General features: G+C 49.5%; 4 protein-coding genes across 9 annotated transcripts; all 4 read left to right on the top strand.

Annotated features, from left to right (window-relative positions):
* The first annotated feature begins 54,893 nt into the window (after positions 1-54,893).
* Positions 54,894-66,020, top strand: ATP13A1 (ATPase 13A1). Of its 3 annotated transcripts, XM_064281038.1 has the most exons (26): positions 54,894-55,283; positions 57,049-57,138; positions 57,223-57,413; positions 58,481-58,553; positions 58,703-58,858; positions 58,953-59,022; positions 59,125-59,231; positions 59,453-59,582; positions 59,669-59,724; positions 59,995-60,121; positions 60,187-60,324; positions 60,399-60,519; positions 60,835-60,992; positions 61,186-61,361; positions 61,435-61,545; positions 62,437-62,562; positions 62,820-62,928; positions 63,215-63,414; positions 63,496-63,592; positions 63,680-63,837; positions 63,909-64,023; positions 64,304-64,500; positions 64,985-65,127; positions 65,281-65,392; positions 65,486-65,629; positions 65,706-66,020. In XM_064281038.1, the coding sequence occupies exons 1-26, from the start codon at positions 54,909-54,911 to the stop codon at positions 65,814-65,816; spliced, it is 3,591 nt and encodes a 1,196-aa protein (XP_064137108.1). In that variant the 5' UTR covers positions 54,894-54,908; the 3' UTR covers positions 65,817-66,020. The 3 variants fall into 3 exon arrangements, 2 of the variants coding, with proteins under 2 accessions (XP_064137108.1, XP_064137109.1); XR_010321267.1 differs by lacking the exons at positions 65,281-65,392; positions 65,486-65,629; positions 65,706-66,020 and having other exon boundaries at positions 64,324-64,500; positions 64,985-65,097; XM_064281039.1 differs by lacking the exons at positions 64,985-65,127; positions 65,281-65,392; positions 65,486-65,629; positions 65,706-66,020 and having other exon boundaries at positions 64,324-64,556.
* A 1,448-nt stretch (positions 66,021-67,468) lies between these two features.
* GMIP (GEM interacting protein) lies at positions 67,469-78,241 on the top strand. 3 transcript variants are annotated; one of them, XM_064281037.1, is made up of 21 exons: positions 67,469-67,585; positions 68,495-68,579; positions 69,267-69,351; positions 69,762-69,819; positions 70,175-70,300; positions 70,389-70,453; positions 70,545-70,652; positions 71,252-71,332; positions 71,416-71,586; positions 71,676-71,813; positions 72,183-72,379; positions 72,669-72,775; positions 72,847-72,924; positions 73,283-73,360; positions 73,431-73,585; positions 73,816-74,004; positions 74,099-74,236; positions 74,335-74,531; positions 74,859-75,246; positions 77,176-77,242; positions 77,380-78,241. In XM_064281037.1, the coding sequence occupies exons 1-21, from the start codon at positions 67,567-67,569 to the stop codon at positions 77,781-77,783; spliced, it is 2,934 nt and encodes a 977-aa protein (XP_064137107.1). In that variant the 5' UTR covers positions 67,469-67,566; the 3' UTR covers positions 77,784-78,241. The 3 variants fall into 3 exon arrangements, with proteins under 3 accessions (XP_064137107.1, XP_064137106.1, XP_064137105.1); XM_064281036.1 differs by having other exon boundaries at positions 67,474-67,585; positions 67,680-68,579; positions 72,856-72,924; XM_064281035.1 differs by having other exon boundaries at positions 67,474-67,585; positions 67,680-68,579.
* A 975-nt stretch (positions 78,242-79,216) lies between these two features.
* Positions 79,217-84,918, top strand: LPAR2 (lysophosphatidic acid receptor 2). 2 transcript variants are annotated; one of them, XM_003413512.4, is made up of 3 exons: positions 79,217-79,305; positions 80,099-80,840; positions 81,497-84,918. In XM_003413512.4, the coding sequence occupies exons 2-3, from the start codon at positions 80,099-80,101 to the stop codon at positions 81,808-81,810; spliced, it is 1,056 nt and encodes a 351-aa protein (XP_003413560.1). In that variant the 5' UTR covers positions 79,217-79,305; the 3' UTR covers positions 81,811-84,918. The 2 variants fall into 2 exon arrangements, with proteins under 2 accessions (XP_003413560.1, XP_010591500.1); XM_010593198.3 differs by lacking the exon at positions 79,217-79,305 and adding an exon at positions 79,397-79,624.
* Positions 84,919-85,353: 435 nt separating this feature from the next.
* PBX4 (PBX homeobox 4) lies at positions 85,354-127,073 on the top strand. Its single transcript, XM_023552182.2, is given in 8 exon segments — positions 85,354-85,536; positions 109,885-109,962; positions 113,751-113,824; positions 125,733-125,764; positions 125,767-125,907; positions 125,909-125,977; positions 126,253-126,440; positions 126,673-127,073. Coding segments are annotated over 8 exon segments (993 nt in total). The 5' UTR covers position 85,354; the 3' UTR covers positions 126,902-127,073.
* The last annotated feature ends 14,288 nt before the right edge of the window (positions 127,074-141,361 follow it).

The raw sequence follows: 141,361 nt of genomic DNA, 5'->3' as shown, positions 1-141,361 counted from the left end.
GGGCCAGCCTGGAGGACGAGATTCCAGGGCTTGATAGGTGTGAATTACTGAGGGGTTTGGGATGTCAGGATTATTTTCCTCTGACAACTCTCAAGTTTTGGGGAGGTTGGAGCAGCACTGTGGCAACGTGTCCTTGGAAATCCTTCTCTGCATAAATGTTTGCCATTTGGGCCTACGTTTGTGTGTTTTATGAATTTGCTTTTCACTTATCTCTGTGGATGAACTTCTGACCTAGTTAAAACCCTGTGAGGCAGCATTGTTAACCCACATTTGACAGCTGTGAAAACAGGCTGCATGTGATCAAGTGACTGTCAAGCTTTCTTTACAACCTAAAGTCAGATTTGGAGGTAGAATCCTGATGTTCTGGTTCTTTGTTCCAGGGTCTACTCACTAGGCAAATCTGCCTTTTGGATAATAAAGCATATGTCTTATAAAGATGAAGCCGTAGCCTCCAAAGATCCCTGAAAGTCTTTACACATTCAAGAGGCTGTGAAGGGAAAGAGACCAGGGCCAGACAGGTTAAGGTACCTGGCTCAGGATCATCAGTACACTGGGGCAGAACTGTGAGTGTGTGCAGAGCCCTGACCCATGGCACCCTCTGTGAGCACAGGGATGAAGCTGAGGCCCTTCTCCACCTCTAGAGTTTTAAGGAGGAATATGAAAAGTCTTAAGAGGTTGGAGTGATTATGTTTCTTAATGTTGGGCTTCCAGTTGAGGTGGTGTTCAGCTTGTGGTAGGAGAAAAATTAGCCCTCCTACTTCCTGCCACTCTCTGCCAGCACCTGATTTGTTATAAAATTTTAGCATGGGCAAGAGCAGTAACCTTTACATGCTTAGTGTAACTGTAATTTCCACAGGCTAGTCTTGCTCTTTTATTTAAATGTATTCAGTACTCACCACCAGGGATTTACCACAGCTTCTCCATCCCTGAGTTCTTTATTAGGATTCTTATTTGAATGGCTTGATTTCATCAATCATTATTATGTTTTTCAAGATGGTTTTAAATGCTGTATTCTGTGAATTTTTCCATGTTTAAGAATGAATAGCTGTTGCCTTTGCCCTCAAATGATATTTTTTTTCTGGGTATAATATTCTTTCCTTCAAAACTTTGTGTTGTTTTTGTCAGGTGCCGTTGAGTCAGTTCTGACTTACAGCGACCCTGTGCACAACAGAACGAAACACTGCCCTGTCCTGCGCCATTCTCACAATCATTGTTATGCTTGAGCTCATTGTTGCAGCCACTGTGTCAGTCCACCTCATTGTGGGTCTTCCTCTTTTCCGCTGACCCTGTACTCTGCCAAGCATGATGTCCTTCTCCAGGGACTGATCCCTCCTGACAACATGTCCAAAGTATGTGAGATGCAGTCTCACCATCCTTGCTTCTAAGAAGCATTCTGGTTGTACTTCTTCCAAGACAGATTTGTTCGTTCTTTTGGCAGTCCAGGGTATATTCAGTATTCTTCACCAAAACCACAATTCAAAGGCGTCAGTTCTTCAGCCTTCCTTATTCATTGTCCGGCTTTCACATGCATATGATGCGATTGAAAATACCATGGCTTGGGTCAGGCGCACCTTAGTCTTCAAGGTGATATCTTTGCTCTTCAACACTTTAAAGAGTTCCTTTGCAGCAGATTTATGCAATGCAATACGTCTTTTGATTTCTTGACTGCTGCTTCCATGGTTGTTGATTGTGGATCCAAGTAAATGAAATCCTTGACAACTTCAATCTTTTCTCCATTTATCATGATGTCACTCATTGGTCCAGTTGTTAGCATTTTTGTTCTCTTTATGTTGAGGTGCAATCCATACTGAGGGCTGTGGTCTTTGTTCTTCATTAGTAAGTGCTTCAAGTCCTCTTCACTTTCAGCAAGCAAGGTTCAGAACTTTGTAGGTAGTAGTTATTTCATTGCCGTCTAAGACCAACCTAATTTTTTCCCTATCCTCTTTAAGTGTCTTGTTTTTTCTACCTAAGTGTTGCCTGTCCATATATTTGTGGTGGTCTTTATTTTCAGGGATTCTAGTTTTTATGTTGGTTCTTGTCCTCCATTATCATTTGGGTTTTTGGTCATTCTGTCTGTGTTTTTCCTTTGTGTTCATTAGGATTATCTCCTTCTTCTGTGTCAATAATTCAATTTTCAGCCATGAGTATACAGTTTTATGGTGCAGTATATTAATATGGCCCTTGTAGCCATAGTCTTTGTCATTCCTACCAAATGACTTGCTGGGACTATGCAAATGAGGTGCGTGTGGCCCAACAAGGGAATTGGATAGCTTGCTAATAGTGTAAATAAGGTGCATGGCACACTTGTAGGGGTAAAAACCAAAAAAACAAACCCATTGCCATCAAGTCAATTCCGACTGATAAAAAAAAATAGCAACCCTATAAATAAAAAAAAAAAATTTTTTTTTTTTAATTTATAGGACCATGCAAATAAGGTGTATGGAACCCTAATGAAGGGATTAATCAGTTTTGCCATCCCCTAGGCTTATGAGCCATCCCAAAGGTGGGAAGAGACGACCTCAACACCACTAAGAGAGAAGAGCCAGGAGTGGAGGGCATCCTTTGGACTCAGGATGCCTGTGCTGAGAACCTTCTAGATCCAGGAGACAGAGAGAGAGCTGTAACACCGGAGTCGGTGAGAGACAGCAAGAAGCAGCAGCAGAGAAATGGTGGCAGCAGAGGCAACAGAACCAGGAGACCAGCAGGAGGCTATGCGTTGGGCTTCCTGGCCTACAGAGTGATTAAGCTGAACACTTTCAGGCAGAAGACTTCCTGGCAAAGTAGGGTACCTGTGGGCACTTGGCAGAGCTAGGCTCACTGACTCACAGAGCAACAGAACGGGGTGCCTTTGAGCTAAGGCTAGAGTGGGGTGCCTCCTGGCACTTATCAGCAGAGCTGAAAAAGCTTTGTAACACTTGCCAAAGCAGGGCAAAGGCCGAAGGGCCAGAGAGAGGCATGCCTGTGGTCGTGGCTGAGAAGAAGCTGTCCTGATTGAAGAACTGTATCCTGAGCGTTCCTGAACCTGAACTGTAACCTGCCACTTCCCTAATAAGCCCATAATTCCAAATATTGTCTGTGTGGCCATTGCAGTGGAGAAGTAGAGTGCCATGGGAGGGATGGTTAGTGTCAGAATTGGTGAAAAGACAGGAGGGTGGATGCATGTCTGACCTCCACGTCATAGGAATCAGCCTTGGGCTGTAGATCTTAATTCTCTTTCCCCCTTGTGAAGTTAGAGGGAGTCATACACCCCCCAGCCACACCAGTTTTACACAGGGGATAACTGATGTGTCTCTGAGGGAGGATACCATATGGCCATAAGGGCTACTGGGAATACCTTTGGCCAACGGAGCTCAAAGATTTCTGAAAATTTTGCTGATTTTAATTTAAGGATGCCATTGATTCTTTCACCCTTTCCAGAAAATTGCAGGTGGTAAGGGCAGTGTAGTTTTTCGGTGATAGGTAGTATTTTACAGAGTTCCTTTATAATGGTTCCTTAGTGTATGCCTTGGTCACTTGGTATAAAAGTTGCCATGCCTTAAGTTGGAAACACAAAGTTAAGCAGCTGTAAGGGCTGTATTTTTGTTGGAAGGAAAGACTTAAATCTATCCTGCAAATAGACATAAAATAACTAAAACATTCAAATCCATGGAGGGCGGAAGCTAGGATAAATGCTCTGAAGGTGTTCAGAGGTCCTTGAGGTTTTGGTTCTTAGCCATGTCTCATCTTTCTGAGTTTTTTTCTCCCAGGGTTATAATTTGACAGGCAATATGAGCCAACAACAACCTAATCTGTTTTTTAAATATTTGTCAACCAATGTTGACTTAAGAGGAAACCCTGGTGGCGTAGTGGTTAAGTGCTACGGCTGCTAACCAAAAGGTCGGCAGTTTGAATCTGCCAGGTGCTCCTTGGAAACTCTATGGGGCAGTTCTACTCTGTCCTATAGGGTCGCTATGAGTTGGAATCGACTCGATGGCAGTGGGTTTGGTTTTTGGTTTGGTTGATTTAAGGTAGTAACCAATTTGTCTGTACCAGGGTGAGTAGTTTCATGGAGAAATTTAGCTAACATCTCTTTGAAAACATCTGAGATTATCTGAATGAAGAATTGTATTTGTGTGCTGTCGAGTCGATTCCGACTCAGTGACCATATTTTTTTCCAGGCTGCCTTTTCAGAATCACGGACTAAACATTGATATCTTATAATGGCCTCTTTGAATTCCTCCAGAGGCAGATCATTTGATAGTTCAGTTAGGATCATAACCTTGGTTAAGGCTGCTTGTTTGGCATAATGATCTGCTAGAGCCTGCCCTTCAGCTTCCATATAATATTAAAGAGTCTGACTCCATTTTTTAAAATTTTATTATTGTGCTTTAAGTGAAAGTTTACAGTTCAAGTTAGTTTCTTGTACAAAACTTTATACACACATTGTTAGGAGACCCTATTTGCTCTCCCTATAATGTGACGCTCACGCACACTCATCCTTTCTACTCCGAATTTACCGTGTCCATTCAACCAGCTCCTGTCCCTTTCTGCCTTCTCATCTCACCTCTGGATGGGAGCTGCCCATTTAGTCTCATGTATCTAATTGAGCCAAGAAGCACAGTCTTCACGAGTGTCATTTTATGTCTTACAGTCCAGTGTAATGTTTGTCTGAAGACTTGGTTTCGGGAATGGTTTTAGTTTTAGGCTAACAGAGAGTCCGGGGGCCATGTCTTCTGGGGTCCCTGCTGTCTCAGTCAGACCATTAAGTCTGGCCTTTTTACTAGAACCTGAGTTCTGCACCCCACCTTTTTCCTGCTCCATCAGGGACTCTCTGCTGTGTTCCCTGTCAGGGCAGTCACTGGTGGTAGCTGGGCACCATCTAGTTCTTCCTGGTCTTAGGCTGATGGAGTCTCCAGTTTATGCGGTCACTTCTGTCTCTTGGGCTAATATTTTCATTGTGTCTTTGGTGTTTTTATTTCTCCTTTGCTCCAGGTGGGCTGAGACCAATTGATGCATCTTAGATGGTCACTAACTAGCTTTTAAGACCCCAGATGCCACTCACCAAAGAGGGATGCAGAACATTTTCTTAATTAACTTTGTTATGCCAACTGACCTGGATGTCCCCTGAAACCATGGCCCCCAGACCCCCACCCCTGGTACTCTGTCCCTTGAAGTGTTTGGTTGTGTTCAGGAAACTTCTTAGCTTTTGGTTTAGTCCAGTTGTGCTGACTTCCTCTGTATTGTGTATTGTCCTTTCCTTCACTAACGATAATTCTTGTTTACTCTCTAGTTGGTGAATATCCCTCTCCTTCCCTCCCCACCCTCATAACCATCAAAGAGTGTTTTCACCTTTTCTCAAGTTCTTATAATAGTAGTCTCATACAGTATTTGTCCTTTTTCAACTAATTTACTCAGCATAATACCCTCCAGATTCATCCATGTTATGAGATGTTTCAGGGATTCATCGTTGTTCTTTATTGTTGAGTAGCATTCCATTGTGTGAATATAGCATAATTTATTTATCCATTTGTCCACCAATAGGCACCTAGGTTGTTTCCATCTTTTTGCTATTGTAAATAGTGCTGCAATGAACATGGGCGTGCATATATCTATTTCCATGAGGGCTTTTATTTCTCTAGGATATATTCCAAGGAGTGGGATTGGTGGATCGTGTGGTACTTCTGTTTCTAGCTTTTCAAGGAAGCACCAAATCAATTTCCATTCCTACCGGCAGTGTTTAAGTGTTCCAGTCTCTCCACAACCTCTCCGTCATTTATTATGTTGTGTTTTTTGGATTAATGCTAGCCTTGTTGGGATGAGATGGTATCTCATTGTAGTTTCGATTTGCATTTCTCTAATGCACGCATTGCTTTTTTTTTTTTGTAATGGCTAATGATCTTGAGCATTTCCTCATGCATCTGTTAGCCAGCTGAATGTCTTCTTTGGTGAAGTGTCTGTTCATATCCTTTGCCCAGTTTTTAATTGGGTTGTCTTTTTGTTATTGAGGTTTTGCAGTATCTTGTAGATTTTAGAGCTTTGACCCTGATTGGATTTGTTGTAGCCAAAAATTTCTTCCCAGTCTGTAGGTAGTCTTTTTACTCTTTTGGTGAACTCTTTGGGTGAGCATAAGTGTTTGTTTTAGGAGCTCCCAGTTATCTAGTTTGTCTTCTGGTGTTTGTGCATTGTTAGTAATGTTTTGTATTCTGTTTATGCTATGTAGTAGGGCTCCTAGCATTGTCCCTATTTTTTATTCCATGATCTTTACCATTTTAGATTTTATATTTAGGTCTTTGATCCATTTTGAGTTAGTTTTTGTGCATGGTGTGAGATATAGGTCTTGTTTCATTTTTCTGCAGATGGATATCCAGTTATGCCAGCATCATTTGTTAAAGAGACTGTCTTTTGCCCATTTAATGGACTTTGGACCTTTGTCAAACATCAGTTGCTCATATGTGGGTGAATTTATGTCTGGATTCTCAGTTCTGTTCCACTGGTCTATGTTTCTGTTGTTGCACCAGTACCAGGCTGTTTTGACTACTGTGACAGTTTAATAGGTTCTAAGATCATTTAAGATCAGGTATTGTGAGGCCTCCCACTTTGTTCTTCTTTGATGATGCTTTACTTACCAAGGGCATCTTTCCTTTCCACATGAAGTTGGTGATTTATTTTTTCTTCTTATTAAAAAATGCCATTGGAATTTGGATCGAGATTGCATTGTATCTGTGGATCGCTTTAGGTAGAATAGACATTTTCACAATGTTGAGTCTTCCTATCCATGAGCAAGGTATGTTTTTCCACTTATGTAGGTCTCTTTTGGTTTCTTGCAGTAGTGTCTTGTAGTTTTCTTTGTATGGGTCTTTTATGTCTCTGTTTAGATTTATTCCTAAGTATATTATCTTCTTGGGGACTATTGTGAATGGTATTGATTTGGTGATTTCCTGTTCGAAGTCTTCTTCGTTGATGTAGAGGAATCCAACTGATTTTTGTGTGTTTATCTTGTCTGCTGATACTTTGCTGAAATCTTCTATTAGTTCCAGTAGTTTTCTTGTGGATTTTTTTGGGTTTTCTGTGTATAAGATCATATCATCTGCAAATAGTGATACTTTTACTTCTTCCTTACCAATTTGAATGTGCTTTATTTCTTTTTCTAGCCTAATTGCTCTGGCTAGGTCCTCCAGCACAATGTGGGATAAGAGTGGTAATACAGGGCATCCTTGTCTGGTTCCCGTTCTCAAGGGGGATTACTTTCAGGCTGTGTCCATTTAGGATGATGTCAGGTCTTAGTTTTGTATAATGCCTTTTATTATGTTGAGGAGTTTGCCTTCTATTTTGTTGAGAGTTATTATCGTGAATAGGTGTTGGACTTTGTCAAATGCCTTTTCTGCATCAATTGATAAGATCATGTGGTTCTCGCCTTTTGTTTTATTGTTTGTTTTTCTAATGTTGAATCATCCCTGCATGTTGTTGTTGTTAGGTGCCGTCAAGCCAGTTCCAACTCATAGCAACCCTATGTACAACAGAGTAAAACACTGCCTGGTTCTGTGCCATCCTCACAATCGATGCTATACCTAAGCCCATTGTTGCAGCCACTGTGTCAATCCATGTCATTGCAGGTCTTCCTCTTTTTCACTGATCCTCCACTTTACCAGGCACGATGTCCTTCTCCAGGGACTGATCCCTCCTGACAACATGTCCAGAGTATGTGAGATGTAGCCTCGCCATCCTTGCTTCTAAGGACCATTCTGATTGTACTACTTCGTCCAAGACAGATTTGTTTGTTCTTTTGGCAGTGCATGGTATGTTCAATATTCTTCTCCAGCACCACAATTTGAAGGCATCAATGCTTCTTCAGTCTTTCTTATTCATCGTCCAGCTTTCACATGCATAGAAGGTGATTGAAAACACCATGGCTTGGGTCAGGTGCACCTTAGTCTTCAAGGTAACATCTTTGCTTTTCAACGCTTTAAAGAGGTCTTTTACACCAGACTTGTCCAGTGCAGTATATCTTTTGAGTTCTTGACTGCTGCTTCCGTGGATGTTGATTGCAGATCCAAGTAAAATGAAATCCTTGAGAACTCCAATCTTTTCTCTGTTTATCATGATGTTGCTAATTGGTCCAGTTGTGAGGATTTTGTTTTCTTCATGTTGAGGTTTAATCCATACTGAAGGCTGTGGTCTTTTGTCTTCAGTGAGTGCTCCAAGTTCTCTTCACTTTCAGCAAGCAAGATTGCATCATCTGCATAACACAGGTTGTTAATGAGTCTTTCTCAAATTCTGATGCCCCATTCTTCATATAGTCCAACTTCTCAGATTATTTGATTAGCACACAGATTGAGTAGGTACACTGAAAGGTTACAACCCTGACGCACACTTTTCCTGACTTTAAATCATGCAGTGTTCTCTTGTTCTGTTCAAACGACCACCTCTTGATCTATGTTCAGGTTCCTCATGAACACAATTAAGTGTTCTGGGAAAGTATTCTTCACAATGTTATTCATAATTTGTTATGATTCACACAGTTGAATGCCTTTGCATAGTCAATAAAACACAGGTAAACATCTTTCTGGTATTCTCCACTTTCAGCCAGGATCCATCTGACATCAGCAATCATATCCCTGGTTCTGTGTCCTCTTCTGAATCTGGCTTGAATTTCTGGCAGCTCTCTGTTGATATACTGCTGCAGCTGCTTTTGAATGATCTTCAGCAAAATTTTACTTGCATAGAATATTAATGATATTGTTCAATAATTTCCACATTCGGTGGGATAACCTTTCCTGGAAACAGGCATAAATATGGATCTCTTCCACTCATTTGGCCAGGTAGTCAGTTGTCTTGACACAGACAAGTGAGTAATTCCAGCGCTGCATCCATTTGTTGAAACATCTCAATTGGTATTCCATCAATTCTGGAGCCTTCTTTTTTGCTAGTGCCTTCAGTGCAGCTTGGACTTCTTCCTTCAGTACCATTGGTTCCTGCTCATATAGTACCTCCTGAAATGGTTGAACATGACCAGTTCTTTTTGGTACAGTGACTCCGTGTATTCCTCCTATCTTCTTTTGATGCCTCCTGAATCGTTTAATATTTTCCCCCATAGAACCCTTTGATACTGCAACTCAAGGCTTGAATTTTTTCTTTAATTCTTTCAGCTTGAGAAATGCCGAGTATGTTCTTCCCTTTTGGTTTTCCATCTCTAGCTCTTTGCACATGTCATTATAATACTTTGTCTTTTTGAGCCACCCTTTGAAGTCTGTTCAACTCTTCTGCTTCATCATTTCTTCCTTTTGGTTTAGCTACTTAACTTTCAAGAACAAGTTTCAGAGTCTCTTCTGACATCCATTTAGGTCTTTTTTTTTCTTTCCCGTCCTTTTAATGACCTCTTGCTTTCTTCATGTATGATGTCCTTGATGGCATTCTACAACTCGTCTGGTCTTCCGTCATTAGTGTTCAACGCATAAAATCTATTCTTGAGATGGTCTCTAAGTTCAGGTGGGACATACTCAAGGTTGTACTTTGACTCTTGTCTACTTGTCTAATTTTCTTCAGTTTCAACTTGAACTTGCATATGAGCAATTGATGGTCTGTTCTGCAGTCGGGCCCTGGCCTTGTTCTGACTGATGATATTGAGCTTTTCCATTGTCTTTTCCCACAGATGTACTCAATTTGATTCCTGTGTATTCCATCCGTTAAGGTCCATGTGTATAGTCAACATTTATGTTGATGAAAAAACGTATTTGCAATAAAGAAGTCATTGGTCTTAGAAAATTCTGTCATGCAATCTGTGGTGTCATTTCTATCACCAAGGCCTTATTTTCCAGCTACTGATCCTTCCTTGTTTCCAACTTTTGCATTCCCATCTCCAGTAATTATCAATGCATCCTGATTTCATGTTCAATCAATTTCAGACTGCAGAAGTTGGTAAGAATCTTCAATTTCTTCATCTTTGGCCTTAGTGGTTGGTGCATAAATTTGAGTAATGGTTGTATTAAGTGGTCCTCCTTGTAGGAGTGTGTATCCGATCACTGACAGCGTTGTACTTCAGGGTAGATCTCAAAATGTTCTTTGTGATGCTGAATGCAATGCCATTCCTCTTCAAGTTATCGTTTCAGTTATAGTAGACCATATGGTTGTCAGATTCAAAATGGCCAATACTAGTCCATTTCAGCTCACTGATGCCTAGGATATCAATATTTATGCATTCCATTTCATTTTTAATGACTTCCGATTTTCCTAGACTCACACGTTGCACATTACAGGTTCTGAGTATTAATGGATGTTCGCAGGTGTTTCTTCTTATTTTGAGTTGAACCACATCAGCAAATGAAGGTTCCAAAAGCTTGACTCCATCCACGTCGTTAAGGTCGACTCTACTTTGAGGAGGCAGCTCTTCCCCTGCTGTCTTTTGAGTGCCTTCCAACCTGAGGGGCTCATCTTCCTGCTCCCACGTGTCTGTCAGTTTATCATACTCTGGGGGCTTGAGTGTTGCTGTGATGCTGGAAGCTATGTCACCAGTGTTCAAATATCAGCAAGGTCACCCATGGTGGACAGGTTTCAGCTAAGTTCCCAGACTCGGACTAGGAAGAAGGACCCAGCAGTCTACTTCTGAAAAGATTTAACCAGTGAAAACCTTATGGATAGCCAGGAAATATCCCTGCAGACTTGATTTGAATCCCACCTGGTCATGATGAATTATTTTTTGTATACGTTGTTGAATTTTATTGGCTAGAATTTTGTTGAGGATTTTTATGTCTATGTTCATGAGGGACATTGGTCTGTAATTTTCTTTTTTTGTGGTATCTTTACCTGATTTTGGTATCAGGGTTATGCTGGTTCCATAGAATGAGTTTGGGAATATTCCCTCCTTTTCTACGCTCTAAAGTATCTTTTGTAGTAGTGGTGTTAACTCTTCTCTGAAAGTATGGTAGAATTCTCCAGTGAAACTGTGAGGGTCAGGGCTTTTTTTTGTTGGGAGTTTTTAAACTATATTTTCAGTCTCTTCTTTTGTTATAGGTTTATTTAGTTGTTCTACCCCTGTGTTAATGTACGTAGGTAGTGTGTTTCTAGAAATTTGTCCATTTCCTCTAGATTTTCAAATTTTTAGAGTACAAGTTTTCACAATATTCTATTACGATTCTTTTAATTTCAGTTGGGTCTGTTGTGATATCACCCATTTCAGTTCTCATTTGGGTTATTTGCTTCTTGTCCTGTTTTTCTTTTGTCAGTTTGGCCAGTGGTTTATCGATTTTATTGATCTTTTCAAAGAACCAGCTTTTGGTATTAAGTCTTTCAATGGTTTTTCTATTCTTTATTTCATTTAATTCTGCTCTAATTCTTATTATTTGCTTTCTTCTGGTGCCCGAGGGCTTCTTTTGCTGTTGTCTTTGTATTTGTTCAAGTTGTAGGGTTAATTCTTTGATTTTGGCCCTTTTTTCTTTTTGGATTTGTGCATTTATTGGTATAAATTGACCTCTGAGCACTGCTTTTGCTGTGTCCCAAAGGTTCTGATAGGATGTATTTGTATTCTTGTTTGATTCTCTGAATTTCTTTATTCTGCCCTTAATTTCTTCTATAACCCAATAGTTTTTGAGCAAGGCGTTGTTGAGTTTCCACGTGGTTGATTTTCTTTCCCTGCGTATTCGTTTCTACTTTTATGGTTTGTGGTCAAAAAAGATCCTTTGTAATATTTCAATGTTTTGGATTCTGTTAAGGCTTGCTTTATGGCCTAATATGTGGTCTGTTCTGGAGAATGTTCCGTGTGCATTGGAAAAGAAAGTATATTTGGCTGCTGTTGGGTAGAGTGTTCTGTACATGTCTATGAGGTCAGGTTGGTTGATTGTAGCATTTAGATCTTCTGTGTCTTTATTGAGCTTCTTTCTAGATGTTCTGTGTTTCACCAAAAGTGGTGTGTTGAAGTCTCCTACTATATTTTGGAGCTGTCTATCTCTCTTTTCAATGCTGTTAGAGTTTATCTTATATATTTTGGAGCCCTGTAATTGGATGCATAAATATTTATTATGGTTATGTCCACCTGGTGTATTGACCCTTTAATCATTATATAGTGTCCTTCCTCATCCTTTGTGGTGGGTTTTACTTTAAAGTCTATTTTGTTAGAAAGTAATATTGCCACTCCTGCTCTTTTTTGATTGTTGTTTTCTTGATATATTTTTTTCCATCTTTTGAGTTTTCATCTGTTTGTGTCTTTAAGGCTAAGGTGTGTCTCTTGTAAGCAGCATATAGACGGATTGTGTTTTTTATCCACTCTGCCACTTTGTCCCTTTATTGGTGCATTTAGTTCATTTATATTCAGCTTAATTATTGATAGGTATCAGTTTAGTGCTGTCATTTGGATGTCTTTTTGTGTGTGTGTGTGTTGTCGACAGTTTCTTTGTTCCACTTAATTTTCTGTGCTGAGTCATTTTTCCCTCTGTAGTTTCTTTTCATCCTTTTGATAGTTGTTAATTTTGTATTTGCTGAGCCGTCATATTTGTCTTGTTTTTTATTTGGATGTATAGGATCGTTGTTTTCCTTTGTGATTATCTTAATATTTACCCCAATTTTTCTAAGTTTAAACCAAAGTTTTATTTATTTATATCACCTTGACTTCCTCTCCATATGAAAGATCTATGACTACATTTTTCTGTCCCTCTTTTTTGTTTAAATGTTGTCATCTTTTACATAATGATATCTCCGTTTCCCTGTTTTGAGTGTTTTAGCTTTGATTTATTTTTGTGACTTTCCTATTTGTGTTGATGCCTTGGTCATCTAGTGCTGCTATAACAGAAATATGAAAAGTAGATGGCTTTAACAAACAAATTTATTCTCTCACAGTCTAGTAGGTTACAAGTCCAAATTCAGGGTGTGAGCTCCAGGGGAAGGCTTTCTGTTTTTGCCAGCTCTAGAGGAAGGTCCTTGTCCTCAGTCTTTCCCTGGTTGAGGAGCTTCTCAGGCACAGGGACCCCAGGTTTAAAGGATGTGTTCTGCTCCTGGTGCTGCTTTCTTGGTGGTTTGCGATCCCCAAATCTCTGCTTGCTTCTCTTTCCTTTTATGTCTTAAAAGATAAAATGTGGTGCAGGCCACACCCCAGGGAAACTCCCTTTACATTGGATCAGGGGTGTGACCTGGTAAGGGTGTTACAATCCCACCCTAATCCTTTTAACATAAAATTACAATCACAAAATGGAGGACCACACAGAATACTGCAAATCATGGCCTAACCAAGTTGATACACACATTTTGAGGGGTACGTAATTCGATCCATGACAGTTGATATCCAGTTGCTCTGTTCTGTGTTCTAGCTTTGGGTTGTTATGTTCCTGACTTTCTAACTGGAGGACTCCTTTTAGTATTTCTTGTAAATTTGGTTTGGTTTTTGCAAATTTCCTAAACTTTTTGTCTGTAAATGTCCTAATTTCGCCATCACATTTGAGAGACACTTTTGCTGGATATATGATTCTTGGCTGGCAATTTTTTCCTTCAAATCTTTATATTTGTCATCCCATTGCCTTCAGGCCAGCATAGCTTCTGCTGAGTAGCCCGAGTTTAGTCTTATTGACTCTCCTTGGTAGGTAACTTTTCATTTATCCTTAACTGCTCTTAAATTCTCTCTTTATCTTTCTTTGGTTTTGGCAAGTTTGATTATAATATGTCTTGGTGACTTTCTTTGGGATCTACCTTGTGAGGGGTTCAATGAGCATCTTTGATAGATATCTTCTCATCTTTCACAATATCAGAGAAGTTTTCTGCCAACAAATCTTCAACAATTCTCTCTGTATTTTCACTTATTCCCTCCCCTCTCCCCTCGTTCTGGTACTCCAATCACTTGTAGGTTATTCCTCTTGATAGAGTACCACATAATTCTTAGTATTTCTTCATTTTTTTTTAATTCTTTTACTTGATTTTTCCTCACAGATGTTGTTGCCAAGTGCTTTATCTTCAGTCTGACTAATTCTGACTTCCATTGCCTCAATTCTGCTCTTAGGACTTTCTATTGAATTGTCTAATTCTGAAATTTTATTGTAAATTTTCTGAATTGCTGTTTGCTGTCTCTCTGTGGATTCTTGCAGCTTATTAAATTTGTCATGATGTTCTTGTCTAATCTACTTAAGTTCCTCTAATGCTTTGTCTGTGTGCTGCTTGGCTTGTTCTGCATTTTGCCTGATCTCCTTCTTGATCTCTTGAAGAGTTCTGTATATTAATGTTTTGTATTCTACCTCCAGTAATTCCAGGAAGTTTTCTTCGTTCAGAAGATTTCTTGATTCTTTATTTTGGGTGCTTGCTGAAGCCATAGTGGTCTGCCTGTTTATGTGATTTGATATTGACTGTTGTCTCCGAGCCATCAATAAGTTATTGTATTTATGTTTGCTTAATGTGTCGTGTCATCTTGTTTTATTTTGTTATGCCCAGATAGGCTGCTCAAGTGAACTAGTTTGTGTATTGGCACCTTTGAAACTCTAATGTCCTGTCATCAGGTGGTTAGAGTTGTTACTAGGTATGTGAACCCAGGAATCCATTTACTTTTCTTGTATGGATTCAGCTTAGGTGTCCAGATAGTCAGTCAGTAAGTGTGTGATACAGGCACTTACCTACAGCCCTAGATAAGCAGGGGTGATTGGTTTAGGCACAGATATCTGGTTGCAGTAGGGAGTCATGCTAGGCAGGGGTCTGACAACCACCCCGAGTGTCTGTGAGGAAAGCGTGTCCTTGTTCCCTGCAGCATGTAGGTGGGTTGGTTTTGCAGCTGGGCTATGGGCACATAGTGCTTTTGGCTGTAAGGACTGGGAGCCACCACTTATTCTCAGACCCCTGTCACAGGTGACTAGGTGTCATGGGTGGGGGGCCACCAGTCCCCAGGCCCCTGATGTGGGTAGGTGATCAAATGTCATGAACATTTGCTTAATAGGCAGACAGAGTCCAATGTCATGAACCTGACTCTCCACCATGTAGCTGAAATAGTTGTAATAAGACTTCAGATATATATCCTGTTGTATTGTGCTAATGAGGGTCTATGCTGCTGAAATGGGCCCACAGAGTTCTATGCAGGGATGAAAGGCATTCAAAGTCCATGGACCCCTTTTGCCTGTGCCTAAACAAAGGAGCTGTTTCTGCCCTGAGTTCCTGGCTTAGGGGAGCTGGCAGATTATTTTTTTCCCTGTTTGTTAATTTGTTCCCTCTCCAAGGCTGGGAGAATGGCTCAGGATGAGTACAGGGTCCTTCTTCTGGCCCAGGGGATGCAGCCAGCTGGGACCCAGTACACTATGGGAAGAGAGCAGATGAGTGGGAGAGAGGTTTTTCCCAAATGGTATTTTTGGATCCGCAAGGTAGGTTAAACACAGGTACTTATTTTTTACCAATTGAGGGCTGCTCCTCACTTGTTCTGGAGGGTTGAGCAGACTCTCTGCCGCTTGTTCTCTCCTGATGTGGAAAATACATCCCAAATGCCACTGCTTGCCTCACTGCATTTGTGCCAGGGGAATTGGCCTGTGGGGTGTCGGTTCCCACCGGGTCGGGTATAGCTACTCCTCACTGCTTCTGAACTGTTTCTCCCTGCTGCTCAGTCTAATTCCTCAACTTTACCTTTGATGTTCAGGGCTCCTAGCTTGTCATATATAATTGATTCACTTGTTTTTTGGGGGTCTTTGTTGTAAGAGGGACCACAGGAAGCGTCTGACTACTCCTCCGTCTTGGCCCCGCCTCTCTCCTGTCTTTTTAATGACCTTCTGCTTTTGTTATGTATGATGTCCTTGATGCCACTCTACGACGCGTCTGGTCTTTGGTCGTTGGTGTTCAATGTGTCAAATCTACTCTTGAGATGGTCTCTAAATTCAGGTGGGATATACGCAAGTTCGTACTTTGGCTCTCATGGACTTGTTCTAATTTTCTTCAGTTTCAGCTTGAACTTGCATGTGAGTAATTGATGGTCTGATCTGCAGTCAGCCCCTGGCCTCATTCTGACTGATAATATTGAGCTTTTCCATCATCTCTTTCCACACCTGTAGTCGATGTGATTCCTGCATATTCATCTAGTGAGGTCCACATATATAGTCACAGTTTGTGTTGGTGAGAAAAGGTATTTGCAATGAAGAAGTTGTTAGTCTTGCAAAATTCTGTTATGCAATCTCTGGCATCATTTCTGTCACCAGGGCCGTATTTTCCAACTACCGATCCTTCTTTGTTTCCAACTTTCACATTCCGATCACCAGTAATTATCAGTGCATCCTGAGTGCATGTTTGATCAATTTCAGACTGTAGAAGTTGGTATAAATCTTCAATTTCTTCATCTTTGACCTTAGTGATTGGTGCATAAATTTGAACAATAGTCATATTAACTGGTTTTCCTTATAGGGGTGTGTGAATATTATCCTATCACTGACAACATTGTACTTCAGGATAGATCTTGAAATGTTATTTTTGATGATAAATGCAACACCATTCTTCTTCAAGTTGTCATTCCCAACATAGTAGACCATATGATTGTCTGCTTCAATGTGACCAATACCAGACCATTTCAGCTCACTAATTCCTAGCATACTGATGTCCATGCATTCCATTCCATTTTTGACAATTTCCAATTTTCCTAGATTCATACTTTGTACATTTCAGGTTCTGATTATTAATGTATGTTTGCAGTTGTTTCTTCTCATTTTGAGTTGTGCCACATCAGCACATGAAGGTCCCCAAAGCTCCCTCAATGTCATTAAGGTCAGCTCTACTTTGAGGGGAGGCAGCTCTTCCCCAGTTTTCTTTCGAATGCCTTCCAACCTGAGGGTCTCATCTTCCGGCACTATATCAGACAAAGTTCTGCTGCTATTCAGAGTCACTGGACCAAAAAGAATTGGTTGACATTCAACCTTTTAATAACCTTACGTATGATCAGGAACTGAGGGTACTGAAGGAAGAAGTCCAAGCTGCACTAAAGGCATTGGCGAAAAACAAGGCTCTGGAATTGATGGAAGTCTAATTGAGGTGTTTCAACAAACCGATGTAGCACTGGAAGTGCTCGCTCATCTATGCCAAGAAATTTGAAAAACTGCTATCTGAACAACCTTCTGGAAGAGATCCATATTTATGCCTATTCCCAAGAAAGGTGATCCACCCAAATATGGAAACTCTTAAACAATTCATTAATATTACACACAAGTAAAATTTTGCTGAAATTCATTCAAAAGCGGTTGTAGCAGTACACCAACAGGGAATTGCCAGAAATTCAAGCCAGATTCCAAAGGCAACACGGAACCGGGGATATCATTGCTGATATTAGATGGATACTGGCTGAAAGCAAAGAATACCAGAAAGATGTTTACTTGTGTTTTATTGACTGTGTTAAGGCATTTGACTGTGTGGATCATAACAAATTATGGATAACATTGCGGAGAATGGGAATTCCGGAACACTTAATTGTGCTCATGAGGAATCTGTACATGGATCAAGAGGAAGTCGTTTCAACAGAACAAGAGGATACTGCGTGGTTTAAAGTCATGAAAGGTGTGTGTCAGGGTTGTATCTTTTCACCATATTATTCAATCTGTATGCTGAGCAAATAATCTGAGAAGCTGGACTATATAAAAAAGAATGGGGCATCAGGATTGGAAGAAGACTCAATAACAACCTGCGTTATGCAGATGACACAACTATGCTTACTGAAAGTGAAGAGGACTTGAAGCACTTACTGATGAAGATCAAAGACCACAGCCTTTTGTATGGATTACACCTCAACATAAAACAAAAATCCCCGCAACTGGACCAATAAGCAACATCATGATAAACGAAGAAAAGACTGAGGTTCTTAAGGATTTCATTTAACTTGATCCACAATCAACAGCCATGGAAGCAGCAGTCAAGAAATCAAAAGACGCATTGCATTGGGCCAATCGACTGCAAGAGACCTCTTTAAAGTGTTAAAAAGCAAAGATGTCACCTTGAGGAATAAGGTGCGCCTGACAGAAGCCATGGTGTTTTCAGTCGCATCATATGCATGCAAAAGCTGGACAGCGAATAAGGAAGACCAAAGAAGAATTGACGCTTTGGAATTGTGGTGCTGGGGAAGAGTATTGAATATACCGTGGACTGCCCGAGGAATGAACAAACGTGTCTTGGAAGAAGTACAACCAGAATTCTCCTTAGGAGCAAGGATGGTGAGACTACGTCTCACATAGTTTGGACATGGTATCAGGAGGGATCAGTCCCTGGAGAAGGACATCATGCTTGGTAAAGTAGAGGATCAGCGAAAAAGAGGAAGACTATCAACAAGATGGATTGACACAGTGGCTGCAACAATGGGTTCAAGCATAGCAACAATTGAGAAGATGGTGCAAGACCACGCAGTGTTTCGTATTATTGTGTATAGGGTCACTATGAGTCGGAACTGACTCGACAGCACCTAACAACAACAACAACCAGCAAGGATGTAGTAGCTCAGAGACCAGTAAGAATCATTACTGGAGAACCACTAACAGAAAACACTCCAGAGACTGCCGTGCTCCATGGTCTAGGTGGAAAATTGTGACCAGGACAAGAATGAAGAGTGGGAATGGAGAGAAGGGGTGGACTTAGGATTCATTATAGCCAACAAGACAGTTAATGAGCATTAGGGATGTGGGAAAAGAAGAATTTAAGGGGGATGCCGAGATTTTGGCTTGAGCAAGTTGATGATGAATGGGGATGTGTGTGTGTGTGTGTGTGTGTCAAAAGAAAGAGAGAGAGGGAATGCCATGGGTCATGGTTGGCCATGTCCATCTACTGATGAGTAAATGGAGGCTCAGCATAAGCCAGTAGTCCTAGTTCCCAGAGCGGGGAAGCAGCAGAGACCCTGAAGCAGCCCTTTCCTCGGGGGGCCATAGAGCAGACAGTGAGTGAAATCAACCCCACCAAAGTCAGGCACCACGTGAGTGGCCAGTCAGTGCTTTCCTGCCTGGGGCCTTGGTCTCTCTGTCATCAGAGAGAGTTGGGCTAGAAGTTCCCTGAGCCTCTGTCCTGGGTCCCGCTGCCCTGCGGCCCAAAACCCAACCCATGCTCAAGTTCCTGTGTGTGTATATGTGTGTGCTCCCCCCGGTGGGCACCGCGGTAGTACAGTATGAGAGGGGAGAGGGTTGGTCATGGCCTAGGAGACCTTCTCTGAGGGCCAGTGGTGGTCAGCTTCCCAGGGGAGAATGATCAACTTTTAGAAGAGAAAGAAGGTGAATAGCTTCTGCACTCTCTGTGGGGAAGGGGTAGTGCAATCAGAGATTTCTCTGAAAAACACTCCCTGAACTCCATGTCTCCAGCCCCTTCTTAGATTTATGGGGAGAGCCTGATAGAAAGGAGAGATCAGCCACACAGGAGAGTGGGATAGGGGGTTGGAATCAAGGGAAACTTCCTGGAGGAGGGGCTGTTTTTTCCCAGATCTGAAAGCAGATAGGGCCTGAATGGAAGTGGAAGGGAGAGGGAAGGGTGAGGAGAGACCAAGCACCTGGTCCCTGACCTACCAGCACCTGCTCAGCATCCTACTCTTTAGCATCTTAGCCTTCTTTCTGGCCCAGGAATTGGAGGTGGTTGCTAAGATCCAGCTGTTCCAGTTGGGCTGTGAAATGACTGCATCGGACCCAGGAGCACTTTGGTGCCTTGTTCTGGGCCATGGAGAGACTCAGTGAGACTGAGAGGGGAGTCTAAGGCAGAAAATGGCTGACCCAGGGGCAGGCTGAGTCTCAGGGGGACATTTAGGGGGTTCCGTGCCTCCAGGTTCCCCACGCCCACCCGGCCCAGTTCCCTGCAGCCCCTCATGGGTATGGTAGGGGTGACTCCAGGAGCTGAAGTGCTGTGGGGAGCACAGAGCAGGTGGCAGACGGTCAGGTAGCACGTTGGACAGACCACATGTCCAGAGCAGTTGGTGCATGACATTCACATGCAGAGAGATGGGGTCACGTGTATACGCTGTCTGTGGGCCCCCACAGGCCCATGTGTATGCCACCATGGACACAAAGGCTGCTTGCCCCACATAGTATCCGCCCACCTCTGCCTGTGGTAGGAAGGCTGGCATCCCATATGGTCAACCCAGCTGTGGCCCATGCCTACCCCCCTCATGTGTACACACATCCTCACTGAGTGCACACTTATGCCATTCTGTGTGCAACTCCTCATTGAATATTTGGGAAGTTGAGGCTCAGAGAGGGACAGGGAACAGTCCAGGACACACAAGGTGGGCAGAGTCCAGAGGATAAAGAAAGCTCTATCTTCCTATGCCAGGGATCAACTCCCTTCCATTGGGTTTGTTTGGAAATGAGCCCATAAGATGTGAAGGACCCCGGGCCAACCCCTCCCCATGTGGGACCACTTTCCTTTTGGTGTCTGTGAAATGAGTATAAGTCCTCACCTAACTTCAAGGAGGAGAGAGGACAATCAAGATCAGCCCAAGGCTGATCCCTATGAGGCGGACAACATACATACCTCCACTCTCCAACCTTTTTACCAATTCTGACACCAGCCCTCCCTCCCAGGACACTCTCTACTTCTCCTCTGGGTTTAATAACCCATTGCAATGGCCACACTGTACTCACAGACCATACTTAAACAGTTAAGTAATTTATTAAAGAACAGGGTACAATTTGGGGTCAGGATCAACAGGTATCACTCAGGAATCAGGTTCAGGAAGTATGTAGGCAGTCTCCTTTCTTCAGTGCAGGACAGCTCTCAGCTCCTGTCATGGGTTGAATAATGTCCCCCCAAAAATGTGTGTATCAATTTGGCTGTGCCATGATTCCAGGTATTGTATGATTTTCCCATATGTTGTAAATCCTGCTTCTATGTTTACGAATGAGGATGGGTGGCAGTTGTGTTAGTGAGGCAGGACTCAGTCTATAAGACTGGATTGTGTCTTGAGGCAATCTCTTGAGATATAAAAGAGAGAAGCTAGCAGAGAGACACAGGGACCTCATACCACCAAGAAAGAACCACTGGGAGCAGAGCCCATCCTTTATACCCGGGGTTCCTGCTCGGAGAAGCTCCTAGTCCAGGGAAAGATTGACGAGAAGGACCTTCCTCCAGAGCTGACAGAGAAAGCCTTCCCCTGTAGCTGATACCCTGAATTTGGACTTCTATCCTACTAGACTGTGAGAAAAAAAACTTTTTGTTAAAGCTATCTACTTGTGGTATTTCTGTTATAGCAGCACTAGATAACTAAGACAGCTTGGCTGCCTGAGGGTAGGCTCCTCTTGGCCCTGCCATCTTTCACCGCCAGTACTGCTACTGGGGCTCTTCCAGGCCTCTTTTTGTCTTCAGTGTTAAAGCCCTTGACCCATGTTATAGCTCTTTTAGGGGGTTCCTTGCTCCTCTCACTGTCTCTTTCTTTCTGCTTTTTCTCTTTTTCCTTCTGCTTCCTCAAGCTTCTTGCTCTTTACACAACCTCTGTGGGGCTGGCTGTATATATACACAAACTCCTCAATTTTAAGGCATGGCCCTCTGACCAGGGCCACAAACTGACGAATTCCCACTCAGTAGGCCACAGATAATTCATTTGCATACTAGGTGTGGCTGGGCTACAAGTCACCTCATTTGTATAGTTTATTGACCAATCCCCGCAAGGTGCATACCAATCACAGGGAAGGCTGCAGCCCAGGACCAGATGAAAACTATCAAACCACAAGTTATTTACAGCTAACGTCATATGAAGGAACTCATTTCACCACAGAATCCCTACATGCAGTCATGCACGCAAACACACACACACACGCTCTGACTTTATAAGTGAGGACAGTGGGGGTGGGCTCAGGAGGAGATAACACCAAGGAGATGGCAAGGATAAAAGAAAAAAGAGAAAGATCATGGAAGAAAAAATAGGAACAACGTTAGGAGCCCTAATACAAGGCATAAACAGAATACAAAACATTACTAAAAATGACAGAAACCAGATAACTGGGCCAAACCAAAAAACCAAACCCACTGCCGTTGAGTCAATTCCAACTCATAGCGACCCTATAGGACAGAGTAGAACTGCCCCATAGAGTTTCCAAGGAGCACCTGGCAGGTTTGAACTGACAACCTCTTGGTTAGCAGCCCTAGCACTTAACCACTACGCCACCAGGGTTTCCTAGATAACTGGGAGCTCCTAAAAATCAAACACCTATGCTCATCTAAAGATGTCACCAAAAGAGTAAAAAGACCACCTACAGATTGGGAAAAAATTTTCAGCTATGACATCTCCGACCAGTGCCTGATCTCTAAGGTCTATATGATTCTGTTAAAACTCAACCACAAAAAGACAAACAACCCAATTAAAAATTGGGCAAAGGATATGAACACGCACTTCACTAAAGAAGATACTCAGGCACATGAGAAAATCCTCTTGATCATTAGCCAGTAGAGAAATGCAAATTAAAACTACGATGAGATTCCATCTCACTCCAACAAGGCTGGCATTAATCCAAAAAACACAAAATAATAAATGTTGGAGAGGCTGCGGAGAGATTGGAACTCTTATACACCGCTGGTGGGAATGTAAAATGGTACAACCACTTTGGAAATCGATTTGGTGCTTCCTTAAAAAGCTAGAAATAGAAGTACCATAGATCCAGCAATCCTACTCCTCGGAATATATCCTAGAGAAATCAGAGCCTTTACACGAACAGATACATGCACACCCATGTTTACTGCAGCACTGTTTACAATAGCAAAAAGCTGGAAGCAACCAAGGTGCCCATCAACGGATGAATGGATAAATAAATTATGGCATATTCACACAACGGAATGCTATGCATCGATAAAGAACAGTGAAGAATCTGTGAAACATTTCATAACATGGAGGGACCTGGAAGGCATTATGCTGAGTGAAATTAGTCAGATGCAAAAGGACAAATATTGTATAAGACCACTATTATAAGATCTTGAGAAATAGTTTAAACTGAGAAGAACACATTCTTTTGTGGTTATGAGAGGGGGGAGGGAGTGAGAGTGGGAGAGGGTTATTTACTGATTGGATAGTAGTTAAGAACTACTTTAGGTGAAGGGAAGGACAACACTCAATACAGGGAAGGTCAGCTCAACTGGACTGGACCAAAAGCAAAGAAGTTTCCTGAATAAACTGGATGCTTCGAAGGTCAGCAGAGCTAGGGTGGGGGTTTGGGGACTATGGCTTCAGGGGACATCTAAGTCAATTGGCAAAATAAATTCTATTAAGAAAACATTCTGCATCCCACTTTGAAGTGTGGCATCTGGGGTCTTAAATGCTAACAAGCGGCCATCTAAGATGCATCAATTGGTCTCCACCCACCCAGATCAAAAGAGAATGAAGAACACCAAGGTCACAAGATAATTATGAGCCCAAGAGACAGAAAGGGCCACATGAACTAGAGACTTACATCATCCTGAGACCAGAAGAACTAGATGGTACCTGGCCACAACCGATGACTGCCCTGACAGGGAGCACAACAGAGAAACCCTGAGGGAGCAGAAGAACAGTGGGATGCAGACCCCAAATTCCATAAAAAGACCAGACTTGATGGTCTGACTGAGACTAGAAGAATCCTTGCAGTCATGGTCCCCAAACCTTCTGTTGGCCCAGGACAGGAACCATTCCTGAAGACAACTCATCAGACATGGATTGGACTGGACAATGGGTTGGAGAGAGATGCTGATGAGGAGTGAGCTACTTGTATCAGGTGGACACTTGAGACTGTGTTGGCATCTCCTGTCTAGAGGGGAGATGGGAGGGTAGAGAGGGTTAGAAACCGGCAAAATGGTCACGAAAGGAAAGACTGACTTGATTTGTAAACTTTCACTTAAAGCACAATAAAAATTATTTAAAGAAAAAAGAGGGTAGATGCAGCTCTGCGTTGGGGCATCCAGTCTCCTGGCCACATGCCCACAGCCCACAGCATGGGGAGGGAGAGACGCCAGAATGAAGGGCAGGGGATCGAAAGATTCCCAGGGATCTTGGGCCTGGCCATCCCCCAGGAAACCGAGAGAGGACGAGTTCTGGTTCCTGCAGTCGCCACTCTGGGCCCCTGGAACTTGGATGAGCCTGTCCCAGAATGTGTGGGGGCTATAGAAGGCCTCTATTGCCTACTTTATACATTGGGGTGTTGGGAGTGGGTAACCCCAAGGGTTCTGAGGCTAAGAAAACTATCTCTTGGCCTTGGTTCTCCATCAATGACTCACCGTGATCTGAGGTCTTGGAAAATGCTTTCTATTCCCTTGAGGCCCACGAGAAGACTGGAGGTCTGTTGGACTGGGGACTTGGGGTCACACAGAACAATGCAGAGCACTAGACCACAAGTCTGGCATCCAGGGTCAGGACCAGTCCCTATTGGAGCCTCGGGGTCCTCCTGTGGAAGTGGGGATGGAGTCTTGGTCCTGGCTGTGGGGAGGGTGCCTCGTGACTAAGGTAGACACCCCGGGGCTGGTGGAGCCAAAGAGGCTGCAAGGGAGGCTTCCAACCTCCCTCGCACTACCTGCGGAGCCTACAGATCCCGCTGCTTTGTCCTCTGGAGCCCGGGAGAGCTGCTGGCTTGAAGACACCTGCACAAAGGTGTGAGTTGTGTGATGAGGTTTCCTGCTTGCGGCTGCAGTGCTAGGATTGGCCACCAGAGGGCGGAAGCCTCTTTTGCCTGTGGGGCCTGCTGGAGATCTGCTTCCATGAGTGTTACAGCCAACAAAACGCTATGTTGCAGGTCTACTCTGTCATATGTGGTCACTGTGAGTCAATACTGACGCATAGGCACCTAACAACAACAATCTTACATAAAACCGAGGAAGGCCCTAGGCAGTAGATCCTGGAATGATCCCCATCGTGCAGGTGGGGAGATAGAGCAGGGCCAGAAAGGCATAATGTCTTGTCCGGGGGTCATAGACTGGTTAAGAGAGAGGAGCCAGGAGTGAACCTAGTTCTTTCTTCTCAAAGCTGGGGCCTTGGAGGCACCCAGACCTTCCAGAGTTCTGTGGGGACAGCTGTGTTAGTGGTACTGTGTACAGTTGTGAAGATGGCATGGGGGAGATGTGAGTAGTCAGAAGCCCAGGTGGGCCTTAGGAGTGGCCCAAGTAAGGGGACACGCCATATGACCTCACTCCCTTGGCAGTTGAGCCCAACAGAACTTGGAACCCTGGTAACCAGACCCCCATATTCTAGACCCAGCCCCTTACCCAGGTCACTTGGGTGGAGACACTCGATAAACCAACATGTTTTCTTGTTGTCTCAGGAAACCCAGGAGTTCTACCCTTTCATAAAGGTTTAGACTATAGTTCAGGCTTCACCCCCGAAGGCTCTGGCCACCATTTTCCAAAAAGAAGAAGAAGGTAACACAGGATGGCCCAAGGCAGGCTGATCCAGGCCAGGCCACCACTATGATCCAACCTGGCCATCCCAACCCTCCCTCCCAGGCCATACCTATCTCCAGATCAAGCCAGCCTTTGTCCCTGTGGGGACCCAGTCTGGGGACAGGGAAGAAGGGAAGACAGAACTGATGAGGCCCAAAGTTGTTGGGGTGGAACAAGGCACATTTGGTCTGAGGGGTGGGTGGGGGTCAAGGAAGGAGGGGGCATGCAATCTGGGAAGACTTAGGTGGGATGAGGTGATGATGATAGTGGTGCTGCTACAGTACTTACTGCGGGCGGGCCCAGGCTCCATCCCCACAATATCTCACCAACACAAGGTTCATGAGGCCTAGTCCATCAGGTTGGGTGCCTTGGGGACTGGGGGGACAGGGGTTGCACAGGACCTGGCTCATGTCCCTGCCCCAACACCCCACTCCCCCGAATCACATAAAATGCTGGGATCTAAGTCTCTACCCAAAGGTCTCAGTTTAGACCCAGGGCTTTAAGGAAGGGACTGTCAGTGGGCCACAGGCCATGTTAGCACTTCCACCTTGGCCTTCTCTGAGCTGCACACTCACCCTGTGGGGCAGTCACCCATGGTCCCAGGATGGGCATCGACTGGGCCATTGATGACCTTGTGCCAGCCAAGCCCCTCCCAGATCCTTCTGCAGGGCTCAGTGGTCAATATCTTTATCCCTGCTCCCCGAACCCCCTCCTGTCTGCTGCAGTGGGAATTGGGAGAGCAGACTGTAGAGCCTGGGAAGTCGTGCCTAGTGAACTTGTCCAGGGCTTGATGGCCAGGCTGCAGAGCAGGAGGAATTAATGCCTCCTCAACAAAAAAAAAAAAAAAAAAAAAAAATTTTTTTTTTTTTTTTCCAACAAGAGCATTTCCTTTCTGTCTGCAGATCTGGAGAACAGCCAGAGAAACCCTTGTTTTTCTCCCAGCCAAAGCCAAGTAATTTTGAAGTTCTATGGACCCCAAGCCATCAGCCTGCACCACAGAAAGGTCGTACTTCCCACCACCGCCAGCACATGGTGACAGATGGAGAACTGAGAGTTCCTTTGATGGCCAAGCAGGCACATGGGCCTGAAGGGGCAGAGAGGGAAGGAGGCGGCCTCATAGGTGGGCCCTTGATGCCGGCCACTGTCTTTGCAGAGCTCCCCGCAGGCGATCAGCAAGGAGCAGGAGCGATGCCATAATATACTCTTTCTCCCCTGAGAGAGGGGCCAGGAAAGGCAAGTGCAGGCTCAGGGTGAGTACAGAAGGGTTGGAGTCTGCACACCCAGGTGGCCAGAGGGAGCTTGCAAAATGGCCAGAGGGGACCCCGGGGCACAGACACCACTCTGGAGACTCCCTGGACTGCCCTCCTGAGCTCCCCTTAAGGGCCTCTGGTTCCCTCCCAAAGGAATGTGTTCACCACCCCTTCCCTCCATCCCCATCCCACCTGGCCCATTCCCAGCCTTGGCCAGTGCAAAGTGACTTATTCCATGTTTATGGGAACATCAGAAACAAGCCTTTTACACTGCTTTCTCTTCATGTTAGGTCGTGATTATTCTTGCATTTTGCTACTGCTTTTAGTGTTTTAACTACTGACCCCAGGTGTCCCATGGAGCAGTTGACTGGCTGAATTGTCCTTCCACACCTTCTCCCAGCCTCACACATCCTCAGGCTTAGTAGACTTCTTTTTACCAAAAAAGGGCAAGGTTCACACTATGATATAGCTTTTTAAGCAAATTGCAATCTTCATGGAACACAACACCGTGACCCCTCCAGATCAGGAATTGTGGCCTCGCTGTGTGTGCTGCAGAATATTCCAGAAGCGGGGCCTGTTACCACAGTGATTGAGCCTCTCCCTGCTGGGGGACCTGGATATGATTGATTTCTGCTACCCTTTCAGCATACTGCAGTGAAAGTCTTATGTGTGTCCTAATCTACTGGGCCCACACTCAGGAAAGACTCCCAGGGATGGGATTGTGGGCCGAAGGAAGTGTACATTTAAAGTTAGGATCGCTAGAGTCAGACTCCTTTGCAAAACAGCTATAGCAGTCACATGGCCACTAGCAGTCTATGACCCTCAGTGTAATTGTTCTTTTAAATTCTTGCCAGTCTGGTATCGTGGTGGCCAAGACAGCCTGAGTGTTAGTTACCTTGATTTACAATTGCCCAGTGAGAAGCTGACCTTCCTTTCAGTTGCTGACCGGCCTTTTGGATTTACTCTCCCTAAGTCCAGAAAAAAAAAAAAATTTTTTTTTTTTTTGGTTAAGTCATCTGGTCAGATCCTTGTCCCTGTGAAAGGGTCTTTCTCCCAACCCGGGATCTCCAGGCATTCACTCTTGGCTGGATCTAGACCACCACAGCTTTAGTCTCTCAAAACTCCCTTCAATATAAAGAAAGTGAAATACATGTCATCAAAGGGGTGTGTCTGCTCTGTGCACCGTCTCTAGACTGGGGAGGAAATGAGCTTGCACCAGCCCCTTCCTCTCCATGGCAGGAGCAGCACAGAGGGGACATCTCGCAGCCCAAACGGTGGAGGGGTCTGGGCTCTAACCACAGCTGAGGGCCTGGGTGTTCCCGGTCTGAGCTCCAATGCCTGACCATCCTGGTGGTTTGTGGTCCTGCCCCTGACTATAAATCCTTCCTTTGTCCCACCTGCAGTGTGACAATGAGTCAGCCCTGGACCTGGATGAGACCAGTTTGGTGTGAACCGACAAGGCAGGCACAGTGGAGAAGCTGATGGAGCAGCCGATGCCTGCCTTCCTGGGCACCTACCCAGCATTACCCAACACCCAGCAGGTCCTGGACCTGCTCTTCCTAAGGCGAGTGCTCCACCCCTCCACAGCCCTGCCACCTACCAACTGTGCATCTTCAGGATGTCACTTTACCTCTCTGAGCCTCAGGTTGCTCCCCTGAAAAGTGGGGTAGTGAAAGGATTGGTCTCCTAGGGGTGTTGTGAGGACTCCCTGAGATAAACCACGGACAGTGCTAATCGGGAACCTGGCTGTGAAGAAAAGGCTGTTGAAGGGGCTGGAGATGTTGACATTCATCATTACCCCTCCCCAGTGAAGAAGCTCTCTGGCTCACCCTTCACTGACCCCATGAGCTAGAGCAAAGCTATTTTCCTGTTTGTAAAGAGGGTTGGAAGTTCCATCTAGTGGGTCTCAGCCCTTTATGTAGCCAGAACAGGGATCCCTAGGGGCTGGGAGAGGGGCCCCAGGCTCATTCAGATATTGGAGAAGGTGCTGGTTGACTTCTTTCAACAAACATATAGGAAGCACCTACTCTCGGCAGAAGCTTTCTTGGGCAGTGAAAAAAAATACCAATCCTGTTGTTGTCAAATTGGTTCCGATTCATAGTGACCCTGTTGGACAGAGTGGAACTGCCCTATAGGGTTTCCAAGGCTGTAATCTTTATGGGAGCAGACTGCTGCCTCTTTCTCCTGAGGAGCAGCTGGTGAGTTCTAACCGCCGACCCATTGGTTAGCAGTCCACTTCACCACTGTGCCACCAGGGCTCCTTTCCTAGGCGCTTAGTATCATCCAGTTAGCACAACAGACAAAACACCTGGCCTCTTGAGCCTCCATTCTAGTTGGGGAGTCAGATAGGAGCACTAGACATCCTAAGCAGGTAGTGCCCACAGTGCATTACATGTGATGATGCCCTCAGTATCTCTTCTAGGTGTGGATATATCCTCCCCTATTCTGATGGGGATGGTGGACCCCAGGTCCAGCTGAAAGAGTGAGTGGACTTTGGGTTGGAAAGGAGGCGTTCCTGTCTCCACAGAAGGGTGGAGAGCTGTGGAGTCGGGGCTGTACTTGGGAAATGGCTGGGCATAGGCCATGGCTGCCACATCTAGATTCTCCTTAGAGGAATGAATTCAGCACTTCTTACTGAAGGAGGGAAGAAGGCATAGACAGCTGGAGATGGAACCCCTGGTGTGCCAGAGAGGAGAGGCCAGGAACCTGGGCGCTCATACCCGTCCCTTGAAAGACTCCATCCTCACCACAGTTCCCTTCCAGCTCTGCTTGTCCCCCTCCCCAGTCTGAGGCCCAAGACAGGAGGTGTGGTGATAGACTTTCTCTCGAATCTGCTGAACCTCAATCATGGGGTCTCAGCTGCATGTGGGGCTGGGATGGCTGGGCACCTGTCCTTCGGCAGAATAGTGTCAGAGTGAAAAGAGACCCTCCCAAGCACGTAGAAATAAGGCTGCATGCTGGTACACAAGCTCCAGGTTGAGGAGCTAGGAGGGCCCTGGGTAGGCTGGGGCAGGAGGACAGACTCCGTTTGTCCCTCAGCCATCAATATTCATGAAGTGACTGCTCTGTGACAGGCTCTGAAGTGAACAGGTAAATACAACTCCTCCCTGTCCTTGGGGAATTTTCTTTCCAGGGTGGAGGAGACTTGGGAACCAGATAGGGAAGTACGTCAGACTTCCTGAAGAAGAGGAGAGTGAGTGAAATCACTGATGGAGAGTTCCAGGGATTAAGGATCCTTGCTAGCCTCCTGCCAGCTGAATAGGCCTGCCCCTGCCAGGTAGCTAGAGTGGATTGGGGGAGCGTGGTGGGGCTGGCCTCTGGAAGGTCAGGGGCAGGCACAGTGGTCCAGTGCCTGTTTAGGTGCTGTGGGAGGACAATGTGGAAGGAAGGCCAGGCCTCTGGCCCTGCTGTTCTCTCACCCACCCTCAATTCCATCTCCATCCTGGGCACCTCGCAGGAAGAATACTTGGAGGAATTCTATCAGCTTCCAGAATTCCTCCCCCTGAATGTGCTGGCGGCCTATGTGAGGCTGAACATGTCCAGCTGGGAAATGCAGCGCTGTCCCGGCTTACTGCTTCCCCAGCTTGAGCACTCAGAGCCCAATGAGAGAGAGCCAGAGGGTGAGGGGGACTGTGGGTGGATGCAAGTGAGCACAAAAGGAGGTGCCTCTAGAGGCTGGTGTTGGGCCGGAGCTAAGAGTAACCTCAGACCACTCACCTGGTGGACTGCAGTCTGGGAAGACTTCCTGGAGAAGAGTTCTTGGGCTTGGGCTTCTCTTAATGGCAGGGGAATGCTTTTCGTCTTTGGAAAGGCACAAAGAAAGGCAGTTGTGTTGTAAACTTTTTTCCTCTTGCATCTCCAGCACCGGGTCCAGTGCCACTTGTAGTGTCAGCTCTCAAATCAACTCAAGATCTAGGATCACCTCCAGAACTAACTGTAGAACCAAATGGTGATGTAGAGCCAGCTCAGGTACCAACAGCTGGTCTTGCCCCAGCTACTCCATCAGCAGCTCCAACACAGGTACCTGAAGGAGAACATGCCCCTATTCGAGATCCAAACAGCTCATCACCTAAGGTGCTCCCTCCAGGCCCACAGGACACATCACCTGTGGAGCCCGCTCCAGGTCCACTGGACACATCACTGAAGAGACCACTCCAGGTCCACAATATGCATCACCTGTAGAGCATGCTACAGGTCCACATGGCCCATCAACTAAGCAGGCTTCTCCAGATCCACTGGACGCATCACCTGAAGAGACCACTCTGGGTCTACAATATGCACCACCTGGGGAGCCCACTATAGGTACACATGGCCCATTATCTAGGCAGCCCCCTCCAGGTCCTCAGTTCACATCACCTGGGGAGCCCACTCTTGGCCAGCACAGCCCATCACCTGAGCAGCCCCCTCCAGGTACAAACGGGGCATCACCCAAAGAGACTGCTCCATGTCCAATACTCGCATCACCTGAAAAGTCCGCTCCAGGTCCACAACTCCCATCACCTGGGGAGTCCTCTTTAGGTCCACAGGGTGCAACACCTGGAGAGTCCACTCCAGGTGCATTGGTAACACCACCTGTACAAACCTCTCTGGGTTCGCAATATGCATCATCTGGAAGCACACTACAAGTCCACAAGGCCCATCACCTTGGGAGCCCACTCCAGGTCCTCAGCGTTCATCACCTGGGAAGTCCACTCCCAGTCAACACAGCCCATCACTTGAGGAGCCCCCTCCAGGTCCAAATGGGGCATCACAAGGAAAAGCCACTCCAAATCTACTACTCCCATCATCTGAAGAGACTGCCCCAGGTCTACAGCTCCCATCACCTGGGGAGTCCACTCCAGGTCCACAGGGCACAACACCTGGGAAGCCCACTCCAGGTCCACTGGTAACACCACCTGAAAAGACCACAATATACGTTGCCTGGGGAGACTGCTACAAGTCCACAAGGACCCTTATCTAGGCTCCCTAGGCTTCCAGGTCTTTAGGGTGTATCACTTGGGGAGCCCACTCCCAGTCAACAGAGCCCATCACCTGAGGTGTCCCATCCAGGTCCAAATGGGGCATCACAAGGAGAGATACTCCATGTCCACTACTTGCACCATCTGAAGAGATCTCTCTGGGTCCACAATATTCATCACCTGGGGGTCCCTCTCAAAGTCCACAGGGAACAAAATCTGGGGAGCCTGCTCCAGGTCCACTGGGCGGATCACCGAAAGAGTCCATTCTGGGCCCACTATATGCATCACTTGGGGAGTCTGCTACAGATCCACTTGCCCCATTACCTAGGCTGCCCCCTCCAGGTCCTTCAGGTGAATCACCTGTGGAGCCCACTCACAGCCAACACAGACCATCACCTGAAGAGCTCCCTCCAGGTCTGAACGGGGCATCAGAAGAAGAGATCACTGCATCATCTGAAGAGACTGCTCCAGGCCCACAATTTTCATCACCTGAGGGAGCCTGATGAGCCCCCTCCAGCTACAAATGAGGCATCACAAAAAGTCACTGCTCCATGCCCAATACTCACATCACCTGAAGAGACTGATCCAGGTCCACAGCTCCCATCACCTGGGGAGTCCTCTCCATGTCCACAGCTCACAACGCCTGAGAAGCCCACTCCAGGTCCACTGGTAATACCACCTGAAGAGACCTCTCTGAGTCCACAATATGTGTCACCTGGGGAGCCCACTACAAGTCCAAATGGCCCATTACCTAGGGAACCCCCCGAAGGTCATGTGAGCACATCACCTGGGCAGCCCACTCCCAGTCAACTCAGCACATCACCTAAGGAGGCCCCTCTGGGTCCAAACAAGGCATCACATGAAGAGACTACTCCATGTCCACTACCCACATCACCTGAAGTGACCACTCCAGGTGCACAACATGTATCACCTGGGAAGCCTTCTTTAAGTCTTCATGGCACCTCAACTCTGGAGTCTATTCCTGGGCCATAGAGAGCATCACCTCGTGGATCAGCCCCAGATGGACACGGGGCATCACCTCCAGGCCCGCCCTTGATATACATGGAGCACCACCTGCAGGCCCACCCCGATCGACATGGAGCAATATCTGTGTTATCCATCCCCAAATGACAAAGAGCATCACCTCTAGGGTCCATCTCTGATTGATACCAAGCATCACCTGCTGAGTCCAGTTTTGATCAACATAGAGTATGACCTTTAGGGCCCATCCCCAATACACAGGGAGGATCTCCTGTGATTCCTGCCCCCAATTCACAGTAAGCATCACCTGCAGATCCCTCCCCTAATCCAAATGAAGCATCACTTGCCAGGCTGACCCCTGATCAAAATGGAGCATCACTTCCAGGGTACACCCTCCTATTCACATGTAACATTGTATGTGGGGTCCACCCATTATCAACAGGGAGAATCACTTCCAGAGCCTACCCATGATCCACACAGAACATCACCTGCGGGGTCCACCCCTGATCAACATGGAGCATCTCCTCTGGGGCCCACCCTGCATTCTCATGGAGCATCAAGTCTGGGGCATGCACCCAATCCACCCAGAGACTCACATGCAAGGCCCTCCCCAGATGGAAATGCAGCATCACCTGGGTGTCCTACCCCCAATCCACACAGAGCATCACCTTTGGGGCTGCCATGGTTGAACAAGCAGCATCACTTGCAGGGCCTGCCTCATGTCAACATGTGATACACACAAAGCATCATTTGTGTGGCCCACCCTTATTCGAGATGGAGCATCATCTGTGGGACCTGCAAGCAGTTGATACGGAGCATCACCTACACAGGGCCCAAATCCAACCCACATGGAGCATAACTTTTGGGGTCCTCCCCCTATCTACAGGAAACATCACCTGTGGGGCCCACCCCCAATCAACATGTGGTATCACCTGTGCAGCCCGCCCCTGATGTACAGGGAGTATCACCTCTGGGGCCCACCCTGGATCCACAGCGATTATCAACTCTGAGGCTTACCCCCAATTAACAGGGAATGTCACCTTCAGGGACTGCTCCCCAATAAACACAGAACATCACCTGTAGGCCTGGACCCCAATTGACACAGGGCATCACCTGTGGGTCTGCCCACAATCTACAGGGAGCATCACCTGTGGGTACTGCCCTCCAATACACACTGAGCATCACCTGCAGGACTTGTGGGCCTGGCCCCCATTCGACACAGGGCATCACCTTCCAGACTTGCCCCTGATCCACACCGAGTATCACCTGTGGGACCACCCCCAATTAACAAGGAGCATCATCTTTGGGGCCTGCCCCCTGACACATGAGGAGCATCACTTGCAGGGCCCGCCCCCAGCTGACATGGGGCATCACCTTTGGAGCTTGCCCTGGATCCACACAGATCATCAAGCCTGGGGTCTGCCCCAAACCCATAGGGAACATAACCTGCAGGGCCTGTCCCTGATAGCCAAGGAGCATTACCTGCAGAGCTCAAACCCCATTGACAAGGAGCATCAACTGCAGGGCCTGAAGCTAACAAACATGGAGCATCCCTGTAGGGCTGGCCTCCAATGGAAATGAAACATGACTTCCAAGGACCACCCTGGATTCACAGACACCATCATCTACAGGGACTACCCCTCAATCCACACAGATTATCACCTGTGGGGCCCACCTCCAACCCACAGGAAACATCACCTGTGGAGCTGGCCCCCAGTCCACACACGGCATCACCAGCGGGGCCCTCCCTCAATCCACGCAGAGCATCAACTTTGGGAATCACAGCCAATCCACACGGGGCGTCACCTTCAGGGTCTACCCCCGATCCACACCTAGCGTCACCTTCGGGGCCACCCCTGATTGACTAGGACCATCACCTTCAGGGCCAGCCCCTGATCGGCACAGAATATCATCTGCAGGGCCCACCCCAAATTCATGGGGAGCATCACCTGTTGAGACCACCCCGAATCAACATGGGACATCCCCTTTGGGGCCAGTCCTGGATCCACGTGGGTCATCAAGTCTGGCATCCACCCCCCAGCATCATCTACAGAGCATTGCCTCAGGGTCCCACTGCCCACCCACACAAAGCATCACTTGTGGGATCTGCCAGCAATCGACACAGGGCATCACCTGTGGAGTCCGTCCTCAGTCCACACAGATCAACTCTGTGGCCCACCCCTGAGTCACAGGAACCATCACCTGAAGGGCTGGTGGCCAATCCACATGGAGCATCAAATGGGGAGCCTTCCCCAATCAACATGCAGCCATCACCTGGAGGGCCCACCCCCAATCAACACTGAGCATCTCTTGCAGGGCCTGTCACAATCCATAGGGAACATTACCCGTGGACCCGACCCCAATTCACATAGACCATCTCCTGCAGGGCCAGCTCCCAATCCACATGGAGCATCACATCTGGAACTTGCTCTACAGCATCCGTTCCTGAGCCAAAAGTGGCACCAGGCCTTCATGCCCTTCACCTGAGAAGGCATCTCTTTCATGTTTTGGCACTCCTTTTCCTGTTCTCAATTTACTTTTTTGTTTAGCTATTTTTAAATTAGCTACAGGTTTGACCTTAAACAAAGTTTCACATTTTAAACATTTTAAAGTGTATGATTCAATGGTCTTGTACGCTTTTTTTGAGAATGGCGCAAGACTGTGCAACGTTTTGGACAGTTATACATAAGTTCACTTCATCCAGCCTAGTTTCAGAAATTATAAAACAGCAAGTAGGAAAACTTTTCATTCTTCTGTCCTGGGTTTTACTAACAAGGTAAAATATTGCCATAAAAGATTAGACTGGTTTTATCTGGAAAAGCAAAATCATGGGGAACTGAGGGGAAGGGTTAGAAATACAGTTAAAAAAAAAAAAAGCTTATGTCCAGCAATTATTTGTAATCACTGATATTCTCTGTGAGAGACTCCCTTGCATCCTCCCAGGGTGCCCCGCTCAGTTGGTTCTTGTACATGAGAAACGGAGTTTTTCTGCCAAGATGGTTTCTGGGTTCTTGTTCCTTACACATTGTAATTTTAGGGTTTGTTTCCCCTTTCCTAATTAAATAGATATATAGATATGAATGGAAACCCTGGTAACATAGTGGTTAAGAGCTACGGCTGCTAAACAAAAGGTTAGCGGTTCAAATCCACCAGGCGCTCCTTGGAAACCATATGGGGCAGTTCTACTCTGTCCTATAGGGTCGCCATGAGTCGGAGTCAACTCAACGGCAACGGGTTTGGTTTTTTTTTCTGTAGAGATATTTTATTCTGATTGATGCCACATTACAGTGGAAAATTAGAAAAAGGTGCAATGCAGAGTAGAGAAATGACTCATAATTCCACCACTGAGAATTTTCTCCCATAACTCCTATATTTCTGGGCCTTAGTGTTGAGTTTGGATCAAAATGGAAAAGTGCGTTTGGCTTTTGGATGGCATTTCCATTGCCCACCTGACTCTGCAGTGTTATAGCTGGAAGGACCAGCTAGCGATCACCTGGTTAGCCCACCTCCCATGCTCACAGATGCGCAAGAAGCAGAGACAGGGAGTGGAGGCAAGAAAGCCACGCCTTTGGACTCTTTATCCTGCACCTCAGCATCGTCATCACAGGTCTTTCCCCCTCACCTGTCACCTTGAAAATTTCTTTTGACTTGATAATCATCCTTCTCCTCCATCTGCCTCAGGTCTTTGTCTCTCCCTAGCCCATAGAATGAGAACAATAAGAACAGCCACAAGAGCTGTGGCTTACTGAGTTCTTGTTGTGTGCCAGCAAGGACTTCATTCTCTCAATAACTATGAGAGACGGAACATAATTAACCCTATTTTACAGATGAAGAAACTGAAGATCAGAGACTTGGTAACTTGACCAAGATAGAAGGTGATTAAAGTCCGGATCTGAATCTAGACCCTGTAATTCCAGAGTCTTGTACCAACCACTATGTTATCTGGTCTTGAGACTAACCAGAAAAAGTGTTTGTAATCACTTGATTGTGCTTGTGTATTTAAGCACAGCATATATTACAAAACTGTATAAATATTAAGCATACAACTCAATGAATTACCAAAAGGGAACACACCTGGTTAGGAGTACCCACATTAAACAGAACATTACCATCCCTCCAGGAGCACCCAGAAATCATGACTAGGGCCAGATTTAGGGCCAGGATCAGGGTCTGGACCATTGCCAGGTGTTGTGTAATGACCCAGTGGCACCTGCACCCAAGGTTGGCCGCATATCCAAGAGACTGAAGAAAGACTCTGGAACCAGCGATCATGACATACGGTTTATTTGGGGAGCTTATTTATGGGACACTTGGCCCACGGCAGTGGCTGGACCAGTTTATTGCTCTGCAACCACCTAGCAGGGGACACAAGCTCATATACCGTTCCAGCTGGGACTAAGGGCTATGGTTTTTCTCCCAAGTCCTTGGGCAGCCAGTGTTCCCAGGGACTTCACATACAGGCCCAGGTGTTTTTCTTCTTGTTGCTAAGGCATTCTTCAGCCTTGGGCACCATGCAGTCACACCACTCTTGGCCTTGTACCTTAGCCTGAGTCCATCCTGAGTTCATCCCAAGCATGCTTCAGGCAAGAGCAAAGCTGACTCCTTTAGGAGGGGATGCATATAGCTGAATAGCATTACCCTACACTGTACCCCTGCATACCCTCCTAATGTCCTTACAATCTTACCATCCCCCTCTTCCGCGATAGCCCTCAGACTTGAAATGCAGAGGACCACTCTAAAAGCAGACCACATACACAATATAACCTGCAACACAGGGAAAGACACAGTAATAAGAGTCCCAATGTCACCCAGAAGCCTGTCCACCAGATGAAATGGAGGTACCGCAGCCAGCTGGAGACAGGGTCAGTGGTGTAGCAGTGTTGTGTTGCTGAAAGTCCTGCAGAGCTAAAGACACATTTTTAGAGGCATCAGGGATATATATGCAACATTCAGTTTTTATCGTGGCACAGGTGCCACCCTGGGTGACAGGATGTCAGGGGCCATCCTACTCTTAAGGATGACCTCCTGTATTTGTTGATAGGATGATAGCCCCCCTGGTGTCATTAAGTGCAGCCATGGTGTGTCTGGCTAGCGCCTCTACCGGCCACTCCACATCTATAGTGGCAGCCTGGGGCAAGAACAGGGCCAAGGGGTAAAACCACCATGATACGCGCCGGTATTTGTGTTGGGCTGTTGCGGTTTGCCAATTGCTGGGAACACGAAGGAGGCCAGTGTAAATATTAGCGGCTTTTTTTTATGTACGGCCACCCCCAGGTGCAGCGCCCTCCCCAGTAGCAGGGCAGGTACGGCTTACTCATGCGAGCTGCATGTCCAAAGCCATTCATTGGGTGACAGGTATACCCCTGCCCATAGGCTTTGCTTTTGCTTCCCTAACCAACTATCGGCAACAACTAGCAGGGTTCAAGCACACTGTTGTCGGGGGTCCAACTCATCACTCTGAGGGGGCAAGAGGTATTAGTCCTGTTCCAACACTCCCAGTAAAGGGGAACTTGGCCCTTTATAAGGAGTTGCTTCCACTTGCAGTAGGGCATTATACACTGTGCATGACTGTTTCTCCAACATGCTGTACCTGTCTTCTGCTCCTCACCACAACTGGGACCAAAATCCCAGTGGCATTCTCTTGTTGCTTTGCCGCTGCCACACACCCTACCCGTACCCCTCGGAGTAACAGGCTATGGTCCAATTTGCACAGCTGACATTATATTAACACTCCTAAAGCCTGTATTTGTTTTACAGTGACCTTCACCTGCTGGAAGTCCTCCTCTTCCTTTGTCTCCTAATCACATACTGCTCCTTTCTTCAAATTCTCTGTGTCTCTGTCTCTCCTCTCTTATGGGCTCTGCCTTCTCACATCCTCATTTTCTAGAACTCTCCCCAGTTTCACCTGTCTCTCCAATCTTCATCTCTTCCTCTCTCTCTCTCTTACTCATTCTCTTCCCCTCTAGCCCCCCATATCACTTTCTCATCCAATCTTTTTGTTTCTGTCTCCATCAGTCTCACTTCTTTTCTTCACTAACCTATACAGGCACCGTAGGGTATGGGGTACATGGGTATGAAGGGGCACCAATGCCCTAGGAGCCCGACAAATCCCTGTAGTTGCTTCACAGTTTCTGCGCCAGGGTAGGCTTGGCCTTTATCTATCATCACTTCAGGCATCACTTGTGTCTTACTGGATCAGATAACACCCAAGTTCTTGACCGAAAAGCCAGGCCCCTGCATTTTTCCCTCATTCACTGCCCATCCCCACAACTGGACATGCATGACTACCTCACCAGCTGCAGTCTGCAAAGAAGCAAACAAGTCAGAGGTAAGCACTACATCATCATTATAGTGGGATATGGTCAGCTTGCTAGGGGGAGTCCACCGCTTGCAGTCAGCAGCAGCCATGCCATGGCATATGGTGGGGCTATGCAGGTACGCTTGTGGGAACACAGTGAAGGTCCGCTGTCTCACCTCCCAACCGAAGGCAAACTGGTCCTGGCTGTCTGGGTGTACAGGGATGTTAAAGAAATCGTTAGCCAAGTCGAGCACAAAATGATAAGTGCTCAGTTCCTCCCCTATTTGTTCCATGGCACTTGAAGTGAGGGTTGCCTGGGTATAACCATCCAGGATGTCTGTCCTAGTCTTAAGGCAGTGACCTCTGTGGGAACTCAGGTCTTTTGTCAGGAACAATTGTATACCAAAGAAACACATTTTATAGAATAGACAGATCAAACATACGGCACAAGTAAGAGATGCCCTTGCAGGGAACTGCTGCAATGAGACCCCAGACTGCTTGCCTGAGATGCACAGTCCAGGCTGGTGTTGTCTTGTTCCCTTCCCATCAGCCATTCAAGCCTTGCCATTGAAGTCCTCAATTGCACCTATGGCTTGGGGTGATAAAGAATGTGAAGAGTTCATTCAAGATCCAGTGGAAGCCTCTGTATAGGATAAAATGCCCTGATATGATTTACCTGCCTAGAATGCCCTGGCCTGTTGGCTCAGGAATCTGTCCCTGCCCAGGTTTTAGCCTTGGCCAGAGTCTTGTAGGCATGTCTGTTTTCCTGTGCTGTCCAGTGTTTTCTGATGACAGTGGCAGTCCATGCGTGTAGACCCAATCTAGGATGGTGTGTGAATCTCCACGGACAGTCCTCTCTTAAATCCAGAAGGAGGTCAGTTGAGCATCTCTTTGCTTTGGAGCAAACAATGCTTCATCCCTGCAGTCAGTAAGACCGGTCTGCTCATTGGCTTCTTTCCACTATCAGCAGAGGGGCTTTTCTGATGACTATCCATGCAAGTAACAAAAGCTTATCAGGAGCAGAACTGATTTTGTTTGTTTGTTTGTCCAGATGTCTCATCTCCATAGGGGCTTGTTTTATATGTCAGTCCAAGGGTTGTCAGTGGCCAGATTGAATGGCCAGGCTATTAGCTATAGCCCACATCACAGTTTCCGTGTGTCCCTCTAAAAATGGCCCTAACTGGAGCAATTCCCATCCGGCCTTGGAGGCAAAAGTCTACAAGGGTGTGCATTAAAACATTGACATCATCAGTACATACAATAAGGATTTGTAGGGGTCCCAAAGAGACTCATCCATAGTCAGGCTGGGACAAGTGTCTCCATGATAGTGACCTCAGACCCCAAAGTTTGCCTCATTGAAATTTAATTGTAACACAAGGCCTTTGGCCTTCCATGGTGACAGAGGGACCTGGGCTTAATCCTCAGTCTTAAGGATTTCTGAAAGACGATATGCGCAAAGTTGGCTGAGCCCTCAGTCATTTGTGGAGCCACACCTCCACCACACCAAGCGCAAGCATGGGTCCAGCCAGTTTCCCGGTAACATGGAGGCAGGTCCTCCTATTTTAGTTTTCCCCTTAGTATTGCAGCTGCAACTGCGTTATCTTGGCAGGGGCAACTATCAAAGAATTCCAGAGAGGGCCTCTGAGGTCTGTTCAAGGTCGCTAAACACAAGCTATCTTGAAGGGCTTTTTACTCCTTTTTTTTTTTTCTTTTTTCCCCTCCTGTTTTAACTCTAGCTTTGCACTGGGTGTTACAGGGTGTTCTCAGTGCCAGGGACCTGCTTAATCCCTCCATGTATCTCCAGTCTCATGCTCTACCGACTGAGCTAGCGGGCTTCACTGGCCAACCTGGGATTTCCCCCTCATAAAAGCATATGGGCCAGACCTTCCCACATGGAGATAGCTGGGCAACCTGGGATTTCCCCCACAGACGCCTCTTGCTCCTGCAAATGGGACACTAATGTTTCAGTGGAGGAAGAATGTGCTGTACGCAAATCTTTCTCCAGTTGCAGCTTTGCTTCCAGCTGCCTAATTTGAGCCCTAGTGGCTAGCTCTGCATCAGACGCTCCTCTCAAGGCTGCCACTAGCTGCCACAGCACAGCAATCTGGCTTTCACTTTGGGGCCTCCAATTGAAGCAGCACATCATCAATGCCCTGAGGCATTTTGGGGGCATCCCCATACTCGGTGGGCTCTAGCTATTCAAGTGAGCTGAAACACCCCCCACATGGAGGACAGGGGCCATCCCCAAATTCCTCCCATCAAGGTCCCTCTTCCCGCCATATGTGGCGCTCAGGGAGGTTTCCTCGGTCTCCTGGCTGGCTTCCAATTGTTGTGTAACAACCCAGCATTCCCAGGGACTTCACGTCCAGGCCCAGATGTTTTTCTTCTTGTTGCTAAGGTGTTCTTTGGCCTCGGCCACCACCCAGTCACTCCACTCCTGGCCTTGTACCTTAGCCCAAGTCCATCCTGAGTTCATCCTCAGCATGCTTCAGGGAAGAGCAAATCTGACTCCATTAGGAGGGGATGCATATAGCTGAATAGCATTACCCTACACCAGGGTCATGTTCAGAGTCTGTGATGGCCAGGGTCAATGTCAGGTTCAAAGTCAAAGTTATGGTCAGGTACATGTTCAAGGCTACAGCTAAAGCTAGAGACATGGCCAAAAGCAGATTCAGGACCAGAGTCAGGGCCAAGACCAGGGACAGGCTCTGGGTCAGAGTTAGGGTCAGGGTCACAGTCAGAACCTGGGAATCACCAGGTGGAGAAGTACAGGTTATAATATGCAGGCATTTTTCCTTTTGTTCCTGTCTTAGTCATCTAGTGCTTCTGTAGCAGAAATACCACAAGCGATGGCTTTACCAAAGAGAAATTTATTCTTTCACAGTCTAGTAGGCTACAAGTCCAAATTCAGGGAGTCAGCTCCAGGGGAAGGCTTTCTCTTTCCCTGGAGGAAGGTCCATATCATCAATCTTCCCTTGGCCTGGGAGCATCTCAGCCCAGGAATCTCAGGTCCAAAGGGCAGGGTCTGCTCCTGGCCCTGGTTTCTTGGTGGTATGAGGTCCCCATGTCTCTCTGCTCACTTCTATCTTTTATATCTCAAAAGAGATTGGCTTAAGACACTAATATTGTAGATCTCATCAATATAACTGCTGCTAATCCATCTCACTACATCACAGGGATAAGATTTACAACACATAGCGAAATAACGTCAGATGACAAAACGGTAGACAATCGTACAATACTGGGAATTATGACCTAACCAAGTTGACAGATATTTTTGAGGGGCACAATTCAATCCTTGACAGTTCCCCTCCAGGAACTAGATTAAATGCAGTCAAAGCATTTCTCCACAAACTAACAGCACTTGTTAAATTTGAATATATGCAATATGAAATGGGTGAAATCCAAACATCGAATGGCTGAAATCCAAAGGTTTTGTTGCAATAGGTTACAATTTTTCTGTAACTTGTCATTGTGGAATGATATTTTAAACTAAGTGGGAGGAAATAGTTAATGAAGCTTTCCAAGGAAAAATCTTGAAAATAAATAAATGTGCACACTTGCTTACAACAAATGAGAGAAAGTAACTTTGAAAGTTGTTGTTGTTAGGTGCCGTTGAGTCGATTCAACTCGTAGCGACCCTATGCACAACAGAACAAAACACTGCCCAGTCCCGCGCCATGCTCACAATTGTTGCTATGCTTGAGCCCATTGTTGCAGGCACTGTGTCCTCCATTTCCTTGAGGTTCTTCCTCTTATTCACTGACCCTCTATTTTACTAAGCACGATGTTCTTCTCCAGAGACTGATTCCTCCTGATAATATGTCCAAAGTATGTGAGACATAGTCTCTCTATCTTTGTTTCTAAGGAGCATTCTGGCTGCACTTTAAAGTAGATAGATAAATACAAAAGTTTAACAAGATATATGGATATATTTTCCTAATTTGAAAAGAAACAGAAAAATAAAGAAATTCAAAGTTTTTGAATTGCTGAGTGAAAGTATCGATTATTATGGGAAAGAGGACTCTGACTCATAGCTACCCTATAGGACAGAGTAGAACTGCCTGCCCCACAGGGCTTCCAAGGCTGTAAATCTTTATGGAAGCAGACTGCCACATCTTTCTCCCATAAAGGTAGCTGGTGGGTTCGAACCACTGACTTTTCGTCTCAGTAGCCAAGAGCTTAACCTCTGCACCACAAGGGCTCATTTATATATGGTACGCCTACCACCCGCCCATTCCCATTGCCACCGAGTCGATTCCAACTCAGCAACCCTGTAGGACAGAGAACTGCCCCATGGGGTTTCCAAGGCTGTCAATCTTTATGGAAGCAGACTGCCACATTTTTCTCCTGTGGAGCAGCTGGTGGGTTTCAACCCCCAATCTTTCAGTTAGCAGCTGAGCACTTAACCAGTGCACCACTAGGGTTCCTTATATAAGCTTTTATTGTTGTTGTCAGGTCATAGCAACCCCATGTGCAGCAAAATGAGACACTGCACCAACCTCACATTCATTGCTATGTTTGAGCCCATTGTTGCAGCCACTCTGTCAATCCATCTTGTTGAGGGTCTTCTTCTTTTTCGTTGACCCTGTATTTTACCAAGCATAATGTCCTTCTCCATGGACTGGTCCCTCCTGATAATATGTCTAAAGTACGTGAGGTGAAGTCTCACCATCCTCGCTTCTAAGGAACATTCTGGCTGTACTTCTTCCAAGACAGTTCTTTCTTCTGGCAGTCCATGGTATTCTCAATATTCTTCACCAACACCATAATTCAAAGGCATCAGTTCTTCCTCGATCTTTCTTATTCATTGTCCAGCTTTTGCATGCATATGAGGTGATTGAAAATACCATGCCTTGGGTCAGGTGCATCTTTGTCCTCAAAGTGACATCTTTGCTTTTCAACACTCTAAAGAGGTCTTTTGCTGCAGATTTGCCCAAAGCAATTCGTAATTTGATTTCTTCATTCCTGCTTCCATGGGCATTGATTGTGAATCCAAGTAAAAAGAAATCCTTGGCAACTTCAGTCTTCCCTCAGTTATCATGATGTTGCTTATTTGTCCAGTTGTGAAGATTTTTGTTTTCTTTATGTTAAGGTGTAATCCATACCGCAGGATGTAGTCTTTGATCTTCATCGGTAAGTGCTTCAACTCCTCTTTGCTTTCAGCAAGCAAGGCTGTGTCATCTGCATATTTCAGGTTGTTAATGAGTTTTCCTCCAATCCTGATGCCGCATTCTTCTTCATATAGTCCAGCTTCTCGGATTATTTGCTCAGCACACAGATTGAATAAGTATGGTGAAAGGATACAACCCCGACGCATACCTTCCTGGTTTTAAACCACACAGTATTCCTTGTTCTGTTTGAACAACTGTCTCTTGGTCTATGTATCAGTTCCACATGAGCACCATTAAGTGTTCTGGAATTCCCACTCTTTGCAATGTTATCCATACTTTGTTATGATCCACAGAGTTGAATTCCTTTGCGTAGTCAATAAAACACAGGTAGACATCTTTCTGGTATTCTCTGCTTTCAGCCAAGATCTCTCTGACATCAGCAATGATATCCCTTGTTCCATGTCCTCTTCTGAATCCGGCTTGAATTTCTGGCAGTTCCATGTTGATGTAGTGCTGCAACCACTTTTAATTATCTTCAGCAAAATTTTATTTGCATGTAATATTAATGATATTGTTCAATAATTTCAGCATTCTGTTGGACCGCTTTTCTTTGGAATGGAAAAATTATGGATCTCTTCTAATCAGTTGGCCAGTTAGCTGTCTTCCAAATTTCTTGGCATAGAAGAGTGAATGCTTCCAGTTTGCATCCATTTGTAACCCTATTCCTTGCCAATTTCAAGGCATGCTCCTCTCAGCAGGGCCAAAAACTGACCAATCCCCTCAGTAGACCATAAGTTACTCAATTTGCATAGTCCCAGCCAATCATTTTGTGGGAGTTACAAGACAGTGGCTAGAAAGACCATATAAAAATCATTCATTCCACCACACCTGTCTGTGGTTTCCCGCTTCAGACAGAGGGATTTCCCATCCTGGATGGAAGGGTTGGGCCTTCCACAAGTGTGGGCTGATTGGGATCTGTGGGTGGGGGGTGACGCTTGGGAGACCCTGCCTGTGGTTTTCCCACTAGCTTCTAACCAATGGGGCTGGTTCTCTCTCTCGAGGAGGTAGATGGTTAGAAGGCAAGTTTTATTACGGGGGCTTTCCCATGGGTGAGGAGCCCAGAGTGGGAGGGTGGCCTGTGTCAGAGAATACGGGTTCTGGAAGAAGCTTCTGGTTTCCAGAGCTCTCCAAGGGGTCCAGGGATTGAGAGTCTCAGGCCCCTGAGTCCCTGACTTTAGAAGTGCTGACATCAGGGGTGCAACTCACAGGATGCGGGGCACCTGGGTCCCTATCAGGGGCAAGTGTAGGTTAAGGGCTTTAGGGAAGGACCATTACTGGGTGACAGGCTGAGGGGACACTTTTACCAGGCTTTTCTCTGAGCTCCACATTCACTCTCTTTGGGGCAGTCACCCTACGGTCCAAGCTACTGGCATTGACTGCCCATTGATGACCCAGCTCTTCCCAGATCCTCTTGAAGCTCTCAGAAGTCAATACCTGTGCCCCTGCACCCAGCTGTCTCCTCTTCCCTGGACAGAAGGAAGTGGTAGAGGGGCCAGTAGAGCTTGAGCAGCTGTGCCAGGTAGACTTGGCCAGGGCTTGATAGAGCATCCCTCAGGCCACCTGCCCAGTGGGAGGATCTTTTGTCTCCAAAAACAAGGACCTTCCTTCCTATGCAGGGATACAGGGAACTGCTGAAGGACCCCCTTACTGACCCAGTCACTGTCCCATGATTCAGGGTTTTGCGAACCCCCAGCCATCAGCCTGGACCCTAGCAGTGTCGTGATTCACACCCACCCCCACGAACATGATGACAAACAGGGGACTGGAACTCCTCTGATGCCCAAGTTGCCACCAGGCATGAAGGAGCAAAAAAGGAAGGGAGCACCCTCCAACATGGGTGTCAGAGATACTCCACACCTGCTGTAGACCTGTGACGCCGACTCCAGGGTTGGGAGACCAGGGGGAGCTGCCCACTCCTGCTCAGTCAGCCTGGGGGTCCCCAGGTGGGGCACAAGTGGGGAAGAGTGTGAGGATGGCCTGGGGAGGTCCCTCCTCTATCAGTGTAGCTCTGCTGGGTATGGTTGGCTTTGTCAGGGACTGGGGACCAGGACTGCCATTTATTCATGGATGTATGACCTTGGACGGGTTGCTGGGGTGTCAGCCTCTAAATGCAGTGAATTACTTTAATATGGCCCTTCTAGCCATGGTCTTGCAGCTCCCATGAATGCTTGGGTAGAATTATGCAAATAAGGTGATTGTGGCCTACCAATGGGACTGGACAATTTTACCAATGCAAATAAGGTGAATTGAACCCTTGTAGGGGATTGGTCAGTTCTGCCATCCTGCTAGGCTTAAAGGGAGCCAATCTCAGAGGTTGGGGTAGGGCCTCACTACCATAAAGAAGAAGAGTGTCTTAGTTATCCAGTGCTGCTACAACAGAAATACCACAAGTGGGTGGCTTTAACAAAGAGAAATTTATTCTCTCACAGTCTAGGAGGCTAGAAGTTCAAATTCGGGATGCCGGCTCCAGGGGAAGACTTTCTCTCTGCTGGCTCTGGGGGAAAGTCTTTGTCATCGATCTTCCCCTGGTCTAGAAGCTTCTCAGTGCAGGGACCCCAGAGTCCAAAAGATGCACTCTGCTCCTGGTTCTTCATTCTTGGTGGCATGAGGCCCCTGTGTCTCTCTGCTCGCTTCTCTGTTTTTTATCTTGGAAGAGAGTGACTCAAGATACAACCTAATCTTGCAGATTGAGTCCTGCCTCATTAATATTAGTGCCTCTTACCCTGTCTCATTAACATCGTAGAGGTAGAATTTACAACACATAGGAAAATCACTCAGATGACAAAATGTTGGACAATCACACAATACTGGGAATCATGGCCTAGCCAAGTTGACACTCACTTTTGGGGGACACAATTCAATCCATAACAGAGAGCCAGGAGTGGAGTGTGTCCTTCTAACCCAGGGTCCCTGTGTCTCACCTACTTTGGACATGTTATCAGGAGGGACCAGTCCCTGGAGAAGAACATCATGCTTGGTAAATTAGAGGGTCAGCGAAAAAGAGGAAGATATTTAATGAGATGGATTGGCACAGTGGCTACAACAATGGTCTCAATCACAGCAATGATTACGAGCATGGGGCAGGTCCAGGCAGTGTTTTGTTCTGTTGTACATGAGGTCACTATGATTTAGAACCAACTCAACGGCACCTAACAACAACATCCCAAAATGGCATGGGGGTAGTGTCTGACCTCTTCAAATTTCACAAGGTGGAATGAGAATTATGATCAACAGCCCAAGGCTAATTCCTATGAGGCAGAGGCCAGACATACCTCCTCTCTCCGCCATCTTTACTAATTCTGACACCAACCATCCCTGCCACGGCACTCTATTTCTCTGCTGGGTTTGATAATTCATTGCAATGGCCTCACAGAACTCACAGATAATACTCATGATTACGTTTTTTTTTTTTTTAGGGAAGTAGCAGGTTACAATTCAGGTTCAGGGACACTCAAGATACATTTCTTTTATCAGAACAGCCTCTTCACACCCATGCCCTCAGGCGCATTTCTCTGGCCTTCAGTCAGAGGGACAAGCTTTACAAACTTTTAGTGTAAAGTGTCCCGAGGCACCCCACTCCACCAGCCCTGGTCTGAAGGCACTCAGCTCTCCCGTTCTGTGGATCGGCAAATCTAGCTCCACCAAGTCTCTGGAGGCACCCTACTCCACTAGCAAGCCTCCTTCCCCAAAACAGTCAGCTTTCTTGCTCTGTGGGCCAGGAAGCCCACCATGCTGTCTCATGTTGGTCTCTCCTGCTGCCATTTTTCTGCCACTGCTTCTCACTGTCTTCAGTGTTACAGCTCTCTCTCTCTCTGTATCCTGGTTCCAGGAGCTTTTCAGGGCAGGAATCCCAGGTCCAAAGGATGCACTCTGCTCCTGGCTCTCCTTCCTTGGTGGTGGTAAGGCTTCTCTGCTCTGGAATTGGCTCTCTTTTAAGCCTAATAGAATGGCAAAACTGACCAATCCGCTTGGTGGGCCACAATTACCTTATTTGCACAGTCCCACCTAATCACTTGGGTGGGAGTTACAAGACCATGAAGAGAAAGGTCACACAAAACTGATCCATCGCACCACAGAGTCACAAGACCATGGCTAGACGGGCCATATAAAAGCTATCCATCACACTGCTGTCGAACTTCCAAGTTGATCCTGATCCTGAATTGTAACCTGTTACTTTCCTAATAAATCCCATAATCATGAGTATGGTCTGTGAGTTCTGTGTGGCTATTGCAATGAATTATCAAATCCAGCATAGAAGCAGAGTGTGCTGTTGGAGGAACGGCTGGTGTCGGAATTGATAAAAAGGTTGGATAGTGGAGGTATGTCTGACCTCCACAGGAGTCAGCTTTGGGTTGATGACGATGATTCTCTTTCCTTCCCCTAAAGTTAGACGAAGTCTGATACCACACCATTTTTACAGCCTCCACGTACTCATCTGTGAAGTGGGTGAATAACAATTTTATACCAGGTCATGCTGAGGGTGGGAAGGCAGGTACTGGGGGTGACACCAGTCTGCCCCAGGTTCATCCAGAGCTCTGAAGCTGTCAGGTCCTCGCTGCCACGCTGGAGGTCTGTAGAATGGCTGTCGGTGTCCGATCAAGGAGCAGAAGGTCACGTGAGGCATTCCCCTGTGTTGACAGCCAGGTAGTCCTGTACACCCTGGCCCCATGTGGGCTCTGTCTTTCCAGAGCCCCACACAGAAGACTGGCTAGTAACAGGGCAATGGGGACCATCTACTTTGTATCCCCTGTGAAAAGGGCCAATAAGGGCCAGTGCTGTCTTAGGATGAGTGCTGGCGACTCCCCTCCTCTGTCCCAGGGCTTTCTCTCCTGAGTAGCCCCCAGTCCCCTTCCAAAGGAATTCGGCCTCTTTCTCTCTCCCACCCCAAGGCCAGGTGCAAAGTCACTTTTCCTGTCTTTGTAGGAATATCAGAAACAAGTCTTTTGCACTATTTTCATTTCATGTTAGGCCATGATCCTCGGCCCTGCAGGCATATTTCTCCCACCCTGGAATCTCCAGGCATTTGCTCCTTTGTGGGATCTGGAATCACTAGGCTCCAGTTCTCTAAACTCCAGAAAAGAAAACTTTTACTGTAAAATCAAAGGGACCTCATAGGTGTGTCTTCTCTGTGCACCATCTCCAAGTTCGGGAGGGAATAATGTTGCACCAATTTCCTTGCATGTCAGGGGCAGAACAAGCCTTATGTGGCACAGAGAGAATCACGTAGCCCTAGCAGTGGAAGGTTCAGGGTTCTGACCATGTGGCTTTGAGCAACCATTTGATATAACTCAACCTCTGTTTTCTCATCTTTAGAATAGGATGTTTTGTGAGGACTCACTAGGATTGTTCTCCTAATACAGGCAAGTACTGTGATTACTCAGCTCACAAAATGAGTTGAAGGTCCTAATAGTTTTAATCTTTCCCCACCTCAAACTCTACCGAGAGCCACTTTCTGCTGGAGGCACTCGTGTCTCACCTCCTGCCACAAGTCACTGAGGACCTGGAAGTTCTTGGTTTGAGCTCCAGTCTCTGATCCACCTGGTGGTTCACGGTGCTGCCTTAGACTATATGTCCTGTCTGTGTCCCACCCCGAGTGTAAAAATGAGTCAATCCAGAACCTAGATGAGACCTGTGTGGTGTGGACCATCAAGGCAGGCACCCTGAAGAAGCTGGTGGAGTACCTGATGCCCTCCTTCCTAGGTGGTGATCCCTCCTACGTCCCCACCTTCCTGTGTACCTATAGAGCCTTCGCCAATACCTAACAGGTCCTGGAACTGCTGTTGAAAAGGTGAGCACCCATCCCCTCCTCAGCACAGCAGTGACTTTGCTGTGTGTCTTGAGAATGCCACTTCACCTTCCTGAGCCTTGGTTCACTGATTTGAAAAGTGGGGTGGTAAGAAGACCAACCCACTAGGGTTAGGGTTATTGTAAGGAATAAGTAGGAAAAACCATGTAAAGTGCTAACCCGTGTCCTGGCTCTGTGGAAAAGCCTGCTGGCATTGCTGGGGTTAATCATGTCTTATTTTCCTCTCCCCTATGAAGAAGCTCTCTGTCTTCCTCTTCACTGACCCCATGGCCATGACATACAGATTCCCCCACTTGTGAAGGAGGTTTGAGATTCCATGTAGGGGGTTTCTATCCATGGTGTAGGCCTGGGGGCTGGCAGAGGGACCCTGGGCCCACTCAGATATCAAGGAAGATACTTTTGGGGTTTATTCATTCAACAAATATATATTAAGTGCCCACCATGTGCAGACACTTTCATAGGCACTTAGCCTAATTCAATGAACAAAACAGATGAAAAACCCCACCTTTCTGAACTTCCACTTAAGTCAGAGAATCAGATAGGAATACTAAACATCATAAGCAAGTCGTGCACTCAGTATGTTAGATATGACACTCTCATGGCCTCTGTAGATATGGTTGCATCCTCCCAAATTCTGACAGGATGGCAGGACCCAGGACCAACTAAAAAAGTGAGTGGACTTCGGGTCAAAATGTGAGGGCTCCTGTCACCACAGACAGGGGCTTTGGGGCTATGGTTGGGGTGGAGCTGGGCAGAAGAACCCTAGGTAACATACGTCTTTGATTTCCACAGAAAGGTGAGGTGTGGGGGTCCCTCCTGCGGGAGGAAAGCAGTCTGAGAGAGCTGTGAAGGGGTTTCCAAGTGTCATCGGGAGCAGAGGGGTGACTGGGAGCTCAGAGCGGTGCTCTGAGACAATCCCTCTCTACCCAGTCCCTTCCCAGCTCTGCTTGCCCCTCCCCTCTATCTAGGGCCCAGAACAGGAGGTGTGGTGAGCAAGCTGCTCTCAAATCTGCCTCGAACCTCACTCGTGGGGTCTCATCTGCATGTGGGGCTAGGGTATGTGTACCCCCGCCCTTCAAGAGAGCAGTGCCAGTGGGAAGACGAGACCCTCCCAAGCACGCAGAGAATAAGGCAGCATGCTGGTGCACAAGCTCCAGGTTGAGGAGTCATGAGGGCTCTGGAAGGCAGGAACAGGACAGTTTCCATTTGTCCTTTCATCTGTCAGATATTCACAGAACACCTACTGTGTGCCAGCGATGTTCAATGAAGACAGCAGACACATTCCCTCCCTGTCCTCCTGGAATTTACATTCCAGTGGGGAGAGGGCCAGGAGAGACGGACAGGGAAGTATGTCAGGCTTTGAGGTGAGATGGATGGCTTTATGTGGCCCTTCTAGCCATGGTCTTGTAACTCCCACCCAAGTGATTGGGGGGGACTGTGTGATAGGGTAATTGTGGCCTACCAAAGGATTGGTCAGTTTTGCTGTCCCACTGGGCTTGAAATGAGCCACTCCAGAGGCACAAAAGAAAGGGTCCTACTATCAACAAGGAAGAAGAGCCAGGAGCCTTTGGACCTGGGATCGCTGCATTGAGAAGCTCCTGGAAACAGGAGACACAGAGAGAAAGAGAGCGATAACACTGAAGGCAGCAAGAAGCGGTGGCAGAAACCTGGCAGCAAGAGATTGCCTGGCAGGCTTCCCAGGCCACGGAGAAAGAAAGCTAAGTGTCTTTAGGCAAAGGCCGAGGGCCAGGGTGAGGAGTGCCTGCGAGCACTGCTGGGAAGAGGCTGTCCTGAAGGAAGAACTGTACGCTGAGTATTCCTGAGCCTGAATTTTAACTGTTACTTCCCCCAGTAAACTCCATAACCGTGAGTATTGTCTGCCCATTGCAATGAATAATAGAACTCAGCACAGATGTAGAGAGTGCCGTGGGAAGGACGGCGGGTGTCAGGATTGGTAAAGATGATGGAGAGAGAAGGCATGTCTGACTTCTGCCTCACAGCAATCAGCCTTGGGCTGTTGATCTTGATTCTCTCCCTTCCCCTTGCAAAGTTAGAGGAGGTCAGACACCGCCCCCCATGCTATTTTTACAGGCTTCCCTGAGGAAGAGTTGGTCAGATTGAAGATTCCCTGGGATTGAGGCTCTTTGCAAATCCCCTGCCTGATGGCCAGGCTCATCACTGCCAGGACAGACGCATGAGGTTGGGGAGCGTGGTGGGGCTGGCCTGTGGATGGGCAGACTAGGGACAGGAGTGTAGTCCTCCACAGGAGTGCCATGGACACCTGTGTGGTAAGAAAGTCCAGGACTCTCACTCTGTTTCCTGCCTGCCTACCCACAGCGCCATCTCCTTCATCCTGGACACCTGGCTGGGCCAGTATGTGGAGGATTTCATTCATCCCCAGATTTTCACTGCCTCAAGCTTGTGGTCATCCATGCTTAGCTCAACATACCTGGGTCAGACCTGGAACACCATGCCCACCTTCTCCTTGCCCATCTGGAGCAATGGAGCCCACTGAGGCAGAGCCACAGGGTGAGGAGGACTGGGGGTGGGTTCATGTGGGCCTGTGAGGAGGAGCACAGGTTGTAACACAGGCAGGAGCCTCCAGTAGCTGGTGTTGGGCCTGATCTCAGAGCAACCTCAGACCTCTCATGTGGTAGACTGCAGCCTGGAAAGATTTTCTGGCAGGGAGTTATTAGGCTTGGACTTCTCTTAATGGCAGTGGGATGATTTTTGTCTTTGGTAAGGCACAAGGGTAAACAGCCATGTTTGTGAAGTTTTCTCCTCTTGTAGCTCTAACACCAGGTCCATCATCAGTTCCAGCGCTAGTTCTAAAAACAGCTCAAGATATAGAGCCATCTCCAGAGCCAGCCTTAGCACAGCCTCCTGAGGTAGAGCTGGCTCCTGCACCAACACCAGAGGTAGGTCTAGGACCACCTATAGTGTTAGAGACAGCTCCATCGCTAGCTCCAGCACCACACCCAGAGACAGAGTCTACTGTAGTGCCATACCCACACTGAATGATAGCTACAGAACAATCTCTAGTACCACCTGCTGAGGTAGAGCCAACTCCTGCACCAATACAAAAGCTAGATCTAGCACGAGCTACACCATCACCAGCTCCAGCACCAGAAGTAGAGCTTGCTCTAGTGCCGGATTTCCATCCTCTGTCACCTCCAGATACAGCTCTAGTACCACATCGTGAGCTCGAGCCAGCTTCTACAGCAACACCAGAGCTAGATGTAGCATGAGCTACTTCAGCACCAGCTCCACCAACAGCACCAGCTGTAGACGTCGCTCCAGCACAGGCCCTAAGCTACAGCCAGTGCTAGCTTCAGCCCGACTCTCTGTGTCCCCTGCCTGAGAAAACATCTCTTTGTTTTGTAGTATTTTTCTTGTTTTTCATATACTTTATGGTTTGTTCTATTTTCCATTTTAATAGTCACATAAAACAAAAATTTCCATTTTAATAATTTTAAGGTAACTTTAATTTTATGTACACTGTTAACGTATGTGTTTTTAGCTCTTAGATTTAGGTCTTTGATCCATTTTGAGTTACTTTTTGTATATGGTGTGATGTAAAGGTCCAAGTTCAATCTTTTGCATAAAATACCCAGTTTTTCCAGCACCATTTTCTGAACAGGTTGTTCCTTCCCTGTATTTAATGGTCTTGATGCCCTTGTTGGAAATGAATAAACTATAGATTTCTGGGTTTATTTTGGGATTCTCGTATGTATTCTATTGACCTACATGCGTTGATTTTGCATCCTGCAACTTTCCTGAATATATTAGCTCTAACATGTTTGTGTGTGTGTTTTCTTTAGGATTTCCTACATATGAAGTCATATCGCCTGCAAATAGAAACTTTTATTTCTTCTTTTGCACCTTTTTGTTTTTCTTTCCCCATTGTTCTGGCCAGTACTTCCAGTACAATGTTGAATAGCAGTGGTGAAAGTGGGCATCCTTTCCTTGTTCCTGATCTTAAAAAGAAAGGTTCGAGTCTTTCATCACTGAGTATCCTGTGGGTTTTTTTATGAATGCTCTTTATCATGTTGAGGTGTACTGGGTGCTATTATCATGAAGGGGTGTTGAATTTTGTCTATTTTTTTTTTTTGCATCAATTGAAGCAATCATGTGTTTTTCTTTCCTTTAACGTGGTGTATTACACTGATTATATTCATGTGTTGAACAACTCTTCTATTCCTCAGATAACTCCAATTAGTCATGATATATGACCTTTTTAATATGCTGCTGAGTTTCGTTTGCTAGTATTTTGAGGCTTTTTTGTATCTATATAGCAGATATTAGTCTTTTCTTGTGAGGTCTTTGGCTGGCTTGGTTTCAGGGTAATGCTGGTCTCACGGAATTAGTTAGGGAGTGTTCCCTCCTCTTCTATTTTTTGGAAGAGTTTGAGAACCCTAACCCTAGACCAAGGACCTGGACTCTGGACCCTGACCCTAAACCAACCCCAACCCCAACTCTAAACTGTAAACCTTACCGCTATGTCTACCCCTCACCCTCACCTTCATCTAACCCTGGACCCTAGTCCCTGACCTTGACCCTGAACCCTAAACTTGAGCCCTAAACCTGAACCTCCAATCTCTAACCCCGACCACAATCCTAACCATAAAAAGTTTTACGTTTATGTATCTTAAACATATACAACATGACCTAGAAAATTTAAATATCTAATGAACATTTTTAAAATGAGACCCACTCAAGACCCCCCCAATCCACCCCGCAACCCTCACTCGCTGAGCGCCAGAATTCCCAGACTGACCCCGCCTCCCCAGGTTCTAGGCTCCGCCCCCTTGGAACAGAAGCATTTAGGCCCCGCCCCTCGTGACGGAACGAGGCCGAAGCGGGCGTAGTCCCCGCGGGACGCTCTGCTTCGGGTTGTCATGGTGGCGCCCGGCCCACCCGGTCTCGTCTTTTCCGGTCTCGTCGGCGTAGAAGCGCTGACAGGCAGCCTAGGCCTTTTCACACCCTCTCTGTCATGGCGGCGCCCGGACTCTCATACAGGCACCACCAGTCATGGCGGTGCCCAGTAGCCACTTCCGTACCCAGCTCCTATGCTGCCCTACTTCTGCCTAGTCCCGGGCGCCATGGAGGTGCCCAGAGTTTACCGGAAGTGAAACCTCGAAAGTGAGGCGGAGCCTCCGCCCGGAAGCGAGCGCGGCGCTGGGGAAGATGGCGGCTGCGGTGGGCAACGCGGTACCTTGCGGGGCCCGGCCCGGCCGGCAGCCTAGGCCCGGGCCGCAGCCGTGCGCGCTCCTTCCCGCCGGGCCAGCGCTCGTAGCGAGCGGGGACGAGCTGGTCGCCGGCGTGTGGCCGTACCGGCGGCTGGCGCTGCTGCGGCGCCTCACGGTGCTGCCGTTCGCAGGGCTGCTGTACCCAGCCTGGCTGGGCGCGGCGGCCGCCGGCTTCTGGGGCTGGGGCAGCAGCTGGACGCAGATCCCCGAGGCTGCGCTGCTCGTGTTCGCCACTATCTGCCTCGCGCATGCGCTCACCGTTCTCTCGGGACACTGGTCCGTGCACGCGCATTGCGCGCTCACCTGCACCCCGGTAAGCGCGCGCGCACGAGACCGACCCCCCCCCCCCCGCAAGGTCCGGCCCCGCCGCGGGTCCCAGCGCACCCTTCGTGTCTGTCGCCTGCTGGCCTGGGCTCACCTCTGAGCGCCGGGGCTTCCTGGACTGGCCCCGCCTCCCCAGGTTTCAGGCTCCGCGGTCCTCTTTTGGCTCAGGCTTCATCGTGGCCCCACTGTGACCTGCTGAGCAATCCTGGTGTAGGTTCTTCTGTGGAGTGTTTTGAGCCGTAGGAGTATAGTAGCTGTAAATGAGTTTAGCATAACGCTGTTTAGTAGGACTTGTTAATGCTAGTTGCTCATAGTAGTAGGCAGTCAGTTGTTTTCCAGGAAACAGTTCTGCCTCTCTTCTTTCTTCCTGCCTTGGTTTTCAGAATGTGAAGCGGGACCTGTGGGGTGGGCATCCCAGTCTATTTAAGGTGGGCACGGGTGCCGCTTGCTCAGAGAGCTGAGTAGTAGTGCTGGGAGGCTTCCCCACAGTTCCCCCAAAGTAAATACAGAGTCAGCAGTGTTTAAGAGGAGCAGGAGCTCCTCTGTGAGTCCACCAGCAGTCACTGTGAGCTGCTGTGGGTGGCAGTTGACATCTGAGGACGGTGCCGCCACCATCTGGTCCCACTTCAGGTGATACTGGCAGGCTTGGAGCCATGGGCACTGAACCCTATTTGCTGAGGCCCCTGTTTTTCCCTTCCTCCTGCAAACACTTCCAAGCATGTATTTGCCGGAAGAAGGGGAGGGGGGAGCGATGTCCAGGCCTGTAAATAGATAGGCAGCTCCTCTCTGGCTCCAAATGTGCACTGGATCCATAGGTTACCTGTTCTGAGTGCAGACTCATCCCGTTCCATTCTTCTCTTCAAGTCTTATCCCCAGGGAAGGGGCTCACACTTCTGGGCTTGGCTTTAAGTGGGTGCATGGGAAGACCCCAGCAGGTGACAAGATGATGGAGGGAGTTGGGGGGAGTGTGACACCCCATACTTGTAGCTGTCTTTTTGCCTGGAAAGCGTGACTATTATTACTGTCCTCTCTGGGATTGGGCACACTGTGGGGTCAGAAGAGTAGACATGGGCTTGTGTCACATCTCAGACAGGGATGCTTCTCCCCGGGTTTCAGTGCCCCTGTTTGTAAAATGAGAACTGCAGCACCTGCCTTGGGTGCCACCGTGAAAAGACACCAAGGTGACATCTGCAAGACTCTGGCATGGGCTTACCAGAGCTAGTAGCTGTGTCTGTCCTCACTTCTGCTCCTGTGGCCTGTGGACTCCCAAGGGGAGGGCTTGTTCTTGCGGTCACCAGCATGTTCCCCATGCAGCACAGGGTGGGTTAATGAGCTACTGCAGGGGCAGTAGCAGTGAGCATGCCAGCCAGACCTTCCACCTCTGTGGAGCTAGGAAGTGGGGGAGACAAAACTCATCCTGGGGGATGGTGTTGAAGAGAGGGGGACCTGCCAAGGACGGGATGTTGGAACCCTTAGCAGTAAGTGGCCATGCAGGCACATGTCCCAGCAGAGGAGGCATGAGGGCCAGAACCACTCACCCAGTCACCCTGGAGCAGCCCGTGCAGGGAAGGGGAGGGCTCGCAGAAGGCCAGGTGGGCTGGCATGGGGGCCTGCCGTGTGCCAGCACTCCTGCTTACGTGGATGTCCAGTGCCTTCCGACATCCTGGTGAACTGGAGCCCTGTGGCACATTCTCCGGGGAGGCTGAGGGGCTGTCGTTTGGGAAGTGCTGACCACAGTCCTCTGCCCTTCATAGGAGTATGACCCAAGCAAAGTGACCCTTGTGAAGGTGGTGCCGACACCCAATAACGGCTCCGCTGAGCTTGTGGCCCTGCACCGAGATGAGGTAGGTCCCCCAGGAACTGGGAACAAGGCTTGGTGGGGAGAACCCCAGTGCTGACCCCAGGTGACACGCATGCCTTCACCACAGGGCGAAGATGGGCGGGAGGTGCTGTCTTTCGAATTCCAAAAAATTAAGTATTCCTACGACGCCCATGAGAAGAAGCAGTTCCTTCCTGTGGCCTTCCCTGTGGGGAATGCCTTTGCATACTACCAGAGCAACAGGGGCTTCCAGGAGGATGCGGAGATCCGTGCGGCCGAGAAGAAGTTTGGGAGCAACAAGTGAGTGTCAGCTTCCCTTTGCCTCCTCCCAAGAGGGTCCAGTTTTGGGGCTCTTTCATGCTTCTGCTACTGCTCCCCTCAGTCCTGAGTCAGTGTGTCTGGGGGAGTGGGACGGAGGGATCCACCTTTTTTATACAACCTCTCAGCCTTGGGCCCTGCCACTGAAGGGATTCTCTGGGCCACCACTCCCCCCTTCACCTCCTTGGGGCGCAGCTGGACTGAGTGTGTGCAGCTGTGAGACGCCATCTGTCCTTGTTTTGGTCTTTTGGTTTCTTTTCCTTGATCTAAGTTTTTTACCTTAGATCTCACTGCTCTTTCATGTATATCCTGGCACTTTTGGAGTCACGATGGAAAGGCACTGGTGACAGGGTCACTCCATTTGTTGCGCTTTTGTTGTGTGTTATGTAGAATGGGGTGCTCTGTGGGCCCTCCCATCCTGCTTTCACAAAGCTTCAGTGCCCACCTGGCTCGGAGGGGCGAGGTCTGCACCCTGACAGCTGTTCTCAGATCCTCCAGGGAGTGTTTTCTTACTCAGCCAGTCGCTAACTGTTGTGCTGTTACCACATCAGGTGCCCATCTACCCCATGCCGGCTTGACTTGTGTTGGTGTCGTGGTGACATTGGGATCATAGCCCCCAGTTCCCTTTCCTCACGTATCCGTCTCAGCCACATCCATGCAGACAAGGCCTGAAAGTGTCCTCGGCCTGTCTCTGTGCGCACTGGGGCTTTTACTCAGGAAGCTTTTTCAGAAAATCCAGGTCCACACACAGCTTCTCCAGAGTGAGGTTGGGGCTGGGGCACTTTGCTGCAGCGCCACCTCTGTCGTCACCTGTGTCACTGACAAGATGAACAGAGGGGCTCACATACAGGCTTCACCCAGTTGGGAGGGTCCAGGAGCTTCCATCTGGATTCTGCAGAGCAGAGTACTGAGGGCAGTCAGTGCAGACATGAGGGGACAGTGATATGTGAGGTCCCACTGGATGCCCGTCAGGCACCACCCCCCCTCGTGGCTCCTTGCTTGGTGCCCCCTCCCCAGATACCATGAGCAGACAGTCTGATCTCCCACAGGGCCGAGATGGTGGTGCCCGACTTCTCAGAGCTCTTCAAGGAGAGAGCAACGGCCCCCTTCTTTGTGTTCCAGGTAATGCACAGCTCTGACCCCTGCCCCCCGTCTGCCCTCCAAACCCTAACACCACACCCTAGACGAGCAGCCCTGAGCGTGCCAACCTGTCTCCTGTGGGATCCTCGTGGTCGGGGAGACAGGACAGGACAGATAACTGCTTCCCACAGGTGCTGTGCGTAGGGCTCTGGTGCCTAGATGAGTACTGGTACTACAGTGTCTTCACGCTGTCCATGCTGGTGGCATTCGAGGCCTCGCTTGTGCAGCAGCAGATGCGGAACATGTCAGAGATCCGCAAGATGGGCAACAAGCCCCACATGATCCAGGTGTGGCTGTGGTCGGGGAGGACGTGGTCGGGGGTGGATGTGGGGCAGCCACCCCAGTACTCACTACACCCTTCTCCCTCCTTCCCTCACCCAGGTCTATCGGAGCCGAAAATGGAGGCCCGTGGCCAGTGATGAGGTGGTCCCTGGAGACATCGTCTCCATTGGTGAGGGTGACCCCGTTGTGCCCAGAGGAGCCCCCGCCCACATTCTCCAGGGCAGGCTGCTGCGGATGATCCTTGGTCTAACTCCTCCCCCTACTACCACAGGCCGCTCCCCCCAGGAGAACCTGGTGCCATGTGATGTGCTGCTACTGCGAGGCCGCTGCATCGTGGATGAGGCCATGCTCACAGGGGAGTCGGTACCACAGATGAAGGTGTGGGCTGGGACAGGGAGACGGAGGGCTTCAGGGTGACTGGGCACCTGAAGTTGGGCGGGTGGGGAGCTGAGACCTCAGCCTTCAGGGCGAATTCTGGACAAGGCCAGGGGTGGACAGCATCGTGAGAGTGGGGGGTCTGGTGAGGTCATGCTGGCCATGCATGACCCCAGCCTAGCTCTGCAGAGGTTCAGGGTCCCTGTCGCTCCTCCTCTTGCCAGGAGCCTATTGAGGAGCTCGATCCTGAGCGGGTGCTGGACCTCCAGGCCGACTCCCGGCTGCATGTCATCTTTGGGGGCACCAAGGTGGTACAGCACATGCCTCCTCAGAAGGCCAGCACGGGCCTAAAGCGTAGGTGCCTGGGGTTTCGGTTGTCCTAGCCCTGCTCTCTCCCCTGCAATCTGCCTGTGTGACGGTGGTTTTGCCTGTCTCCACAGCGGTCGACAACGGATGCCTGGCCTTCGTCCTGAGAACTGGATTCAACACATCCCAGGTGGGAGTCGTTGCTGGGATGGGGGTGCATCACTGTTTCTGGAGAAGGTGGGGGGCATCACTGAGTGGATGGAAGGTGGGAGAGACGGGACATGACTGGTCCTGAGTATTGCTGGTTCTGGAGAGGGCAGGGGCAGTGGTGATTTTCAAGAGAGCAGAGGCATTACTGGGTGAGTAGGGGACATCACTGGGTGGGTAGGGATCTCTGAGAGCAGCCTTGGGGGGTCGGATTCAACCCCCCAGGAAAGGCCTGTCTTGTCTGTTTCCCCAGGGCAGGCTGCTGCGGACTATCCTCTTTGGGGTCAAGAGGGTGACCGCTAACAACCTGGAGACCTTCATCTTCATCCTCTTCCTCCTGGTCTTCGCCATTGCAGCAGCTGCCTATGTGTGGATCGAAGGTGAGCCCCGTGGCCCCCTGGGCTCCACGCCGCTCCTGCCGAGGCTGCAGCCCCTGTCTCCGCAGGTACCAAGGACCCCAGCCGGAACCGCTACAAGCTGTTCCTGGAGTGCACCCTGATCCTCACCTCCGTTGTGCCCCCCGAGCTGCCCATTGAGCTGTCACTTGCTGTCAACACCTCCCTCATCGCCCTGGCCAAGCTTTGTGCGTGCTGGGTTGGGTGGGGGGCTGGGTGGGGGTGGGGGCCAGCATGACCCTGACCCCCTCTGCACCCCCAGACATGTATTGCACAGAGCCCTTCAGGATCCCTTTCGCTGGCAAGGTCGAGGTGTGTTGCTTCGACAAGACAGGCACCCTGACCAGCGACAGCTTGGTAGTACGTGGCGTGGCTGGGCTCCGGTGAGCGTGGGGTATGGGAGGGGGTGGTAGAGCCCTGTACGGGTTCCAGGGGAGGGAGGACAGGGGTCTCCAGACCTTGGGGGTCCAACTTGGGGTCACAGCAGCACCCAGAGCCCCCAAGTGGTTCTTGGTAGGTGAGAGCATGGAGGGTGGGCTCAGTTCCAGGGCAGCTGAGGGAGCCCCAGGGCCTCTGACTGGAGGTGACCATCATGCCCTGCTGACGACCTTCCCCGGGGTGGGGGATTGGCCTTGTGCAGCTCCTGGGGCAGCTGGCTGGCCCTTCTGCCCTCAACCTGCTGTCTCCCGTCCTTGCAGAGACGGGAAGGAGGTGACCCCCGTGTCCAATATCCCTGTAGAAACACACCGGGCACTTGCCTCATGCCACTCCCTCGTGCAGCTTGATGATGGCACGCTTGTGGGCGACCCCCTTGAGAAGGCCATGCTGACAGCTGTGGACTGGACGCTGACCAAGGGTGAGCTGGGCCCCATGCTCTGCCACCCTGCCCCAGACCGGGCTGGCGGTGCCCTGTTGTCCAGTGGAGTCCTGCCCACCCTGACTCCTCACAGCCCCTGGGCACTGGGGTAGGGAGGGCAGTTGGGAGTGGCTGGGGCTTGGCTGCTTCCATGGAGCAAAGCCTCTCAGAACTCCTGCTTATTTGTTTCCAGATGAGAAAGTATTTCCCCGAAGTATTAAAACTCAGGGGCTGAAAATTCACCAGCGCTTTCATTTTGCCAGTGCCCTAAAGCGAATGTCCGTGCTCGCCTCCTACGAGAAGCTTGGCTCCACCGACCTCTGCTACATCGCGGCTGTGAAGGGGGCCCCTGAAACCCTGCACTCCATGGTGAGCTGGCCTGGGCTGGGTCGGGGGCTGAGGGTAGGGGGCATTTGGTGACGTCGGCTTGCATTCCCTGCAGTTTTCCCAGTGCCCACCTGACTACCACAACATCCACACCGAGATCTCCCGGGAAGGGGCCCGCGTGCTGGCTCTGGGGTACAAGGAGCTGGGGCACCTCACCCACCAGCAGGTAGGGCCCGGTGCCCGCTGCAGCCACCCATCAAACACTTCCTTTGGCTGTGCCCTCCTGTGCCTGGCAGGGGGCCACCCCTCGCCATCTGTGCCCCTGCAGGACTGGTCTTGTGGCTACAGGGGGTCTGGCCCCTCCCTGCCCCACACGGGTGTATGCAGCAACCCAGCCTTGCCTTCAACCCCATCCTTGTTCCCCCGCTGCCCTAACCCAGTCAGCGCAGCCTGGGGATCTCCCACCCTCAAACTTGCAGTCTCATCTCACACAAATCCCACCAGCTGTCAGAGCACCCTTGCCCCCCATCAATAGCATCTGCATGTTCCTACTTCTGCCCTCATTCAGTCTGCCAGCCCAGCAGCTGAGGGATTTTTCTGGAACATATGGCAGATCATGCTCTTGCACTTAGAGCCTCCACAGCCCCCTACTGTGGTCTCATGGCTGCTTCTCTCCCGTCCCTCTTGGTCACCAGTCTCCTTGCTGTTGAGGAACACACCAGGCAGGGTCCTGCCCCAGGACCTTTGTTCATGCTGCTCCCATGTCTGGAGACTTTGGGAGCACAGGCTCACTGTTCGCCAACTCCGAGGCCCCTGAACCCCCCAGCGATGCCGCTTCCAATCTGCTCCATCCTATCTCTTTCGTTCTCCGTCTGTTGCCCTTGACAGTGACTTCTGTGGCTTCTTTGCCTGCGTCTCTCCCAGTAGGGTATGGGCTCCGTGAGGGCAGGGACATGGGGTGGTAGAAAGTAAGAAAATAGCTTATAAAGAAAATGTACCACAGGAGGCCAGATTGAGGCACAGAGTTGGGGGCTAGGACCACCTAGGCCCTGCCGAGCACTGTGGCTGGGTGCTGAGGTGGGGATTGGGTCACAAGGCACCTCTCGTCTGCCCACAGGCCCGGGAGGTCAAGCGGGAGGCACTCGAGTGCAACCTGAGATTTGTTGGCTTCATCGTGGTTTCCTGCCCACTCAAGGCTGACTCCAAGGCTGTGATCCGTGAGATCCAGAGCGCATCCCACCGGGTATGGCTGCCAGCTCCTCCACAGTCTTCAGGCTTCTCCCTGGGCTCTCTGAATGCCTCCCCAGGCAGGCGGGCTGGTGGGCCAGGGAAGCAGAGGGTGGCAAGGGGCACGGTACTCCATGCTGTGGTAGAATGAGAGACAACAGTGGCTCTTAATTTGGGCCAGAAAGAGGATCTGCGGGTGTTCTCAGGGAAGCACACTTCTCGTGACCAGCACCCCTGTCACACCTTGCTGATCCAAGCTCACCGTCCGCCCAGGTGGTAATGATCACAGGTGACAACCCACTCACCGCCTGCCATGTGGCACAGGAGCTACACTTCATTGACAAGGCTCACACGCTGATCCTGCAGCCTCCCACAGAGATGGGTGAGCTAGGCGCTGAGCCACCCCCAGGTCACTTGGCACCACAGCAACTGAGGGTTTGAGCCCCAATGTCCAGCCTGGAGCACGTGGGCTGCAGAGCTCCCTGCTGGGTGGGCGAGTGAGGAACTCCAAGGCCTGGTATGAGAGTTATGCAGCCACAGGACAGTCCCCCAAGGTCACCATGACAGAGATGACAGCCCCAAACCCGGGTTCCCATCCCCTCCTGTCCCCTGACCTTAATCTCTATACCCTGGGCCCCTGTCCCAACCACCTGACTCCGACCCTGTAGGCCGACCATGTGAGTGGTGCTCCATTGACGGCAGCATCGTGCTGCCGCTGGCCGAGGGCTCCCCAAAGGCGCTGGCCCTGGAGCATGCGCTGTGCCTCACGGGGGACAGCCTCGCCCACCTGCAGGCCGTGGACCCCCAGCAGCTGTTGCGCCTCATCCCCCACGTGCGGGTGTTTGCCCGCGTGGCCCCTAAGCAGAAGGTGAGTGACGTGACATGGGGGCCTGGGGGGGGACGAAATATGCCATCCCCTACTCAACCCCCTGCCCTTTGTTACCCACAGGAGTTTGTCGTCACCAGCCTGAAGGAACTGGGCTATGTGACCCTCATGTGTGGGGATGGCACCAATGATGTGGGTGCCCTGAAGCATGCCGATGTGGGTGAGCCTTGGACCAGGGGCCTGGTTAGGGGACCTTGGTCGGAGGGGGAGGTGCGGGACTTGGCTGCTGACACAGACCCCCTCCCAGGTGTGGCGCTCCTGGCCAATGCCCCTGAGCGGGTGGTGGAGCGGCGGCGGAGGCCCCGGGATGGCCCCATTTTGAGCAGTGGTATCAGGGGCCCTTCACGGGCATCCAGGCAGAGATCGGGGCTCCTGTCCTCAGACGAACAGACAGCCTCCCAACGGGTGAGTCTTGTCGGGATGGGGGGGCCATGGTACTCCCAGCCACGGTGTCACGGGTGCCCCCGTCCCTGCAGGATCGCCTGAGCCAGGTGCTGCGGGACCTTGAGGACGAGAGCATGCCCATTGTGAAGCTGGGAGATGCCAGCATCGCTGCACCCTTCACCTCCAAGCTCTCATCCATCCAGTGCAGTGAGTCCTGGCTCTCTCTGATCCCCTGTCCCCACCTGATTGATGGCCCCCAGCACCCATGTGCCTCCACCATCCTGTGTTCCCCTGCCCTTGTGCTCCCCCATCTCCAGCTTCAACTCCCTACCATTCTCCTGTCCCCCACCATTCCCGAGCCCACATTGCCCACCCAGCCACGCCCCTAGTACCCATGGCGGTCTGCCCCAGCAGCCCCATGCCCCTGCCCCATACCGCCCCTCCCGTGCCCCTGCCCCATGCCCAAACTGCCCTCCCCGCCCCGCAGTCTGCCACGTGATCAAACAGGGCCGCTGCACGCTGGTGACAACGCTGCAGATGTTCAAGGTCCTGGCGCTGAACGCCCTCATCCTGGCCTACAGCCAGAGCGTCCTCTACCTGGACGGCGTCAAATTCAGTGACTTCCAGGCCACACTGCAAGGGCTGCTGCTGGCCGGCTGCTTCCTCTTCATCTCCCGCTCCAAGGTGGGCTGGCCCTCACCGTCGAAGCTGAGCAGTTCAGCCTCCTCCTGGGGGGTGGGCGTCACCTCATGTTACCGACAAGGATTGGGCCTGGTGGCTGCTCATGGTGAGATGACCCAGAAGCGGGCAGCAGATGCAGACCCTTGAGCTCCACCCGCCATGCACCTCCGAGTGTGGGCAACTCGGGCCAGGCTCTTGGGTGAGCCACTTGGACCAGTTACTCCCTGGAGCTCACAGACCGAAGACAGGCTGGGACGTGGGTCACTGAGAACACTTCAGAGGTGTGCGGTGACAAGAAAGGACAGACAAGCAGTGGGACCGGAGGGCTTGAGACAGGGCAGTCACCATCTGTTTCACGATCTTAAAACCCCATGGCTGCCATGGGGCGAGACAGAGGGGATGCAGCTGCTGACGTGGAGGGCTGGTGTGGGTCTGTGGGCTGCTGGGGACTCCCAGGGTGAACCAGGGCCCTGCCCCTGCACCACAGCCCCTGAAGACTCTCTCCCGAGAGCGGCCCCTGCCCAACATCTTCAACCTGTACACGGTGCTCACGGTGATGCTGCAGTTCCTAGTTCACTTCCTGAGCCTGGTCTACTTGTACAGTGAGGCCCAGGCCCGGAGCCCCGCCAAGTGAGTGCCTAGACCTCGCATCCGTGGAGGGCAGAGGAGGTGACAGCCCTGCTCGGGGAGGGTGGGGGGGGGGTGGGATGTGAGTGTCCCTGTGCCTACGAGGGGGGCGTGGCAGTGTGGGGCCAGTGGGTGCCCTGACCTCACGGCCTGCAGGCAGGAGCAGTTCGTGGACCTGTACAAGGAGTTTGAGCCAAGCTTGGTCAACAGCACGGTGTACATCATGGCCATGGCCATGCAGACGGCCACCTTTGCCATCAACTACAGGGTGAGGCCTCGCTGCCCGCATGTAGCACAGTCTGCCACCCACCTCCCCCTCCCCCCATCTCCAGGTAATGCTGGTTCATCTGTCTGTCCACAGGGCCCACCCTTTATGGAGAGCCTGACTGAGAATAAGCCCTTGGTGTGGAGCCTGGCCGTGTCGATCCTGGCCATCTCTGGTCTGCTCCTAGGCTCATCGCCTGATGTCAACAGCCAGTTTGGCCTGGTGGACATCCCAGTGGAGGTGAGTGCAGCAGCAGCAGGGGACTGGGGCTGGCTTGGGCCTGGCTGCCCACTCACGTCCCCTCCCGCCTGGCCAGTTCAAGCTGGTCATCGCCCAGGTCCTGCTTCTGGACTTCTTCCTGGCGTTCCTGGTGGACCGTGTCCTGCAGTTCTTCCTGGGGTCCCCAAAGCTGAAAGTGCCTTCCTGAGATGGCAGTGCCAGCACCACTGCCCACTGGCCTTGCCTGGGGGAGCCCTGTGGGGCCTCTGAGGGAGCCCAGCCCCACAGTTCGACCAGCCACCTCGCCCACCAAGCCAAACTGGGCCCTGCAGGACCTGTCAGCGGTCCATCCAGCAGAACTAGCCCTGGGCCAGCACCTTCAGTCAATAAAGCAGCATTGTGATTTTAAGCAGCCCTGCCTCCCTGTCTTTGCCACTGTGGGGACGGGGGTAAGGACAGTCTAGAGCTTGGGCCAGGAGGTCACTGAGGAACTGTTCCTTCAGGCAGTGTGAGGTAATTAATAATAAAGTTCCATGCCTAGCCAGCCAAGCTGCAAGCCTGGTTTTCTAGTTAACGAGCATTGTATCTCTGATTTCACACTGTTTTTCACATTTTAACATTTTAGGAACTGGAAGGAGGCTTAGAACTAATAGGCTGTGGTTGGCTGGCATTTTTCCTCCAACTGTGATGAACAAAAAGTCTTCCTCTTGATGGCATTTTCGGTTCAGAGAGACAGCCCCTGTCATCACAAGCCCTGATCCAGGCCAAGGCCTGGCATAGAGGCTGGAGTCACTGTCCTCCATGGCTGGGCCCAGCAGCCAGGGTCTGACGGGAGTGGCTCTATCTGGCCTTGTACCACTATGTTCAAGCTAGGCCCGCAGCGGCGGAGATTGCAGAGTAGACAGTGTGTGCCAAGAATCACGGCCTGTTGGGTGTTCCTGGCCTTCCCAACAGCAAAGCAACATTATAAACATACTTTAAAGTTTTACTTCCAGTCAGAAATGCCACTGAGTGGGATGTGGATGCGTTTTTACGAGATGCATGTGGCCTCTGGCAGAAATTTCCCTGCCCTGCACCCAGTGGCAGCTTCAAGACTCTTCCCTGCATTGGGGGTCTCAGGAGTAGGATACCAGGCCCCACCCTGCAGAGAGGCCGCTGTGGTTCAGGAGAACGCACACTCCAGTCAAGCAGAATGTCCAGGGAGAGCAATCCCTGAGACGCCCGCCCTCAGGGGAGCACACTGAACTTGGAGGGGACTCCTGGGGGGTGTGGTGGGTAGGGCCAGGGCTTGCTGTACCCCCTCCCCCACGTGCCTGAGAGACTCGCTGCGGGAGGGTAGCTAGGAGAGCTAGCTAGCTGCCCTGTAATTGCGGCCTTAAGAGTCTCATCCAGCTTTTGAGGGGGCCTGAGACCCAGAGCGTTAGGAGACCTCAGTAAGTGGGAATCGGGCAGGACGTCAGGTTGCCACCAGGGGGCACCGTGGTCCCATCCGGGACGGGGTGGTTTACGGGGTCCAGAAGACTACCCCAGGGCAACGATGTTACTAGGTTTTAGCTCCCTGGACCCGCCTCAGGCCTTGGACGGTTGTAGAGCCACTGCAGGGTGCTGGGGCCCTGTGGGCTTTGGGGAGTGGTGTCCCGGCCGGGATGGAGTCCTAGAGTGTCCGGGTCAGGGTCGCTGCGGCCCGGGGTGCTTGCTTAGGTGCCCTGACACAACGGAATCATAAGGGACTCGGGCTGGGGGCGTCCCGGCCCCAAAGACGGACCCGGCAGGGACTCAGCCCGCGCTTCCGGGCCGCGGGGCGTGGTCTCCGGGGGCGGGGCTGCCGGAGGCGTGGTCATCGCCGGGGGCGGGGCGGACGCAGAACCCGGGCGGTGGCGGCCGCAGGAAATCCGAGCTGGGCCTAGCCCGCGCGCGACCCCATCCCCGTCACCGCCGAGCGACCCCTGGGCCGGGCCATGGACGCAGCACAGCCGGGTAGGGGGTCGGGGTTGGGAATTCGGGGAGGGGCGTCTCTGACCGTTCCTCACTTCTCAAATTGAGGGATCCCTGCCTGTTCCTCGGTTCCTAGAGCCGGGAGAAGAGTTCCTGAATGGGGAGGACACCAGAACCCTTCATTGTGGGGATCCCAAGCCAACCAGGGATCCGAGACACCAGGCCCTGACCCCCTCCCCCTTCGGAACCCTCACCCCGGATGACTGGGGGAGGGGACCCAGGAAGGGGAAGTGGCCGCTTCTGCTTCTGATTTTTGTGATGGGGGGGCAGGGTGTCGCTGTCACTGCTGGTGATGGGAAGGCAAAGCAGTAGGACCCCCGCAATAGGAGCTCCTCCATAGCTCTGGGGTGGGGACAAAGTCAATTTTGGGCCCCTTAGAAGGGAGGGGTGGCAGAAGTGTGGCAGGGTCCGACTTGCACTTCCGTCTCTCTTTGTGTCTCTATGTGCTGTCAGTCTTTTTGTCCCTCATTGTGGCTTCAATCTGCCTGTGTGTTTCTGCCGCAGGCTTTGCGCCTGTCTGCCCCACGTGTGTTTCCATCTGTCTGCTCTAGGGTCCATGTGGTTCCATTGTCAAGCCAGCTGCATCTCCGGGCATCTGCTTTGTGGCTTTCTTCCTCTGTCCGTGCCTGTGTGGGTGTCTGCCCCTTGGAGCAGCTCTGGGTCCATCATCCTGTCCCGAGTTTGCCCCCCTAATCACACTCTCTCTCCCGCCGGGCTCACCCAGCCCCTTCCCAGACACAGGCCTCCCATCCCATCCTATAGTCCTCACTGGGACAGGAGGGAGTGAGACAGTGACACACACACACACTTTCGTGACCCTCCAAATGCACGGAGGTGCCGCGGGTGGAGGGAAGCAGCCGTCGGCCCAAGTGGAACACCCCCTCCCTCCAGGGTTACCCCCGGCTCCCGAGGGCAGGAAGAGGTACAGTGACATCTTTCGGAGCCTGGACAACCTCGAGATCTCACTGGGGAATGTGTGAGTCTGAACCTGGGTCACCCCCAAATCTTGCTAGGATCCCCAAACCCCAAGCATTTAGGTGCCCTGAAGCCCCACTAGGAACCTACAACACCTAGACCCACTCACCTCATAACGCTTGTACATCCCCATAACCAACCTCCCAAGTCCACTGGGAATCCCCAACATGGTCCTAAAGCAAACCAAACCAAACCGGTTGCCATCGAGTAAATTCAGACTCATAGCGGCCCTATAAGACAGAGTAGAACTGCCCCAAAGGGTTTCCAAGACTATAATCTTTATGGAAGCAGATTGTCAGGTCTTTCTCCCACAGAGCAGCCTGTGGATTCGAACCGCTGACCTTTCGGTTAGCAGCCAAGCGCTTAGCCACTGCACCACCAGAGCTCCCTAATGTGGTCCTAGTACCCCATATATCCTTCTTGTGACCCCTTAAAACATTTGGAATTCCTGTAGTCCCACTCTGCAAACCCAACTTACCTGGGACCCTTCAAACCCTTTGCTAAGTCGGGTAAAAACATCACCTGGTTCCCCAAACACCCCATCCCTGCAGACCTCCCAGACACAAGAGATGCCACCACAGAAGTGATATCCAGGACCATGCACCAAAATCCCCTGGGGTCCCCAGCACCCTCGGACAGGACAGATTAGGTGGAGGGTGGTCGTCATCCTGACATCTCTATCCTCCAGGACCCTTGAGATGCTGGCTGGAGACCCTGTGCTCTCAGGAGACCCTGAGCCTGATAAGGCCCCCACAGCCACTGTGATGAGAGAGGTGGGGTGGCCTCTGGGGGAGGGGGCCTTGGGAAGGAAGGGACTCTGGAAGGAGAGAGTTCAGGAAGGAGGGGATTTAAGGGAGGAGAGGTCTTGGGGAGGAGGGGGCACTGGGAGGAACAGGGCTTCAAACCGGTTCATTCTAGTTCAAACCCCTCCTAAGAATTTTCCTTTTCACTCCAGATATGCTCAATGAGAATCTATGGTTTAACAAGATACCCCACCGCTCTACGAGTGGTTCTCAGAATTGGTTTCTAACCAGCAGCATTAGCATCACCTGGGAACTTGTTAGAAATGCAAAGTTTCAGCAAAAGGGTTCAAACCTAAGGAACCATGTTTGATGCCCTGGGGAGGAGGGGGCTGGGACCCCTGCCCTGCTTGCTCCTGAGTGCTCTCTCCCTCCCACCCCAGACCAGCGAAACCAGTTGTTGGAGCAGCCCATCCCCAGAGGGTCCTGCACCCCTCACAGGTATGGGGCTGGGGGCTTTACGGCCAGAGTGGCTGGGGCAGAAGAGCCCTTCCTTCAGCAAGTTAGGACTGAGTTTGTATTCCATGTCAGACATTGTTCTGGGTGCTGGAGACCTGGTGGTGCCCATGACAGATCAGCTCCCAGCCCTGCCCTTAGGGAGTCCCCAGTCCAGGGGGGAATTAGATGGTTACAGACCAGTGGAAAGTTGCAACCAGCACATGAGATCCCAAAGGAGTGTTTGAGGAGAACATGAGGCTGTAGAATAGGGCCGGCCACTAGTCTGGTATGGGGGCTCAGGGAAGGCTTCCACTGGAGGGCAGGGGTCAGAAGTCAGGGGTGTGCTTGTCTGCCTCAGGGGAGGAACTGGACTTGCGGCTGATTCGGACCAAGGGGGGTGTGGACGCAGCCCTGGAGTACGCCAAGACCTGGAGCCGCTATGCCAAGGAGCTGCTGGCCTGGACTGAGAAGAGAGCCAGCCATGGTGAGAGCCTCCTATGCCCTGCCTCGAGCCCTAGACAGTGCCCCCACCCTGGCTAGCAGAGTCCAGACTGTGGCTGTCTCTCCCCCAGAGCTGGAGTTTGCTAAAAGCATCATGAAGATTGCAGAGGCCGGCAAGGGGTCCATCTACCAGCAGGTAGCCATGAGCAGACCCTGGATTGGACCCCATCCCTGCCCCAGCTCTGCCCAGGTCCTCAGTCTTCTCCTGACACTCCCCTGCCCCCCAGAGCCACATGCCACTGCAGTACATCTACACCTTGTTTCTGGAGCACGACCTCACACTTGGGGCCCTGACGCAAGAGACGGTGGCTCAGCAGAGGAGGGACTACTACCAGGTGAGAGGGCAGAGCAATAGTGGGGGCTGTGCTTCCTTTTGAAACCCTGGTGGTGTAGTGGTTAAGAGCTACGGCTGCTAACCAAAAGGTCGGCAGTTCGAATCCACCAGGCACTCCTTGGGAACTCTATGGACAGTTCTACTCTGTCCTTTAGGGTTGCTATGAGTCGAAACTGACACAGTGGCAATGGGTTTGGTTTTTGGTTTGGTGCTTCCTTTCCTGTGGGATTCAGTCTATAGCAGCCAAGAGGGTACCATTGTCATTCTCACCATTGTCCTTAGTAACTGGCCCAAAGTCACACAGCAGATTCAGACCAGGCTCCCTGTGTAACTGGAATCTGTCTTGTTTGTGGAGGGGTTAAGGTGCCCTAGTGTTCCCAGGAAGGAGCCTCCGGTCTCTGAGGGCAGGCACAGGGCGTGGGGTGACCACTGAAACTCTGCCTGGAAACAAGGTGGGGGGAGTGGGACCAGAGAAGGAAATGCATGTAGCCATGGGAAATGGAGGAAATGCTGAGTTCCGGGGCCAGGAAGGCCCATGTGGGCCCCCCTGGGGTGCCTTGGAGGTGACACTCCCATCCCCTACCTCTACTCCCTTGCCAGCCCCTGGTGGCCAAACGGACTGAGATTGAGAAGTGGCGGAAGGAGTTCAAAGAGCAGTGGATCAAAGAGCAGAAGCGGATGGTGAGACCCGGGGTAGGGGCAGGGAGGCCTGGCTGAGGGGGCAGGTATCATGGGGGTGGCAATGACCGGCCACCTCCCCCCAGAACGAGGCTGTGCAGGCGCTGCGGCGTGCCCAGCTCCAGTACATCCAGCGCAGTGAGGACCTGCAGGCCCGCTCCCAGGGGTCCCCAGAGGACCCGGCCCCCCAGGCTTCGCAGGGGCCCAGCAAGCAACAAGAGCGGCGGCGGCGCTCGCGTGAAGAGGCCCAGGCCAAGGTGGGGACCACCCATACCCTTTCAGCCCCAGCGCCACCACCCGACGCCCTCGCCCACACGCCACACACCTCCAGCTTCGGTTTCCCTAGGCTCAGGAGGCCGAGGCGCTGTACCAAGCCTGCGTCCGGGAGGCCAACGCGCGGCAACAGGACCTGGAGGCTGCCAAGCAGCGAATCGTGTCGCACGTGCGCAAGCTGGTGCTGCAGGGGGACGAGGTGCTGAAGAGGGTGAGGCTCTTCCCTGGAGTAGCCCGTATCACCAGGACTCTCCATCTTTATAAGTCAGGCCCTGCCCCAAACTTCCAGGCCCCGCCCCCAGGTGACCCGGTCGGTAGGTGGAGAGTTTCCAAGCTGCCCCACTTGGTCGAGGCTAAGTTCCTTTCAATCCTCCAAGCCTACTCCTGCCAGTCTTGCCTGGCCGCACCAAAGTGACAGCGCTCCACGCCTCAGCCTAACAGCTCAAGTTCCTAACCTACCTCCCAGTTACAGCCCAGTCCCCAGCTGCCCCTCCCCCTATGCCTATGGACCAGGCCCCACCCCAGGGTTTCCGGCCCGTCCCCCAAGCTCCCTGACCTGCTCACGGTCTCTGCCCTGCAGGTGACCCTGGGCCTGTTTGGGCTGCGGGGTGCGCAGGCGGAGCATGGTCCCCGTGCCTTTGCGGCCCTGGCCGAGTGCTGCGCACCCTTCGAGCCCGGCCAGCGCTACCAGGAGTTTGTGCGGGCGATGCGGCCAGAAGCCCCACCGCCTCCGCCTCCCGCCTTCTCCTTCCAGGAGTTCGTGCCTGCAGCGCACAGGTGGGCTAGGGGCAGGGTGTGTTGGCACCGTGGGACCCGACTACTCGGCGTCAGTACTTAGCCTCAGTATTTGGGGGTCATTGAACTCAAAGTCTCAGGACTTGAGATTCAGTGCCCAAGGCTATCGTTTTGGAGGGCACTGTACCAGTACTGGAAGGGCCGAACTTTGGTGTTACTGCCCTGATGGGGCCACAGTGCACAGGGGCATCTGGGCTTGGCGTTAGGTACTTCCATGTGGCGCCTGGGTGCTGTCGCCACACTGGGGTTGAGCCCTCAAACCCTCTGTTAGCTCCCCTCCAGACACTAGGAAGAAGCTCTCAGCCCCCCTGCCTCCACGGCTGGATGAGGGTGCAGCTGAGCCAGGCCCCTGGGAGGATACGAGCCTCCGCTGGCAGGGTGAGTGTCATGAGACTGGGTAGGCAGTGGTGCCAGGCTGGGACCGACCTCACTGACCTATTCTCTCCTAGGGACCCCAGGCAGTGATGTGGAGAGTGTGGGCGGTAGCAGTGAGTCTCGATCCCTGGACTCTCCTACTTCTAGCCCAGGTAGGGCCAGGACCTGGCACTGACCCACTCCTGACCTCTGACCGTTCTCCAGCCATTGGTCAAGCTCTGACCCTCAATGTTTAACCTGTCCTTTGACCTCTTATCTACCCCACATTCCTGACCTATTTTTTCAACTTCTAACCCATTCTCTTGACTCAACTTCTGAACTACCTATTCCCTCGGCCACAAATCCATTGTCCAACCCCTAACCTCTGATCTGAGTAACCCCCTCCTGAATTCTGACCCCTTTCACCAAGGGCATCTGTGGGTAGTTCTGGAAGTCATAGGGTCTCTTCAGCCTTGTGACCTCCCCCATGACCTCTGTGACCCCCCGACCTCTGTGACCCTCTGGCCCCAGGCCCTGGCTCCCGGCGGCTGGTGAAGGCCTCATCCACAGGCACCGAGTCCTCAGATGACTTTGAGGAGAGAGACCCTGGTGAGGCTGGAAGTGGGGAGGAGGTAGGGCAGGATGGGTAGGCCAGGCCCCTGACCCTCTCTCCCCCCAGACCTGGGAGATGGACTAGAGAACGGGATGGCTGGCCCCTTCAGGAAGTGGACACTATCCAGTGCAGCACAGACCCACCGGCTGCGGCGGCTGCGAGGCCCAGCCAAATGCCGAGAGTGCGAGGCCTTCATGGTCAGCGGGACCGAGTGCGAGGAGGTGTGGCCAGGACCTCTGCTGACCCCAATCGCCTCCCTGGCCCTGGGCCCTCATGACCCCAAGGATATCCCTGACCTGAGATCCCTGTGACGTTCCCATCCCAGGACCTTAGCTGATCTCCGATGGTCTCCCATGACCCCTCAACCCCTAAGAATCCCTATGACCTTTGCTTCCCCCACGGGCCCCTGATGACGTCCCTGACCCCAGGCCCCCTGTGATCTCTCTCCCAGTGTTTTCTGACCTGCCACAAGCGCTGCCTTGAGACACTGTTGATCCTCTGCGGACACAAGCGGCTCCCAGCACGGACCCCCCTCTTTGGGGTCGACTTCCTGCAGCTGCCCAGGGACTTCCCGGAGGAAGTACCCTTCTTGGTGACCAGGTGCACGGCCGAGATAGAACATCGTGCCCTGGGTGTGCAGGTGCTACCTTGAGCCCCCCCCATCCCCAGAGATGACGTGGCCCTGCTGATGGCCAGAGTCACCGAGCCAGGTGTCTACCCCTCCGGCCCTGCAGGGCATTTACCGGGTCAGCGGGTCCCGGGTCCGCGTGGAGCGGTTGTGCCAGGCCTTTGAGAATGGCCGCGCATTGGTGGAGCTGTCAGGGAACTCACCTCATGACGTCTCGGGTGTCCTCAAGCGGTTTCTCCAAGAGGTGGGTGTTCGGGGCCTGGGGAGACAGGGGATGGGCAGGCCCAGGACGAGGCCCTCTGAGCCCACCCACACCCATGTCCCTGCCCGTTGCACCCCCAGCTCACCGACCCTGTGGTCCCCTTCCACCTCTACGATGCCTTCATCTCTCTGGCCAAGACCCTGCATGCAGACCCTGGGGACAACCCTGGGACCCCCAGCCCCAGCCTCGAGGTCATCCGCTCGCTTAAGACCCTCTTGGTGCAGCTGCCTGACTCTAACTACAACACCCTGCGGCACCTGGTGGCCCATCTGTTCAGGTGGGCACTGGTGACCCTTGACACGTGACTTCTGACCTGAGGCATGGATCTATGACCCCTCCCCCGGACATATAACTACTGACCCCAGGTGCTAACCTGACACTGACCTCTGACCTTTGACAGGTGTTTTCTGAGCTCTGAATCTTAATACATGATTCCTGACTTTGGGTACTGATCCCTGACCTTGGACATATGCCTGCTGATCTCAAACAATGCCCCAAACCACTTCTCCGTGAGCTGGGCACATCACCACTGAGGGCCCTGCCCTTAACCTGAGGCTGATGGCTGTGTACCCTGTCCTGACCCTTCTCCCCTCACTGTCCCCAGGGTGGCTGCACAGTTTGAGGAAAACAAGATGTCTGCCAACAACCTGGGCATTGTGTTTGGACCGACGCTTCTGCGACCACCAGACAGTTCAGGGGCAGCTGGTGCCGGTCCGGTCGTCTGCCTGCTGGACTCGGGGCACCAGGCCCAACTGGTTGAGTTCCTCATCGTGCACTACGAGCAGATCTTTGGGATGGATGAGCTGCCCCTGGCCACAGAGCCCCCATTTCACAACCCCAGCCCGGCCCCTGGGGACCTCACAACCAGCCTCCAGCCAGAACCCCCATACCTCATCCAGGACCCTGTGCCCCCAGCCCTAGCTTCAGACCCAGGCCCAGACTCTGAGCCCCAAAGTGTTCTGGAGAAGCATCCTGAGGCTGTGTCCCCCGAGGTAGGAACTGGCTGCTTAATCCTCTCTTTCCACTTCCTTCCTTTCTTTCCCATTTAGACTTTCTCTTTCATTTCCTCTCCCCTTTCTTATGTAACCTGTTGTGCTCATTCTGGAGGGAACATGGAAGAATAGAATGGTGGGTTAGAATGGAGTAACGACAAGGGTAACGATACAGGGTGACCATTCCTTCAACAAAACACTTATTGAACACCTACTATGTCCCCCTCGGTGGCACAAACAGTTAAGCGCTTGACTATTAGCCAAAAGGTTGGTGGTTCAAACTCACCCAGAGGCACCTCGGAAGACAGACCAGGTGATCTGCTTCTAAAAGGTCTCAGCTTTGAAAACCCTATGGAGCACCATTCTACAGTTCTCAACAGCAACTAACAACAACGATACTATGTGCCAGGCATAGTTCTAGGCATTAGAGATAAGATCAGTATGGTGGTGGTGTTGTTAGGTGCCACTGAGTAGGTTCCGACTCATAGCAACCCTGTGCACAAACAGAACGAAACACTGCCCGGTCCTGCATCGTCTAATATTTTCCCTGTAGAATCCTTCAGTATTGCAACTCGAGGCTTGAATTTTTCTTCAGTTCTTTCAACTTGAAAAATGCTGAGCATGTTCTTCCCCTACATCAGTATACATCAGAGCAAAACAGGCCAATACCCCATCCCCTAGTGCCTGCGTTCTCATGGGGAGAAACCAGAGTAAACCACCAATATGATGCCAAGTCAGTTATGTAGGCGAGACGTGAGGAGTACTATGGAGAAACGAGAGGGTAAGGGGCATCAGGGTACCAGGTGGGGAGCGGAAGGCAGTCTGTAGTAGTAAATAGGATGTTGTGGGCAGGCCTCATGGAGGAGGCAGATAGAGGCAAAGACTGGAAGGAGGTGAGGGAGCCACGTGGAGATTGGGGAATTATCTTCCAGGCAGAGGAACAGCCAACGGCAAGGCCCTAAGGTGAGGGCTTGGGGTGTTCAGGGCACAGCCTGGTGCTAGAATGAGTGAATGGTGGAAGGTGGCATGAAGTGAGGCCACAGAGGAGTCCACTCGGATTGCTGTGTGGGCCACCACCGATCATGCATTTATTATGTCAAAACCAAAATCAAACCCGTTGCCACTGAGTCAATTCTGACTCACAGTGATCCTATAGGACAGGGTAGAACTGCCCCCATAGGTTTTCCATGGCTGTTATCTTTACGGAGGCAGACTGCACATCTTTCTCCCATGGAGCTGCTGGTACGTTCAGACCTTTCAGTTAGCAGTCAAGCGCTTAACCACAGTACCTCCAGGGCTTCTGCCTGCTCTGTAGGAGGCACTTTATAGACTTCCTGGGAGTCGGAGCAGTAGGATCCTTTAACAGAGCACGCCTCTCAGGACCAGAGCACAATTGCAAAGTGAAGAGGCCCGTGCATGTGATTCCTATGGAGGCTTCCCTCAGATCCTGCTGCACCCACTGTTCCCGGAGCGCTGCCCTCCTCCACAGCAGCTCAGAGCTGAATGCCAGTGTCCGACACACAGAAAGAACTCACCATTTAGCTAAAAGTAGAACAGTGAGAATACAAACTAAGAACAGACATAACATTTCAGAAACAGAGCTGGATGCAGACTTGAGTTCACAGCCAACACTGGCCCTGACCTAGAGATGACTGAATCACTCCACAGTGCAGGCCCTCTGCCTGGGACTGGGCTGCGGGGCTGCCCCCTTGGAGCCCACAGTTGAGACTGATTGGTGACCCAGCTGGAAGTTAAACACTGCTCTGTGCCGAAGAGGCAAGCAGTACACTTTTAAGGGCATCATCTATCTCCGGATACCAGAACTGGAAAGGAACGTCCGCATGCCCGGGAACAAATCTTTGGCTCTCCAAGAGTCTTGAAGAACTGAGATTTTACTTTCGGGTCTCATTCTTGGGTTTCTTCATGCAGAGTCCAACCCTGCAGAGTGACCAGAGAGAAGAAGTGGCCACAGACACCAGAGATGGAGGAGGCGAAGGTGAGAGTGTTGGGGAGCAAGCAGCCCAGGAGTTCTGGGGGTGGCCCTGCCCCAGGCTGGTTTGGGTGGGAGAGGACCCCTGGGGGGAGGCCCACAGGCCTTGGGGGTGCTTAGCATTAGCCACTCCATTCCCATAGCATCCAACCGAGGTCCTGAGGACTCACTTCTGGGAACACAGCCCCGCGGCCACTTCAGCCGCCAGCCTGTTAAGTACCCTCGGGGGGGTGTGCGGCCTGTCACCCACCAGCTGTCCAGCTTGGCCCTGGTGGCTTCCAAGCTGTGTGAGGAGACCCCTGTCACAGCAGTACCCCATGGGAGCTTGCGGGGACGGGGGGCTGGCCCTGCTGCCTCCTCGCCTGAGGGCAGCCCCCTGCGCCGCACCCCTCTGCCCAAGCACTTTGAGATCACCCAGGAGACAGCCCGGCTACTCTCCAAGCTACACAGCGATGCTGTGCCCAGAACCACCTGCTGCATGGATCCCCAGCCTGAGGCCACCTGCTGCATGGACCCCCAACGTGAGGAAGTTGAGGACCAACTCTGACCATCCCTCAGCCTGGCAGAGGGGCCCAGGGCTGAGAAGACAGACCCACTTCTCCCCTCCTTCCCCCCAGGAATTCAGTGTTGGGGGGCCCAGGAGAGTTCCTATGAGGAAAGACTGGACAGCCTAAGGGAGGCCTAAAACCTTCTGTGGGGCAATGTCCCAGGACCCCTACCCCACCAGACCCAGGTCACGGCCAGCATCAGGGTCACTCAGGGTCAATGCTCAGGGTCAACATAGGTCACTGGATCCTGGGGGTCCACCCTAGTCTCTGTCCCCTGGGGCAGGGCTGCCTTTTGCTACTTTGGTTGTAGCCATTCCCTCATCCCCTCCTCTTCTCCTCCCCCTGCCTGCCTCCCTTGCTGAATCCAAGTGGAGAGAGTGGTTAGCCCAAACCCGATTCCCCACATCCTGGTGAGGTCTGGGGCCTAGTGGTTCCTGAATAAACCGTGTCATGTGTGCCCTCGCGTGTCTTTCTTTACCATGGGAGGGTGACAGAGAAGTCAGCGAGGGCAGTATCTCCTGCCCCCATTCTCCTGGCAGGAGAAGCTGAGGCCCCCTTTCTTTAATCCTCAAACATCTCTGAGCAGGCAGCTGCAGCGGCCAGGGGCCCTGGGTGAGTCATGCCGTCGGCCCCTCCTGGAGCTTTGAGTCCTCGATCCGGTCCTACATAATCAAACAAATATAACAAAGTGCAGATAACTGGGACAATGAGGCTGTGTGCTCTAGGCCCAGGGAGGCCGGGTCGCTGCAGTGAGGCCGGGGGAGGAGGCCGCTGGGCCGGGCCGGGCAGGGGGTGCGGGGGCGAGATCACAAGAAACTTGAGTGCGACTGGACCGTCAGCCGGGACCGGAGAGGCCCGAGGGGCCACGGAGACCGCTGCTCCGTAGCTCCGGGCTGGGGAAGCAGAGGCGGGCGGGGGTCTCCAAGATGGGAGCGGGGTCGGATCAGGGCGTGGCTTGCAACGCTGCGACGGATTGGATGCCAGGGAGCAGGCGGAGACGGGCGGGGGCGCGGACCCCAGACCACCCGGAGCTGCGCCTCAGGCGGTGCTAGGTCTCGACTAGAATTCTCCGGCCGCTGGGCAACTCAGCCCCGAAGGTCCGGAACTGCGGGCGTGTGAGGTGTGCGGAGGCCAAGGGTGGGGGTCCTGCGCCGGAAACGGAGAGTAGTGACCCAGAGGCCGCGCAGCGGGGAGGAAATAAAGGGGCTGAGGTTCCGGGCGACCCCGCCCCCGTCGCGAAGGCGGGGCTCCCCAGGTGGGCTGTGGCGGGGTTCCCCCAGGTGGTGGGGCGGGGCGGTCAGGCGTCCCGGGGGGGCGGGACTCCCCAGGGGGCGGGGGGCGGGGCGCCGGGGGCTCGGCCCGCCTCCCGCCCGCTCTCGCAGCCCGCTCCGGGCGCACCCTGACTCTCTCGGCTCCCGCTCCCGCTCTCGCTGCCGCCGCCGCCGCCGCCGGGTCATGGGCCTCGGGCCCGCCCCGACTCCCCGCGAGCCCGCCCCGTCCGCGGCGTGACGGGCGGCCCAGGTGAGGCCGGCACGGACCGAGGGGGCGCAGGTCTCGGGAAGGGCGCGCCTGGCCCGCGGCCTCTCTGGGCGGCTCTGCCCGGCCTGGGCGGGCACGTGCCTATGGGGCTGGGACGCCGCCGTCTTCTTCTCTCTTCCTGCCTCAGCATGGGGCGTCGGGTGGCCGGACCAGCCGCCGCTCTCCGACTGCCTTCTTTGTCCCCGGGGTTGGCAGGGTTCTCCGACCCACCCGGAACTGCCCGGCGTCCCTCCCGCCTTGGGAAGCGCTCGCGCCCAAATTCCGCCGCGCAACTTCTTGGGGCGCCTCGCTGTTCCCTCGGGTAATCCTGGTCACCTCCACACCCTGCATGGACTCCCCCCACTGTCCTGGCACCGACTTCACCCTGTGCACACACACCCTGTCTCTGCTCCCTGCCGTGACCCGGCACCAAGCTGACCCTCCCTAACCTACTTAGCTCACGCCCCATTGTCCTGCCCCAGCCCCTCCTTCTTCTCCCTCACAGAGGGCACGTGGGCCAGGATTGGACTAGAGAAACAAGCCAATCATTTATTTGGTTTGGGAGATATCTTTCCTAAAAGCCTGAGTTGACTAAGAAAGGGCTGCCTCCCCTACCCATGAAGCTTGCTTCTTCCAAGTCACCCTGGTCCCCACCATCACCTGACTGAGGGGACCAGAGCTTGAGACCCTTGCCCTTCCTGCTCCAACGGCCCTGCCGCTGCCCTCCAGCTGCTGCTCTCTCCTGTGCCCTTCCAACAACCACTGCCTACACTGATCGCTCCCTCTGTGCCCCCAGATGGTCACCATGAGCCAGTGCTACTACAACGAGACCATCGGCTTCTTCTACAACAACAGTGGCAAGGAGCTCAGCTCTCACTGGCGACCCAAGGATGTGGTTGTGGTGGCGCTGGGGCTGACTGTCAGTGTGCTGGTGCTGCTAACGAACCTGCTGGTCATTGCAGCCATAGCCTCTAACCGCCGCTTCCACCAGCCCATTTATTACCTGCTTGGTAACCTGGCGGCTGCTGATCTCTTTGCTGGTGTGGCCTACCTCTTCCTCATGTTCCACACCGGCCCGCGCACAGCCCACCTCTCACTCAAGGGCTGGTTCCTGCGGCAGGGCCTGCTGGACACGAGCCTGACAGCATCGGTGGCAACACTGCTGGCTATCGCCGTGGAGCGACACCGCAGTGTGATGGCTGTGCAGCTGCACAGCCGCCTGCCCCGTGGCCGCATCGTCATGCTCATTGTAGGTGTTTGGGTGGCTGCGCTGGGCCTGGGGCTGCTGCCAGCCCACTCCTGGCACTGCCTGTGTGCCCTGGACCGCTGCTCACGCATGGCGCCCCTGCTCAGCCGCACCTACCTGGCTGTCTGGGCCCTGTCCAGCCTACTCGTCTTCCTGCTCATGGTGGCCGTCTACACTCGCATTTTCTTCTATGTGCGGCGGCGCGTGCATCGCATGGCAGAGCATGTCAGCTGCCACCCCCGGTACCGTGAGACCACATTCAGCCTGGTAAAAACCGTCGTCATCATCCTGGGTGAGTAGGACCCCCAGCCAGCCCAGGGACCACAGGGACCCCCCTCCCTTGACTCCCACAATGAACAAAAGTGATTTGATGAGGGTTCCAGGCAGAGGGAACAGTAAGGTGAGATCTCCAAGGCCGGACCAGGCCAGGGACCTCCAAGAGGAAAGGAGGCCCACATAGCGGGGCTGCCATGAGGAGAAAATGTCAGCAAGGCCTCAAGGGCACAAGCAGCAGTTGGGTTTTGTTCTGAGTTCCGTGGGAAGCCCTTCAGAAATTTTGAGCAGGGAGTAATGTGGTCACTCAGGCTGATGAATGCAGAATGGACAGAGTGGGAGAGGCTGAAGGGATCCAGCCCCTCCCGTGAGGGTACACCCACTCCCAAGAACAAGGAGTGACCATTCCCCTGCCACTGAGTAACTGGCCTGTCCCACAGTGACCCTCTTCCCCCATGGAACAACCCTCCCACACTGGAAATTTCCAAGTCCAGGGCTACCTCATGCCAGTTAGGAAGACAGGTCAGAGAAAGGTCCCCCTCTTAATGGTCGGCCTCTTCTGTGAGGCCAGCAGCTGCTGCCCAAGCTCTGGAGACTCCTCTAGCCCCAGGGTCAGAGCTGTGGGTGCTGGGCCTCCTCACACCCTGTCCGCTCATCCCAGGCTCCATCTCACAGGGGCATTCGTGGTCTGCTGGACGCCAGGCCAGGTAGTGCTGCTCCTGGATGGTCTGGGCTGCAAGTCCTGCAACGTCTTGGCTGTGGAGAAGTATTTCCTACTCTTGGCCGAGGCCAACTCACTGGTGAATGCTGCGGTGTACTCGTGCCGTGACGCTGAGATGCGCCGTACCTTCCGCCGCCTCCTCTGCTGTCTGTGTCTCCGCCGGTCCACCCACGAGTCCACCCGCGACACATCTTCTGCCCGGACAGGTGCCAGCACGCGCATTATGCTTCCTGAGAATGGACACCCCCTGATGGACTCTACCCTTTAGCTGCCTTGGGCTTTAGCAGGATGCTGCAAGTGCCAGATCCACAGCCCGTGTGCACTCAGACAGCCATGGGACTTGCCTGGCCCAACCCCGTTTGCAGGACAAACTTAAAGGCAGACCCACAGTCTGGTTCAGCACAGCACCTCTGCTAGCCCTCCCCAGGCATACAGTTCTGCCCCAGGGTGTGGGGGCTTAGAGTCATCTCTGAGTGCCTTGGGGAGAGGCAGATGGAGGCAGAAATCTGGCTCTTATCTCAGGTTTAGGGGATTTTTAGCAGACATTTTTCTATTTTCATAGCATATCCCTGGTGAGCCCTGTGGACCGAGTGGAGGTTCCTTGTACGTGGTGGTTTGGGTGTTAAGGGTGGGAGAGACAAGGGCTCTCTCAGGCCATGCTGCCCAATGTGAAAAGGTAACAAGGAAGGACCATGGACGCACCATCTGCTTGAAGCTGATTCTTTAGGGGCACAGGCTGGGGGGTACTGAGTGCAAGCTGGGAAAGGTTTGTGGCCCCTTGTGGCCTTCGGGTGTTTGCTTGTCCCCATTAGAATTCAGGAGATTGTCTTAGGTTTGGTTCTCTAGAGAAGCAAAACCAGTATGATATACATAGACAGAGATTTATACCAAGGAAATGGCTCATGTGGTTGTACAGGCTAGAGCGTCCCAAGTCCATTGGGTCCACATAGAGGAGTCTCCTGATTCATGTAGCTGCAGGTGCTGACGAACCCAAGATCAACAGGTCAGAGAGCAGGGCTCTTCCTCACAGGCTGCAAAGATCAACAAATTCCCAAGATTGGCAGGTGAGACCACAGGTAAGCAGCTAGCTCAAGTCCCGAGAACCGGAGGGCAGATGAACACGAGCCAGCTGCAGGATCTAGAGTAAGCAAAAGCCCATGAGCCTTGTCAGAATGTCCACTTATATTCGATGCAGGCCACACACCCAAGAAAACTCCCTTTCAGCTGATGGGCTAGTCACAGCAGATCCATCATGGAGGTGATCACATTATGTCAGATCTCATCATGGAAGTGATCACAACATCATGACTACCAAACCACTGAGAATCATGGCCCAGCCAAGCTGACACACGTCCTGGAGAGGGCATAATACAAGGAGTAAACCCGTCCGCTCTGAGGTGTTCAAAGCATTGTCTTCAACTCAGTCTGCCAGTTCCTGTGTCCTGGAATTGTCCGTTGTGGCTCTGGGGCCTGCAGGATCTTTCAGCATGGCATTGCCTCAACCCTGCTGTTGTTCATCTGCTGTCTAAAGCTGTCTGTTACTCTCCTTTCTGGAGTCTTGTCTATCTTCCCTTCTGCCTCTAATGTGTCTCCTCAGCTGTTCCCGCGCCTCCATCTCACTGCCTGGTTCTCTGTCTCCTCTGGAGGGAAAGTTGAGGACCCTGGGGTGGTCTCTGGTCTATGTGAGTCTTATCTCTTGCCTGCCTTTCAGTCTGAATCCAGGATGTTTAAAGGTCAGGAGCCCTGACCATTGCCCACCCCACCACCAACATACACACTTGAGAGCCACAGGTGCTGGGGTCCATGGAGCTGGATGCACAAACTGAGAGTTGCCTTTCATTTCTGAGGTCCTCTGAGGTACCTGACACACCGATAAGCACATTACACGTATTATTTAATCATCTGCATCTTGTGGTGCAGGTATTACACTTATTTTCACATAGGGATAGTGGTTCAAAGAGCTTGAGATCTTGCCCAGGGTCACACAGTTTCGAAAAGGCAGAGAGGCCTCGAGGGACAACAGAGGCCCCTGGGGAAAGAGCTTCTGCTGATCCCTGAAGGTTTTACCTGTCCCCCACCCCCACGCTGTTCACAGAAGTTGCCCACTATTTCTCAGGTCTCCTGCGCTGCACTGTGCTAGCAGCTAGCCTTTTGTACAGGTCACAGGCTCTCTAGCTGTCCAAGTATCTTATTACTTCCTGTCACTGGGCCAAGTGTTGAGTTCCCTTCCTCAGGAGTTTTCAGTTTTTACACCCGGCCCATGTCACTTATTCTCATTCCCTGCCATCCTCTTTGGAGTATCTCCCTCCCCAGCCTAATTCTACGCACCAGATAGTGTTTAAATTTCCTGTCTAGCAGCACTGAAAAGACATGGACTCTGCCCTGAAGGTGTTCCCAGCAAGGCTGACAACCCTTGACTGAGCCTCCATCCATTGCCCATCCTCAAAGCAAACAGCTCCAGTAGGTTCTATGACTTTGAAGAAGTGACTCACATCTAGCTGTTCCTTTTCTCACACAAGGATCCTTCTCCGATGCCATGATGCCTAACAGAAAGAAACAGACCTGAGAAGATGTGCTCTAACGGGGTGCATGGCGGGGTAGGGACTCTAAACATCATTCATTTGTTAACCACAGGCTGGTGTCTTCTAGGGCCAGAATGTACGGTGAATGGATAAAAAAACAAGCAAGGTTGCTCTTGAGCTACACCTTGAAAGGTGAATAGAATTGACTTCTGTGGTTGAGAAAATCAGTTCTCACCTCCTTGTCACCACCACACACATACCTGCTGCCTCAGCCAGCAAAAGGGAGCAAGGAAGCTCCAGGGGAGATGAGCCAGGGAGGCCAGGAGCCCCAGCAGCTTTCCTGACAAGGAGTCTGGGGCTCTGGGCTTCTGGAGATGAAACAGAGGGTGTCAATGGGGCTCCTAGGAGTGAGGGTTCTGAGGCAGAGCAGGAACCCTGAGGAGTGGGGGACTCTGAGGAGCAAGGGGGCTCTAAGGGAGTGGGGGGCGGGTCTGAGAAGAAATGTAGCCTCAAGAGGAGGGAAGTTCTGAGGAGTGAGGGGGCTCTGAGGAGGAGGAGGGGATTTCTAGGAGGACTGGGGAGCTCTGAGGAGGAGGGGGACTCTGAAGAAGAGTGGGGGCTCTGGGGGAGCAGGGGGGTTCTGAGGAGAAGCAGAAACCCTGAGGACTGGGGTGCTCTGAGGAGGAGCGGGGCTCTGAGGTGAGAGGGGGAGCTGAAGGACACGTGTGTGTCTGAGGAAATGGGGGTTGGGGGCCTCTGAAGTGGAGCTAAGCCAGCGTCGCCATCTCCAAGGCGGGAGAATGGGTTGGGGCGGGGAGCGACGTTGCCTTGGCAACCCCCATCTGACTCACGGGCGCTAGCGGGGGCTTTGGGGGTCACGTCCCCCGGCGCCGCGCAGCAGCCTGGCGGGCGGGGACACAGCCAGGTCATCGGGTGGAAGCCTGGACGACGGCGATTGGCTGGCGGCACTGGGAGGCTGGGCTAGGGGCGGTGCGCCGAACCACCGCGGGCAGCCGTTGGCTGGCGGGGGTGGGGCCCGAGGCAAAGCTCGGAGGTCTGAATGTCAGCGGGCGGTGTCGGGGGTGTGGCCCGGGGCGGTGCTCAGCGACCTAGGCTGCGGTGGTTGGCTAATAGCGTCGGGAGGCGGGGCCCGGGCGGAGCGCAGGCTGCGGCGGTTGGCTGGAGGCGGCGGGGGGCGGTGCGCGGACGGCGGCGGTTCGCTGCGGCGCCCGCCGGAGCGCTCCAGGCCCAGGTTCTCTCCTCAGCACCCGCAAGCCCCACCGCTTATGGATGCCACGGCGCTCTTGCCGCGCCAGCCGCCTCCCAGGCCCCAGCCTGGCCCCGCCACGGGCGACGTCCTGTAGGAGGTCATGGCCATCACCGACCAGAGCCTGGACGAAGCGCAGGCCAGGTGCCACGTGGGTTCGAGGGGCGTCGCAGGCTCCCGGGGCCGGGGCCTGGACCAGGCCGAAGTGAGGAACTGGGCCGGGAGCGACCGGGGAGTGAGGGCCTGGGGGGAGTCTGGAGCGGGGAAAGTGGGGGGAGCCGGCGCGGGGCTTGAGGACCGAAGGGGATTCTGAGGACGAAGGAGTTCTTGGGTTAAAATGGAAGGGTTAGAGTTAGCCTCTGGGGCCAAGCAGTCGTCTTGAAGAGTTTTAGAAGCTTAGACGGAGGTGAGACTGGAAAGAGGGCTTGCTTGTAGGACTGAAACAGGCAACTGGGACGAGGGGGGTTCGCTTAAGGAGCGTTTGTAGTTGGGAAGGTTTATGGTGAAAGGTGGTTTAGGGGTTTATGGAATGTAAAGGGATAAGAGGAGTGTTAGGAGGTTGTAAGGGTTGAGATTTGGGTGCAAGCGGGATTTTTCAAGGGTGACCTGCTGAGTGGTTAGTGGGATTTATGAAGGTGGGAAGTTTTGAAGGGAGATTATGGAGAGAGAGCCCTGGGGAATGTCAGAAATGTCTCAGCTGAAGAGTTGAGATGTGGTAACTTGGTGTGGGAACCATCTGGAACTTTCTGGGGAAAATAGAGGACCCATTTTGTTATTAATTTATTAAGTATTTATTGAACACCTTCTATGTGTCGGACAGTAAGCTGGGTGCTGACATAGTCCCTGCTCTCAAGCTTGTGGTTTGGGGGAGAGAAAGTATGAAAAAATGGCTCTAAATTGTGATAAATGCTATAAGGAAAAGAGACCCTGGGGAGTGGTCACGAAGAACTCCGGGAAGCCAGGCGGAGAAGAGCAGGCCTGGAGTGGGCACAGCACCTCCCAAGGCCCTGAAGCTGGAGAGCGAAAAAAGCTAGAGCCAGGGTGGGGAACTCTGACTTGAGTTTGGAGAGAGGCTGGAACTGAATCATATGGGCCCACAGGTGCAGAAAGGAGTTTAATTTTATTTTAGTTGCAGTGGGACAATTAAAGAGGTTTTAAGACCACCTGTTCCCCTTACGAAGCTCTGGGGGCGCAGTGGTTAAGAGCTATGGCAGCTAACCAAAAGATCAGCAGTTCTAAATCTACCTGCAGCTGCTTGGAAACCCTGTGGGGCAGTTTTAATCCATTGTATAGGGTCACTGTGAGTTGGAATTGACTAGACAGCAACGGGTTGTTGTTGTTGTTCCTCTTAACCTTCACCCAGCACTTGTCAGCCAGCCACCCTCCAGGAAGGGCAGAATGTGTGTCACAAGTCACAAGGCACTTTATCATGCTTGGAGTGTGTGCAAATTATTAGAAAATAGGAAAGGACTAAAGTCGGTTTGGAGGGTGAGGCCTTGTTGCACTGAGCCTGTTTTGGAGTGAAGTATGGTCTCTGGGGGTAGGACCAGAGTCTCTGGTAGTATAGACTATGCGGTCACTAAAGGACATCAGGAAACCCTGGTGGCCTAGTGGTTAAGTGCCAAGGCTGCTAACCAAAAGGTCAGCAGTTCAAATCCACTTGGAAACTCTATGGAGCAGTTCTACTCTGTCCTTTAGGGTCGCTGTGAGTTGGGATCAACTCAGTGGCAGTGGGTTTTTAGAGGACATCGAGGAGGGATTACAAAGCCAAGGAACAACAGCCCCAGGGAGGAGGAGGCAAAGTAAAAGGTGGATAAGGAGTACATTTGTTCTTCAAACTTTCTTTCCCTTGGCTTCTTGTGGAATGTTGACTCTTTTACAGTTTCATAGCCTCTATCGGGAAAGCTAGGGGCCCTGCACCCAACACACACACTGTTCTCATTCTACTTTTGGGGGCATTGTGCTAGATGCTAGGGAGACCAAGATAGCTAGTAGTAGTGTCAGAACCATCTAACTTCAGGGAGGATAATGACCAGTTTCAGCCCAAAGCTGATTCCTTCACTCTCCAACCTTTTTACCCATTCTGACACCAGCTGTTCTCCCCATGGCACTCTCTGCTTCTCTGCTGGGTTTCATAAGAACTCACAGACCATACTTAGAGTTAAGTGGTTTATTAAGGAAGTAAGAGGGTACAACTCAGGATCAGGATCAGGAAGGATGTAGACAAAGTATAGAAGTCTCCCCTGACGTAGAGAGCACTTCTCTTTTTTCGATAGTGCAGGATAGCTCTCTCAGCTTCTCTTAGTCATGCAAGCAACCAGGCCCTTCTCTCTGCCGTGCATGCCCCTTCAGCCTTTCTGCCATCAGCCTCTCTACTGCTAACTGTCTCATAGCCGGTGTAGCAGTTTTGTCCAGCTCTTAACTTGGCCGCATTTCTAGCAGCAGGTTTCTGCCCTCACCACCAACTCTGCCACAGGGCCTGTCGTGGATTGAATTGTGTCCCCCAAAAATATGTGTCGGTTTGGCTAGGCCATGATTCCCAGTATTGTGTGAATGCCCACCATCTTGTCATCTGATGTGATTTTCACGTGTGTTGTAAATCCTACCTTTATGATGTTAATGAGGTAGGACTAGAGGCAGTTATGTTTATGAAGCAGGACTCCATCTACAAGATTAGGTTGTGTGTTAAGTCAATCTCTTTTGAGATATAAAAGAGAGAAGCAAGCAGAGACAGGGGGACCTTATTACCATCAAGGAAAAGAGCCAGGAGTGCGCACCTTTTGGACCTGAGGTCCCTGCACTGAGAAGCTCCTAGACTGGGGAATACTGACGACAAGGACCTACCCCCAGTGCCAACAGAGAGAGAAAGCCTTCCCCTGGAGCTGGCGTCCTGAATTTGAACTTCTGGCTTCCAAGACTATGAGAGAATAAATCTCTGTTAAAGCCATCCACTTGTAGTATTTCTGTTATAGGAGCACTAGCTACCTAAGACAAGGCCTCTTCCAGGCCTCTCTCTGTCTTCAGTGTTACAGCCTGTAATGGATTGAATTGTGTCCCCCCAAAATATGTATCAACTTGGTTAGGCCATGTGTAGTTGTCCTCCATTTTGTGATTTTCCTATGTGTTATAAATCATAATCTCTGCCTGTGGCTAAAAGGATACTCAGGTCACCTCCCTGATCCAAAAAGGAGTTTCCCCGGGCTGTGGTCTGTACCACCTTTTGTCTCTCAAGAGATAAAAGGGAAACAAGCAGAGAGTTGGGGACCTCATACCACCAAGAAAGCAGCACCAGGAGCAGAGCACATCCTTTGGACACGGGTTTCCTGCACCTGAGAAGCTCCTCGACCAGGGGAAGATTGAGGACAAGGAACTTCCCCCATAGCCAACAAAGAGAGAAAGCCTTACCCTGGAGCTGATACCCTGAATTTGGATTTGTAACCTACTAGACTGTGAGAGAATACATTTCTCTTTGTTAAAGCCATCCACTTTTGGTATTTCTATTATAACAGTACTAGATGACTAACATAGTCCTCAACCCACGTTATAGCTCTTTTAGGATGATCCTTACCTCTAATCTCTCTCTGCTTCTTCTCTTCTTTCTTCTGCTTCTGTCTGCCAGTCTCTGTGGGGTTGTCTGCATGTGTAAGCAAACTTCTGGTCAGTTTCAAGGCATGGCCGTCATGCCGTGGCCACTAACTGACTAATCCCCTCGGTAGGTCACAAACACTTCATTTGCATAGTAAGCTATAGTCACTTCATTTGCATAAGTATATTAACCAATCCCTGCAAGATGCATAAAAATAGACCAGTCACAGGGTAGGCTGCAGCCCAGGGCCAGGCAAAAAGTATTAAACCACAAGTTGTTTATAGCTTACTCAAGATATGTCAATCTGTATAAAAGTGACAAACCCACTAGAGTAGAAAACTAGGGCAAAGGTAACTCCTCAGCGTTTAGGGGAAAAATCTCTCAAGCTGTTTTTCCAAAGAGCCAAGGCAAAAGACCGTATAAAGGTGGTCATTTCACCACAGCTGAAATGGTCTCTGTACCCTGTGAGCTCATTGAGAAGTAAGGACTGTATATATGAGGCTAATACATTAATAGTTGTCATATTAAGAGTGTGCTGTGTATAGGTCAGTCCTAACATGAAAGAGGGCACACCAATCCTATGTAACTGGGCCAAGGCAGGGTGCCCCTCTGTGATGCTCAGTCTGTTGACCTGGCTGTCTCTTTGTTAGACTAATCTTAGAGCAGGACTTTGTTGTACTATCTCTTTATATTTCCTGGGCCATCTACAATGCCTGGCACCAAGTACTCAGGAAAGTTTTGTGGAACTGAGGAGTTTGTGGAAGCTGAGGGAGGGACAAGATGAACCCTTCACACCCAGGAACCTGCTTCACCACGCAAAGACAGAGCTCTTCATGTGTGTTTCAGGGCAATGGGTTTCTCTTCTTCTATGGCCTTTCTGGCCGTGTCTTGTAACTCCCACAAAATGATTCAGTAGGACTATGCAAATAAGGTGTGTAAAATTCTTGCTGGGATTGGCTAGGATATGCACATAAGGTACCTGTGGCCCACCAAGGGGGTCAATCAGTCTTGCCATCCCATTAGGCTTAAAAAGAGCCAATCCCACCAGTTTAGGGGGGATCTCATTACCACCAAGAAGAGGAGCCAGGAGCAGAACATGTCCTTTGGACTTGGGTTCCCTACGCTGAGAAACTCCTAGACCCAGGAGACAGCTGTAACACTGGAGATGACAGCAGTACAAGACCAGCAGATAGCTTCAGAGAGTTCATATACCCACAGAGCAAGAGAGCTGAGTGTCTTCCGGCAGGAGGCTTCCTGGCAGAATGGGGTGCCTTGGGAGACTTAAATCAGCAGAGCTAGAGAGCTGTAACACTTGTCCAACAGGGCAGAGGCCAGGCCCAAGCAGGGCCCAGTGGTAGAGGTCTGTCCGTGGGCACAACCAAGTAGAAGCTGCCCTGATTGAAATGCTGTATCCTGAGTTGTTCCTGTTACTTCAAGTTGATCCTGATTCTGAATTGTAACCTGTTACTTCCCTACTAAACCCCATAATCATGAGTATGCTCTGTGAGTTCCGTCTGGCCATTGCAATGAATTGTTGAACCCAGCAGAGAAGTGGAGAGAGCCATGGGAGGGACAGCTGGTGTTGGTGAGTGGAGGTTTGTCTGACCACCACCTCAAAGGGATCAGCTTTGGGCTGCTGGCTTTTTTCTCCTCCCCTTCGTGAATTTAGACAGGTTCTGATGCTACTACTACTATTACACAGGTGGAAGCCACGTGTATACCTCTGTCTGTGGGGTAGCTGCAGTCTCTTGAGATTGTAGTCTCCACTAATAGGCTTTAGAAGAGAATGCAGTCAGTCAGTCCCCCCTTCCTTACATCCCCAAAGATAGCTCTTTTTGTTTTAAGGCTGAGAAATTAAATGAGGGAGTTATATGTGCTGGATAATTTTAACAAGCCTGTTAGGTACCTGGCTTCTGGTTCATGACTTCTTTCTGAGCTGGGAAGACCCCTGGGGCTTTTATTTTTAGGGTTTGGAAGCCTTAAATCTCCCCCACTTCTTTAGATCTAACCTTTAAACGAACTCGAGGCCCTAAAAATTCAACCAATTCCAGACAAGGGAGTCTTTGGTCCGCTCTGGAGGAAACACAGCTTGAGTGGGCCTTTTCCTCATAGTGAGCTCTACAGCCTGGTAGATTATCAGCCCAGGAGGGGAAGAAGATTGTTGTCACTCCTGATCAGTTGAACGGTGGAAGGTCTTGCAGCCCTGCCCCCTCACAACACACCTGCCATCCCCTCATAGCCCCTGGAGTCAGTTTAGCTCAACTGTCGAGTAAGAAAGAATTTTTCATCTCCAATGTGAGGCCCCCTTACCTGTTTCATCCCCATAAGTGAGTTTAAAAAGGAAAACATACCAATTCTCCCTAAAACTTGATTCCTGCATTATTAGGAAGGCAGTTCCAAATATTTGTGCATAATTTTGTCATTATAGCTGAATGATCCTAGGACATTGAACTGTACATCATTCTTGCCTCTGGGTACATAGATGGTGGAGGGATTTGGGGACTTTGGAATGCAATGCCTTAGTTTCAGCCAGCCCAGGCCAGCTGAAGACCACTGTGAGGATGTTTGGTTTCTTTGAATGGCCTCCGATGTTCGCCTGCATCCTGGGTTCTTCCTGGAGAAGGGACAGTTCTGCTTTTTTTAACTTGGCCCTTTCACTGATCACTTTCTCGTTTATTTTTTTTATAGGACTGGGGACCAGTAAGGCAAGAAATTTTATCTCATTTGCCAAGGATTGCCTGAGTGTTTTGCTATTTCATGTATAGACTTATCTTTTTTATGAGAAATCTCGCAACATTTTACAGCAGACGTAGGTTACTTCATTTACTTCCTTCACCTTCCTTTATGAATGATTTGTGAATGTTATCAGTGTGGAGTTGAGGCTCCTCTGCCAGGATGTCAGGCTCCAAACTTCAGGGCCCTTCGCCTTAAGCGGTGTGCATGTGTCCTACGCCCTAGGAGCTGCAGGGGCCACAGGTGCCCCTGGAGCCTGGAGGCTGCCAATCATCAAAGGCTAGTGAGGGCGGCTCTGGAGGCATGGACCCTGCAGGCCCTGCAGCTGATGGCATTCCCCAGGTCGCTGAGGCATGTGAGGCCAGAGGTCAGGGAAGCCAACTGCACAAATTACCCCTAAGCCTGACTTTCCCGTCTCCCCTGGGAAAAGAGATTACCCATGGGTCCCTGGCCCTAGATACCGAACCCCACTGTGGGGCAATTTATAAAAAGCTCACAGTGACTGTCAGCATCCTCTCCTCTGGATTTCCATCATCACCTTTCTCGACCAGCTTTCCCTGGTGGTACAGACCATGCTGCACTTTGGGCCACCTGTTTACCACTAAGCCTAGGCTGAGAGAAGGAGGCTGAGGCCTAAGTTTGTGTCCCCTCCTAGGCAGTGCATCCTTGCCTGGACATTGATTCCTAGAGTAGTTGCCACTTTAGTATGGGGGCCTAACTATTTTCCTGTATGGCCCTTGGGTGTTCTTCTCCCACTTGTTTTGTTTCCCTGTTGCTGGAGAAGGGGGATGCTTAAAGGTTTGTCACTGCGGAAAATAAAACGGAGCTTCTGGGAAAAAAAAAAAAAAAAAGCTAGTGAACTCCTTCTCTTGTCTAGTGGTGAGATTCCTAAGGAGTCAATATGAAAATTCTAGACCTAGGAATTGCCCAGGGAACCTGATGGAAACAGAGGAAGTGAAATGGTCAGCAGTGTCGTCCCGGAGACCCAGGCTCCATACCTGACCTGTGGGAGAGGACACTGATGAAACCTGGCCCTCTTCAAGTCACTGTACCTTGAAATGACAGGCGTGCTGTTTTGCAGGATTAGCAGGTTTGGCTGTAGCAGTCACTCCTTGACTGTCTGCATGCAGCTGCACAGCTAAGACACTACAGAACTGCACTGTCCAGAATGCCCACACTTGCCATGTGTGACTTTTTTAATTAAAATTAGATAAAATTAAACCTTCAGTTCCTCGGTCATACTAGCTACATTTCAAGCACTCAGTAGCCACGTGTGGTTAGTGGCTTCCGTAACATGTGCTTAGTGGACAGTGCAGATATAGAATGTTTCCATCACCGCAGAAAATTTTCCTGGACGGTGCTGCTCTACAGCAGTTCTTCTTAGACTGGCCTGTGCCGCTCACCTCTGGGGACTCCCATTGCAGTGCACATTCTGATATAGCAGGTCCCAGGTGGGGCAAGGATTCCATATTTTTAATGAGCTCCAACGGGTGCCAGCACTGCTGATCCCAGACCACTCTTAGAGAGATCTGACTCTAGAGACTGCCAAAATGATTGTTGTTGTTGTTGTTAGTATAGTGTCCCATTTATTTCAACTTTCATAAATCAGCCTACCTAATAGGTAGGTAGTTTGACAAATGGAAATTTTTTTGAGCCTGAGGTCCACTTGTGGGCATAATGGAATTTAAATTAATCACAAGGGTCACACATTAGTATTGATTTTCCTACTTAATATAGAAAGAAAATTAAAAATGAACAAATACAATTAAGAAAATAGATTTTTTTTTTTTTTTTCCCTCTAAATGAAACACTTTGCCTTGGGCCACAGGGACCTGTTGTCTAAGAAAATCAAATTATAGAGGTTCTAGGGTTTCTGGAAGCACTCACTTGTCTATGCGAACTGGCTAGAAGAAATAAAAGTGATTCAACTGAATGCAGAAATTATCAAACAATATCATTAATATCACACGCAAGTAAATTATGCTGAAGATAATTCAAAAACAGTTGCAGCAACACATCGACAAGGAACTGCCAGAAATTCAGTCCGGGTTCAGAAGAGGAGATGGAGTAAGGGATGTCATTGCTGATGTCAGATGGATCTTGGCTGAAAGCAGAGAATACGAAAAAGATATTTACCTGTGTTTTATTGACTATGCAAAGATATTCTACTGTGTGGATCATAACAAATTATGGAAAACATTGCAAAGAATGGGAATTCCAGAACACTTAATTGTGCTCATGTACATAAACCAAGAGGCAGTTGTTCTAACAGAACATGGGGATACTGCATGGTTTGAAATAAGGAAAGGTGTGCATCAGGAGTGTATCCTTTCACCATACTTACTCATTCTGTAGGCTGAGCAACTAACCCAAGAACCTTGACTATGTGAAGAATGCAGCATCAGGATTGGAGGAAGACTCATTAACAACCTGCGATGTGCTGATGACACAACCTTGCTGGCTGGAAGTGAAGGGGACTTGAAGCACTTATTGATGAAGATCAAAGATCACAGCTTTCAGTACGGATTACACCTCAACATAAAGAAAACAAAATCCAACAACTGGATCAATAAGCAACATCATGAATAATGGAGAAAAGATTGAAGTTGTCAAGGATTTGTTTTTACCTGGATTCACAGTCAATGCCCATGGAAGCAGCAGTCAGGAAATCAGATGACATATTCACTTGGCAAATCTGCTGCAAAATGTCACCTTGAGAACTAAGGTGCACCTGACCCAACGCAAGGTATTTTCAATCGCCTCATAGGCATGTGAAAGCTGGTCAGTGAATAAGGAAGACCAAAGAAGAATTGATGGCCTTTAAATTATGGTGTTGCCACAGAATATTGAATATACCATAGACTGGCAGAAGAATGAACAAATGTGCCTTGGAAGACGTACAGCCAGAATGCTCCTTAGAAGCATATAGAGATGACAAGACTTCGTCTCAAGTGCTTTGGATATGTTATCAAGAGGGACCAATCCCTGGAGAGGAGCATCATGCTTGGTAAAGTAGAGGGTCAGCAAAAAAGAGAAAGACCCTCAACAAGATGGATTGACACAGTGACTGCAACAGTGGGCACACATTTACCAACAAATGTGAGGATGGCGCAGGACTGGGCACTGTTTCATACCATTTGATGCGGGGTCGCTATGAGAACCGACTCAACAGCACCTAACAACAGTGTTTCTGTATTTCCTTTATATGGTCTATAAAACCACAGCTCACATTGGTGTTATTTTGTAGGACTTGCGTGTGATAGAAAATGGCCACTGTTTAGAGCAAAGAAACTACCTATGGTGAATAAAACTGTGATGGAGAATGGTCACCATTATATATTTTTTTGAAGCAAGCAGTGTAGTATGTGTGAAAAAAATACTTAGAAGTTGGCTTTAAGTCAACTGTCATGGATTGAACTGTGTCCCCCAAAAATGTCTGTCAATTTGACTAGGCCATGATTCCCAGTGTTGTGTGATTGTCCACCATTTTGTCATCCGATGTGATTTTCCTGTGTGTTGTAAGTCTTATCTCTATGATACTGGTGAGGTGGGATTATCAGCAGTTGTGTTAATGAAGCAGGACTCAATCTACAAGATTAGGTTGTGTCTTAAGCCAATCTCTTTGCATATAAAAGAGAAGTGAGCAGAGAGACACGGGGACCTCATACTGCCAAGAAACAAGAACCAGGAGAATAGTGCATCCTTTGGACCTGGGGTCCCTGCGCTGAGAAGCTCTGCAACTGAGGAAGCTTGATGACAAGGACCTTCCTCCAGAGATGACAGAGAGGGAAATCTTTCTCCTAGAGCTGGCACCCTAAATTTGGACTTCTTGCCTCCCAAACTGTGAGAAAATAAAAAGCCATCCACTTGTGGTATTTCTGTTACAGCAGCACTAGATAACTAAGCAATTTAACAGGCGCTACAATTAAGGGGCTTTGTAGCTTTTTTTTTTTTAACAAGAAATTATTTCTGTGAACTTTTTTTTATTTGACTTCTCCATAAATGTCTTGTTATGTATTTTCTACTAGTGTAGATTTGCATGGCTTTCCTAATTCTGCAGATTGACATTCCTTATTTAATATGGGTTTAATTCTAACCCATAAATTCTAACTGTTAAAGGGAAAAGATGAGGTAATTTTGGGTATCCTTAGAATTTACCCAGTGGCAAGGCATAAGCACTCAACTGAATGGCATGCCCTTGTTTTGATTGGAATACTGATTATGAGGATGAAGACCTTTACAGATGTGGATATTAACTCATGTGAGCGAGCACTCAGCTTTTAGCGTGTCCACTCAAAGAATGCAGGGGTTCAGAGGAGGAATTTATGGTTTGGAATTTCCCAAAGCCAGATAGCTCTCGCATTAGAGGAGCTACTAATTTCAGAGTTGAATTTCCTTTTTCATTATCCTGCAGGAGGTTACACTGGATGCCAGTTGTCTTGATGCCCAGCAGTCTGTAGCCTGCTGCAGGTTTTAGTTATGCTCTTAAGATAATGTGCTTAGCTTGACTTGGTCTAGTGGCAAAGACAAATCTTGCTGTCCTTGGTGCCCTTTTCCTAAAAGTTGAATTTTGCTAGTTTTAAAAATGATTTCCTAGAGAATCCCTGACGGAGCAGGAGAGAGGTGGGATGCAGACCTCAAATTCTTGTAAAAAGACCAGACTTAATGGTCTGACTGAGACTAGAAGTACTCCAGAGGTCATGGTCCCCAGACCTTCTGTTAGCCCAAGACTGGAACCATTCCCAAAGCCAACTCTTCGGACAGGGATTGGACTGGACTATAAGATAGAAAATGACACTGGTGAGGAGTGAGCTTCTTGGATCAAGTAGACACATGAGACTATGTGGGCATTTCCTGTCTGGAGGGGAGACGAGAAAGCAGAGGGGGACAGAAGCTGGCTGAATGGACGCGGGGAATATAGGGTGGAGAGAAGGAGTGTGTTGTCTCATTAGAGGGAAAGCAACTAGGAGTACGTAGCGAGGTGTATATAAATTTTTGTATGGGAGACTGACTTGTAAACTTTCACTTAAAGCACAATAAAAATAAAAAAATAATAAAATAAAAATGATTTCCTGAGGCTATCTGTGACGGTTAAGATTGTGTGTCAACTTGGCTGAGCCATGATTCTCAGTGTTTACATGTGATCATTCCCATGATGGGATCTGGTGTGAGTAGCCAATCAGTTGAAGGGGAGTTTCTTTGTACGTGTGGCCTGCATCTGAATATAAGTGGATGTTCTGGCTTTTGTCTGCCATGGATCCTGCAGCTGTCTCCTATTCACCTGACCTCTGTTCTTAGAACTTGAGCTAACAGCTTATCTGCCGATCTTGGAATTTGTCTGTCCTCACAGCCTGTGAGCAAGAGCCCTGCTCTCCAACCTGCCAATCTTGGGTTCACTGGCCTGTGCAGCTACGTGAATCAGGAGAAGTCTTGAAGTCTTGACCTCTGACCTTGGGATTCCCTGATCTTCACAGCTTGTGCTTTGAAAGAAAGCCGTATTGTAGTAACAGAGCTGATATTGCCGAAAACCAAACTCAGAGTCTTATTGTAAGAGTGGCTGAATTACAATACCAGCTCAATTGCCAATGTCGAGAGGTGTCTGAAGTTAAAGTTAGGGCATTGATAGGAAGAAATAGGATCCTGAAACTTGGGCTGGGGGCATATGGGCAGATAATCAGGAAGCTGGAGACACTGAGCCCCTAAATTGCATTGAATCACTCCTGCCAACAGAACCACTCCATCTGCAGAGATTACTTCATGTTTGTCTGCTACACCACCCTGCCTAGAAAAACTATTAGCCCGTCCACTCTCATCTAATGAGATTAGCCCTAGCCCAGCTGCCTCTAAGGAGCCCTCCCCTGAGTCATTGCCTGGGGCATTGCCTGAGGCAGATGCTTTACAAGACAATGCTGAATGTTAAAACAATTCCACACTACTGATTCTGGCTTCTAGACCTATAACTAGATTTAAGTACCAGTGAGCCTCAAAAGGTGAAGTACAAAGTGTGAGCCAGGAGGAGGTACACTACACTCCAAAAGACTGCTTGACTTTTCTAATATGTACAAAGAGAAACCTGGGGAATATGTGTGGGAATGGCTATTAAGGGTGTGGGATAATGGTGCAAGGAACATAATGATGGATCAAACCAAAACCAAACCCACTGCCGTTGAGTTGATGCTGACTCATAGCGACCCTGTAGAACTGCCCCATAGAGCTTCCAAGGAGTGCCTGGTGGATTTGAACTGCCAACCTTTTGGTTAGCAGCCATAGCACCTAACCACTACGCCACCAGGGTTTCCAATGATGGATCAGTCTGAGTTTATTGATATGGGCTCACTAAACACAGATTCAATGTTTCAGCTCCAGAAGTTAGGAAAGGACCTAATAGTTTATTTGGTTGGGTTGCTGAAACTTGTATTATGTGGTGGCCTACGTGAAATCGAGTTGAAGTACCAGACCTGCCTTCATATACTGTAGAAGGAGGTATCCAAAGGCTTAGGGAAATTGGCATGCTAGAGTGGATTTATCAGGTTAGACCCACAGGCTCACACATGGAATGCCCAGAGGACACATGTTTTGCCACAACTGTGAGGGACAAATTTATGAAGGGAGCTCTAGCATCCTTGAAGACTGCTGTGATTGCTATTTTATGTAAATCAGATTTGACAGTGAAAACTGCCCTAACTGAATTAAGACACCTAACTACTACAGGGCTGATTGGACCCGATGGTATAGGGGCCAAGTGGTGGCACTCAATCGACAAAGATAAGGTGGGTGTGGTTACAGTAATGGACAGTGGAGTCAAAGCAGTAATCAGAATAGTCTGACTCATATGGATTTATGGCATTAGTTACTTAGTCATGGTGTCCCTAGGAGTGAAATAGGAAATCTACTAAATATTTACTTGATCTGTACAAACGGGTGAATTCTAGGTCAGGTGAACAGCAGTCTAACTTGAATTACCAGAATAGAGAGTCATGATCCCTCAGTCAATTCCCAGACTTGAGCGAGTTTAAAGACCCACAACCCCTTGAATGAAGGAAGGCCAGGTCCCCTTGAGGAAGGATGCCAATACACCGCCAAAAATTTATACCATTAATCTCTCCCAGCCTTTCCTAAAGGGATCTATGGCCTTTTACAAGAGAGACTGTTCACTGGGGAAAAGGAAAAATCACACTTTTTGAGGATTACTGGATACTGGCTCTGAACTGACACTGATTCCAGGAGACCCAAAACATCATTGTGGCCCACCAGTCAGAGTGGGAGCATATGGAGGTCGGGTTATTAATGGAGTCTTGGCTCACGTCCATCTCACAGTAGGTCCAGTGGTCCCCCAAACCCATCCTGTAGTGACTTCCACAGTTCCAGAATGCATAATTTAAATAGATAGACCCAGCAACCAGCAGAACCCCCACATTGGATCCCTGACAAATTGAGTAAGGTCTATTATGGTAGGAAAAGCCAAGTGGAAGCCGTTAGAACTGCCTCAACCTAGGAAAATAGTAAACCAAAAGCAATTCCGCGTTCCTGGAGGGATTGCAGAGATTACAGCCACCATCAAGGACTTGAAGGATGCAGCAGTGGTGATTCCCACCACATCTGCATTTGACTCACCTACTTACCCTGTGCAAAAAACAGATGGATCTTGGAGAATGACAGTAGATTATCGAAAATTTAACCAGATAGTGACTCCAGTTGCAGCTGGTGTTCTAGATGTACTTTCATTGCTTGAGCAAATTAATACATCTCCTGGTACCTGGTATGTAGCTATTGATCTGGCTAATGCCTTTTTCTCTATACCTGTTTCAGAAAACCACCAGAAGCAGTTTGCCTTCAGCTGGCAAGCCCAGCAGTACACCTTCACTTGCCTACCTCAGGGCTGCATCAACTCTCCAGCCCTATGTCATAATTCAGTCAGCAGGGAACTTGGTTGCCTTTCCCTTCCACAAGATGTCACACTGGTCCATTACTTTGATGACATTATGCTGATTGGACCTAGTAAGGAAGAAGTATCAATGACTGAGGACTTATTGGTAAACATTTGGGTGCTAGATGGTGAGAAATTAATCCCACAAAAATCCAGGCACCTTCCACCTCAGTGACATTTCTAGGGGTCCATTGGTATGGGGCATGTCGAAATATTTCTTCTAAAGTGAAGGATAAGTTATTGCATCTGGCTGCTCCTACAACTAAAAAGGAGGCACAATGCCTAGTGGGCCTCTCTGGATTTTGGAGGCAACATATTCCTCATTTGGGTGTGCTACTCCAGCCTATTTGTCAAGTGACTTGAAAAGCTTCTAGTTTTGAGTGAGGCCCAGAACAAGAGTAGGCACTGCAACAGGTTCAGACTGCCATGCAAGCTGCTCTGCCATTTGGGCCATATGATCCCGCTGAGCAAATGCCGCTTGAAATGTCCATGGCAGATAGAGATACTGTTTGGAGTCTTTGGCAGGCCCCTATTGGTGAATCACAGCACAGACCCTTAGAATTTTGGAGCAAAGCCCTACCATCTTCTGCAGATAACTACTCTCCTTTTGAGAAATGGCTTTTGGCTTGTTACAGGGCCTTAGTACAGACTGAACACTTAACTGTGAGACACCAAGTCACCATGAGGCCTGAGCTGCCCATCATGAACTAGGTGTTGTCTGACCCACAGAGTCATAAAGTTCTAAGTGCACAGCAGCACTCCATCATTAAATGGAGGTAGGATATATGAGATCAGGCCCAAGAAGGACCTGAAGGCACAAGTAAGTTGCATGAAGAAGTGACCCAAATGCCCATGGTCTCCACTCTTGTCACATTACCTTCCATCTCCCAGGCTGCACCTGTGGCATCATGGGGAGTTCAGTCAACTGAAGAAGACAAAACTCGTGCCTGGTTTACAGATGGTTCTGTGTGACATGTAGGTTCCACTTGAAAGTGGACAGCAGCAGCACTACAGCCCCTTTTTTGGGCCCTCCCTGAAGGACAGTGGTTGAAGGGAAATCCTCCCAATGGGCAGAACTTCAAGCAACGCAGCTGGTTGTTCACTTTGTTTGGAAGGAGAAATGGCCAGGTGTGTAATTGTATCTGATTCATGGGCTGTGGCTAATGGTTTGGCTGGTGATCAGGCACTTGGAAGGAACATGATTGGAAAATTGGAGAAACAGAAGTCTGGGGAAGAGGTATGTGGATAGACCTCTCTGAATGGGCCAAAGAAATGAAGATATTTGTGTCTCGTGAGTGCTTGCCAAAGGGTGACCTCAGCAGAGGATAATTTTAATAATCAAGTGGATAGAATGACACTTTCTGTGGAAAGCAGTCATCCTTTTTCCCCAGCAATTACTCCCATCATTGCTCGATGGGCTCATGAACAAAGTGGCCATGGTGGCAGAGATGGAGGTTATGCATACGCCCAGCAACATGGACTTCCATTCACCAAGGCTGACTTGGCTACAGCCACTAGTGAGTGCCCAATCTGCCAGAAGCAGAGACCAACACTGAGTCCCCAATATGGTACCATCCCTCGAGGTGATCAGCTAGCAACCTGGTAGCAAGTTGATTACATTGGACCACTTCCATGATGGAGAGAGCTGTGTTTTGTCCTTACTGGAATAGACACTCTGGATATGAATTTGCCTTCCCCGCATGCAATGCTTCTGCCAAAACTACCATCCATGGACTTACAGAATGCTTTATCCACCATCATGGTATCCCCCACAGCATTGCCTCTGATCAAGGGACTCACCTCACAGCAAATGAAGTGCGGCAGTGGGCCCATGCTCGTGGAATTCACTGGTCTTACCATGTTCCTTATCATCCTGAAGCAGCTGGCTTGATAGAATGATGGAATGGTCTCCTAAAGACACAATTACGGCACCAGCTAGGCAGCAATATCTTGCAGGGTTGGGCAGTGTTCTCCAGGAGGCTAAATGTGCTCTAAACCAGTGTCCAATATATGGTGCTATTTTTCCCATAGCCAGGATTCATGGGTCCAGGAATCAAGGAGAGGAAATGGAAATGGCACCACTCACTATTACCCCTAGCAATCCACTCACCAGGTTTTTGCTTCCTGTCCCCATGACTTATGCTATGCAGGTCTATAGGTCTTAGTTCCCAAGGGAGGAATATTCCCACTTGGAGACACATCACTGATTCCACTGAACTGAAAACTAAGAATGCCACCTGGCTGCTTTGTGCTCCTATGCCTCTGGATCAACAGGCAAAGAAGGGAGTTACCATACTGTTTGGTGTAATTGATCCTGAGTACCAAGAGAAAATCGGATTGGTATTACATAATGGAGGTAAAGAAGAGTATGTCTGGAATGCAGGAGATCCCTTAGGGCATCTCTTAGTACTACCGTGCCCTGTGATTCAAGTCAATTGAAAACTACAGCAACCCCCTGACACGACCACTAATGGCCCCAGACCCTTCAGGAATGAAGGTTTGGGTTTCCCCACCAAGTAAAGAACCACAACCAGCTAAGGTGCTTGCTGAGGGCAAAGGGAATATGGAATGGGCAGTGGAAGAAGCTAGTTCTAAATACCAGCTAAGTCCACGTGACCAGTTGTAGAAACAAGGACTGTAATTGTTATGAGTATTTCTTTTTTGTATATGTGCATCAAATATTTTTGTTTTCTTCACTTATAAAATATCAGATGTAAGCAGGGCTAGTGCATTTTCGGTTGTATGTGTGTTGTATCATGTTAGGCGCAGGTATGACTTTGTAATTGCCTTTATTCAGAGATCATGTATAGTTAGAGGAGGTGTGTACAGGTGCCAGGTTGACAAGGGGTGGACTGTGATGGTTAAGATTGCATGTCAACTTGGCTGGGCCATGATTCTCAGTGTTTGTATGTGATCACTCCCATGATGGGATCTGGTGGGAGTAGTCAGTCAGCTGAAAAGGAGTTTCCTTGTGTGTGTGGCCTGCATCTGAATATAAGCAGATGTTCTAGCTTTTGCCTGCTTTGGATCCTATAGCTCTCTGCTGTGCATCGGACCTCCAGTTCTTGGGACTTGAGCTAGCAGCTTATCTGCTGATCTTGGAATTCATTGATCTTCACAGCCTGGAAATAGAAATACCATGTGATCCAGCAACCCCACACCTAGGAATATATCCTAGAGAGATAAGAACCATCACATGAATAGAGATGTGCACACCATGTTCACTGCAACATTGTTCACAATAGCAAAAATATGGAAACAACCTAGATGCCCATCAACACAATAGAATACTATGCAAAGAGAAAGAACAGTGATGAATCTGTGAAGCATCTCACAACATGGATGAATCTAGAGGGCATCATGCTGAGTGAAATAAAAGTCAATCACAAAAGGACAAATATCATATGAGACCACTTCTATAGAAACTCATGAATAGGTTTACACACAGAAAGAAACAATCTTTGATGGTTATGAGGGAGGGGAGGGAGGGGAGGGAAAAACACTAAATACACAATAGATGAGTGGTAACTTTGGTGAAGGATAAGACAGTACACAATACTGGGGAAGCCAGCATAACTTGTCCAAGGCAAGGTCATGGAAGCTCCTTAGACACATCCAAACTCCCTGAGGGACCAAATTACTGGACTGAGGGCTTTGGAGACTGTGGTCTCAGGGAATATCTAGCTCAATTGGCATAACGTAGTTTATAAAGAAAATGTTCAAAATAAATAAAGAAAATGTTCTGCATTCTACTTTGGTGAGTAGCACCTGGGGTCTTAAAAACTTGTGAGCGGCCATCTAAGATACTTCTGCTGGTCCCACCCCATCTGGAGCAGTGGAGAATGAAGAAACCAGACACAAGGGAAAGATTAGTCCAATGGACTAATGGACCACAACTACCAGTCTCCACCAGACTGAGTCCAGCACAACTAGATGGTGCCCAGCTACCACCACTGACTGCTCTGACAGGGATCACAATAGAGGGTCCCAGACAGAGCTGGAGAAAAATGTAGAACAAAATTCCAACTCACCAAAAAAAAAAAAAAAACCAGACTTACTGGTCTGAGAGAGACTGGAGAAACCCTGAGAACATGGCCCCTGGACACCCCTATAGATCAATAATGAAGTCACTCCTGAGGTTCACCCTTCAGCCAAAGATTAGACAGGCCGATAAAACGAGACTAAAGGGCAAGGATGAGAAGGCAGGAGGGGACAGGAAAGCTGGTAATGGGGAACCCAAGGTCAAGAAGTGGTGAGTGTTGACATGTCATGGAGTTGGCAACCAATGTCACAAAACAATACGTGTGTTAATTGTTTAAAGAGAAACCGTTCTCCGTAAACCTTCATCTAAAGTACAATAAAACAGAACAGTAGTTAGTGATGATGATGATGGTGATTTCCCTCATTTGAACTTCCCAGTAACCCTAGGAATTGAGTGGTTTTTAACTGAGTGTCTAGATGAGGAACTGAGGCCAGAGTGAGTAAGAACTTGCCCAAGCTCAGACAACTAGGAAGTGGTTGGATGGAGATTTGAGCACGTTGTCTTGAACTCTGTCCCTGTTTTTCCCAGGACTCCCGTGTAGCTCCCTGGAATAAGGCACCACTTCCTGCCTTAGGAGCTTAGTAGTGATCAGGTGCTGTGGGAGATCAGAGAGTCAGGCTAAGGCTTCAGAGGACTTTTTTTAAGTTCATTCTCACAGATTTGTTCTCGTATATTCAGTAAACCTTCATTTCATGCAAGGAGATGAGCCTGATCTAGACCCAGGCTTTGCACAGGGAGACAAAGTGGGCCTGGCATTCTGGGCTGGGAGCCAGAACGTATAGGGACATCACAGAAGCATGAAAGCATGCAGTGTGGTTCTGTCAGGCATGAGTGGAGGGCACGGCCTCGGAAGGCAGACACGGGTGAGGTGACCACCTCAGCTGATGTCTGATTGAGCATGACTTTGAGTTCCTTGCCAAATAAGGAGTGAACATGCCGTTGCTTCTGTACCTGTTATAAGTACTCTGACTTCTCTGAGGTATTTGTCTTGGATCAGAAGAAAGCTCAATAAATGTTAACTTTCCTCTACCGTCGTTTCTTCGGAAATGTTTGAGAGACTCCTTTACCAAATCTCTTTCTGATTGAGCCCACTGGTGACTCGAGGGCTCCTGTTCTTAGCCCTTGCTGAATGTCGTGGATTAGATTATGTCCCCCCAAAAATGTGTGTATCAAATTGGTTGGGCTATGATTTTCAGCATTGTGTGGTTGTCCTCCATTTTGTGATTGTAATTTTATGTTAAAAGGATGAGAGTGGGATTGTAAACAGCACCCTTACCCAGGTCACATGCCCAATCCAATGTAAAGGGAGTTTCCCTGGGGTGTGGCCTGCACCACCTTTTATCTCTCAAGAGATAAAAAGGAAAGGGAAGCAAGCAGAGAGGTGGGAACCTCATACCACCAAGAAAGCATCCGGAGCAGAGCGTGTCCTTTGGACCTGGGGTCCCTGCGCCTGAGAAGCTCCTCAGCCAGGGGAAGGTTGATGACGAGGAATCTTCTTCCAGAGCCGACAGAGAAAGCCTTCCTCGGGAGCTGACACCCTGAATTTGGACTCGTAACCTACTAGACTGTGAAAGGATAAATTTCTCTTTTGTTAAAGCCATCCACTTGTGGTGTTTCTGTTACAGCAGCACTAGGTGACTAAGACACTGAGGCAACTGTCTCCTTTATTCATAACTTCCTTCTGCCCAAATCTAGTGTCTTTGGCCGTTTTTCTTTTTGATCTTATTTTTGTATTTACATGCAACACTATTAAAGACCATAACATCTTTCCTTCATCTTGCAAATGAGCACGTGCCCACTATGTGCTCAGTCCTAGAACAGGGACCAAGAGCACACAATTCAGCTGTCTGCTTCTCCTGCCCCCTCCTTGGACTGTGGAACCCAGCGCTCTCAATTGTGCGTTTGGCTTCTCTCATCCCAGTCAAGCCTGGAGATGCCGTCTTCAAACTCTTCATTTCTGTTCTCTTCTAGTTTTACATCCCTAAACCAAAAAAAACAAACGTTTTTTTTTGTGTTCTAATTGATTCCGACTCATGACAACACCATGTGTTTCAGAGTAGAATTGTGTTCTATAGGGTTTTGTTTTGTTTTCGAAGTTAGGATCTATTGAATTAGGTTTCTCGTTTAGTATTCTTAAATGAACTCGTGATACCAGCATAGAATAAAATATACTCTACAGTTTCAAGTTGATGTACACTCTCTTTTCAATTTTTTAATATCTGATGGCAAATATAGCTGTATTTCTCAATTTATTAGATTTTGGTGCTGTAACATCTTTGGTTCAGTGATTTGGGAGTAAGGAATACAACAAAAACCAGGAAAGAAAAACAAAACAAAACTCTGTTTTTCTAAGTATGATTTCTCTGAATGTTTAATTACTGCTTCATTACTTCTGGAGCACTTTGTACATACTTGCATTTGCCTGATATTAAATCGGAGCCCTGGTGATGCAGTGGTTAAGAGCTACAGTGAGCTACGGCTGCTAACCAAAAGGTCAGCATTTCAAATCCACTGGTCGCTCCTTGGAAACCCTATGGGGCAGTTCTACTCTGTCCTACAGGGTCACTATGAATCAGAATCAACTTGATGGCAACAGGTTTGGTTTTAGTATTAAATCTCCCCCACAAGACTGTAAACTCTTTAATACTAGGGGTTGTGGTAGTCTGTCACACTGGTGACCCTCAGTGAACTGTACCTTCTGGTCATCATGTTCTTTATGCAGGATTGGCCTGGGTTGGCCTATGATTTGCTTTAACCACTAGGATGTGGTGGAGGTGACACTGTGCCACTCCTGAGCCTCAGTATGCCTTAACTCCATAGGGTTTTCATTGGCTGATTTTTCAGAAGTAGGTTGCCAGGCCTTTCTTCTGAGGTGCCTCTGGGTGGATTCAAACTGCCAGCCTTTTTATTACGAACAGTTTGTGTATTGCCCAGGGACTCCAGGTTCTACCTTTTTTGTAATGTTGAGGGCGTCTGACTGTTGGGCTGTGCCTTAGATATCTAGTGCTGCTATAACGGAAATACTACAATTAGATGCCTTTAACAAATAGAAATTTATTTTCTAATAGTCTAGGGAGCTAGAAGTCCGAGTTCAGGGTGCCAGTTCCTGGGGATGGCTTTCTCTCTCTGTCAACTCTGGGGGAAGGCCCTTGCCATCAATCTGCCCCTGGTCTAGGAGCTTCTCAGCACAGGGACCCTGGGTCCAAAGGACACATGCACTCCTGGCTCTTCTTTCTTGGTGGTAATGGCGTCCCTGTCTCTGTGCTTGCTTCTCCTTTTATCTCTTGTAAGATAAAAGGTGATGCAGGCCACAGCCCAGGAAAACTCCCCCTACATCAGATCAGGGTTGTGACTTGAGTAAGGGTATTGTATCCCATCCTAATCCTCTTTAACACAACCTAATCTTGCCTCATTAACCACAGGTAGAGGTTAGGGTTTTAGCACATAGGATAATCACATCAGATCACAAAATGGTGGGCACCACACCATACTGGGAATCATGGCCTAGCCAAGTTGACGCACAATTTAGAGGGACACAATTCAATCCATAAGAGGCTGTGTGCCTTTCTGGAGCTCAGGCCATTATTTGCATATCTAGGCTCTCCATCTAGGTTTTATTTCTTAAGGTGGGGAACATGTCTTTTAATCTTTATCCTGTGCCTAGGTCTGGCTCCAAGAGATGCATAGTATTGTTGACTGTTTTATCAGCTACAATAAACGCTTCTAGAATTGAGAATAATTAAGGGGATTTGATTTCATCTTTGGCTGAGGTGTTAGAAGCATTGTTGCTCTCAGGAAAGTTTTTCTAAGAAGTATCCTGTTCTACAGGGACAAAATCTCTGAATACAGTCTAAATCAAAGACCTGGGTAATTTTAAATGATACATAATTTAGAAAAATAAATAAGAGCTAAAATTAGGAGATCTAGAGTATTGTTGGTATGAGCCAGAATGCGGCATATGTCTTCTTTATTCTGGACCCCTTGCCCCTGATAACAGTGACCAGCGTTTGGCAGTTGCTCAGTAAATGTCTGTCCTATAAATACTGAATTCATGAGGTTGTAAGAAGATAAAGCTCTATGCTTTGTGCTTTCACTCCCGATTACTGTTCTATGCGATTAATATTCTGTGGGATTACTTGGTGTGACTCTTAATCATTTTGCTCCCGATTTTTAGCACTGGTTTTAAAAGGAGACTCACAGATTTAAAAAGAAAACTAGAGTCCTCAGGTGTCTTACTATTTCTTATTCATTGAAATTTTGCTTCTTCATAAAGCATGAACATTTTTGTTTTTCTAAGGCAGATACTTGGATTTGGTGGAGGGTGTCATATCTTAGGACACCAGCACTGACCTGCTTCTCTCCCCGCAGCCCCCTTCAGTGGCTTACTCTGTGTAACAAGTGCCCACACCGTATTATCTCACAGTTTTCATGGGTCAGGACTCTGGGCACAGGTTAGCTGGGTCCTTTCTGCTCAGGGTCTCACAAGGGTACACTCTAGGTGTCAGCTGAACAGCGTTCCTAATCTGAGGATCAGAGTCCTCTCCCAAGCTCACGTGGTTGTTGGCAGAATCGCAGCTGGAGGACTGAGAGCCCGTGTTCTTGTCACTCTCAGTACTCTCAGCTCCTGGAAGCTGCTTGCAGTTCGTTACCACCAGCCACCTCCCAACATGGCAGTTACTTCTTCAAGACCAGCAGCTGCTGTCTCCAGCTGCTCAGGTGGAACCATACATAAGGTGACATAATCATGGGAGAGATTGTGCCATCCCCTTTGCCATACTCTCCTGGCTAGGAGCCAGTCGTAGGCTCTGCCCATACACGGGCAGGCCTGGCGGGGTCACCTCAGGGAGCGTCCACTACGTGAGGTCATTCATCCGCTCTGGTGGCACCCTGGACTCCACTCAGGCCTGCCCCGTGTGGCCGTCAGTGGTCTCCAGTCAGCTGCCTGAGCATCTCTCCGTCCAGAGTGTGCTCAGAGCTTCTGCCGGTTCTTTCCCTAATAAAGCACAGGCGCACCCTGTGGGGTCCCTTTGTGCGCATTAAAGGTGCTTTGTGAGGTGCTTTATGAGCAGAAAGCCAACATGGCGAGAACCATTCCCAGAATCCACCGTACGGTAGCAGAATAGCTGACTTCATTCGTTTGTATTTTATTGTCAAATTTACAGTACGTAACAAGCTATAACTTGAGTCCACTTTAATTAATGTACTGCTGCTTCTGTGGAAGGAAAATATCTTACCTGCGAGGCTGAATTTCCTGTGCGATCAATTTCTGTGTACAGTAGAACAATTAATGTTTGGGTTTAGATTTACTGAAGGTCAGATGTTATCTTCCGCAACATGTTCTCATGTTTGGGGTTCAGAGACATGGCTCGTGGTTCTATACTTCTAACTCTAGTCTTTGCAAGGTACTCCATGAGCGCACGGGGTGAGCTGGGAGGTGAGGACACTCGCATAGAAACAGCATAAGGTGATGTGGCGGATGTTGGGCTTTCCTCATAGTGTTTTCACATCTGACATCCGTCATAAAGTTACTGAATTTCAATCACATTTTCTGACCTTGGCAGCATCTCTTAATAACGAATGTTTGACTTATGTCACTATGGGGTTTAAAATGTTAAAATAATGGCATAAACCAAAAAAAACCCGTTTCTGTCAAGTTGATTCCAACTCATAACCACCTTATAGGCCAGTGTAGAATGGCCCTATAGGGTTTCCAAGGAGCAGCTGGTCAATTCAAACTTCTGGCCTTTAGGTTAGCAGCCGAGCTCTTAACCACTGTACCACCAGGGCTCCAAAATAATGGCATAGAGTACTTACCAAAATTGTTCACAGAAGTTCAGATATGTGTACAGTGTTGTGATTGCAGTTATCCTTACTTTCTTGCTTGCATTCACCAAGGTCCCCCTCTTGGCTGCCTCGTTGGCATATACACATATGCTAATGTCTCTTATCTTTACAAATGGACAAACACTCCCTTGACTTACCCCTTTTTGACTTATCGCTTCCTTTAGCCCCTGCCTCTTGGAAACCCTGGCGGTATAGTGGTTAAGAGCTATGATTGCTAACCAAAATGTTGGCAGTTCGAATCTACCAGGTGCTCCTTGGAAGCCCTATGGGGCAGTTCTACTCTGTCCTATAGGGTCACTATGAGTTGGAATTGATGGCAATGGGTTTTTTTGTTTGTTTGTTTGTTTGCTCTCCTTTATGATAAAACTTCAGAGAGTTCATGGTCACTGCCTCCCTTATCTCTCTGCCATTTCTCTCCCAGCCTTCTTCTTCTACTGAGTCAACTTCTTCAAGACCAGCAGATGCTGTCTCCAGCTGCTCAGGTGGAATCATATATAAGGTAACATAATCACAGGAGAGATTGTGCCATCCCCTTTGCCATATGTGACCTCCACGTTGCCAAATCCAAGGTCTCTTATTCTGCTCGACCTCTCAGAACCACTTCTCACAGATGGCTCCTCCCTTGTTCTTGAAACAATGTTTTGCTGAGTTCCTCTTCACTGACAGTTCGGTCCCAGTCTCCTCTGTAGACGCCTTTTCTTCGGCTTGATCCAACAAGTCTGTGTTCCTGGGCTGCATCCTGGGCCCCTTTTCTAGCTACATCCTCCTGCGGTGACGTCATCAAATGCTGTGGCTTTAAATGCCATCTCTACTCCAGTGACTCCTCATCTTTATATCATATATCTCTATAAACCCAGCAGCCTAATAAGCATATGAAATACTCTTGGTGTAACTTGACCAAAACACAACTTTAATTCTCATCCTGCTCCCCCAAACTTGCTCCCCCTACAATTTCCTTATCCATCCAGTTGTTCAGACCCAGTTTTACAGCATATGAATTATATCAAAAAGTTATCCTAGAATTTTTTCTTTCCCTTAACCCTACATCCAGTTTATTAGGATGTCATGGTGATTCCATCCCTGAAATCAAAGACCTGGCTACTTCTTATGTCTACTATGTAGCTCTAAACCAAGCCAGCGTCATATTCTGGCCTATTCAAGGTATAACAGCTTCCAGACTGGTATTCCTAGTTCTACTCTTGCTTCCTGCAATCCAGTCTCCAGAGAGCAGCCACAGTGATCTTTTTAAAATGCAGATAATTAAGGGTAGACAACTAGATCAATGGTATAAAATCGAAAGTCTAGAAATAAACCTATACATTTATGGTCAGTGGATTTTGACAAGGGTGCCAAGATAATTCAATGGGGAAAGAATAGTCTCTTCAACAAATGGTGCTTGGACAACTGGATAACCACATGCAAAAGAGTGAAATTTAGACCACTACCTCACGCCATAAACAAAAATTAACTCACAGTGGATCAAAGACCTAAATATAAGCGCTAAATCTGTAACACTCTTAGAAGAAAACATAGACGTAAATCTTGATGATCTTAGATTATGCAATGGTTTCTTAGGATACCCAAAACACAAACAGTCAAAGGAAAGTAGATAAATTGGGCTTCATCATCATTAAGAACTTGTGCTTCAAAGACAGTGAAAAGACAGTCCACAGAATGGGTAAAAATAATTGTAAATTATATCTGATAAGGTTTCAGTATTCAGAAAATATAAAGAACTCTTACAATTCAATAATAAAAAGATAGTCCAATTAGAAAGTGGGCAAAGGATTTGAATAGACAGTTCACCAAAGAAGCTCTACAAAGATATGAAAAAAAGTTCAAAATCATTAGCTGTTTTTGTGTGCCATCAAGTCGATTCTGACCATAGTGACTGTATAGGACAGAGTAGAACTGCCACATAGGGTTTCTAAGGCTGCAGACCAAAAGGTCAGCTGTTCAAACCCACCAACTGCTCCAAGGGAGAATGACCCTATAGGGTCACTGTGAGTTGAAATGGACTCAACAGCAGTGGGTTTGGGTTTATTTTCTTTTGTAATCTTTGAGGAAGCAGATTGCCACATCTTTCTCTCACAGACTGGCTGGTGGATTCGAACCTTTCAGTTAGCATCTGAGCACTTAACCACTATTCCACCAAGACTCCTACATTAGTAATTGCCTGTTGGTCCGTTGCAGTTGAGTCGATTCCAACTCATAGCGACCCTATCGGACAAAGTAGAACTGGCCCATAGGATTTCCAAAGAGTTGTTGGTAGATTTGAACTGCTGACCTTTTGGTTCACAGCCAAGCTCTTCGTTAGGGAAATGCAAACCAAAACCGCAATGAGATATACCCTTATTAGATACATACCCACTGGGTTGGCTATTATCAGAAAAATGGAAAGTATCAAGTGTTAGCCAGGCTGTGCATTGCAGGTGGGAATGTAAAATGGCATACCAATGTGGCAAACATCTGGCAGTTCCTCCAAGAGTTGAACATATGGCCCATCATTTCCACTCCAAGAGAAATGAAAACATGCACCCACATGAAATTTTGTGCACCAATGTTCATAGCAGCGTTATTCGCAATAGGCCCAAAGTGGAAACAACCCAAATGTCCATCAGCCAACTGATGGATTAACAAAATGGCCATTTATTGTGTGATTCCTTTTATATGAAATATCCAGAACAGGCAAATCCTTAGAGACAGAAAACAGATCAGTGTTTGCCCCAAGGCTGCGGGAGGGAAATGGGGAACGACTGCTAATAGGCAAGGGTTTCTTTCCGGGGTGATGAGAATGTTCTGGAATTAGATAGTGGCAGTGTTGCATAACCTTTTGAATGTACTAAATACTGTTGATTGGTACACTTTAAAAAGCTAAATTTCACAGTATGTGAATTATATCAATTAAAAAAAAAAACCCGGAAAAATGCATTTCATATCACGTTACAACCACTGTGTGTAAAATCCTCCGTTGCTTCCTGTATTGGTTTGCTATCGATGCTATAAATAATTATCACAGACTTGGTGGCTTAAAACAGCAGAAATTTATTCTCGCACAGCTCATGAGACATGGGTCTCACTGGGCCACAATCAAGGTGTTGGCAGGGCTGTGTTCCTTCTGGGGGCCCTGGGGAGACCCCGTCTCCTTGCCTTTTTCAGCTTCTAGAGGCTGCCTTGGTTCGTGGCCTCATCATGTTCAAAGCCAGCAGTGGCAGGTGGAGTCTTGGTGCCGCATCTCTGATTCTCTGCAGCCAGGAAAGGTTCTCCACTTCTAGGATTCATGAGATTAGATTGGGCTTACCTGGATGGTCCAGGATACTCTCCCTCTCAAAGTCCCTAACCTTGATGACGTCCTCAGTCCATTTTGCCTTGTAAGGTAACATATTCACAGAATCCAAGGAATGGAACGTGGACGTCTGTGGGGCTGTTACTCTGCCAACCTCAGTTCTCTTCACATACGAACAAAAGCCAAAGTCCTCCGCCTGTCTCATAGGCAGGCCCCTCCTTGCCCCTGTAACTTCTCCTCAGCTTCTCCCCTCTCCCCTTAGACTGCAGCTGAGCTGGTCTTAAACAGCGAGTGTATTCTCCCTCAGGCCTTTGCTCTTGTTTCCTTTGCCGAAATTATTCTCTTGTCAGCTTTCTGCCTGGCTGACTGACTTCTCCATTTCATTCTAGTCTTGGCTTTAATGTTACCTCAGAGAAGCACAGACTCTGATAAGCCTTCCAGCCATTACTCTGATGTGACCTCAGTTTAATTCACTGCAAAGCACGTGCCACACTGGAAGGTTTTCTCGTGCGTGTGTGAGTGTGTGTGTGGCCTTCTGTGTGGATAGGAGCCACGTCTGCCTGTGTACAGCTGTATCTCCTGTGACCCTAGAGTGATGAGACATGACTGGGAGAGGGCAACTCAAGCTTCCACTTGTGCACAAGCGTGAATGCTGCAGGCAGTCGTGGAAACTTGACTTTCAAATCATTTGAACTTGGAATTCCATAGTCCTTGATGAGCGATTTGAATTACTTCAGTCTGCACTATTTGCATTATTTAAAAGTGCACATGTAAAGGAAAATGGCTTGAATATTCTTATATACTCTATTTTAAATTTGCACAAATCAGATTCATATGAAATATTATGTTCTGTTTTTTTGGGGGTATCCCCATAAAAGGGGTTTTCAAGAGTTAGAACTTGCAGACTGGGTTTAGTTTTATTTTTCAATATTGAGTCTTCACTTGTGGACAAGGTGACCCCTCTCTTTCTCCTTCACACCTCTCTGTCACCCCTCTTACAGAAAGCACACTCCAAATTGCCATCAGATGAAGCCCACTCTCTTCAGTGTGTTCTGTGAGATCAAGGAAAAGACAGGTAGGCCGTCGGGAGAGACCATGTGGCTCCTGGGACACACGACTAGACACGCCTCGTGTACGCCTGGGACATTTTGCACGTCCCATCTCTGGCAATGGAAGGTTCATTTCTGCCTTGTCAGTGTTTATAACTGGAGAAAGACTCTTTCAAATAAGTAGCAAATAGATGTGTGCTAGACACAAGACCTAAGAGTTGCTGTGGCATTCGATTGCTTTGGAAAAGGAAAAGTATCATGTAATGAGAAAAGCGGAGTAATCACAATTTTGTTCTTGTTTGCTTTACACATCCAAAGTAATTATCCTGGATTAAAAAAAATTTTTTTAATTATATTTTATTGAGTTTTTGGTAAAAGTTTACACAGCAAGTTAGGTTCCCATTTGACAGTTTCCACATAAAATGTTCGGTGATGTTAGCTACATTTATCACAATCTGACAACATTCTCTTTTTTTTCACGGAACAGTTTCTACATGTACAATTTAATGACATTGATTACATTCTTCGAGTTGTGCAGCCATTCTCAACCCTCCTTTTCTGAGTTGTTCCTCCCTCATTAACATAAACTCACTGCCCCCTAAGGTTCCTATCTGATTTTTCAAGTTGCCATTATCTAAAAATATTTTTTATTTTGAATTAACTTTAGTCTTGCAGATAAGTTGAAGAAAGCAGATCTCTAGTATACCCTTCCCCAAGCATCCTCTAATGTGTTAATGCCCTAATAACCGTAGTGCCATGATCAAAACCAGAAAATCAGCATTGGTGCTGGGCTATTTAACTGAACTCCAGCCCATATCCGGGGCTCCTCAGTTTCCTCCCAATGGAGGTCTCTGGTCCAGGGTCCCGTCTGGAGTCCCACATGCATGTAGTCTCCGCGTCTCCTTAGCTTCCTCCAACCTGCGATGGTTCCCCTGTCTTTCCTCATCTACAATCTTGACACTGTTGGTGAGAACTGCCCAGCCATGTAGAATGTCCCTGAGTGTGGTTTGTCTAACGTTTCCTTGTGACTAGACTGCAGTGGTGCATCTTGGCAGGAATTCCACACACATGACATTGTGTCCTCTTGTGCGTCTTAGCGGGGCACGTACTATCTTAGCTCCTACTGCTGATGGTGGTTACCTTGATTGCATGGTTAAGGTTAGTAACAGTATATATAGTCTGGAACGGTAGCCACCAATATGCAGCAGGCATCACCACCTACGTGGTTAGATTTCAGTCTGCATCCTTGGCAGGAGTGGCACGGAAACGAGGCCATGCTCTCCTCAGGTGTGGGTTCGTCCCATGGCACATGCCTTCAGTTGTCCCACTGCCCCAATCGCTTGATTAAGATGGTGTCTGCCAGCCTGCTCCCGTTTAAAGTTTCTCTGTTTCTCTTTGTGGTAAGTATTCTGTAGGGAAGTATTTGAGATGGTATAAATAACCCATTCCTCCTTAAACTTTCAATTGGTTTACTTATTTTGTGTCAGTATGGATTCATAGGCACCCTGGTGGCACAGTGGTTAAGACCAAAAGGTCAGCAGTTCAAATCCACCAGCCACTCCTTGGAAACCCTATGGGGGCAGTTCTACTCTATAATTATAGTCGCTATAGGATCAGTATGAGCTGGAATCGACTTGACAGCAACGGGTATGAATTCGTAGAGTCCTATCATATCACAGTCTCTTGCTCAAATTGTCGCAGATTTGGCCCGTGGGAGCCCATTCCGGCTGGCCTCGTGTCCTTCTGACATATCTCCATTACTCTCTGAGCACTTCTGTACTTGCTGCTGCAGCATGTTCCAGCTCTTTCTCCAAGGTTCCATGTAGAGTCAAGTAGTGTTGAGAAGTCAGGATCCAGTGTTGCTGCCCCCAGGTAGTCTCGGAACCGAGAGCCATGTGTGTATACACCTGTGTGTGTGTGAATGCATGCACACAGACTTACACACACATGTATATACACATGCATGCGTTTTTCTCTATCTGTATATTGAAAACCTTGAGTTCATTCCAATATCTTTAATTCTAGTCCAACACCACAGGGTTCACTCTCTTTTCGTGCACCATATTGCTGGGCCTTTAATGAGGATGCTGGCTGACACCCCTGAGTGAGACTTGTTCCTGTGTCAGCATCAGCTCCCCGCAGGGTCCCACACCTGGTGGTGGCTGTGTCTAGCCCAGCTCTGGAGCCCCTAGGCCTTTCCTCATGGTTCCCATTGTTACTGTGCAATTAAAGTTAGAGCACTTCTTTGGATGAAAAATCTTGTTGTTGTTAGGTGCCCTTGAGTCGGTTCAGACTCAGCGACCCTATGCGCAACAGAACGAAACACTGCCCGGTCCTGCGCCATCCCCACAATCGCTGCTGCGCATGAGCTCATTGTTGCAGCCGCTGTGTCAATCCACCTCAGCGAGGGTCTTCCTCTTTTCCGCTGACCCTGTACTTTGCCAAGCATGATGTCCTTCTCCAAGGACTGATCCCTCCTGACAACACGTCCAAAGTATGTAAGACGCAGCCTCGCCATCCTTGCTTCTAAGGAGCATTCTGGTTGTACTTCTTCTAAGACAGATTTGTTCGTTCTTTTGGCAGTCCATGGTATGTTCGATATTCTTGGCCAAAACCACAATTCAAAGGCGTCAATTCTTTTTCAGTCTTCCTTATTCGTTGTCCAGCTTTCACATGCAAATGATGCAATTGAAAATACCAAGGCTTGGGTCAGGCGCGCCTTGATTTTCAAGGTGACATATTTGCTTTTTAACACTTTAAAGAGGTCCTTTGCAGCAGATTTACCCAATGCAATCTGTCATTTGATTTCTTGACTGCTTCCATGGCTGTTGATTGTGGATCCAAGTAAAATGAAATCCTTCACAACTTCAATCTTTTCTCCGTTTATCATGATCTTGCTCATTGGTCCAGTTGTGAGGATTTCTGTTTTCTTTATGTTGAGGTGCAATCCATACTGAAGGCTGTGGTCTTTGATCTTCAATTGTAAGTGCTTTAAGTCCTATTCGCTTTCAGCAAGCAAGGTTGTGTCATCTGCATAACACAGGTTGTTAATAAGTCTTCCTCCAATCTTGATGCCCCTTTCTTCTTCATATGGTCCAGCTTCTCGGATTATTTGCTCAGCATACAGATTGAATAGGTATGGTGAAAGGATATAACACACACCTTTCCTGACTTTAAACCAATCAGTATCTCCTTGTTCTGTCTGAATAACTGCCTCTTGATCTATGTAAAGGTTTCCATGAGCACAATTAAGTGTTCTGGAATTCCCATTCTTCACAATGAAAAATAGAATTATTTATTGTAGACAGGAACAGTTCACAACTGCTGTGTTTCTTAGCAATGGCTCTTAAAAACGTTTGCAAATCCTCCTAGGGAAATGGAACTCGTTCCCAGACATGTTTCCTGGCCACGTTTGTTTTGCAGCATTTTCCTGGCTCTTCCTTTGCCCTCTTGCCATGTGTGAGAAAAGCTGTGCAGGCAGCCGAGCCCAAGAAGGCGGAGGGGAATGGAGGTGCATTACAGGCTGTAGAGCTACAGCTAATGAGCATGCAAATATATTGAAATGAGTTGATTTGCATATCAGGTCGAGGTTTCAGCATCTGAGCTTGTGTTGTGTTTTAATTAAAGATTAGTTAGAAGTGATGGGAATTTCACTTGCATAGCATAATAATCCCTCAGTTCGGTGAATGTCACGTGCATGTGACAGCCACTGGTAAGTGTTAAAGGCAGTGATGTCACTAGGGTTGGTGTCAGCCTGTGCCACATGATGCCACATGGTGCCACACCTCCCGTGAACCTTCTCTTATACCAGACCATATAGAATCCTTAGTAATGTTTTTTGTATTCTTACTCGTAAATCGTAATGCCTGTATATCACTCCTTCTTTTCCTTTAGTTACTACTTCATTCAAAAAAGTTATTGGTTTAGGTTCACAAACACTAATTACCATGATACTGTAGCTAAAACACCAGAAAACTTGACAAACTCAGCAACTATACAAACACCAGGAGCAATGAAAACAACAGCACATGTTTGTAGCACGTGCAAATGACACCATGTGATTTGAAGCATCATTGTAACTGGGTAATAATGACACCGCTGACTGGACTGCATTAAACCCATTGCCATCGAGTCGATTCCAACTCATAGGAGTCCATTAGAAGGTTCAAAAAGTAAATTAGCCTAGAATTTTAGCCTTGTAGGTATATTGTTACATGTAAGCCAGGCTTACGAAAAATGTTTTTATTGTTATAACTAACTACAGGGATATCTTTATAAAAAATAATAAATTTCTGCTGAAACACTGTACAGAAATCTTATGGACAGTCATTTTGGTGTCACTCCCTCTGACCTTGTCACCTGGTATGATCCACACCCCCCACACTCCCCTAGCGACGCCACTGGTTAAAGGGTTATTCTTTTAAAAGCCATGTGAGACTGAGAATGTTCAGTAACTTAAACAAGCTGGCATCAATAAGCGAACCTGTGGGACCTTGCTCTCAGAGAGAATGCAGGCAGTTCTCAGCACAAGCAGATGTTGTCCCAAGAGTCTGTTCCTTTCAGAGTTGTTAGATACTCAGTGCCCACTATCCCAAGGAAACAGTAATAGAAGGTGGTGCTTGATTAAAATATCAATGATTAGTGCTCCCCCACCTGGGGATCAGTTTTGGGGTCATGGAGGGGGGCAGAGAAAGCTGAATTTGGGAAAGTTGCAGCATCATCTCCAGCATCATATCAATTGGCGGGGGAAGGGGGGCTCCCTGGGTTACTGAGGCATCTCAGGGGTGTCCTAAGCCTACAGGTGAGCCTTGCCCTCCTTGTTCCATGCATGCAGGGGGTCTGGTCTTCTCTGTGGCTCTTGTCTGGATTTGGTAGCGAGGTCTCCTCACAGCAAGTGGGTGGCTTTTCCTCCTTCCTGCTCTCGAGAGCAGTTTCTGGGGCATAGGGGTGATCTCTTCCTGTGGTATGGCAGAGCATGTCTGCAAATGGCCCAGTGACCTTTCAGGGAAGGGTTATTTAGAGCAAGCTCCTATTCTGTGAGCCCAGGTATATTGTAGGTGCTGGGGCTTTCATAGGGAGCAAGACCGTGGGGGTCCCAAAGGAGCAGGGTCATCCCACACAGGGCAGCTGCTCTGGAGAACGTGGAGGCATTTGCATGGGGCTGCTGGGGACTCCAGGTCAGGTTGGCAGGGGGCAGCCTCTGAGGGGCACTGGGGCTTCAACCTGGCCAATAAGCCATTGCCGCTTCCTGTTGGGGAACAGCATCCCCAGCAAAGGACTCATCAGTGTGTTTCAGGTCCGGGGGCAGGAGTGAGCTTGATGTTCACGGACCCGTGGAAGCTGGTGGGGCTGGGCTGGAGGCCAGGTTTTGCACACAGCAGTGGAGGAACCAGTCCTGAAGGACCTGGTAGGACCTGGGCACTTTGGAAAGTGGGGCTGCCTTTGATTCTTCCTCACTGTTTGCCCCTCAGCCCTAAGCCCTCACCCCACACCCTTTACCTCCACGCACAGCATGTCTAAGCTTCCCATATTTCCTGCTGGTGCCACGTACTGTACACTCCCTGGACCCCCCAAGATGCATACACACACACACACACACACACACAGCCACTCCCTTCCCAGCCTCACCCCCTGCCCTCCCCCTCCTGCCGTGGGCACCTGGGCTACTCACAGCCCCCTTGCTTGTCCCCGTGCTGTTGTGGGTGGCCATTACCCTGTCTGGAAGCTGGGGCTCTTTTCTTTCTTAGCAGTTGGGGTCTGGGTACAGAACGCCGTGTACTGCCTACCTTTCCCTTCCCTGCCCTCTGCCATCAGAGGCATCATCTAGGCAGGGAATGCCCTCACAGAACATGGCCGTGGCTCTGGAGTTAGCACCTGGCCAGGATTCCAGTGGAGTTGACTTTGGTTCTTTGACTAAAAGGACTTTGTGCTGGTGAAAGGTGAGTGCAGGTTCTGAGAATCTAGGCAGGAAGTTTCAGCCTGAGCAAAGTTGCAGTGGGACGCTGGGTCCATCCCTGCCAGCTGTGCCCAGCAGCCCTATGGCTTATCCCTCCAAGACCCCATCCCTGGGATAGCAGCAAAGGACCTCAGTTCACCTGGTCAGCACAGAATCCCAGCTTGTGCCTAGCACTTCACTGGTGCTCAGCAAGGGGTCAAAAAGCATCGGAAGGTTTTTGGAAAGCAAGGAGTCACCCAGCTTTTCTTCTTAGTGATTCTTCTCACCCAGTAGCTGAGACACTGGTGCTGTCACCTCCACGAGGACTGTGGATGGGCCTCAGGCAGATGGGAGTGCCGCACCTGGAACTGATTGGTCAGATGCGCTATGGCCTGAAAATGAGGCTGTGCTTTCCCTGGCCAGGGTGCCTGGGGCGCGACTGTCAGCCCTCTGTCTGCTCCAGAGGCACTCCAGCATCGGCTCACTCGGGTGTGGGCAGTGGGGATGGATTAGCCAAGGCCTTAGCCTCCAGGAGCTCCCGGGCAGCAGGGAGGGTGGGTGGAGGTGAGTGTTTTGGGCTCCAGGCCACCCTCATGATACATGCTATCCATGCTATTCTCACAGCAGCTCCTTTCCCAGGCACAGGCAGAGGCTAGCAAGATGACATGTTTCCAACCACACAACCTGCAGGGGCTGGCCCAAAGGTGTTGCAGGGCCCTCTGAGGTCTCCAACACCTTTGCTGAGTAACCCATGGGCTCAACTGCCTCCCACAGGGGCAGGAATCCCAGAGGTGGCTCAGCCCAGCCTCCCACCCCCAGTCCAAGAGGAAGCTGGCACACAGCCTGCTGCCAAACAAGCATGCACACACACCTGAAGAGGTGAGGTGGTCAGGTCAGGTGAACAGGTGAGGTGGTCAGGTGAGCAGGTCAGGTGACCAGGTGAGGTGAATGAAATGACCAGGTGAGATGACCAGCTGAGCAGTTTGGGTGAAGGTTAGGTCATCTCTAAATCTCTTGCTTTTCTCCCAAAACAAAAAAACAAAGTCTTTTTTCATTAGGGAAGAAAAATAAAAATGACTTGGGGTGTGTTCCGTATTGTTTCTTGTGAAAAAAGGGATGTGTCGATATTCACACGGTTATTTTATTTCACTGTTGGGCTTGCAGAGGTTTTTTATTGCTCTCAGTAGGTTGGGAAGAGAAGACAGACTGCATAGTTGAGGGATTGCCTTTGTTCTAGATCCTGCCTCCCATCTGAGCGGCTCCGACAGGCAGATAGACCAACCTACCTGGTCCTGGACCTGAGCTCCTTGTCCCTGGGGCCTTCTGCCCACCAGCCAAGGGCCCTGGGGAGTTGAGAAGTCGATTGGAGATGAGCCTGCATGTAATTCATATCTGACTTCTAATGACAGAAACCCGGGTGGCATAGTGGTTAAAAGCTACCTCTGCTAAGCAAAAGGTCAACAGTTCAAACCCACTGGGCACTGTCTGAAAGCTCTATGGGGCAATTCTACACTGTCCTATAGAGTCGCAATAGACTCAACAGCAACAGGTTTAGACAGGTGGGAAGGGGGAAGGGACAAGGGGGCAGTGCCGGGGCAAAGTTAGATGGGAGGGACAGTTTGACAGAGGACAGACAGGTGGAAGAGCTGTTCCTAAAAGCCACCATGCAGTTTGTGACGATGATGGTGACCAGGCATGGGGCTTTTCCTGTGTGACTTTTGTTTTATTTTGTTTTTACTCATACAGATATGTACTGTACACACTGACAACTTTAGAGAAATAACCTGGGTGTGTCCTTGCCTCTCATTGAGACCCCAGTTAAGCCCTGCTGACAGATGTTATCATCCCTTCTTCCTGACATTGGGTTGTACACAGTTGCACACAGAGCAGTAAATCGTATGCATCCTGCAAACACATATCTATGTGCAAGTTGTCTTAGTTACCTAATGCTGCTATAACAGAAATACCACAAGTGGATGGCTTTAACAAAGAGAAATTAATTTTCTCACAATCTAGTAGGCAAGAAGTCCAAATTCAGAGGGTCAGCTCCAGGGGAAGACTTTCTCTGTCAGCTCTGGAGGAAGGTCCTTCTCCTCAGTGTTCCCCTGGTCAAGCAACTCCTCTGTGCAGGAACCCTGGGACCAGAGGACATGCTCTGCTCCCAGTGCTTCTTTCTTGATAGTATGAGGTCCCTTCTCTCTGCTTGCTTCCCTTTCCTTTTATCTCTTATAAGATAAAAGGTGATACAGGCCACACTCCAGGGAAACTCCCTTTACATTGGATCAGGGATGTGACCTTAGTAAGGGTTTAAGATTCCACCCTAATGCTCTTTAACATAAAATTACAATCACAAAATGAAGGACAACCACACAATACTGGGAGTCAAAGCCTAACCAAGTTGACACATATTTTGGGGGGACACAACACAATTCAATCCATGACATTTCACGCTTTGGCCTCCAAAATTCATGTCCTTGCTACATGGAAGACATATTCACCCCATCATATCACAGCAAAAGTCTTAAATCAACTCCAAGTCCAAAATCCAAAAATTCCTCCTCATCTGTGAAATCTAAAATACACGTTAATCTGCTTTCAAAGTACAATGGCAGAACAGGCACAAGCTAGACATTTCCACTACGAATACGAGAAACTGGAGGGAAAGAAGGCTTAACAGGAACCAAGCAAGTCAGCAGAACACTTTACATTAGCCCTCAAGGCTTGAAAATAATCCCCTGTTATCTGAGACCATCCACACAATGGCCCTGCCCTCCAGACTCTACATATTAGCCACACTGTTCAGATTCTCAGTGGAGGCTCCTCAGCTCTGGGCTTCAGCTCTGCCTTCCAGGCTCACTGGGATGGCAACTCTGCTGCCTTGGCTTTAGGAGCACTGTTCTCCTAATCTATCTGAGTGGCAACTTCACTCTTAGAAACACCAGAGGCCATGGCTCCACCCTTTGAAACCCCAGAGGTCCTGGCCATACGTTTTGAGGCTGAGGCAGCTCAGCTGCCTGTGTTCCTTGGCCTCGACTCTGAGGCCTCACGCCTACATCTGCCCTTCTGGGGCAAGTGTTCCAAAGCTTAGTAACTCCACCGATAAGCGCCTGGAAGCACCCCACTCCGCCAGGAAGCTTCCTGTGCACAGGCACTCAGCTCTCTCGCTCCATGAGTCAGCCCCAGAACTGTCTGGTGCTGGTCTGCTGCTGCTGCTGCCGGTTTGCTGCTGCTGCCAGTCCTCTGCAGCTGTTTCTCACCATCTGTGCCTTCTCGGGTGTTAACAGTTCGCCTTACTTCCTTCTGAGACTTCAATCCATTCACAGTTTTGAAACCACTTCCACATCTTAGGTATCTGTTAGAGCAGCACCCCACTCTCGGTACCAAATTCTGTCTTAGTCATCTAGTGCTGCTATAACAGAAATACCACGAGTGGTTGGCTTTAACAAAGAGAAAGAGAGACTGAGGACAGCCTTAAACGATGGTGTGCCTGGTGTGAGGTGTGGGGAAGTATAGCGTGCCAGGCATTGGGATGGGTGCCTCTGAAGCCCTGAGGTCAAGGGCTAGAGTAACCACAGGGCCACAGCACACTGACACCAAGAGTAGCCAGTGGCATACTTTTACATAGTGCTGTGGCAGGCAGAGAAGTGCGTTTCCCAAGAATTAGTGTGGATAATTTAGTGATATTTGAGAAGACCGCCTGAGGGTGTGTTCTGATGTGTTCAGCCTCAAGGGGGCATGCCCAGATGTCCCCATTCCACCAGAAAACCCATTGCCATGGAGTCAATTCTGACTCATAGCAACCCTATTAAAAAAAAAAAAAAAAAACCTATAAAAAAATAGGACAGGGTAAAACTGCCCCTTAGGGTTTCCAAGGAGCGACTGGTGGATTTGAACTGCTGACCTTTTAGATAGCAGCGTAGCTCTTAACCACTATGCCACCAGGGCTCCTTCCACATACAGGTTATAGAAAATACAGGAAAACACGCAATAAGGGAAAATCACCTAGAGAAGAGCTTGGTTCATATTTTGGTGTGTTACTTTCCAGTCTGTATTCTGGGCTAAAGTCTGTCTGGTTTCTGTCCCCCTCCTTGCTTCTCTACACCCCCCCGCCCCCCACCGCACATACATACACGCGTCATACATGCCCTGAGAAAATTAGACTGAGCCGAGAAACAGTTTTTTTATCTGCTTTATTCACCTAGCATTATATCTTGAACTTTCTGTGGTCAGCAGAGTAATGTTCCCCAAAGATGTCCACGTTGTAATCCCTGGAACCTGTGATTATGGCACCTTACACGCAAAGGGGGACTGAGATTCCTACCCACCTTACCTTAAAATTGGGAGATTATCCTGAATCACCTGTTTGGGCCCTTGGTAGTCATGGGGTCCTTAAGCATGGAAAAGGGAGGCAGAAGAGGAGGGCAGGGTGGTGTGATATGAGAAGGACTCGACCTACCCGAAGATAGCAGGCCATGAGCCAAGGAATGCAGGCGGCCTCTAGAAGCTGGAAAAGGTGAGGAAACGGATTCTCCCCAGATCATCCAGAAAGGAATGCAGCCCCGCATTCACCTTGATTTTAGCCCAGTGAGACCTGTGTTTCAGGAACCGTCAGAAAATAAATTTGTGTTGTTTTGAGTTACCAAGTTTGTGTGATTTTTTATAGTAGAAAAAAAAAAAAGTCTCTGAAGATGTGATGGCTTTATAACATTATTTATGGCTGTACCATGATTGCATGTGTTAGCTGTTGCGGCTGTCGCTAGTGCGGGTGACTGTCAATGCTGTGTGTGCTCACTGTATCCTGGGCTACTGTGTCTGAGTCTGGACTCATCTGAGCCCTTCTAGCCCATTCTGCTCGAGGCGTGAACCAAGTGTGTGGGTTCTCCTTGCGCTGTCTTACTTTTCTCGGTGTGGCTTTTTCAAACTTTGAGGGCACGCAATCTTGGAGAGGTCAGGGTACCGTTCTATATCAGGTTAAGTATCAGCTTTGTGATAAGACCTTGCATACGCTAGGGCTTTTCTTTTGTCTAAACTGCTGGTTATAAGGTGATAAGGTGCTGAAGTGGGTATTTCTAAGGAAATTCCTACACGTATATCTCCTGAGTCCCTTCCCTTTTGGCTAGTGAGTTTTTGACAGAAAAGGCTAATCTATATGTAGGGAACAAGAAAGGGAACAGTGACTAATGAATAGGGAGCAAGAAAGGGAAAAGTGACTAATGAATGTAAATATATATATACGATATGATTAAACTGAAATTTTATTTGGACACAAGTCAGTTAGTAGTGAGTAGCTGATGAGAGAACCTGTTTCCAAGAAAACACTGCACACTTGGTTTTCCCCAAAAGTCAGAACTACATCTCTGTCATCGCCTTCTTCCCTCGCTTCCAGCCTCCATCTCCTCAGGACCGCCCCCCCGCACCCCCCCTCCGCCAGTCATCTGCGTGTCCCTCATCTGGGTCCTTTCCCTGTGGGCTGCCAGACATTTTCACTATCACTAGAGAAGCAAACCAAACATGGACACCCCCAAAACCACGCTTCCTGGCCCAGACCCTCGCCACCTCCTGCCCTGTGCTGGCTGGGTCTCACACATTCTTGAGAGCTTCCTAGTCAGCTTTCCACGCCCTCAGCCCTGCAGCTGCTTCTGTAGAAGCTAACAACGCTCTCCTAAGAGCTAGACCCACGCTATTCACCCCTTTCTGACTTCTGGTCTTTCTGTGACCTGCCTGATACCACTCAGTCTTTGCCCGGCCCTTAAATGTTGGTGTCCCACCCTCCCTGGTGGAGTTCTCCCCACGTGGCTGTCCAGAGTTGTGGCCTTGCCTCTCTGTCTCAGTAGGCTGTAGCACCTGGGCCAGTGTGCTGGTGGGTTACTCAGTGTCTGTTACCAAATTTGGTAATAAATGAAGTAATCCTCCCCCCTGAAACGGCTGAGACATAACGCCAGGGCAAGTGTTTTGTTGTGTTTTGTTTTCCAAAAACGCATACTGTCTCTCTTATCTAGTGTTAAGCATTCATGGCATTCAGGAAGAGGACCCCCCCCTAACGCTCAGCTCAGGAGGCTAGATAACATGCTGCTGGCTGGGGGCGTCTCCAGGCCAGAGAGGAGAGGAAGAGGAGGACGGGCGGTGGCTGGCGCAGCGACACCAGGTGGCTGTCCAAAGGACAATAGCATTGCTATTGTCTGACTACAGGGCCAAGCTGTCCCAGAGCCGACAGATACACCACTCAGAGCTAGAGAAATATGAACAGGTGATCTTTCTGCATGGAAGAGTTTCCGTCATGTGAACGCACACTGGTCAAAGCAAACTGTGGAATGATTAACCACCTTTCTTTTGTGGCACAAAGCAGGGAGTACCTGCAATGGGCCTAACAGCAAAGGTGGCAGATCTTACCAAAAGCCCTTTTCATTTACTTCCCAGCCTGTGTGGGAGCCACCAGGGGGCGGGCAGGAGGCTGGCCTGGCATGGAGCTGCTGCCCGGTGCCACCCTGCTCATTGGTCACAGGCTGGCTATCCCTACCCCAAGCCTGCTGTGAGTTTACCACTCATGTCACCAACCTCCTCCAGGAGCACAGCAGGACGCGGCCTGCCTCCCCCAGGATTGAGCACATGGTCGGTGTCATCCACGGCAAGTTGAGCACCATTCAGATGCAGCTGGAGCAGAGAACCTGCGAGGCTGTGATGACCCTGCACTTGGGGTTCCTCACATCAGGTCAGGCCCCACACCCCTGCCTGGGCACCGCGAGGGCCGGCCTTCAGGAAGATGAATGGAATAGGATAGTCCTGGGGACCTGTGAGCCGTGGTCGTGGACCTTCCACATCCTCTCTGTGGAGTAATCCACCATGTATCTGGAAGGAGTTCTGAAGTCTTGGTTGCTACCTGGGATAGGATGCTGTTTGAGAGTCCCAGCATATTAACACTGGCTGGGCTGTCTGTCTTCACATGCGTAGGCAGAGGAATTTTAGCAAGCAGGCCACAGAAGTGCTCAATGAGTATTTTTATTCCCATTTGAGCAATGCTTATCCCAGTGAAGAAGCCAAAGAAGAGTTGGCCAAGGAGGGTGGCATCACGGTCTCCCAGGTGATGGTCCTCCCCTGCTGCGCCTCCCTCCTGCCAGCTGTACTTGGGAGGGGAGGACAGTTAAGTCCAATGAGGGCACCCAGGGATTAACTAAATGGGTGGACAGATAGGGCAGTAGCCAAGTGTCCAGGCTCAGAGTCAGCCAGGCTGGGCTGAGATCCTGGCACCGCGCTATGAGTTGTGGGCTCCAGTAGGTGCTCTTGTCCACAGTCTGTGAGACAGGGATAGAGGCAAGTGCGTGGACCAGGAGACCTCGAGTAAGCGTTCCCTCAGGTGATGCGTGTGCAATGCGAGGACCCCCTGAGCAGTTGCACGTCTGTGGAGTGTGAGTGCCCCCTGAGGAGACGCGTGTGGGACATGAGGACCCCCTGGGGGTGTGTGTGTGGAGTATCATACTCCACAAGTTGAACTCTCTCCATGAATGGTCCCGTTGACTGTCAAGTCAGTTCCAACTCACAGTGACCCTATAAGACAGAGAAGAACTGCCACATAGGGTTTTCGAGGCTGTAATTTTTGCAGACACAGACTGCCACATCTTTCTCCCGCAGAGCGGCTGGTGGGTTCCAACTGCTGACCTTTCCATTAGCAGCCAAGCACTTAACCATTTCACCACAGGGGTCCTTTGGAACAACCTAGGGGGTTAAAATTTGGGGTGTGGATGTTGTGCAGGTTGTGAGGTTTACCTAAGGAGAATATAAAGGGGGAAGGGAACTCACGATTGGGGGATGGGTATCAAGGGTGAGGCTGATCGAAGTTTTCAGGATGGCACTACAAGCAGACACCTGGGCAGCTGCAGCTGGTTTTGCCAGAAGGACTAGGGCGGATAGTTGATGACTGCCTGGGGCCAGTGGCTCCTGGGCTCTAACCAGGTGCCAGAAGGTCTGAGATGGGTCAGTACTGGGGTACTCTGTCCAGAGATGGGCCATGGCCAGGGACTAGCTCTATAACCACTTGACCCTCTACCCCCCAACTCACCAGGTAGAACATTTCTCCCTCTAAAATTCCAGTTGAATTCAAAGTGGAAATGTGTTTTGCAGCCACTCTTCTGAATTTAGCTTTCTTCGTTTTCACAGACTTAATTCCACAAAGAAGTTCTGGAACGTTCTTTATAGGTAAGTGGGAACCAAATGATTATCTCGGGCTCGGCAAGAGAAGGCCTCTTCATACCGAGGAGCAGGCAGGGAAGAGGGAGGAACAGGGAGCACACATACAGGTGATTTTCCTTTTTATAGTTAAAATATTTAAAAAGTTTTGAAGAGAAAAGGCCATCCATAACTCTACCTTGTAACTCAGCTGTATTACTTTTGTTCATGAAACTTAAGTATGTGTTTCATTGGGATATTGAGGTGTTTCCAGTCATACACGGATAGCCCTGTGTGGGCTACTGTGGACATCTCCCTGCTTGTAGGAAGGCACTAGGTCAGGGGGTCCCTCCTGGGTGACCCTGCCTCCGTGGCACACTGGCCATCTCTGGAAATATCTGTGGTTGTTACAACTGAGGTGGTGCTACTGGCATCGACTTCCCAGCAAAGGTGTAGGCGCCAACGCCTGCACCATTCCAGGTTCCTCCGACTCCCTTTGCTGACCAGTCCCGGGAACGCCTTAGTGAGCATGCAGGCACTGGCCTCCGTCGGGGACCTCAAGGCAGGACCCAGCTCCCAGTCACAGCTGAGTGAGTCACAAGCGAGCCTCAGTCCCGGCAGAGTCAAAATCTCCGTCGTCACCCACCTTGCCTCCCCTGTGAGAGCTTGGCAGCTGGCAGTGCCACAGGCCCTGGGCGGGGTTTGTGATGCGGTGATTGACTCCATCATACAGCTTTGGGGGGCTGAGTGAGGAGACCCACCTCTGTAAGACCTGTCTACTCCTGCCAGGACAGGGCCCCCTGCCAAAGGAGGTTGCTGAGCAAAGGAGCCCCTTCTCATGGGGGCAGTATGGAAGGGCCAGGAGGAGCCACACTGCAGCACTGACTGCCTGGATGAGGGGTCTGCCTGCCATTTCTGAGTCCGGAGGCCTTACCTCAGCCCCGTCCCAAGCCAGTTTCAAGGGCTGGGAGGGCCAGGTGTGCCAGGACAGCCATCCCGCTGCTCCAGTGAGAAGCCAGGTGTGGTGGTGGGTGTGCCCTTCTGGGACATTCTCAAGGGTGCTGGGCGGTGGACCAGACAGTCTGGGCCGGGCAGAGCTGTGGCCAATGTGGAGCCCATGTCCTCCCACAGTCCCCAGGGCTCCTGAGTCTCCTGCGGAGCCCACAGGGGCCTACCCCTCGCTTCAGGGAAGGCTGGGAGTAGGGTTAAGATGTCAGCTGGGGGGCCAGGCAGGACCCCATGTGGAACTTCCTAAAGACAATGCACGGCCCCATGTGTGACGTGCCTCCACAGGTCTGAGGCGGCATCCAGGCCTGGCCAGGCCTGTGAGGTCCTCAGAGCCGACTCCCACTGATCGTACCCCTTCACCAGCCTGGCTTAGTACAGGCTTTCCTACCTCTGTCTGATGAGCTACCACAGCAACCCAGTAGCCCATAATGAGTGGTGGGGGCAGAGTGGTGTGACTGTGCATGACAGCAGCTTTGAGAGCGACACTCCAGCTGGCCCCATGAGGCTCCATTGGCACCGGAGCCTTCCCCAGTGGGCCCAGGGCTTCCTGGACAGTGAGGCCAGGGTCTGACCACCCTTGTAGTGAGTGGGTAGTGCCAGGACCCCAGTGCCGACTCGTCCCCCCATGTCCTGCCCTGACTTAGCCCCATGAGGACTCGTCCTTCCTTGCTCACAGCTGTGTCCCACCCCACCCCTAGCCAGAACCACAGCCTAGTTCTAGGGTGCCCCCTCCCAGTCCCATGGGTGGGCACTTACACAGAGCCACTGCCTCCCCTCACCTACTTGTCACTTCTCTTGGGACACAGCCTGTGATCCTGCCATTCTGGCTTCAAGCATCGGTCCGGAGGGCACAGTATGACTCCCGCTGGGGGTGTGCAGCACTCTGCATCCCCATCACTTGAGCAGACGCATCAGAGGGGCTGGGCTGGGTCTGCTGACCTGACCGGCATCCAGTCCTCCTCCTGATGCTGGCTGCAGTTGAGATGGAGGTGTGGGTGCCAGGCGGGCGCTGGGGACTCATGGAGCCCAGCAGAGGGAGCCTGAAGTCGGGCCCCATGGGAGGGGCGGACATCTGCCCCTGTGGGAGGTGAGCAGTCCCTGCACAGGTGTGTGCTGCAGACCAGGAATGCCCTGAGAGCAAATGTGGAGAAGCTGGGGCCTGATGCGGCCTTCTCTCCACGGCCTCGGGGATGGTTGTTGCGAAGAGTGTGTGTGTGAGGGCTTGGCCTAGATGTGACTAGATAAACTTTCTGAGTCAGGTGATATGAGTCTCTGTCCCTGCACTGCAGACCAGACATGAGGGCACCACCACCAAACCTGGAGCCTCTCTCCAAGAGACCCTCTTCGGCCCCATGAGCTGCAGGACTAACCTCTGGCCCCTCCCAGCTGCCAGAGCAGCACCACAGTGGTCCCCGCAAAGGCCCCACAGAGGTAGCCGTTGGAGGCCCAGCTTTGCTGCCAGGGCAGCATGTGCATGTCACAAGGGGTCAGTTGGCAGGCTGAGGCGTGAGCCCAGGACTGTGATGCCCTTGTTCCCTTCCTACCTGGAGGCCCTGCCTGAATGTTGGGATGAGGGCTGGCCGAGTCCGCGGTCAGCACCGCTGCACCAGCGCTGACGCTGCTGTCATTTCTTTCCAGCCCAGAGGCAGCTGGCAAGTGGCCACCCTCCCACTCTCCATCATGTCACCTGCTGGAGATCTGGGGAGTGCCCACTCAGACGCATCCAATTAAGTTTTGGGGACAGAGCAGAAGAGCACCCCCCCTCCCCGTCCCCACTCCACCTGCCACCGATTACCTCAGAACCCAGGCCAGCAAGGGGTAGTTGCTATTCCACCCGGCCTGTAGGCCTGCCTTGTCCTGTCCTCAGCTGTTCTTTTTCATGCCAGCCCATGTGAAGCGGGCTGAAGTACTGCTCTTTTCCCAATTTGGTTCATTTTTTTTTTTTTAAATATTCACTTTATGGTAAGACTATGAGTTGTTTCCTCTAGGACTTGTCACTCTTTTCCCATTAAAGTTTTTGACTAACTTTGATTTTGGTGAGTTTTTACTACCCGAGCTGCTCGGGGAGGGCTGGCATGTGAGCCCAGCACAGCAGCTGGGATGCGCCGGTTCATTCCCTAGGCCATGTATGCCAGGAGCACTGTTACCCATTTCACGGTCTTTTGACTTAAAACCACCGCCAGGTGCTTGGGATTTTACTGTGATGGGTCTTGCTTTTTTTTTTTTTTTTACCTTAATACAAGTCCTACCATCTCCAGTTAAAGTTTTATCAAAAGACAATAAACTCCCAATCCCTTTCTGCACCCTGTGAGCAGTCACGTGTCACCCATGTGGCCCTGAAGGCCAGCTAGATGTCCTTGCTGTCCCCTCACCCGGTTCCTCCCCAACTTGAAGCTTAAAATGGAAACTTCCTTCTCTCTCCTCTACCCCCAACCCAAAGGTACCAGGTTGATACATGCAGACACGGACGCCTGGCCCAGGGCAGCCCAGATATGTCCTGTCCCCTGACGTGCCCCAGGGAAGGTCCTGTGCCCCTCCAGCTCTGCCTCCCAGGTCCCCTCAACCAGGCGGCCTTGACCCCTCCTTGCACCTGCCTCTGACACTGGAGCTTCTTGGGTCCACCCCTGCTGTGATGTGCCATGGCTGCTGCAATGTCCCCTCTATGCCTGAGGCTTGCCCTGAGAGCAAGAGAAGGTTACACACAGGCAGGTTGTCTGGTGCCAGCAGATAAGGTACAGGAGGGCCCTAGGGCGAGGAGGGCCCCACTTGCACATCATGCCCACCCTCGTCCTCTGGTGACTGCACAGGTCTCTCACCAGCTTTGGGCAGAGGGCCTAGCGCTGGGAGACTGTAGGGAGGGTCAGAGACCCCTACCCCTGGCCTAAATCCGGGAGCAACAGCTGTTCCACCTGGATACTTGGGGCTGGGGCCCCGGAACATAAGGGCTCAGGGCTGATAATGGGGTCTGCGTGTTGCCCATCACTGCTGTTGCACACCTGCCCAGGCACACACACACACACACACGCACATCCATGATATTTGTGTTTATTATTATTCTTTTAATAGTGTCTTTCACAGAGTAAAAATGTTAAATTTGGTAAGAGTCCCATCTATCACTGGGTTGTGATTTTTTGGCATCAAATCTAAAAACTCTTTGGCAAACCCAAGGCCACATGTATTTCTTCCCAAGAGTTTTTGAGTTTTACTTTTTCATTTTGATCTGTGATCCTTTTTAAGTTAATTTTTGTACGTGAGATATGTGTCAAGATACATTTTTTTGCACCATTTGCTGAAAAGCTACACTGTCTTAAAAAAAAAAAACCTTTATATCTTTGTTAAAAATCAATTGACCATATTTGTATGCATCTACTTCTGAGTTCTATATTCTTTTCCATTGATTTCTGTGTCTATCCTTTCATCAATACCACATTGATTTGATCATTGTAGCTTTATAATGAATCCTGAAATGGAGTAGTGTGAGTCCTCCAACTTGGTTCTTTTAAAAAAATTTTTTTAGCTCTCCTAGTTCCTTTGCCTTTCCATATATATTTTAGAATCACCTTGTTGATAGATATTTTTTAAAAAGCCCATGGGAGTTTGGTTGGGATTGTGTTGGATCTGTAGCTCTAACATCTTAACAATTCTGAGCCTTCCAATCCATGATCGTGGTATATCTCTCCATTTATTTTTGTATTTTTAAATATTTTTTCACCAATGTTTTGTAGTTTTCATAATACATATCTTGCATCTATTTTGTTGTATTTATACCCAAGTATTTCATTTTTGGTACTATTTTATATTATTAGAGTTGATATTTGTCTGACAGATATATCAGGTTTTCTCTAGGTTTTGTAATGTCTTTAAGTTTGGCTTTTGAGGAGAGAGCTAGCAACCTGTGCTAGTTTGCTATCTTTATTCTATACTCTTGTTCGGCCTTTATTTGTATTATTTTTTAAGATGGCCTTTTAAAATTATTGGAAAATCTATAAACCCTGGGATAATTACATATACTCCATTCAATATCTCTGGTACCCCCATTTGCTACCCATTATTTTCTTACATACTCACCAATCTCGAATTACCCATTGAACAAGATAACTTTTTTTAGACTTAAAAAACCAAAAACCAAACCCATTATAGTCGAGTCGATTCCGACTCATTGCGACTCTGTAGGACCGGGTAGAACTGCCCCACAGAGTTTCCAAGGAGCGCCTGGTGGATTTTAACGGCCGACCTTTTGGTTAGCAGCTGTAGCACTTAGCCACTATGCCACCAGGGTTCCTTTTTCAGACTTATAGAGTAAAATATTTGCAAATTAGCTCTAGGACATATTTGCCTTCCTTCCAAACGAAGTAATCCCATTAATTCTAAGTATTGACATAGAATCAGGAAAAGCAACCTATTTGGTTAAGTTTGAATTTTAAAGGAACCATAACAAAACTTAAGGAAATGTGAAGAGGGGATTAGTCAAGAAACTCCACAAAAGAGGAAATAGTATCTCTGGCAATGAAATTTAGGCATCATTTTAATATTCTGACCTAAAAAAACTTAAAATTTTTTTTACCCTTTTTTTTTTTTAATTGTGCTTTAGGTGAAAGTTTACAGCTCAAGTTAATTTCTCACACAAAAAATTTATACACATTGTTAAATAACAAAAAAAAATGATGTGACATTAATTGTAATTCTCACAATGTGCCAGCTCACTCCCCCTTTCCACTCTGGGTTTCTCGTATCCATTCAACCAGTTCCTGTCCCTTCTTGCCTTCTCAGCCCGCCTCCCTCCGGACGGGAGCTGCCACCCTCCTGATATTTGCCTGCACGTTCCTGGCCTGCCCAGGACTCACATTTGGTGCTACTTTGATTGAACCTGTGAAGCCATTTGCATGGCTTTTCATATGTTTGCTTTGAGCAACAGGACTTTTACATATCGGTTGCATTCCTTTCATACTTTTCACATTTGCATGTAGTTTACAAGCCCAGGAATCTCCTAGGTCCCTACCACCTCCAGCCCTGCCCTTTGTACCCCAGCACACCCACCAGCGCCCCATCTAGGTCCCTGTGCCCCGGTTTCACCCTCCTCAGGATTCAGAGTCCTCAATCTGAAGCCGGCACTGCAGAGCAGAGGGGATGAGGGGATGTACCCACACTTTAAGGGGGAGCCTGAGGTTGGGGTGCCCTTTGGGGTCTCTGCAGTTGTAAAACACAGAAGTGCCCTGAAGCCAAGGGTCTGAGCAGCGAAGTCATGGCTGGCTGGAGGGAGTCCTCTGCCCAGGCCCCACCCCACCCCAGGCCACCTGGGAGTGGAGGCAGCTCAGCCCTGCCTGGCCTCCCTGGTCTGAGATTGCAAACCAGCCAAAGCTAGTCTGGTGGTTGGCAGTACCTGGGCCATCTCCAAGGGTGGGTGAAAGTTGTGCCCCCAGCTGCCAGGAAAGAATGTCCTGATGGGGTGAAACCTAAGCAGATGTTGGGGTACCTTCCTTCCAGGCCCAATAGCCCCTGGGGTCAAGAATTCTTGAAGGCACAGGTGGCCACTACCTGGGCAGGGCTCCAAACTGCCAGGCACAGGACTGATTCAGGGCCTTGGATGGAGTCCGGCCCAGATGAGTCCTCTGAGGTTCTGGGTGAAGTGAGAGCTCGGTCTCAGCCTGCCTGGGCAGGGGGCCCGGGATGTACACATCCACAAACCAGACTGACGCCACCATCAGGATTCTGCGCCAGGAATCAAGGATTCTCACTGATCCATACAACTCAAATGTCACTCGTCCATCAAAGAGAAATCATGTCTCATATTTAGTATGCTGTTAGCAGAGCTCTGGAGCTGACTCTAGATAAAAAGGGCCTGCCTGGGTTTGGCTGGGTTTTTTAATTGGTGGCAAAAAGCTGGATTGTGTGGCCAGACTGGGTAACTGCCTGCCCTGTGTAGACTACACACATCATCCAGATGAAGAATTCGGGAAGCAAGGGATAATGCTTCCAATCTCAAAATGCCTCTCCAAATCTAGGGGCCTGAGTTCAGAGAGGGAGACCTGGTTTAAAGAGTTACAGGCACAGGAGCTACCCTGAGGGGCTCACCTGGCCAGAGAATGCCTTGGTTCACAAGAGCCATCAGCAGAGGTGAAAGAGGAAGTTGGTGCTATTCTCACTCACCTCCCTCAATCGCAGGATTGAGGAAACAGAGTCATGGGGCACGAACCTGGGAACGTGTGTGCAGGCTCTCACCCCCACATCCTGGGTTCCCGGCAACCTGGGGCCTTCATAGGACCTTAGCACTTCCTCCAGCTCCCTGTGGGCACCCTTGACTAATCCAGCTCTCTGATCATGGCTTCCTCATGCCAGGGACACTGTGTGGAGGTGCCAGCTGGACCCACTTGAGCACATCCAGGCAGGGGTGCTGCTTGTGGGTCTGGGGTTATGTTGTCCCCATTCCGTTGATGGGGTCACCGAGGCTGGAAGGCGGGAGGACGCTTGACTGGACTGACCAAGGTCTTCCAGGCTCAGGCTGCTGGGCTTTCTTGTGGCCCTCTGTGGGGGCTGGAAACAAACAAACAAACAAAAAAACCAAACCCCGGGGGGACATAAACAGGGGACCAGCCTCTTCTCCTTGTTGTTTCCAAATGGGTCGAGAGGGGGCGACCTTAGCACGTGAATCGGATCTGAGTCAGTTTAAGATCCACCCCTGGCTTCTCTTCCCTCAGAGAATCCAATTTCCTTCCTCCTCTTCCTCCTTCTTTCCTTCTCCCTCCTCCTCCCTTTCTCCAGGGGGCCCTAGAAGGCCCCTATCACCTCTTTTATGTCAGCAATGACTTATTCACTGCAGACACCTTTTTTTGACAACATAAACAGTGACCATACACATGGACCTCATCAGATGGAAAACACAGGAATGAAATTAACTACATGCGTGGAAAGAGAAGACAGAGAAGCTCAATATCATCAGTCAGAACAAGGCCAGGAGCTGACTGCGGAACAGACCATCAATTGCTCATATGCAAGTTCAAGTTGAAGCTGAAGAAATTTAAAACAAGTGCATGAGAGCCAAAGTACCACCTTGAGTACATCCCACCTGAATTTAGAGACCATCTCAAGAATAGACTTGATGCACTGAACACTAATGACCGAAGGCCAGATGAGTTGTGGGATGATACCAAGAACATCATGCATGAAGAAGCAAAAGATCATTAAAAAGACAGGAAAGAGTAAATGATACTGGTGAAGAGCGAGCTTCTTGGATCAAGTAGACATATGAGACTCTGTTGGCATCTCCTGTCTGGAGGGGAGATGAGAGGGCAGAGGGGGTCAGAAGCTGGCCGAATGGACACAAAAAGAGAGAGTGGAGGGAAGGAGTGTACTGTCTCATTAGGGGGAAAGCAATTAGGAGTATATAGCAAGGTGTATATAAATTTTTGTATGAGAGATTGACTGATTTTTAAACTTTCACTCAAAGCACATTAAAAAAAAAAAATCGAAGTGCAACACAATATTAGGCCATTTTTTTGTTTTTGTTGTTGTTAGCCAAAATGTTGGCAGTTCAAATCCACCAGGCACTCCTTGGAAACTCTATGGGGAAGTTCTACTCTGTTCTATAGGCTTGCTATGAGTCAGAATTGACTCGATGGCAACAGGTTTGGGTTTTTTCAGTTTTTGCATTAAAAAACATTTCCTCTCTCCCCTCCCAAAAAAAGACAGGAAAGAAAGAAAAGACCAAAATGCATATCAGAAAAGACTCTGAAAGTTGCTCTTGAATGTAGAGTAAAAAAAAAAAAAAGAGTAGCTAAAGCAAAAGGAAGAAATGATGAAGTAAAAGAGCTGAATGGAAGATTTCAAAGGGCGGCTCAAGAAGACAAAGTGTTATAATGAAATGTGCAAAGACTTGGAGTTAGAAAACCAAAGGGCAAGAATGTGCTTGGCATTTCTCAAGCTGAAAGAACTGATGAAAAAATTCAAGCCTCCAGTTGCAATTTAAGAGTACGCTGCTAACCAAAAGGTCGGCATTTCAAATCTTGGAAACCCTATGGGGCAGTTCTGCTCTGTCCTATAGGGCCGCTATGAATAGGAATTGACTCAATGGCAGTGAGTTTGTTTGTTTTGGGATGGGCCAAATATTGAACGACACAGGAAGAATCAAAAGAAGATGGGAGGAATACACAGAGTCACCGTGCCAAAAAGAATTGGTCGATACTTATTCATTTCAGGAGGTAGTTTATGATCAAGAACCAACAGTATTGAAGGAAGAAGTTCAAGCTGCACTTAAGGGAATGGTGAAAAACAAGGCTCCAGGAATTGACAGAATACCAACGGAGATGTTTCAACAAACAGATGCAGTGCTGGAAGTGCTCACCCACTTATGCCAAGAAATTTGGAAGACAGCTGCCTGGCCAACCAACTGGAAGTGATCCATACTTGTGCCCATTCCAGAGAAGGTGATCCAACAGAATGTGGAAATTATCAAACAATATCATTAATCTCTATGCGAGTAAAATTTTGCTGAAGATCATTCAAAAGTGGTTGCAGCAGTATGTTGATAGAGAACTGCCAGAAATTCAAGCTAGATTCAGAAGAGGATGTGGAACGAGGGCTATCATTGCTGATGTCAGATGGATCTTGGCTGAAAGCAGAGAATACCAGAAAGATGTTTACCTGTGTTTTATTGACTATGCAAAGGCATTCGACTGTGTAGATCATAACAAATTATGGATAACATTGCAAAGAATGGGAATTTTGGAACACTTAATTGTGGTCATGCGGAACTTGTACATAGACCAAGAGGCAATCTTTCAAACAGAACAAGGGGACACTTCATGGTTTGAAATCAGGAAAGGTGTGTGTCAGGGTTGTATTCTCTCACCATACTTACTTATTCTGTATGCTGAGGAAACAATCCAAGAAGCTGGACTATATGAAGAAGAACGTGGCAACAGGATTAGAGGAAGACTCACTAACAACTTTCAATATGCACCTTGCTTCCTTGCTGAAAGTGAAGAGAACTTGAAGCACTTACTGATGACGACCAAAGACCACAGCCTGCAGTATGGATTACATCTCAACATGAAGAAAACAAAAATCCTCACAACTGGACCAATAAGCATCATGATAACTGGAGAAAAACCTGAAGCTGTCAAGGATTTCATCTTACTTGGATTCACAATCAACGCCCATGGAAACAGCCGTCAAGAAATCAGCAAATTTGCATTCGGCAAATCTGCTGAAAAAGACCTCTTTGAAATATTGAAAAGGAAAGGTGTCACTTTGAGGACTAAGCTGCGGCTGGCCTGACCAAAGCCATGATATTTTCAATTGCCTCATATGCATGTGAAAGCTGGACAATAAATAAGGAAGACTGAAGAAGAACTGATGCATTTAAGTTATGGTGTTGCTAAGAATATTGAATATACCATGGACGGTCAGAAGAACTAACAAGTCTGTCTTGGATGTACAGCCAGAATGTTCATTGGAAGCGAGGATGGTGAGACTTCATCTCACATAATTTGGACATGTTATCAGGAGGGACTGGTCACTGAAGAAGGACATGATGCTTGGTAAGGCAAAGAGTCGGCAAAAAAGAGGAAGACCCTCAACGAGATGGATTGACACAGTGGCTGCAACAATGACTGTGGGGATGGCACAGGACCGGGCAGTGTTTCGTTCTGTTGTACATAGGGTCGATATGAGTTGGAACTGACTCGACTGCACCTAACGACGTAAAAACTGCATACTAGCCTTTCGTTCATCATGACGCAAAGAGGCAGTGGCCTTCGTTGGTCCAGTCTCCAGCTGGGAAAACTGAGGCTGCAAGTTGAAAGGTTGACTAGGACATGGCCAGGGTCCGACCCAGCTGGGTTTTGTGCTTAGAGATCTCTGTGGTGACACAGTAGGGGTTCAGCCAGTGCCTCTGCCCCTCCTGAGGGGGACATGGGGAGCCAGGAAGGGTGAGTGAGCAGGGGAGGGACCTGAATGGGCAGAAGGAAAGGTGTTTGGGAGGAGGCCAGCCTGCAAACAGGCTGCAGGTCCCCTTTTAGCCACCAGGGCCACAAACGAGGTGGAGGCGGGGAATAGGCAGGCTGGAGGTAGAAACAGCTTCCGCTTCCAGAATCTGTTCCTATGACCCCAGGACACTAAGCAAACCTTCTCAGCCTCAGCTTCCCTGTCTGTAAAGTGGGGCAATAATGGACCAGCCTCGCCAAGAGAGGTCAGTGAGGTGATGTAAATGAAGTGCTTTGGCACCCAGTAGGCACTCAATGGATGTGCAGCCACCTGCCCAGCCTGTGGTTCAAGGTGGACAGACAGGTGGCTCTGAGACAGGGCCATGGGGCAAGGGACATGTTTTGGGTAAATACACTTGGGTCCATTTGGGGCCCTCTGAACCCAGAGGGTCTAGGAGACATCCAGAGGGGAGGCCTAGGAGGTGGCTGGACCCATGGGGGTAAGGAGTGGGTGTGGCCAGGCTGCATCAACGTCTCCTCCTTGTGGAAAAGGGAGCCAAATCTTCCTGTGTGAAATCAGTCCCGTTACAGGCTCCTGTCTGCTGGGTCCGATGGCCATGAGGGGGTGAGCTCCCTGTCGTGAGGGGCACACAAGCAGACAAGGGGTCTCCAACAGCAGCTGGGCCAGGGGGCCATGCAGAGAGACCTGATTCTGTGAGGACACACCAGGAGGCAGATCATGGCCTGAGTGGAGAGGCTGAGGGTGACCCCACCTGGGGGCCAGATTCCCCCCTAGGACAACAGGTTCCTAAGGGCTAAAGAAAGGACATTCCTCAGCTCAGGGCGCCAGGCAGCCGCTCCCTCCTGGTGAAACGTAAGCTGGGCCTGGCCCCATGGGCTGTGCGTTTTTCCAGTGGCTCCTTCAGCCACGGCCTGACCACAACCCAGATTCCACTGGGTAGGCAATTTCCAAGTGTTTGTGTTCAGCTAGGCCAGACGGCAGGCAAGCAGCAGCCCAGGCCAGGGACCCAGGCCTCCCAGAAGGCCTGGCAAAGCACCCCCAGTTGGACATCAGCCTACAAGTGCCCCATTAAATCACTCAGCAACCAAATAACCAAGGGAAGGGGGGTGACCCTGTTGGAAAGCCCAAGGGGGAGGTTGTGTGTCCCATGGGGAGGGGTCTCCCTCCCTGGCCAGGACCCCAGGGGCATAAGACGTGGCCCTTGGCAAAGGTGACTTATTTGAGCCATATAATCTGGTCTTCAAACTTTAGGGTCAGCTTGAGACCTGTTAGCAGGTCAGAGGTCAGGGTCGCGGTCAGATAGCTGTGCTTCCCTGTGAGGCCCTGGGCAAGCTTCCCTCTCTCAGCCTCCATTTCCCCTCCTATAAAATGGGGATAATAATAAAACCTGCCTTTAAGGGGTACTTGACGGAATGCGATCCAACAGATAATGGATACTTGACCAATCTCAGGTCTCTTCTATCTCCCCTGGCTGAATCTGTCTCTGCCTCATCCATCTGACACAACAGTCCCTGAGGGCAGAGGCTGGGTCCTCAAGAGATATAATAGGGGTTTGTCTAACTGTCTCTCTCTCCTCTTCAGAATCTTCACAGGCAAAACGTAAACTCTAAAACTGGCACTCGAGACCTCTGGAGATCTGATGCTGGTTTGGCAAACTCCTACTCATCCTTCAAAGCCCATTTCAAATGCCCTTTCCTCCAGAAAGCTTCCTTGTGTTTTCTTCTGGGTTTTCACAGCCCCTGGCGCTCCCTATGGACTGATCCTGACCCCATAGGCTGGGATACCTGTGCCCAGTTCTGCCTCCTCCTTGAGACTGGGGCCACGTGAGGGCCAGGCCTGGTGCTGGGATTATGTGTAATCAAGCACGTCTGTATGCACAGGTCTACGTGTAGATGTTACGTGCGTGCCCATCTGTGTGTGTGTATGTGTCCCTGTGCTGAGCCCCAGAACAGGCAGCCAGGCCAGTTCCCCCCAGACCGTCCAAGACACAGGTGTTTTTTCCAGACCGGGGTCATGGCCTGAGCCAGGTCCTTTATGAGGAGGCTGCCATCAGATTGGGATGCCCTGCTCCCCCAATCCTCAACCAGGAATAGCTGGGGTGCAGGCAGCAGGCGTCTGCCTCCACGGTGCTGGCACCAGGCCCTGGGGTCTACCATTAAATCTCCATCTCCATATGGGGCCTGGGTGCCCCCCTTGATCCAGCCCCGCCAGGCAGCCTTCGAGGACATACCTGAGGTTTGGCAGCACTGAGTGGTCCGGCCCCTGGCTGAGTCAGCAGGAAGGGATTCAGGACTTCCCTGGAAAAGTAGTTGGGACCCTGAGGCCTTCTGTGCCCCCTAAACCCCATCCAGTCCCAGGGCCCCAGGAGGGGGGAAGGTGCTGTGTGCACCTAGTTGAGGTGGTGGCCAGTTGTGCCTGGGGGAGCTAACTTTGGGGCCTGATACTGGCTGCCCAGCATCTGCAGGTCTAGTGTATCCTAAGTGTGGGCGACCACGCTGTGTCTACTATGTGGAAAGTG

This window comes from Loxodonta africana, chromosome 3 (assembly GCF_030014295.1).
Source record: "Loxodonta africana isolate mLoxAfr1 chromosome 3, mLoxAfr1.hap2, whole genome shotgun sequence".
NCBI classification, from domain to species: domain Eukaryota; kingdom Metazoa; phylum Chordata; class Mammalia; order Proboscidea; family Elephantidae; genus Loxodonta; species Loxodonta africana.
The sequence above is the reverse complement of the archived record's forward strand: the minus strand, read 5'-3'. Positions and strand labels throughout refer to the sequence as shown.

Bases quoted from the DNA above. Each gene is read 5' to 3' on its own strand.
- LPAR2 (XM_003413512.4), top strand. From the start codon at position 80,099: ATGGTCACCATGAGCCAGTGCTACTACAACGAGACCATCGGCTTCTTC. The intron at 80,841-81,496 runs GTGAGTAGGACC...TCCATCTCACAG, and splicing joins AACCGTCGTCATCATCCTGG to GGGCATTCGTGGTCTGCTGG.
- GMIP (XM_064281035.1), top strand. From the start codon at position 68,428: ATGCACGGAGGTGCCGCGGGTGGAGGGAAGCAGCCGTCGGCCCAAGTG. The intron at 72,380-72,668 runs GTGGGCTAGGGG...ACCCTCTGTTAG, and splicing joins TTCGTGCCTGCAGCGCACAG to CTCCCCTCCAGACACTAGGA. The intron at 73,361-73,430 runs GTGAGGCTGGAA...CTCTCCCCCCAG, and splicing joins CTTTGAGGAGAGAGACCCTG to ACCTGGGAGATGGACTAGAG.
- ATP13A1 (XM_064281038.1), top strand. From the start codon at position 54,909: ATGGCGGCTGCGGTGGGCAACGCGGTACCTTGCGGGGCCCGGCCCGGC. The intron at 59,232-59,452 runs GTGTGGGCTGGG...TCCTCTTGCCAG, and splicing joins AGTCGGTACCACAGATGAAG to GAGCCTATTGAGGAGCTCGA. The intron at 59,583-59,668 runs GTAGGTGCCTGG...CTGTCTCCACAG, and splicing joins GGCCAGCACGGGCCTAAAGC to CGGTCGACAACGGATGCCTG.